The sequence below is a fragment of the Cavia porcellus genome, unplaced genomic scaffold (genome assembly GCF_034190915.1).
Source record: "Cavia porcellus strain 051 isolate PalLab524CR breed Dunkin Hartley unplaced genomic scaffold, mCavPor4.1 scaffold_31, whole genome shotgun sequence".
Lineage (NCBI taxonomy): Eukaryota > Metazoa > Chordata > Mammalia > Rodentia > Caviidae > Cavia > Cavia porcellus.
The window spans coordinates 45,958,486-46,095,382 of NW_026947514.1; the positions used below are offsets into that span (position 1 = coordinate 45,958,486).

Genomic DNA, 136,897 nt, shown 5'->3' on the forward strand with positions numbered 1-136,897 from the left:
ATCTATTTTTATCATAGATATAAAATTTCCCAAACAATATATAAAAATGTTAAAACATAGGTTTTAAAAATTGGTGACCCAGGGGCTGGGGATTTAGCTCAGCGGCATAAGCACCTGCCTTGCAAGCAGGCAGTCGTGAGTTCCATCCCTGGTACCGATAAAAACGAAAAAAAAGACAAAAAAAAAAATTGGTGACCCAGATCAAAAGAAATTGACAAATTTGAGACATGATCAGAAGCAAATGAACCAAAGCCTGGAGGGTTAATTATAGTGCTGTGGCACTGGAGAAAGGAAAATCATTGAGTAAGGACTGGCTGGGCTCTAAGAATTACCACCAAGAAGCTGGAGATGAGTCAGGCAAGAGAAGGCTGGTTTAAAAAGGTAGCACTATTATGAAGAGCAAAACGTTTTCAATGTACATTTTATACTTAAACACCTAATATGGTAATACTGCAAACACTTTCTGACTTGATTTGATTTGGTGCTGCTGCTGATTGGCCATCACCAGGTCGTGGTCTTCAGTTACCTGGGCCACAGTGTGTTGTGCTTAAATACACACATTGACTTGCCTGGTCCCTTAGGCTATGTTCGTCCTTATAAAGGCACTGATCAGGGTGAGGGCTGTGTAGGCAGTGAAGGAGTCAGCAAGGTGTATTTTTCCCCTTGAGTGACACTAAAAAGCTTTTGTGTATATCAAATGTCCTATCTAGGAATTAATGAAGAGGTAATACTAATCAACTGAAACTGATTTATTCTACCAAATAAAATTTATGAAGTGAAGGCCAAGCAGAAACAAAGTAACCTTTTATTACTGAGGGTTATTTAGCAATTTTACTAGTGAAAGTGTACCATGAAGTATTAACAGATTTATGAAAAAAATATTTGTAAGAGGATTCCACAGAAAAATATCTGTAATAGGACTGGATATGGAAGAGCACGAGTGGAACTGCTTGGCAGAGTTGCTCTACCCTGCTCTATGCTGAGTCATAAAAGTCCTCAGATTCAAAATGAAGGGACATAGACCCCAACTCTGTGGCCCAACTGTCAAGTAACTTGTGGCTGCCATGAATCTGTCACGGAAGTGCTTGAATCCCACATGCGTGAAGACTAAATGAGTGTGCCACTGTACTACATTCACTCCATCATTTGGGCCAAGATGGATCTGGAATCTTCCCATCTTGGTCCCAATATATGCTCATTTCTGGCATAGCTGACATGGAGTCAGGAGATATAATTTGTTACTCACAAGTTACTCAACTGTCTACATGACTTCTTGCTTCTGGGACATCTACCCTAGACAAGACAGGAGTGGGAATAGACAGCTTTCTCTCCATCTGCTGCAAAGCTGTCTACTGAGTAATAGTCTAGTAAACTGCTTTCATGTGAACAATTAGAAATCTTATAAAGAATGAAGCATCTAAATCATTTCGCTTTCAAAAGTTAAAGGTCAATCATTCAGAAAAGCTGAAATAGCTGGTACATCTCTGTTTTGTCTTTTGTTGATGTTCCAAATTATGTAACACAGATGTAAAAAGATTCCTGACTACATTTAGGGGAAGCGTTTCTAAATTCCATAATATTACTGTTCCAAAACAAAGATACTTCAGTTTTACCAGTCAGGGAAAGGGCAGAGACTTGTAACTTAAAACCTTCTTTGGTGCTAGTAACCTGAAGAAATCGCACGGCTAGGTTCACCAGGGCTCTAGGCCCCGCTGCAGAGCGCCTTCGCCTCCGCATAAGACGCCAAGCGGTTCACCCGGCAAGGGGCGCTCCCAGGTGGCCCCGCTCCCACTCGCGCTGTAGGCTCGGAGAGCAGCCGCAGCCCAACCCAGGGTACGGGTCCCCACGAGGCCTGTGAGGCAGCAGCGCAGGCTCCGGCTCGGACGGCCCACGATCCCAAACTGGGATCGCCGTTCCAGAAGGAGAACGGCAGGGAAGCTCGAAGTCCGAGCGAGGAGCACACGTTTTCTTCGCGTTCCACGAGCTCCAGAAGGAATACTGTCAACAAGTCGCGCGCAGGCTGTCCGGGCGGACGCCGGCCCCTTTAAGGGGCGTGGCGGGGCGCTGCGCGGCGACCGACGCCGGACGTGCGCGCCTCGCTCCGAGCGCCGTTTCCGGCGGGCGGCGCCGGCACTTGGGCGCTGCGGCGGCGGCACGGCGTGCTGGAGTTTCTTTGGCGTCAGGTGAGGGCGCGGGTTGCGGGCTGCGAACTGCGGGCTGCGGGCTGCGGGCTATAACCGGCGCGCCCCCGGGTAGGCTGCGGGTCGGGCGCTGGCGGCTCCTGTGGGCCTGGCCGGGCCACGGCAGTCTCGCCGTGAGCCCGGCCGGAGCTGGAGACCACGGGGCTGCGCCAAGGCGAGGGCGGCCGGGAGGCCTCGGGGTGACCCTAGCGTCTATTTTTAGCGGTGCAGAGGGGCGGGCGTGGTAGGAGGATTAGCACGGCGCGTAGTGGAGGGAGGCATCCGGGCCGCCTGGCCGGAGCTGCTCCCTCTTCCCGCGTGCCGGGAAGCCGCACCAGGCAGACCGGGCCTGGCAGGTAGCACGAGCCGCCTTCGTCCGCGGGGCGTGGACTGTGGTCGCAGCTCAGCCAGAAGTCGACTTGGCCGAGCCGAGCCGCCGGACGGCCGCACCTGGCGTGGGCTTGCAGCCCGCTCTGCGGGGGCTCCTCGAGCGCCCTTGGGTGCGGAGGGTCGGCGCCTTCCGGGACAGCAGGACCTGCCGGGCCTCTGTCAGAGGCGGTCCGAGGCCGCGCTTAGGACAAGTATTGCTTCGAAAGCTGCAGTTGAAGTTAGCTGTTCAAAGTTGTGGGAGATTTTGGAGATGCTCTTGGAAACTCAGACTCCCGTGGATAGCTTAAGTGGTGAACTTAACACTGACTTGTGTGACAGTTAACTTCAGGTTTGAGTTTTGGCGACTGTGGGTTGTACTTGTTCTCCCTGCCTCGCGTCATAGGCAGATGACAGCAGCGTTGCCAAATTGGCTAAAAGCAGTTCCTGATGAGACTTGAGATAAACTTCCCAAGAGCAAAACCAGCTACTCTTGGGCCAATCTTTTTAACTTTTTTCTTCCTTCTTTTCTTTATTTCAAGGATCTAACACGAAGTAGTTGTGCCTACTTGTAGGTTTTAAGAAAATGTCCACTTCTCTCACAGCCCGGTATTGAGTTAGAAATATCTCTTGTAGAACTCGGCAGTAAGGGTCGCAATTATCCGGTGCGTTTAGAGGATAAGGTGTTCTCTTTGATTTACTGAGACACAGGCTGGAAATACTACAGGACCTATTTCAACAGATATTTGTGTGGTTTCCTCTTATTAACAGTAAGTCTCTTCTATTTCATGTGTTTCTTCCCTAAAAAAATCTCACTCCAAGCCATTTGCTAGCTATAGGGTGTAATTTGCTTTTGGTAAGGACAGCATTTTAAGAATTATGTATTGAGTATTAATTAGGCTTTTCTCAAGTGCCTAAGAAGTTCAGGGTTTTTCTGAATCATCATTTCTGAAGTGTTAAAATTGTGACTGTTGATATATGCACCCATCCATAGAGGATTGGTTTTTGTTCTATGTTTACTATGTTTTTTTAGTAGCAGAAGATATTTTAATCCAAAGTAGTTTCATTATTTTTTGAAAATTTTAAGTCATTAACGAATTTAATGGTTCTACAGACGTTTTGATTTTTTAAGAAATCTGACTTAATCTGTTACAGGAAGTGGCAGAAAAGCTGTGCTTTACAATACTTGAGAGTAGCATCTAAACTTTTTGTTCTACTGATTATTATCCCAAGTTACTCAGGCTATAAGTAACTTTGTCTGGAAGTGGTACTGATCACTTAGGAACAAGTAGAGTTGCATTTCATTGTTTCCCTTTTCAGTGTTTGTGAACACGACTTGGGATGGTCTGATCTTAAAAGTGCAATTAATGTGTAAATCACTGCAAACACAGACATTGATTTTAAATGAGTATAAATTATTTCTTCTATAAATAGAAAAATCAAACAGTAAAAGGAAAACCATTAAGTGCTATGATCAATTCCAACACCTGGGAAGCTGAGGCAAGAGGATTGCCATAAATTTGAGGCCAGCTTAGGCTACATAGTTTAATACCAGCCTGGATTACACAGTGAGACCCTCTCAAAGCAAACAAAACAAAACAAAAAAGGAGTTTTATTTATATAACCTCTGTATCAATTTTTAGCTGTGTTTCAAGCGGTCAAATTAGTGTTTAAATGTATTTTTGGTTTTTGAAATAGTGTTGTCAAGTGGTTAGGTTTCAGTTGCTTTTATGTAGAAAGAATTTGGGCAAGAAATAATTTTCATACTAATTAGCCAAACGTGGAGCACTGCTATAATCCCAGCGTTTAAGAGGGCAAGGTAGGAAGATTGCTGTGAGTTCAAGGGTAGCTTGAATTATATAGCAAGACCCTGTGTCAAAAACCCCAAAAAGATACTAAGTTTTAGTAGGGATTTTAGTGGAAAACATATTTGTATGAAATACATAAGAAATACTTTTTTTATTTTAATAAAACTGTTTCAGTAATGTGTGTGACATCTTAACTGCTATAGGCTGATTAAGAACATTGAACTATAACTTAAATCTGGTTTGAGCAAAAAAGTTTGTACTCCATATATAACAAGTGGATTATTTACCTTCCTTTTATAGGATACAGTAATTTTTGAGATCTGTCACTGATTGCTGTTTTGTTTTGTTACTTTGTTCTTTGAGAACAAAGTAAGTGGCCCAGGCTGATTTGTTAGGTAATCTAGGCTAGCCTTAAACTTGGAGTCTTCTTGTCCCAGCCTCATAAGTGCTAAGGTTATTAATAGGCGTACCTCACTATGCGTGGTTTTGTTCATTCTATGTGTATAGGTCCTCTTCTACTCTTAAAATTTGTATTTTCAATACTCAGTTTATTTTTCTTTTTGTATTCCTCTGTTGATCTTACCCCATTCAGTCTCATGGTCTTGAATTATAGTATGCTGATGGATCCCATATTTCTGTCTCTAGCCCAGGTCCCTCCTTTATTCCACACAGCCTGTTAGGCCTTTCCATTTGGATGGAGAGGTCAACTCAGAATAAACTTCCGTAAACTTTTTAACTTACTGCATGCTTAGCTTGACCTCTTAATCACTCCATGCAGCATTCTGGTACAGAGGCGTTTGTATTATTTCTGACTTTCTACCTGGTGTTCTTTGCTTTTTTTTAAATCTTGGAAATGTATCAGAATCCAGTCACTTCCACAGCCGTTCCAGCTTGGTCCAAGCCAGTCTTATCTCTAGCCTAGATAATTCTGCAGTTAGCCCCCTTACTGGTCTCCTTGCTTCTTTGCCAGCCTCCTGGACTCTTTTGAACACAGCAGCCAAATAATATCACTTCTCAAAACCCTGCAGTGACGTTCCACGTGCAGACTAAAATGGTGGTGCTTATGGCCTTGGATGGCCTTGCAGAGTGTGGGCGCTTCACTGGCCCTCTTCCCTCTCTGAAGGGAGCTGCTGCTCTTTCTTGGCTTAAGCTTCTTGACTGGCTTAGGGTCTTCACACTGGCTCTTGCTTGCCCTTGGAGTACTTTTCTCTGAGGTATTTGCATGGCTTACTTTCCTAACTCCTTTCAGTCTTTACTCTTTAAATGTCTCTTTTTCAAAAAAGTCTGTTTTATTTAATTCTGTACTTTCGTATTCTGATCTCTCCACCCTATTGTTTTCTCCATAGGGCTTATTGATTCTGTCATTCCATATAATTTCCTCGTTGTGTTTATTGTTTCTTATCCCACCCCCAAACTCATACTGTGGGATAATCTCTGTGAGGCAGGGTGTTTTATTTATTGATGGGCCCTAACAGTTTTTCGTATCATCTGGGATGTAGCAGATGCTCAGTAAGGATTTGTGGGGTGAATGAGTTAAATCCTTATCCTGCAGTTCCTTCCTTTGATACAGCATCATTGGAGGCACGGGGTTTTTGCTCTCTTCCTCTTCTGACAGTGTCCAGGAAAGTGGCAGGGAATGTTTGTAAATCCTTTGATAGAGGGAATGATTAAACTAGACTGTGTCAGACTTTACTTTCTCACTTTATTAAGAGCATTGATTGGTTGGTTAAATCAAAAAGATGGTTGCAAGTGTGGTGTGGTAGTATGTGGCTGTCATCTTAGAATTTTTCCATAAAACTTAATTTAGCTTTTATTTTAAAACACCTTTAAAAAAACACCTTTTGACTTTATCTCATATGTAATGGATTTATTTAAATAAGCAGATCAAAAGCTGCACACTGTTAGCCATCAGCAGTTAGCTTTTGTGAGGAGATACCACCCTATGTATTTTTACAGAAGGGGAGAATGTCAGTAAAGTGAGAGGTCAAGACAACTACTTTAAGTAAACCTTAGCAACCTACCAACTAAGGAGAATGTCAGCCACATTCTTTATTTTGATTTGAAGTAAATGTACAGTACAGTTATCATAACTTGTATAAAATTCAGTAAATACATTGTCTTATAAAGAAATGTGATGGTATTCTATACTCGAAAATATGGAATAGTTATGATTTACTCTTCTATGTGAATCATTTGACTTTCCAAAGAAACAGCTTGGTCTGCTTGTAGTAAGCTGAAAGTCAATAGTTATGAGACCAGCAAGTCTCCTTAAGGCCAAAACTTTATATAAGTTTGTTTGTGTCAGTTCTTTAATTACATAAATGGAGACAGAGAATACTTGGAATCTGCAAGGTGTGGGTTTTGGTAGTGTCACTTACTGCAGGCTCATTAAGAAATTTTATTAGTACAGTAGTTGCTTTATAAGTGATAGCTAAAGTTAAAGATTTATTTGTTGTCACACTTGCAAATTTGTATGTGCAGTATCATTACTCTTCTTGACAATCTTAAGAGGTAAATTCTGTTTGGTGGAAGTTAGGGAGATTGGTTAAATAATTTATCTGGAGCCAGCAGATGCAAGGATGAGCCTGAAATTTAACTGAGGCATTTGACAGAAGAGTCTGTTCTTACCATTGAGCTGTTTTCTAAAAATGCTTTGATGGGAACTCAGGAGTGAGATGTGCTATTCACATTTAGTTGGCTGATGCTAGGTGTTAGCTAAATTAGGATTATCAAGATTTTCCGGGGGTTGGGGGCTGGGGATTTGGGTTGGGGGCTGGGGATTTAGCTCAGCGGCGTAAGCACCTGCCTTGCAAGCAGGCGGTCATGAGTTCAATCCCCGGTACCGATAAAAATGAAAAAGACAAAAAAAAAAAAAAAAAGATTTTCCTACCTAGAGTTAGAAGATTAACCTTTAAAATCAGTGACTAAATTTGAAGATTTGAAGTTTTCTAAGTAAAGAATACTAAAAGTTACTTAAAAACTACATAGTGTGTAATGCCTTGTTATGTGGACACCAGTGGGTGGTATGTGGACCTTTTAGTTTTCAAGCATTTTGTTCAGTATCAGTTCGTGTGTGTATGCATTGTGAGTTACTTGAGATTTTATAGACATTTAACAGTTGTCTTAGAAAGGCCAGCCAGTCCTGATTATACTACCTAAAATGCATGTCCTTTTTATTGTGTTCCAGTCTTATTTTTATTCATTGCATTATTAGCCCCTACATGACATACTGCATGTCTGCTTTATGTCCTTGATGTCCATCTCACCCACAAGAATATATGTAAAAGGAAGCTTTATTTTTTCTTGGTTACTACGTCCATCTGGTTTCCTAAGGCAGCTTTATACTATCAAAAACATGCCAGGCCATTTTCTGTGAAATTTTAAAAATAAATTTATTTTAAAGTATTTGCAATGTTTGTTGGGGAAAATGTTTCACAATACAACTTTTAAAAGTTACTGTGTAGCTGTACATATTAAAGAACATTTGTGCCATATTTGCTTTAATTTACATTCAGCCATTCCTACTTGTCTATTGGTTTTGAAAATTAAGCAATTTAGAAGTATGAGAGTACAGAATGTGTATGTACATTTTTTTTTTTTTTTGTCTTTTTTCCTTTTTATTGGTACCAGGGATCACAGCTGCCTGCTTGCAAGGCAGGGGCTTATGCCGCTGAGCTAAATCCCCAGCCCCAATGTATGTACAATTTAAAGATTAAACGTAAAATAGGCACCTGTATAATCAACACGTGTGTAACATTCTCAGCTTTATTTAAAATTTTATTCTTTTAAAATTACAAAGTATTAGTTTATAAAAAGAATATATAAGATATAAAGACAGTGAACATCTGCCTAATTTGCAGTTCAAGAGCATTATCTTTTCATTCTTTCATTTATTCTTTTCTCCCTCCAGGAATAACCAGTACCTACCTTTCTTATCTTTGCGTTTCTTTCTTTAATCTTTCCTTTTCGAACAGTGCTGCTTGGTCTCTTTGTACAAACAAGTGTCTTTAGGAGAATGGTTTCAAACTGTTAAACACCCACAAAAGAAGTATATTTTTTCATGACTCAAAACCATTTGGTTTTATGAGAAAACAAAAATGCTAGTTGAGACCTACTATGTTGGTTTTTGTTATCAGTTGAGGCTGTGAGATTTATTTAGACAAAGGAATATGGCTAGTTAAGAGTGAAATTGCTGGATTTTAGGCAATAGTACTGTTTTAGCTCTACCAGTAGATAATGTCAGAATGTTTTCCCCTTTCAATGGACTAGTTTATTTTCCTTTCCAGTGAACTTATGGTGGTTCCACATTCTTGCCTAAACTTGATATTGGAAAAAACTAAAATGAGAGACCCTAGTTTTGTCTTATCACCTTTTTGCTACTTAATTTAATTTAATTTAATTTAATTTAATTTAATTTAATTTATTCTGAGACAAGATACCACTATTTAGTTCAGGCTAACCCTGAACTGACTGTGTAGTTCTGACTAGTGTCAAATTTGTGGCAGTTCTCCTGTCTCAGCCTCTCTGAGTGATGGGATTATAGACACGCACCACCATGCACGGCCTTTTTTGCTGTTTTAAAAAATTCCTCTTTGCTGTTTCCTCAGCATGTTCAAATTAAAGTCTTTTAAACTCATGAAAGTAGTACCATCTGGAATGAATTCTTATTTTTGTTAGTGATATTTTTCATTAAAATTCTTAGGTTTTGGATTTTAAAATGTAAGAACCAATTCATTATTTTGGTGACTAGTAAATAAGTTTCTCTACTAATTCTGTTTAATTACTTCCTTTGTGTCTTCTGTAATTCATTGATTATTGGACTCTATTGTTTAATCTGTGTGTGTTTGCATACTTTATGTGGTTTCTTTTGCCATTGATTTCTAATTTCATTGCCCTGTGATCTGATAATATGCATGGAATAATTTCAGATTTGCTATGTAAAGCTTTATGGGCTAGTATGTGGTCTATTATGGAAAAAGTTCCATGTGGTGCTGAGAAGAATGTGTAATCTGCTGTTGAGTGGAACACTGTGTAGATAGCTATTAGGTCCCCTTGTTCGAAGATGTGGTGCAACTCTGAAACTTCTTTGTTGATTTTTTTTTTTTTTTCTAGTTGAGCTGTGTATTTGTGACATTGGGATACTGAGGCTCCCTGGTGTAATTGTGTTGATGTTTATCTGATCTTTTTATATCCTGTAGTGTTTGTTTTGTGAAGTTGGCTGCACAGGTATTTGGTGCATATATATTCACAACTGTTATCTCTTTCTGTTGAATTGTTCACTTAGCCAATATATAGTGACCTTCTTTTCCTCTTCTGATTAGTTTTGTCTTGATATTCACTTGTTCTGCAAATAGGAAATCTACTTTTGCTTTGGGGTGGAGGGCTACTGCTTCATGAATATTGTTTTCCATCTTTCAATTTTCAGTCTGAATTTCTTTTTGGAGTAAATTTTTTTTTTTTTTTTTTGTACTAAGGATTGAACTCATGACCTTGCACTTGCCAGGCAGGCACTTACACCATTGAGCTAAATCCCTGACCCCTAAATATGTCTCTTGTATGTGTCATAATTTTGGATTTTGCTTTTTTGACCCAGTCTGCCAGTTGGTGCCTTTTCATTGAAGACTCAAGACCATTCACATTGAGAGTTCTTTCAGAGAGTTACTGACTTATTCCAGTCACTGCATTATTTTCCTTTTACTGATTTGTTTCCTCATTTCTGCTTAACTGCTTATCATACCTGTTGTATTCATTTCATTAGACTTTTTGATGTTGTTGGCTTCATTGTCTTTTTTAGGTTACTTTTTTTTAAATTTTATTTTGAAAGTAGTTAAAATACAACAGAACAAGACAAAACAAAGCCAATCAAGACAATGCAGTGAAACTGGAATAGAACTTCATAGCAGGATACTGGAATGGTAGTAATAGGTACTATGGTATATCTTGTTTTTTTTTTTTTTTTTAACATATAAAAGTTTAATTTGGTGGAAAAATTTATGCAAATGTGCATACACACATAGGATTGGGAACACACCACTAAACATATACAAGATCACAGAAAAGGGATATGGACTGCAATTTGAATTTCTTTTTTTTTTTTTTTTTTTTTTTTATTTAAGAGGAAAAAGAGAAAAACACAAAACAAACCAAAGCGGCGTAAGGGTACATGCAATACAGAACTACAAAACAAAACAAAACAAAGCAAAACAAAAAACCATAACAGTAAGAAATTACCTGCTAGTAGATTACACACTATTTTCTTGAAAATAGTTCCTCAAATCACAGTATCAAAGAACACAAGTTGGACATTCAAACAGGGAGACTGCAAACAGCTGTGTTCAATGTTCCAAAAACATTGATAAAGTCAGCTATTTAACACCCCCAAACACACTTGCTGTTATATCCGTTAGAGCTCTTTTTCTTTTTTTTTTTTCCCTCTCTTTTTTACAACAAAATTTACACATCTTCGATTTTATTACTCCTTAGTGCTTATTACTTTCTTTGGGGGGGGGGGGGAGAATACAGTCAAATATGGCAAAACAAAGCTGGGAGTCAATACCAAGGATAGACATAGCACATGGTGTAGAACAGAGTACAAGTTTATCAACAATGGTTATCAACGTTGTCCCTTGTTTCCTTAAAAAGAATTGTCTATCTTATTAGATATTATAAAGTTGGACAAAACAGTAGAGAACAAGACCAATAAAACTTAGGCATTGTAAACATTACAGGACTTCCAAAGAAGACAATAGTCAAACCAGAATGGGTATCTTAGTGAATCTTATTGTCTTCAAAGTAGTTGCCTATGTCTTCAAACTTGATACTATCATATAGAATGGAACAGAGTCTAATCAGTCAAAACAAGATCGTGGGAGTACTACAGGACTTCAAAACAAGTTAATAGGAAATCGAAAAGAGTTACTATTTATATATCCTAATTTTTTTGAATTTTTTCTTTAATTAAGACAAACATAAGAAATGACTAAATAATTTTTTTTTGAAACAATAAGGGGGAGATTGAGATAAAACAGGACATAACAATATAACAATAGAGGTCACAGCATGACTGTTTCAATAACCTAGTACTTCACCACCTTATAACCTGACTTAATAGTAGTTACCATAGTGTTTTTTTCCTTGAAATATTTGGGTAAAACTTCATATACTCTAGCTTCAAATATTTTCATATCAAGAAGCCCAGAATAAAGCCTTTCTAATTAATGAGTGAAAACTTTATAAGGCTTCAAGGCCACCTAATGGGGAATCATGATTATATGGTATATCTTGTTATCTTCATAATAGTTGTCCAGTCATTTAGGTATAGTGAAATCAAACTAAAAACAGAACATTATGAAACCAATTGAGAGTATTGAATAGAGCAGAAGAAACATAACCAAACAGTGAAAACAACCTTTTCACTGAAATCAAACTAAAAACAGAACATTATAAAACCAATTGAGAGTATTGAATAGAGCAGAAGAAACATAACCAACAGTAAAACAAACAGAAGATAAAGGAAATTCCCCGTATTTGCTATATTGCATATGGTCATCCTCCCAAGAGATGCTGAGACATCTATCCCCAGTATCTCTGTGGCAAGGGGAGGGCTGAGAAGCCCACATGCCGATAGGCTCACGGGAGCTGCCGGTTCTTCTGGTCCATGCTGGGAACGCTTACTAAGAGGGCTGGTGAATAAGCTGCCTAAGTCCCACCATGGCTGGATCTTGAGAGTGCTGGTTCTCCTCCTGGCCCATGCCAGGGGCGCTTACCAAGAGGGTGCGCTTAGTAAGAGGGTGGGTGAATTCTAGGTTACTTTTTAGAAAGTTTTTGAAGTTCTGATTTGGCAGTTAGAAATGTCTTAGGTACTCTCAAAATAATTTTGCAGGATAAATTAGTTAGGTTGGAAGTTGTTTTCTTTTAAGACATGAAACTTTCAATCAGAGTTCTCTTGTCCATTAAGTTTTGTACTGACAAGTCTGCTATAATTCTAATTGGTTTACTTTCATAAGTCATTGTTTGCTTCTCTCTAACAGCTTTTAAAATTATGTCCTTGTGTTGGACTTGTAGATTTTGACTATGATGCTCTTGGAGAAGTTCTTTTCTGTTATTAGAGTTTGGTGTGCCTTATTTATCTGTATGTTAAATTCTTTTCCGATACTTGCAAGATTTTCTGCTATTAAATATTTTTGTAAGCTGTTTTTATCCCATTTGTGCTGTCTTCTGATTTTTCAGTAGTTCTCATCAATGTTAGTGTTTGTGTTTCCTAGTAATTGTTGGATCCACTTTTTGATGTTCTCATGTTATTTTTAAGTATCTGAATATATGATTTTGCTACCCTGTCCTACATTGGTAAATTCTGCTACTTTCAATAGAATTATTTTGTCTCCTGGATTTCTATTTGGTACCTTTTCCTGACTCTCATTCTTTGCTAAACTGATTATTTCATGTTTTGTTTCATCTTTTTTTAAGCTCAGGTAGCACTTTCTTAGTGTCTTTTGTGGGATCACTGATCATTTTATTAAATCCATTATCTACTTAGTTAATTTATATCATTTTTTGGCTTGCTATGTATCTTACTGATCTTTTTTTTCCCGGTTTTGGTGTCCTCTTACCACTTTGTAAATTCAATTGTTTGGCTTTTGATTTGATTGATTTCCTTTATATCTGTGCCCTGTCTGTCAGCTTTGGGGGAGTTGGGAGTTTTTTGGAGGCATTTTGTTGCCTTTTTTTTTTTTTTTTTTTTAATGCTGTTTGGCTGTTGACTATAGTAGAAAGATACTTTTACTAGTGTGAAAAACATTAGTATTTGGTTTCCAGTAACATGCTGTGGGCATGGCTAGCTATAGGATTTTGTCCCAAGATCTGACCCTCTATTAAGATGAGGGGGTACATTATAATTGGCCAGCACTCATTTCTGTTGAAAAGAATATATTGTGTTGTATTATTGATGACACAAAGATAAATTGGATATTGGTATACAGTAAAAACTAATAGCAACAACTGTGTCACCAAGGCAGTAGCAATGAAATCAGTAAACATAGTGGAGTCACAGACAAACTGAATATTGTTGTACCAGAAGAGCTAATAAAAGGTACTACTGTATCCTCTTTAACAATGGAAAACGTCTGTAATTATAATACATACACAGTATGTACTACATGCAACAACTCTGTCACTATTAACAACAGAAAAGAATTCAATAGTAATAGCGTAGAATCTACTAAATAGCTAAAGATTAATAAAGCTCAGTAATAACAATGATGAAGAGAGTAGGAAAGGAAATTAAAGAGGTAAAGTTTAAAAAATAAAAAGGTGACAAGATGAGAAAATGGTAGAAGTGGTAGAAGATACTAGTAAGGCATAAAAGAAAATTAATAGAATTAGATAAGTATAGCAGAAAATCTCAAAGAAGAACAAGGAAAAGAAAATAAAAGAAAAAAAAGCCCCCTCAATTCCAAATAACCAATGAATAAGGAAAAATAAAGTGCTTCGGAGCATTTCTTAGTTTGGTTTGATTAGGTTTTGAGAGGAGGTCTCACAATGTTGTGCAGATGAACCTTGAACTCGTTATATAGCCCATGCTGGCCTCAGATTTACTTGTGGTGATCCTCTTGCCTCAGCCTCTTGAGTGCTGGGATTACATGTGTGCATTACCATGCCTGATCTTCCTTCATGTTTTTGAATTGGTGGTTTCTTTCCAAGATCTGCAGTGTTGAAAACCAGCAGATATAGGGTGGGAATAGTGAGGCACTCCTAAAACCTATTTTGTTTCCACTCAGGGTTTTGTGTATGAGTGCTGAATCCGGAAATGTTGAGTGTAGTGTGCCTGCCTGAAATTATAACATTAAAATTTTACTTTTTTCTGGTCTTTGTATAGTCAGTGACTAGTACCAAAAGTGGTCAGTGCTTGACAAGTGGTAATTTTTTTTAAACTATCAAAAAGTGGTAATTTTTAAAAGCCATTTTGATGAAAACCATTTAACCTAACCATTATGTGGAGTAGGCCCATAGATTTAATAAAGTGATATCCCTGCTTATCTAAATAAGTTGTTGGAATTTCTGCTTTTAGCTAGTAAACTTAAAGAGTAACCAAGAATAGCAAAGGAGAAAATTATCTTGTTTTGTGAAACACTAGCTGGTTTGTGTTTTCTCATCCTTGTGTTCAACATACCATTTATCAACTGGCAAGCTTGTCTTATCTTTATTTGTGTAATTGATTAAAATACTAGTAAAGTGGGTCTGAGAACAGAGAATCCTTTGATTAAAGATACTTTCTCAAGTGTTAACAACTGGCAACTTTGGGATATGATTATTAAACCTTTTAAATATTTCTTAGTTTATGCTACTTCCCAGCTGTGTTATCTTGAGGGATATTTTACTTTAGCAAATGTCTTCCAAAATCAGATATTCTATAATACTGGATATAATACTGGATTTTTCTCATTTAGTAACTTTTATTTTAAAGAGAAGTGTACTCTTTTATAGTGCTTTTGACATAAATACATTTTTTTAGTTAGTGGCATTGTGATTACCTGAAGTGAATTCACCAATTTATGACTTTTGGTGTTTTTAAAACATGAGACCTCCTAAGTTACTTTTTCCTTAACTATTCTAACAGTGATCAAAGCAGGCACTTTCATGGGACCTGACATGTAGTGTGTGGTACTTTCTGTTTTTGTGTGGTTGTTGGCAGTTGCCTACACATGGTGTCCAAGGAGAATCCCAAGTAGGTAGGGCAGGCCATGCGATAGGGACATGTACTTGTCGCTATATTTTAGGTTTCTGATACTGATCCCCTTTCAGGCTCTTACCCCAAATTTCTGTTGAAGAGTATCTTTCCAGACATAATATTTGAAGGTATTTGATGTTCCTTTTTTTTTTTTGGTGGGGTGTCAGACTCAGGGTCCTGCATGCACTAGTCAATTGCTATACTAACTGTATTTCCAGCATTCTGTGTTTCAACTATGTTAACAAAAGCCAGCTTTAAGTTTCGAGAAATTCAGTTGGTAAAATGTCAAAGATTGCTTTTTCTTGCAGCTCCCTAACAGTGTTTTTGGTTTTTTTGTTTTTTTTTTTTTGTACCAGGGATCGAACGTAACGACTGTCTGCTTGCAAGGCAGATGCTTGTGCTGCTGAGCTAAATTCCCCCAACAGTGTTCTTAATGAAATAATTTCTTTCATTGTTTTTGGCTTGAGTTTCTTACACTTTGGGCTGTTGTTAAAGGAGCAGCCATGCATTTTTGGTAAACTCATTCTTATCATTAAACACATGTTAAAATATAATTACTTGCAGTTCACTGTTACTGTATCTTCTGAATTTTTTCTTTGATACATTTGTGGCTTCAAGAACATTTTGTAGTAAAGTATATATTGTGATAAAATGTTGATTTTTGTCTTAGTGTGCTAGTGAATGCAAATAGGGTATACTAAATTATAAAGTTTGGTTTTGAAATGAAATTCAGAGAGAAGGCCTTGCAAAGACTACTTAGACAAAGTTATGTATGTTTAGATAAACTTTGTTTTCCTCCCAGAATTCATAGGGGCTGTACTGTGCTTGAGTCACTGGGACTGGGCCCCTCAGTAAGAGGTGACAAAGGGCACGCGGACAAGGCAGGGCAGCCCCACTCGCTGGGCAACTTCAACTTGCATGGTGTGAGCTAACTCTTGTGTGTGAGTCAGTCGGGATACTTCAGTGAATGTATCCTTAGTCCATAGTGCTTTGTTGGTAGCTCTGAGAGCTTTCCAAGTTCTCCAGGGAAGAACAACCAGAGGATGAAGAAAATAGAGAGACCAAAAGCTAGGGTCAGGTGGACCCTTCTCAGGATGGAAGAAGAGACTGTGTTTATTTATATACTTGTCATACGATGTCCCGTTTTCTTAACTAGCTCATTTCTTATGACCCCTGGTTTTCCATGTTTTGGGGGCTGAAACACCTATTTACCTCTGGCACTCTGTTGCCCTCAGGACATTTCTCAGGCGCTTGGAACATTCCTGTTTAGGCACTTGTGCTTTTGGTTCCACAGTAAACTATCACTGGGTAAGCAACTCCCAGCAGTTGTTAAAGTAGTTTTGTGGAATGATGAGGTTATGGTTGATAAGTTGTGTCAACTTGAAAAGTTTAAGAGACCCAGCAGGGAGCCAGGGTTGTAGTTTGTCAGTATTCTCCTGCTGTGCAAGAGAGAGCCAGGAGATTTTGTGAGTGCTACACCTGCCCTGGAGGGAAGATGGTCTGCATACAATACAAGGGAGGAAAAGAGGCTTGCTTCTCCGTCCTGGCTTTTGCTGCTTTTGCTGGCTGCCACCTTTAAGTGTTGCCTCAGTGCCATGCCACCCTGCCTTGGCGTCAGCTGATGTGGACTGAAACCTCCAAAAACTGTAAGCTAAATAAACCTTTCTTTGCTTTATTTTGGCTGTCTGGTATTTTGTCCCAGCGATGAGAGAAAGGTAGCCAAGTAACCAAGACAGATGACCATGTAAGAAAGAGAATGTAAAGGAATATTGTTCTTAACTTTGGTGAATTGAATGAGGAGAAATCACTTCATTTTTTAAAATATTTTTTTTCTTTAAACTTCTTAACAGTCGTAATTTTGCTGGGTGTGGTGGTGCATGTCTGTAACCCCAGCTGTGGCATGAGGATTGTTGTGAATTTGAGACCAGACTGGGCTACAGTGAGTTCATGCCCAGCCTGAACTGCACAGTGAGATTCTGTCTCAAAATACAGATAAAACAAAAAACTGTGATAACTCGGACCCCGGAATAAAATCCAAGGAAGCAAGACATTGAAATTTGGGGAGCAAAGGCTTTATTTTAGGCCAGGCCTGGTGACACAGCCTCCAGGAGTCAATTTGGAGACTGTGCGCCCCCGAGACTGGAGAAGGGGATTTTAAAAGCTGGAGGGGGGGGGGTGACACAAACCCACAGAGCTGTTAAGCTGTTGACCCAAATCTGGAAACTGTAAAGCTGTCCACTTAGTTCTGACAACATCAAGAGCCTTTGGTGCCTTTCATGTTACTCCTATCCTGCAGATAAGCATTATCTTGGAATAGCACATCTGCAATAACATTTGGAGAAGAAAGTAGAAAGTTAATTATCTCAGGACAGCTCCTTAGTGCTAACATGTGAGAAGGGGTCGAAAGTTACAAGAAGCTGAAACTTACGTTTTTTACAAGGATTTGAAACTTAACCCTTTTGATGCATACAGAACAGGAGGCACATTACAGAACAGAAATACAGCGAGATTACTTTTTTGGTGGGGGGAAGAACAAGGTCAGGTAAGGGTTGTGCTAACAAGCAAGTCTCCCTGCATACAAGCAAGTTACCCTTCAAACAAGTTTAAATTAGGAAAACATCCTGGTTTCCTCAGCAGAGAATAGAGAAGTCAAACAGTAATTAACAACCCCTGTTAGCTTATTTTAGCACCACATCTGGTATTTGTAGAGGGCAACAATGGTTAACATATCAATTAGGTAAGATTTTACAATTCTTTACAGATGAGAGCATTGATTAACATATCAATTAGGTCACCCAGAAGGAGAAGGAAAACATATATACGGTATGGCCATGTTACAGGTAATTTGCTATAATACAAATATAATGAAGCTGTTTTTCTTAGAGTACAACAAAACAATAGTCACGTTTCAGAAAAGTCCACAAATGAGAATAGGGAAGTAGTGTTTTGCCTTGTTTTAGTTTCTTCTTTTGAAATTATTTTAGAGTATGTTTAAGATTTTGCTCTTCCTCACATTTTTGCGTTTTGTACAGGCTTTGTAACCTTTGCTTCCTCTTAAATACCAGTGACAGGCATTTGCTTATGGAATAGATATTAAAATAAAAACTGTTATGTAAACTGTAGAAATGTAGATATTGAAATAAACTACAAAATCTTCTAATTAGGCTTTAGTATTATTTATTAAACTTCATTATAAAATGCAGTCAAGTTCCATATCACTTTGTACTGTAATGAGAAGATTGTAATTGAGGGCCCAGAGAGGAAAAAAAATTTGTTGGCATTTTTTTTTTTTCCTGGTTTACTGAAATGTTTATTAGGGAAAAACAAAACAAAACAGGTGTGCTATAATTTCTAGTGAGAGGGTATTGGACTATTCTTAGTCATATTCTGGTTAAAAGAAGTGTTAACTAAAAATAAATGTTCTGGATTAGTAAATTTCTTAAAAGGGTTATTTGCTAATATTAAGTTTTGTTGGTTACACATAGCTGAAAGGCTTATGCTGTTTCTGAAAACTGGTATTCCAGCATTTAGCTCAATGTAGGATTCTGTGTTAATGGTTACTGTTTCTATAGAGAGTTTATTCCATTATTCTTTGGCTTCTGTTGCTGAGTAATGAGTCTATATTAATTTCTTTGTAGCTAATCTTTCCTATGTTACTTTTAAGACTTGCCATCTTTTGAATTTTACAGTGTGGACACAGAATTGTTTTAAGTGTGTCTTTTATTTTGTCCAGATTTTGTTGGCCTTCTTGATTTGGAAGATTAATGTTTTTCAACAGATTTTGAAAATTCTAAGTGTTTACCCCACCAAACACAATCTTTGTTTTGTTCTTTTCTCTCCTTGAATTCTCACCGGATTTTACTAGACCCACTTGTATCCTGTGTGTATTATTACTGTGTGTATTAAAAATAATATGTGTATTATTTTTTCTTACATATTTTCCTTATGTCCTTTTGTGATACATTGTTCTTATCAGATGTGTCTTCTTATTTGATGATTCTTAAACCTTGCACATTACTAGTTTCTTTAATTTTAAATTTTCAAGCACTTGTGTTTGTGCCTATGTGTGTATGCATGTATAGTTTACAGAGTTTCTTTCAGACTTTCTCGTCTCTATCTTTTTTAATGAATACAGTATTCTGTATTTCTTTTGCGGTTCTAAGAATTGATCTTTCTGTCAAGAATTGAATCCATAGCCTTTAGCCTTATTTGGTTTGGTTTGGTTTGGTTTGGTTTAGTTTTGGAGAGAGGATCTTGCTAAGTTGCCTCAGTTGGACTTGAACTTTTGATTTTTTTTGCCTCAGCCTCAAAGTGCTGGGATTATAAGTGCCACCATACCTGGCATAATTTTATGTTACAGTTTCTCATATTCTGTTGTCTAGAGTTCTTTGGGATATACTCCCTTGTCCTGTTTTTATCTACCAGCTCATATTCATTTTTGTAAGTTTACCTTCTGTAAGGGCTAGATTGGATAGAAGGACTTTTTTTCTGGTGGAGTTTCTTTCCTTCTTAAGAATCCCAAGACTTTCATAGTTCTGAGTCATTTTTAAATTAATATTGTTGGTAGGGACAAATGTGTGTGTGTGTGGGATATGTACTGCCAATCTGGACTGGCAGGCTGTAGATGCAAATCTCAGAATCCATGGTTATAAAACTTAGTGGAGATGTTTTTATTTGGGTTTTAGAAAGCCAAACACGTTTTTCTTTCTTTTAACTTTTATTTTTGTTGGTATGTGATTGTAATACATAATAATTACACTGACCATGGAGAGTTGGTACAGGTATGTAACACATCTTAGTTCTTTTTATATTCCCCTTCACCCCTGCTGTTCTGTTCTCCAGCTACAAGGAGTCGAGATTATGGACCCACTGGAAAGTCTGAGTTTTAGGTATCTTGTGTTATTTCTACTTCTTCAAGGAGTTGCAGACTAGTGTCCTTTTGTCTAAACCTTAAGTGGGAGCCAGGGTTGGTGGCCTATGCCTGTTATACCAACCAGTGCTTGGGTGGCTGACGCAGAAGGATTGCCACAAGTTCAATGCTAGCCATGACTAAGTAGTGAGTTCAAGGATAGAAGGATAGTCTAGCCTACAGAGACTCTGTCTCAAGAAACAACAAAACAAAACCTTTAAATGAGAATTAACAGTGTCAGCTATTATTTTATATGCCCACACTAAAAATTCACTTATTTTAAAGCAAATAATTTTTATTTTTAATTGGGAGAGAAAAGCTCATATTGGTACATGTGGACAATCCAAGTTAGTTTTTAAAAGTCAGTCTGTGCAGTTAATTAGTTAATTAATTAATTTGGTTTTCTGAGACAGGATCTTCTTTATGTGTAGCCTAGATTGGCCTTGTAGTTGGTGATGGTCTTGCCTCATCCTTCTGAGTACTGGGGTTGCAGGAATGCACCACAATACCTGATTTCATTCAGTGTTTTAATTTATACTTTAAAAAAATACTAGTTGGGGGTGTGGCTCAGGGTAGACCATTAACCTAGCATGTATGAGACCCGAGTTCAATCCCCAGGATGGAGGAGGGAAAACATACTAAGTTTTGCTTAACATTATATAAGTAAAATGAGCTCACAGTAAGAAAATACAAACATTCAGAAGGATACAGGGTGAAAAATGACCATGAAGAGTACTCAGATGTCACCACAGAGTTAGTAAGTTTGCTATGTCCCTCTCAAGGGTTTTCTGTGTGTGTGTGTGTATGTATTCTCTTGCAAAAGAGAATTTTCTTTGTGTGTGCTTTATTTAAAATATATTTTGAATGTCTTCGCATATTGCATGTGAAACTATTTCAACCTTTTTTAGTCATTTCCCTAATACTGGGCACAAGATTCTAATTTTATGAAGTTGAATTGCTTACAGTGAACATGCTCAAGTAGGTTTTTGTATTTGTGATTGTGTCTATGGCATAAACTATTAGGAAAATAATTTTCTCTTGAAGAGGATGCACTATTTTTATACTTTGAGGCTTTGCAGATTTCTCTTAAAATTTGTAATAGTTATAGTCAGACTGACTTTATGAGAGTACTGATATTCATACTCTGGCTATGCCTTTAAATACTTGCTAACTAAAGTGAAAAGATTTAACATCCACAAACATAAAATCTTTAGTGGCCTTTCAGAGGTATAATCAGTACAGTGTAATGAACTACATGTGTTCAGAATTTGCGGTACTGATCTTTTCCTGTATACACTGGGAAACACCTACCAGCTTGGGGCCTAGGTATGTGTATTGATTATTTCCCGAGTTTACTAGCTCCCTGGTGATCTTCACTGCACCTTCTTGCCTTGTACCCTAATTCCAGATAGGGTGTATACTGTTTTAATATGCCTGTTTTAATGCTACTGAGGCTGCATTTTAAAAAATGTAGTCTTGGTACAATTTTGGCCAGATAATGGTGGTGCTTGCTTATAATCTCAGCCTTTGGGAGGCTGAAGTAGGAAGATTGCTGAGTTTGAAGTCAGCCTGGGATACAAAGTGAGTTTAAGGCCTACCTGAACTGCATAGTTAAACCCAGTGTCAAAAAAAAAACTCGCCCCAAAAAGAAAAAAAGTACTATTTTTCTCATTAAATTTTCTCAAATTTTAGTGATACTTGTAAGGCAACCAGAGTTTTGTAATTTTTTTAAAAATTAGTTTTGCTTTGTTATAGGTCTTCTGACTTTAGTCAGTTATTTTTGCTGTAAAATCTATTTTCTCAACTAAGTTTACCAGTCTTTTTCTGTTAAGGTTCTGAGTTTTATATGAGACACAAGAAAAGCTTTACAAAACATTATTTTTAAGTGAAAAAAGTATTATTGTGCCTTTTCCTTTATCTCTGTTATAATGTAACTTTTAAAATCTTGATCTGTATGTACTTGGCATGGGGGCTTAATTTCTTTCCCAAATAGCTCTCATTTGTGTATATCCTATTGATTTGAAGTGACACTCTGATAATATACTAAACTTTGGCTATTTCTGTTGCCTTTGTATGGCTATTGTTGGGCAAAGTTGTAAATATTCTTGTTTTTATAAGGCAAACTTTTTCAGTTGTTTAGCTTTAGAGTCATTTTGGATAGTATGCATTTTCTTTTTTTCTTTTCCTTTTTTGTTTATTTGCTTTTTGATACAGAATCCTGCTGTGTAGTTCAGGCTGGTCTTGAACTCACTATGTGGCTCAGGCTGACTTCAAACTCTTTGACAGTCCTCTTGCCTCAGCTTCACTAATGCTGAGATTACAAGCATCCACCACGTGAATGTTTTACATTTCTTGTGTGTGAAATGATGTTTTAATTATTAGTTTCTTCCTGAATGCATGCACAAGTAATCATTAGTTTTTTTTTTTACTGAGTAACCTAAGGCAATGCACCCAAGATTATTTTACAGTGTTGTGTTCAGCTTTAATATCTTAGCCAAACTTCCTAAGGTATACATTTTTGTGAGTGGCAGATTTTGAAGTGATTTTTCTGTTTGCTGGTAAATTTCATTGGGGACAAGCATCAGTTATTGGAACAATACTATGTTCTACTATTGGACATTAGGACATTAATAAGGTTAGGGTAGAGAGAAGACCACAAAGAGAAATTATATGGACGTAAGATTTTGACTCAAAACTAGAAATTTATGTTTAATATCTTTCTGAAAAAAATACAAAGAGTTTATTGGAGTCACCCCGGTTCCATCCAATGTCTTATATGACTAGTTGGGTTAGATGGCCTTTTGTAACTCAGAAATCTTACCAAATGTCAAAGCAGATCAGAATTAGAGATTTTAGAGGGTAAGAAAGCTTATGTACACAGTAGAGCTGTTTTACATTATTGGTATAAATTTCATGTTCTAATGTAGTTTTTGAACAGTTTTGATGACCTATATTCTTTTGTCTTTGGAAACTGATTTTATGTAGATTTGAAAGACTGAGTTTTTAAACACAATTATTAGGAGCTGGGCATGTAGCTCATTGGTAATGTGTTTGTGGTTAGTATGCTCGATGCTGTGGCTCTGAGTTCTGTCCCCACCCCTACCTGCCAGAAAAGTTACTAATATTCTTGGAATTAAGTGTTCAGTTTGTCTTAGCCATCAAAAATTAGGTTCCTTTATAGAATTAACTTTTAGCTATCGTATCTCTTATGTAAGTATCTGTGAATGAGTAGTAGTGCCTTTTCCTGAGAAAATGGGCTGGTGTGCGTATGGTGAGTAAGCAGGAGGCTAACTGGTAAGAATGTGACATGCAGGAGCTGCCAACTATGCAGTTCCTTTTCACTTTCTTAGAGAAAGTGAAATTTTTTTTTTTTGGTACCAAGAATTGAACTCAGGACTTTGCACTTGCCAGGCAGGTGCTGTGCCTCTGAGCTATATATCCCTGGCCCTGATTTATCTATTCTTAAAAAGGAAGAAACTAAACTTGATTAAAAAATAGAGAAGTTTGAAGTGGTGCAACAGGGAGAAAAATTAAATTGCGTTCTTCACTGCAGATTGTGGTAGCAGTTCTTCAGAATGGGATATTGCTGAAATGATGAGTATAGTAGGACATGAATGATAGAAGTAACTTTTATAGTTTAAAAGGAGGACTTACACAACAGCTTTGAGATTTCAGTGTAGTCTGTAAAGCTAATTTGAGAAAAGATGTAAATGAGAGTTCCCATCTTAGGGACTTTAGAGTGTGATTTAATACATTATTTTGTTTTTTGGTTACTTCGAATCTTTTTTCTCTTTATTTTAAAGATAATGTTTGGAGACACTGTACTTTTGGGATAGTAACTGACAGAATAGGAATTTAGGTGACTTTTGTATTTCGATGGTATTTCAGAAAATGGTTAACACTTTGCCTGGTTTTCTTGTTGGATTATGTTTTTCATATTTGTAGTGTTGTTTAGTTTTAAAAAATTTTACTGCAGATGTAACATACTTGTAAACATTTTAACACAAAGGGGTCTATAAAAAGAATCAATCCATTCACTTTTCTTCAAGTACTTTATACATATATACAAAACATTATCTGGATAAGACAGGCTGCCATCTATCTCATAGAATTATGTGTAGGTGTACATGGTGAATAACTGCTCTAAAATTTTAGGGGAACTAGCTGTAGGCATAGGACCACATTGATACCCAGGCTAGATTTTTTGTTATCCTGGCTAGATTTTTTTGTTCTAGTTGATAGATGCTATATACTTGCTCTACTCCTAGATCACAAATTCATTTAAAGTCATTGAGTCTACTTTTGAGCATTGCTCAGCATTCTACTGTCAGCTTTTTAAATTTATGTGGAGAATAAAAAATAAACATGATTATTATAAGAAATTCATTGATATAATAATTATATTATTGTATTTTGTAGGACCATTGACACCACCTTTTTACCCTTGCAGCTAATAACTTTGTTTTTCAGTGGCACGGGCCTGAGCAGGGAGGAGCCCTGAAGCCTCAGGAGTTTGAGCTAAGTTTGGGCAAAAGAGTGAGGCCCCAGCTCAGAACAAAAAAACCTTAAATACCACCCTTCTTTATTTTTCTGTAGGTGAGTTGAATAAGCCAATGTCGTTCACTACGTTTTGTTTCTTGAAATTGCCTCTTGACTGTCACGTACCATCAGTGTTATCTTTCTATTGGATTATTTTTGTCAGCATGTGATCATGCCATAATTTCTCTTTAAAAATCAGTAAACAAAAACTTCTAACTTCAAGTTCTCTGTTTTTCATCTCATCACTGCATCTTTTCACAGGAAAACTACTGCAAGTATTTGTCCACACACACTGGAGTTCTAATTCTTGAATGCATTTCAGCTTCTCACTAGCACTACTCTACTGCTCTGGTCAAAGTTATCAATGATGTCTATGTTGCCAACTCCAAAACCCTATTCGCAGTTTTCATTATACTTTACTTACCACTACCATTTGGCACTTTTTTCATGTAGCATCCAGGATAGTATGTTACTGATTTTCTTCCTGCCTCTCCTTTGCACATTGTTTGTCTTCCTTTTATTGACTTGTTCTGTGGCACACTCCAGGGATTTGATCTTTATGCCCATTCCTCTGATAACTTTATCCAAGCTAGGATTTGAAGTATAATCTGTATGATGAATACTTCCAAATTTGTATTATCTCCTGTTGCACAACTCCACCTACTTAAAATTTAACTCCGATACTCACCCCCCAATCATACCCTTTCCATGTTTCTCCATCTCCATAAAGGACAACTTCATTGTTTTTCGCTTGGTCTAAAAGCTTTGGAATTATCTTTGGCTTTGCTTATTTTCTTATAACTCACATCCAATATGTCAGCAAACCATCTTGCCTCTGCCTTCATAATGTATATAGATTCTAAATGCTATTTATTACCTAACCTGCTAACAAATTGATCAGCTCTAGATTATTTCAGTTGTCTCCTAACAGTTTTCCCTGCTTTGACTTTCTCCTTAACCCTTCCTACTCAAAATTCTCCACTGGTTTCTCTTATTACTGAGTTTACTAGACATAGTCCTCCCAATAACGTGTGTCAAATGCTGTGTTTTTTAAATAATCCCCTTAAACTCCTCGCTTTTTCCTCATGTTCATTCAATAGGAACCTTATAGTCCTTATTGCCTGTTTTTCAGTGATGTTCCTCTCTTAGGATCTTTGTGCTTTTCTCTTGTCTCATAGGGTTAGGTACGGATAGTGACTTGACCCTGCTGTCTTTTTTCAAATGACATTTTTAATTGAAAATTCTCCCTAACCATTTTGTTTAATATCAAACTACTGTTATTCCTATGCTCTGTTCTCTTCACTCTTGGCTCCATATTTCATTTTCATTTACTGTATGTATATTAATTACTAGTTCATCTTCCCCTTAGTACAGTATTAACTCTTTAAGTTCAGGATCTGTGACTTTTTTACTGTTATCTATTCAAAACCTCCCAGAATGGTGGTGACATAAAGACTATTGTGGAAGACATATACATAGACATGATTTGTGCTGAATTATGAAGGACAGGGGAAAGTAGAAAAGGACAAGAACATTTTTAGATTTGCTACCAGGGAGAAGTTAAAGTACTTTATCTTGAACTTTAGAAAGTAGCTCCTTGAGTTTCTTAATTAGAACCCATAGTTGTTTCCTACCAACTAATACTTTGATTGTGCTTTATATTCTTCAAAATCATATCTGAATTTTTCAGACATGAATTATCTTTCTTACTACTTCTTGTGGTTTCTGGCATCAAACCAGGACCTTGAATATGTTACATAAGCACTGTATCTTTGAGCTAACCCCAGTCTCTATTTTGGGGGGGAAAAGGGATCTCATTATATTACCCAGGCTGGCCTTGAACATCTGAGCTCAAGTGATCTTTCTGCTTTTTACCCTCTGAACTACAAGTGTCACCACCATATCTGGCATTATTCCTATATTCTTGATTTTAGAGAGAGATTGATTTCATTATTTATGGAATCTGCCAAATTCAAAGCATGGGGTTGGTCTGTTTACTCACTTTTAAACTGGCAGGATCTCACTACTAAAAGTGTGGATACCACGTTTTAGGGAGTGCTTTTGTCTTGTTAGTTGTTCTATCCAAGTATTTCTGTCTGCTTTAATTTCATCAGATTTATGTGAACTGTTGAAGTAATTGCACTTGGTGTCACTGAGCCTTTGTTAGGTTTTAAATTTTGATCATTTTTATTTGGTCATTTTTTCAATCACTAATTCAAGTCTGCCTACTTTTGACAGTTTCTGTTCTTTGCTAATTTTTCCAGTTCCCTTTTACCTCTATCTGATAACATGTTACAATTATTCCAAAATCTTGCTGTGTGTGGTGGTGCACTGTGCTAATTCCAGCTGTTAGTGACTTAGGGAGACCCTGTGTCAAAATAAAAAATAAGGAAAGGGCTGGAAATGTAGCTCTTTGTGAAGGCCCTGGGTTCAACTCCTACTACGGGGCTGCGGCAGGGGGGGGGGGACCCAAGATCTTCAGTCTTTCAGGGTCTAATTCTGTAACTTATTTTTGCTTCTTATTGTTCATCGTGGTTTATCACATGTTCTCAGTTTGGGTTGTGGATTGGTACCTTGGAAATGAGCTTTGACAGTCTTGAGGAGCTTGGCTTGAGGGAGCATTCCACCAAAGAGGGTACACTTTTGCTTCTGCCACCTGCACTCTGGGCACCACCAACTTGGGACCAATTGCATCTTTTGGCTTGACATGTTTAAAATCAGGCAAATAGTTTGGACCCTAAATAGTTGGGAGGGAGAAACCTGTCAATACCAATTTTTAGGACACAACCTAAGTGAAGGCAGTATTGGAACCAAAAACCAAGACTCTTCTATCAGGTTCTGACCTAGATCCCTGATCTTCCAAATGAGTGTACAGCGAGGTTTAAATAAATTGAGACAAGTTATATGATTTTAGGGCTCCAGGAGGGTCAAAACCCTTTAGTTGAGCTCAAGACTCCAATGGCTAAAACAAAGACTTCTCTGAGCCGCGCAGTTTATTTATTAGGTCCAACAACAAGGGGTGGGGAAACTCAGGAAAGTGCAGTCAATGAGCAGGACCTTGGGAGTCACTTCAAGGTCTTTTCCAAGTAATGAATCAAGTCAATTCAGTGAAACTGTCTTATCATGAATACATGGTGGGGATGAGACTGTAGGAATAATTCCAGCTGCAGTCTCTATCTTGTTAATTGGGGTTGGAGCTAAGTGCCCACAGCTGTGGCCTTATCTTGCCCTTTGAGGTATCTCTGGCCTCACAGGCCCCTACAGGCCTCAGCCAGGACCAGTGACTCATAGAGGTTCACTTATTATAAATCAGCTCCCATCGCCAGGCAAGGGGCCTAGGCCTAGAACAGATTCACAGATAAACATAGAAAGCCAATTAGTAAAATTTAAATCCTGCTCAGAGCTGCCTCGTAGTGGTCTACAACATCGTGACTTTATTTTAATGCATCATTATAGTGTTATGTACCAGTCTTATTAAGATAATTTACCTTATGCTCAGGATATATCTGAAGCTTACTTTGATTGTTAGCAGCTGTATAACGATTAATCTTTAATTTTGGTAGTTCATAAAATATTGAATATAATTCTGTTGTGAAATGGAAATCTAATTGATAATAAGACGCTATCTTAACAGCATGGAATACTGCTAGATGAATTGCTTTTCTTGAAAACTGTTGACATCAGTTTAAAAAGAAGTCAGTGTAAGATTTATTGAGAGTTTAAAGGACAGGAAGCATGGTACCAATGGTGACATGTTTGGAATGTGAAATACGTCAATTCAAGGTGATAAGATTGCAGATTTTGTTTTTAGTTATGACCACTATTTTCATAAAGAACCTGTGATAGTGATTTTCAGCTCAGGTTTCACAGCTATTCTTAGCAATATTTTAACTACGTTGTGCATTGAATAAAATGGTAGCGCGTGTATGTGTTATTTATTAAAACAATATTTGTTTAGTGGTCCAGACAACATTGTTTCATAGGAACTTTTAAGAGACCTTGCATTCTTGGATTAAAAACTACCTTTTCCTTAATTAATTGATATGTAAATGTGTATTTTGGTAAATATGCCTTCTTGTATGTTTTTGGTATCAGTGAATGTAGAGTGACTTTCCTATGTTCAGATTTCAGTCTTGAATTTTGATTTGTTAAGTTTTCTAATAGTTCTCTCAAGTCGTCCCAACTGTATTGATACAGGAAAAAAAAATTGTCAAATTACTAGGTTGTGTGTGTATGTGTGTGATTTGTTTAAACACTCAAGGAAATCAGCACACAAGGAAGGGTAACTGACATACCCCAGTAGTAAGAAAATAGAATTAAAAATTTTTAATCAAACTGTTTCATTTTTTCTTTATAATGTGTAGGCAACAATTTTTAAAGAAATTTAATATAATACATACAGAGTACTTAAATTGCTGTTACTATGTGAAAGACCGATTAAAAAGTTCAACAGCATTAAAATATTTGTACTCATTCCCTTCAAAAAGGCTTCTCATTTTCTTCTGTATAGTCTCAGACTATGAATATATAATTGTGTTCAACATAAGATGCTTTTTGTTATGTATTTTGCTGTATTACAGTCTTAACTATTTTAAATAGATATATGTAGATCACCCAGACCGAAGTAATATTATTGTTTTACCATTAGCATCAGTGTGTTCTTTCTTATATATATATAGCTTTATCCTTTGGTTTTAAAGCAGCTTGATTGAAATTCTGGTAATTGTCTCTAGATAAAATTGTCATTAAAATTTTGTGTTTCAAATATTTATGTTAATATAAACAGGTTTTGGCCTTCTGAGGCATGTATAGAATTCAACTCAGTAATGTAACCTAAGTTTTGTAAGTACCAGTGTATATTATAGGAGAACAAGTGAATAGAATTTTAACATTGGTTGATTAGACTCCTTTTTTTTTTCTTCTTTTTTTTTTTTTTGTTCTGTTTTGTGTTTGTTTGAACCCTGAGCCTCACATATGCTAAGCAACTATTGAGTCACAATACTATTCCATCTGTGTTCTGTTATGTTACTGTTTTTGGAGTTCTGTAGAGTAGTGCAAGATGAAAATGATAGAGCTTGAGAGGGACACCATCAGTTCAAATGAGACTACCCCCTATTTTAGAGAAACACAAGTTCACCAACAGTCACCTTAGGACTGAGGATACGTCACCAGGCCACATCAAGCCCCCTTTCTCTGACCCACTCCTTCAAACAGCCCCCCCAAGAAACTAAAACAAATCCTCAGCCTGTAAAGAGACACCTTCTCTGTTCTGCCTGTGCAGAGATACCTTTTAGCTTTAGCAATAAACCTGCTTGGATTGTTGAATTCATGTTCCTTCTTTCCCACTCAAAAACTCATTTCTATTCCAGAGCCTGTTTAAAGCTGGGATTCATATACATGCTTCAGGAGTCCAGAAACTTGAAATTTGTAAATATTAGAGAATATGTATACTTTCCTTAAGAAAAAGGATTGGTAACTGTCATCAGTTTCTTGAAGGATTTATGAGCAAAAGATAAGTGAGACTAGAGATTAGTATGAAACATGGCTTGAAGTAGTTTTAGTTTGACTTCTTGGGATCCTGTGGCTATTTTCCCTCCTGTTTTACCTGACTGCGAAATCCTTTTCCTGTTGAAATCTACTATGATTGAGTTGTGATATGGTGAAAAAGTAATTAATATCATAGAGAGCTCCTGTTTATATGGGAGAAATCATTAATATTTAGTGATTTTTGCCTTTGTCAACTGTTAAAAGTAGAGCCTCTGTTCCATGTTGTCAACTCATCATACATACATTAAATTGCCTATTGTGGATGTAGAAAAATGTAATGACATAGTTCCTGTCATCTAAAGTTAAACTGTCTTTGTTTCAGCCCTCTTTTATTTTTTCATTGCCCCTTCCTCTTTTAAGTATCTTCCTGTTTTGTTTTGTTCTGAGTTCCCCTGTATTTCACTGCTGGTATCCCTCTTTATCCTTTTTGCTTTTTGTATAACTCTGTTGCCTGTGGGTATCATGTAAATTTGAGGTGTATTAATTGATATGGTTATTACTAAGATTTATATTGTCACTCAAAAATAAAGTATTTCAATTAGTTGGGAGACTAAAACAGGTAGATGAGATACTTCCTCAAAAATTAAAGTTGAGAGGGGAGAGACAAGGATGTAGTTTAGTATGAACACACTGAATTCATTCTCCAGTTCCACAAGAAAGCAAAAACAAAAAGCTGTGATACCCAAGGAATTGAACTTATGCTAATTTTCTGTTCAACAAAGTTTATAATGTTAAGATAAATCAGACTGTACCCTTAATTCTGACATACATTTTTATATATTGATCTTTAGTTATAGGTAATATGTTTTGATCATACTAGTAAAATTATGCATTTGACTTGGAACAGAATTGAACAGAAAGTCTATGGTTTTAATAGATGTATTTTGAGTAGATTCTGATGTCACACATATGTCTTCAGTTTTTATTTAATGTTATAACGTACATCTTTATATGTGCTTTTTTAACAAGTAAATTTCTTAGCATGAAGAATTAGGATTGTTAGGTTAAAGGAATGAAGCATTTTCTTGATTCTTAATGTTAGGCCCCTCTAAATGCAGATTGAGACCCAGATGAGCTCAAGTGGAGGGAAATTGACTTATATGAAGGGAATCCCATGCAAGTCCAAAGACAAGAAATGTGATACCTCGAGGTCTGTACGGAGCCTGGAAAAGGAAACTAGAAACTAATCAGAACCTTTGGGGAATCAGTGTTTCATTGCTCTGTGGTTTCGTGACGTTTCTTTCCCCTAAATATTTGCTGCTTTTCTATACTTGTGGTCTTTACTCTGCTTGATCATAGATTATGCTTTCCTCTGTTCTAGGTTTGCATAGGGCTTCTGCTTGTTTCATCAGGCCTTTCTGATTCTGACTTGATGTCTTTTTTCAGTGTGTATCTGCTGCTAAATCCCATAGCCTCATCTTCAGATCCATGGGTAAGGATGGGATAGGGGTGAGGGCCTTTAAGAAGGAGGTTGCACAGCAGGAGGTGAGTGGTGGACAAGCTAACTAAACATCTGGTTCCCACTGCTCCCCATCACTTGGTTGACAGCCAAGAGCTCTGCTCCTTGGCAAGATCAACAGCACCAGTAGATTCTCATAGGAGCCGGAACCTTTCTGTGCACTGGACAGGAAAGGGATTTAGGTTGGTGCACCTTATGATAGTCTGATGTAGTAATAAAGTACACAGTAATAATAGAAATAAAGTGCACAGTAAATGTAACTTGCTGGAATCTCCTGGAACTGTCTCACCAGCATTTCTTCACCCATACCCAGCCTTGATGGAAAATTGTCTTCCACGAAACTGGTCCTTGGTGCCAGAAAGGTTGGGAACAAGCTGTCTGATTCATTGTTTTGTCTTCATTCTCCCCCAGCCAGGTGGAACAGCCCTGTGTATCCTCTGGATGTTACATTTTTTAAAAAGCAAAGAACCCTAGTTTTTAAAGTATTCTAATTGACCTACTGGTCAATTTAAGCACAGTAAAATCTGTCTAACCAATTAGACTAGATAGTTCATGTTAATGTGAATTGTCAGGGAAGAACAACTTTCCTTAAGTTAACTTTCCTTAAGTATTTTGTTAGTGCACAGTTCCTTTTGTCCTTCAGTTGTGTTATTCTTGTAAGTCAGGAGTTGTGTTAATGCTGTTTAAAAATTGCTTGTGGGTATGCAACGTGTTAAATATTTCAATCGCAAAGTTTAATAGTATGTTGAACAAATAACTTTGTTCAGGTTATTTGTCTCATTTCTGTTTTCAAACTTGGGTCATTGTTGATACAGCTTGAATCAAGCATGTTCTGCATTTTAAAATGGGTTATAAATTAATTGAAAAAGACAAAGTTAAATATACTAAACTCAAGTTCATTATGTTAATAATACACCTATTTCTTCCTTGGTTAACAGACAAGTGAGAATAGCTTTGTCTTACAAAATTGTAAGTTCTGTTAAAATGGTTCTGGTGAAGCCTTGTGTTCAGTAATCTCAGATTTATTCAACCTGAAAAGCATATTTTCTAAGGTTTAAAATAACAATTCCCATACATACCTATTCATATACATACAGCTTTTCCCCGCCAAAAGCAAAACTGGGGATCAGATTTAGAGCCTCACTCATTCTAAGCAAGTGCTCTAGAGTAGAGCAACTTCCTAGCTTGTTTTTATTTTGAGAGAGGGTCTTGATATATTGCCTACCTTACCTCAAATTTCCAATCCTCCTATCTCAGCTTCAGAGTAGCTAGGATTAAAGGTGTGTGCCACCTTGCCCAGTGGAATTTGTTGTTTTTTACTTTTACCTGTTTTAAAGACTTCCTTGTCTTAGTTACTTTTTTTGTTGCTGAGACAAAATACCCAGCACCCAAAGGTAAAGGAAGAAAAGTTCATTGTAGCTTATAGGATCCTGGCTCCAAGGCAGGGTGGCATGCAGAGGGGCATTACAGAGGAGAAACAGTTCATTGTGGGCAAAAGGCAGTGAAGTAGTGAATAATCAGCAAGCAGCAAATGGGAACAGCAGCACTTTTTCTGTCCATTACATTTTATCCAGGCTGCGTACCTTTAGGATGGGTAGCAGTTAGCCCACTGTGGGCCTTCCCATTATCCACAACCAAAACTATGCCACATCAGTCAGTGGATTCATTTAGTAATCACACATTGGACCCAGCCACCTCTGACTGCATAAAGGTTTGGAGGGACATCTACTCAAGCTGTAACACTTATACATTAAAACTGCAAAAGTTAAGTGTCTTAAATTTTCTTTACCCTCAGTATGTTCTTGGATTTAATTATATCTGTGTTAAACATCTTTTTTCTACAACATATTTTGGATGCCTACAGAATATAAGCCAACTGGAAGTGGGGGGATAATACTGGGAATTTAATGCAGGGCATTTTTACTGAGCTATATTCCCAGTCTATTTACTCTTCTGATACACGTTCTTGCTGATTAGGCTTGAATTTGTGATCCTCCTGCCTTAGTTTTTCATAGTGCTAGAATTACAGGCCTACAACTCCATGCCTGGTTTATAAGGCACTTTTATATGGTTTATGCATTCTTACCGGAATACCAGTATCTAAAATCTGAAGATCAGAATTGAAAAAATAATCTAATTTTAATTGATCTTAATGCTGCATTCTAATACTTTGATTTTGTGTTTATTGTATTTCTAAATCCTTGATGTATCTTATAACAACATGAGACTGAGTCTTACAGGAAAGGATATGCTGGCAGTTACTGAATGGTCTTAAATCTGTAAATGAAAGAATGAATCACCACTATTTTTTTCCATTAAAAATTCAGTACCGTAGTGAATACGCAGTGTGTTGGTACTTTTTTACTTTCACATATAGTAACTGTCAGCATTATGTAATAAAGAAAAAAGATAAATATTAATAAATTATCCAAAGTGTACCTGAAGTTGTAGCTCAGTAATAGAGCACATATGTAGCATGCATGAGGGCCTGGGTTTGATCACCACTGCAACACATTCACATACCAAAGTTATTTGGGAAAAACATTTTAATTCTCTTCCATTAGGATGTTTTCCCATGATTTCAAAGTGAAAGACTGCTTTACAGACACTGTTGCCACTCTTCTTCAGAGTATGTTTGAATTGTCGGCAGGATAATCAAGTGTGTGATTTGAGTAACAAGCCTGTTATTTGCCGATCAAGTTAATCTGAAATGCCATTTAAGGGAGTTGTAGATTTATAAAGTTAATTTTTATAAAACTGAAGTTGTTTCTTTTTCTTTTTGTCACTCATTTAGGTTTTTATAGGTTCACATTAACAAAAGCACCATGGAATTTTATGAGTCAACATATTTTGTTGTCCTTATTCCTTCAGTAGTTATTACAGTAATTTTCCTCTTCTTCTGGCTTTTCATGAAAGAAACACTATATGATGAAGTTCTTGCAAAGCACAAAAGAGAACAAAAGCTTGTTCCTACAAAAACAGATAAAAAGAAGGCAGAGAAGAAAAAGAATAAAAAGAAAGAAATCCAGAATGGGAACCTCCATGAATCTGATTCTGAGAATGTACATCGAGACTTTAAAGTATCTGATTCTTCCGCTGTAGAAGACGAGCAAGTAGTACCTGTTCCATTGAATGTGGTTGAAACTTCCTGTAGTATGAGAGAAAGAAAGAAGAAAGAAAAGAAACAAAAACCTTTACCTGAAGAGCAGGTCATCAAAGAAAGTGATGTATCAAACGTTCCTAGCAAAACAGTAGAATCTGTCCTAGTTACAAAGCAGCCTACTCCACCCTCTGAAACAGCTGTCTCAAAGAAGAAACCAGGGCAAAAGAAGCCTAAAAATGGAAGCGGTATTGTGATCTGCTTAACTTTATTATATGATATTTGTGTTGAGTCTGAAACCAAGATGATTATTTTAACTGTATGATTACTTTTGTTAATAATGATTGCTAATAGAAATTAGTAATGGCTCCATGAATCAGCACTGTAAACTTTATATTATAAATATGAAAAATAACTTTAATGGAAATTTATAAATCATGGCTGGTTATTTTCCTAAAAGTACTAAGGATTTGGAGTTACTAGGAATTAGAAACTTCTACATTTATTTCAATTCATACTTTCTAATCAATGTGATAAGAATTAAAGATGAATAGATAAGATTATTTCTCACCCTTAATTTCACCCTTAATTAATTTTGTAAACATTTGTCATGTCTTTTATGCTAGGCATTGTGCCTGATGTTAGGGTTGCAAAAATGAATAGTGCCTTTTCAGGGGAGTCTGTACTTAGCTGTAGACACACTAAAATGTCATTATAATTTTAAAAATTTATGTATAATCTAGGTATGTCTAAACCATTAGAGAAGTTCTGAGGCAGGCTATTTAGACATGTAATGCTAGAAATTAAAGTTTAGATAGGTGCCAGCTAGATTTTTGGGGTGGATAGGTAGAAGTAGGATAGGATATCAAAGATAGAGATGTTCATTGGTCTATTCAATCATCCATATTCATTGAGTCCATTTCCATAGGTTCAACCAATTGTGGATTACATATACTCAGTAAAATTGGATCTGTATTGAAAATATATAGACTTTTTTCTTGCCATTATTTCATAAATGATACAGTATTATAATACTTTATATAGCATTTACATTATAGTAGGTATTATGAGTATTGTAGAGATTATTTAAAGTAAAAGGAAGAATATATGCAGTTATATATAAATACCACATCAATCTGGGTGGGACAGGAGCATCTGTAGATTTTGCTTCAGGGGAAGGGGTTCTGAAACTAATGTCCACGGATGTTGAGAGATGACTACATTAGAAAAGAATTGAGAAATGGCAAGGAATGTGATGTGTGACTGCAGACAGTGTGCTTTGGATGAAAGGACTTACCATTTGTCTGTCTTAGTGTTGACTTGTTTATATTGAATTCACAATATTTATATGCCAGTTGTGACCAAGCATGATATTAGAGAAATAGATTAAGTACCATATGTTTTAGGCAGGGAGTATATGTAAATTAGTAACAAAATGTTAGTTTTGTAGAAAAAATCTGCGTAAAGTCTGGAAGAAATGTAGAGACCAAAGCCAACTCTTGATGTGTGGGGAGTAAGAGACTTTAATGGAGGAAGCAGTCCCTAAACTGAGTCTTCAAGACTGAGTCTCTTTATGCATGTAGTGGGTCCCATTCCACACTGACAGAATGTTATATGTAAAGGCCCAGAAGTACAGGATTACAGTATCATTGAGCCATAAAATACAATGTAGAGAACAAAACTGAAAAGTTTTTGTGTGCCATCCCAGGATCTGGGACTATGGATTAGTCATTGTTGAAGATTTTCAAGCACATTTGTTATATAGTTAGATTTATATTGTATTTTAAACAGATTTCTTTGGCAGAACTTGTGAGGACAGACTTCATGGAATGGACTGTTGAACTATTTGGACTATTTAAAAGGTTACTGTAGTTTTCTACGGTTGAGTTGCAGACCTAAACTATGGCAGTAATAGAAGAACTAGAAAGTAAAGAGGTTTACAAAGTAAGAGTAACATAACTACCCTTAGGTAGGGAGATGGGAGATGAGAAGAGAGGATCAACACTGATCTTCCAAGATCTAAGTTAGGTCAGAATGTACAAGATGCAACCTAAGGTTACATCTGCCCTTCCTCCTGTTTTTTAACAACCTGTGAGCAGAGAGTAGTTTTTACATTTTAAATGGTTGGGGGAGGGGGCACAAAAGAATACTTTGAGAAATACGAAAATTATGAATCAAACTTCATTGTCTATAAAGAAAGTATTGAAATAGCTAGTAGGGGCTGGGGGTTTAGCTCAGCGGCATAAGCACCTGCCTTGGTGAGTTTGATCCTTGGTACTGATAAAAATTGAAAAAGACAAAAAAAAAAAAAAATAGCTAGTGATTCATTTACCTACATCTGGCTTTTACCTGCAGTGACAGACTTGAATAGTTGTGATAGCCTAAAGTGTTTACTGTTTGACCTTGACAGAAAAAGTCTTCCAACCCTTGATTAGTGCATGGTTGTTAGCATTAAGATGCAGAATATTGGAGGGAGTGAATACCAATGGAGAGGATTTCAGGTGCTTATGTGGGCCATGTACTTGAGAGAACAATTCTTGGTACAGTAGGATATGTAAATGCAGAGAGGAAATGTTGTATGAGATAATCAGAAGCCCAGAAGGCATAAGCACGAGGGTGGTACTTGAAGATCAGTGAGATAGATATTCAGTGGAAGTGGTTAATAAAGGAGGCTACAAAAAAATATGGTGAAGGAGAGAATTATAGGAACTAGCAGTTTTTTGTGTGTGTAAAATACGTATAGCATAAAATCTATTTTTAAGAGCATAGTTCTCCGGTGTTAAGTATTTTACATTTCATACAATAACCACCAGGCATCCCCAGAATTCTCTTGTTGTATACACATTAAACACCAAGCAGGAAATTTCACTTCCCTGTTCCCAGCTTGTTGAGGCTACCACCATTCTGTCTTTATGAATCCAATTATTCTGGGAGCCTCCTATAAGTGGAATCATACAATATTTGTGCATTTGTGACAGTTTTATTTCACGTAGCATAAAGGGGAGGAATTTGGAAGGTGAAAACCAACAGGATAAGATTCTAAAGAATAGTCAAATAAGGATTAACATATTTGTAGTGTATGGCATTTGGGACACCAGGCATCTGAGTTAATTCTTTCATGGAATAGGATAAATAAAAATCAGATTGCAGTTAGTTGAAAAACAATGGGTAGAAAAGAAAGTAAAGGTTATTTTTTTGTCAGTGTAGAAGGAAGTAGGTGTGAGGTTGGGAATTACAGTGGTGAGGAAAGGGCCCGTTTTAAATAGAAATTTGACTGTGCTAAGTAGTATTGTGAATTGGTCTAGAACGAGGTTAGAGGGGTAAATACACTGAGGAACATATGTCATGGAGTAAGAAAGAAGAAAAATTTACTGATGAGAAAACTAATAAGATTTAATGCTAATGCATTCTGAAAATAATTTATTACTAATTATACCTTTTCTGATGTGTTCATTGTTTGGTATGATTTTGTAAAAATTTGTATTCATTAAAGATGACCAAGATAAAAAGGTGGAGACTCTGATTGGGCCTTTGAAGAAGCAAGAAGCATTACCCTCTCACCAAGAGACTAAACATGAAAGTGGGTCAGGAAAGAAGAAAGTTTCATCAAAGAAGCAGAAGACAGAAAATGGTGACGTCTAGATATGTGTTTTATAAATGCTAATTATAGAGATATAATAGGATAGGGACCCTGGAGACATTATGTGCTTTTTAATTGCCGGTTTAGTGTGCTATAACAACTATAATTCTAAATGTAAGTGTAAAATTCTTTTTAGCCTTGTGGCTTTGTATTGCTTTGACAGTGTAAGTATGTGATGAAAACATTTGTCTGAAATTTTAAAATGGCAATACTTTTGTCTTTATTCTCATTGTTAACTTTGAAAAAATAGCATACAAACTCTATGAAGAGAAAAATGTTCCCAAAGTACTTGTACTTTTTATATTTCTTAAGATTATGCCTGAAGATATTTGCTGGATGCAGCATTGTCCTTCATTTCCTATTATTCTATAAACATTTCATATGTTAAGCATGCACATAAAAGTGACAGAGCAATATTTATTTCCAGAATTTTCCAGGGTATAAACTTAGGTTAAACATTAGTAATCACCAAATAATACTGGGCTGTCATATCAACTAGTACTATAAGATAGTAAAAATGGAAAAGGAAAAGGAGAACTTCTATTTGCATTTTATGACATCAACCATCATGTATGAGTGGAGTATTATTTGACTAGATAAAGTTAAGTATGTTAAGTTTTAAATAAAAGGATTACATGTGCACAAAAGGTTATTTTTTAAAAAGTATGAATAAGCAGAGATTTCCATCTATGTGTAAGTTTGTATGTTTTGCTAGCAGATAATCGGATATAACTTTTTGAGTTCTTTACATTAATAGTATTACAGGAAAGCTTTCTTTTTCCACTTTTGAATATTCTGAAAGTTTCGGCAAGCGTAGTAAGATGTAGTATGAAAATAAGAGCCATAACTATTAGAACTGAGAAAATATCTGCAAGGAACTGACTGCTTTTTGTACTTAGCATGTTATAGGAATTTAATTAAAAATTATCAATTACAATAAGAATTCAGCACAGTATCAACACAAATAAAAATTGTTTCCTTAAATACTAATGAAATACGACTAGACTTTTATATTAAAGCACAAAAATTGGGGCTGGGGATTTAGCTCAGTGGCATAAGTGCCCGCCTTGCAAGCGTGTGGTCTTGAGTTCGATCCTCGGTACTGATTAAAAAAAAAAAAAGACAAAACACAAAAGTTAAATGAGCTATCAAAAGAATTTCTAAGAAACTTGCAAATACTATTAGAGCAGCTATAGTGCCCATTTTTAGATGACTTAAATGGTTTGCTATAAAATAGTAATATTTAATTGATACTATTTGAATAAAAGTTTCTGCCTTGTTAAATGATGGGGTAGACATTTTAAATTGAACTAATATTGGAGATTGAGAAATAACTGAATTTATTGTTAAAGTGTGCTTGCATGTTTACTTTTTTTCAAAACCCCAAGTGATTTGTGATTTTGTTGAATTTAAATTGCAGTGTTGGTAGATAATCCCCTTATTCATTCAAGTACTTCTATTTCTCTGATGGATAATGCTAACTCAAATCTTGTGGTGGATAAGAGAGAAATTATTGATCTTGTTAAACCTGACCAAGTAGAAGGGATCCAGAAATCTGGGTCTAAAAAACTGAAGATTGAGACTGACAAAGGTAATATACAGAGTGTCTTAATTAGTTATAGTATAAAAATACATTTTGATGAAGTCAAGTACACTTTGTACTTGTGGTAAAAAGATTTGATAGTTTTCTACTCCATCCTTCTTAATTTTGTTGACTTGAACATTGGAATTTGACTTGCTTGAGATCCTATCGCTACTTTGGCAATCTTTCCCTGCTACTGTTACTTCCTGTGAGGATTTTTTGCTAGTTCGCAGCTGCTATTCTTTTTGGTGGTGGTGATAGTGGATTTTTAATGTTTTTTAGATAGACGACTGTGCATTTTTAGGTAAGGTTCACAGCAAAATTGAGTAGAAAGTAAAGAGTTCTTATATGCCTCTTACTCCACACATGGACACGCCTAAAAAACTTACAACATAATTGAAGTGTTTTAAACTCAGTGCTCATTTGGTCTAACGAATGGCAGTTTTTTTAGCAAAGGGAATTTTGTGCCTAATAGAAGCTCTGGGAGAATTTAGGGGCATGAATCTAAGAAATATTTAATTTGTGGGTTATTTTAATGTTAAGATTACATTTCATATTAGCTTTCCTATATCTGGGACACATTAATCAAACCCTGCAATTTAAAGAAGAGGTTTAATTTGGCTCATTGTTTTAGAAGATTCAGTCCAGGGCAGCTAGCAGTAAGGAGGAAACATAGAAAGGTGTGGCAGAGCAAAGATGTTCGGTTTGTAGTAGCCAGAAAGCAAGGCAAGGGAAATGGTGCCAAAAATCAGGGACAAGGCACAGATACAGACCCCATAATCATGCTTTTATGCCCTATGCAAACACACTTAGAAGTGTGCTTTGCTGATCCCCTAGATACTTACAGGCAATCAAATTGATAATCTACCTTTACAATCACATATATATATGTTTGTTCTTTGAAGAATAAGATTTCATTTTTATTTAATTATCTTAGAGCTTATTTTCTGGAATTTGGTTTATGTATGTCTCAGGATTATTAAAGTAAAAAGGATATTATAAATATACTCTGTATACTAGCATACTGTAGATGCTTAAATAATGTTTTAAGAGGTGAGGGCATACTGTTATTTTAGTACTCTACAAACTTCTAGGTAATGTAATTTTTCCATAATACATGGTAAATATTATTTCCCTCTTGACTGAATCATTTATTTGAGCAGAAGTGTAAATATTTTCTTTCAGTATTTTACTTTCTAGCCCATAAATGCTTGATATTTATCTTTTCTGAAGTTATTAGTTGTTATTTTCTAATTGCCGTCTCCTTTTCTTTTTTAATTAAGAAAATGCTGAAATGAAATTTAAAGATTTTCTTCTGTCTTTGAAGACCATGATGTTTTCTGAAGATGAGGCTGTTCGTGTTGTAGACCTACTGAAGGAAAAGTCTGGTGTGATACAAGATATTTTAAAGAAGGTAACTGTGTTAGTTACTTTTTTCTCAATGCTGAGATAAAATACCCGATACCCAAAGATAAGGAAGAAAAGGTTTATTTAGCTCACAGTCTGTGGAGGTTTCATTCCATATTGGCTCCACAACAGAGTGACACATAGCAGAAGGCAACAGTTCATGTGGCAGAATGCAGCAAAAGTATCAAGAGCGAAAAAGGAAGAGGGTTAGAGAAAACTCTGTCATATTGTATGTAGGCCACACCTACTTGGGTGGAGCACTCACCCTTAATCCCAGCATTGGACCATGAGTCAGTCACAAATGCTAGAAGTCTGCTTCCATGACTGAATGAGGATTTGGGGTAACATCTAGATACAAACCATAACGATAAGCGTATGTGTTTTTTGTTGTTGTTGTTATAGGCATGTTCATAAGCAGTAATTAGAAGTTCATCAAATAAGACTTCTACTAGAGCAGTTAGTTATTGTCTACTTCTGTCCTTAATATTTAGGCCACATAACCATATCTCAAAGTTGCAGAATGCCTTCAGAATTATTTCATATATTCATACTAATTAATGTGTGCTGATTTAGTCAGGAATCTTTTGGATCATCTGATGCTGTGACAAAAACCAGTTGCTTGAATAACATGATTTTTTAAAAAAAAATTTATTTAAAGAAAGAGTAAACAAAATAGAAAATGGGTAGAAATAATCCATACTTTCAAAGAAAAAATAAACCGTAAGAAATCACTAGTTGATGATTACAGATTGTCTTCTTACAAATAGTTGTTCAAGATACAAAAGTAAAACATATATAGTGGGGATTCAAACAGTGAGATTGCAACCAGTTCTGTTCAACTATCCAACAAAAACTTAGAAATATGGTTATCCTATACACTTAAACATACATGCAGTTATCCATATCTTCAAATATGTTGAGATTGAATAAACCCAAGCAGGCTAATATCACTCTGAACAAAGAATAATACTATTGCTGGGTTTCACATTATGACACTCCAGGATCAGCACTGGGTATTTTAGTGTCTCTTTTTCTTCAAAGTATCTGTTCATTTCATCATGTGTTATAAGGCCAGTTCTTGTAAACTGTTTATACGTTCTACACATTCATGAGTCTCTACATGTATTTCTATCCTTTCTATATTAGAGGGAGAAACAAAGCAAAGCAAGACAAAACAAAACATTCTGATAAACACATGAAACGAAAAAGACAAGTAAAACCACTGTACAAGAAGTTCTACCATGGTTTACTATATTGTCTCTTGTTATCTTCAATAGAATTGTCTATATCATCAGACATAGTAAAATTGAATATAGCAGTACATAATAATATTAACAAAAACACAACTTTGTAGATAGTATAAAACTTCAAAAACAGGTAGTAATCAAACCAGAATGGGTATTGTGAATCTTGTCATCTTCAGTGTAGTTGCCTATACTCAGACTTGATACTATCAATCATAACAATGTCAATAAAATCTGTTGATACCAAACAGCAGTCTAACAAACCAGATTTAGATCAGTCATGATAAAACAGTACAAGTTATACAAGGCTCCAGATTAAGTTAATAGGAAATTAAAGATGATTACTCTACTATATCCTGATAGTTGAGGGTAGCTGTCTATGCCCTCATATCTAGCGTAAGTAGACAAACCAGGGCAGAATAAAATCTGTCTAAGTAGAACACTGTGAATAATATGGATTTAAATTGTGATACACTATTAACAATACCTTCTGCTGTCTTTTTTAAGACTATTTCTTCCCTTTCACTCCCACAGGGTACACTGTGCATTTTTGGGTCTCACCAACACCCTGAGTTTTTAGACTGGGGGGCAACTTACCTAAGTTGTTCCGAACCTTCCCCCTCCTGGACTTGATCTTTAGTTGTATTCCTTTACCTATTAAAGCCTGTCTTTCCAACCTATCCACAATTACTGGTCTAGTTGCCCCTATTAGTCTCTGGTTCCCTGTCACATAGAGCATGGTTTTCTCATATTTGATTTTCGGTCCATATATCCTTTTTCAGGTTAATTATATTTCCTATAAAGAGCATCTTGGTGGACCCTACCTCCTGATCTACTCTGAGTGTGTTTCTCCTTTTTTCCTTTTTTTTTTAGTGTATTAAGGCCATCTATATTAGAGATTATAGCCAAGCTTCTTTGCCTCATTTCTGTTGTGCTCTTTTTCTGCCAATAGTTGTCTGCTTGTCTTCTTCATTCCACTTTCTGCTCCATTCATTGAGGCCTCTCTGCCACTGTTCCTGGAATTCTGATACTATTCTCTCTCTAGAATGTCCTTTAGTATTCTCTGTAGAGTTGGATCGGTGGTTGCGAACTCTCCCAGTTCCTCTTTGTCTTGAAGCATCTTGTTTCTCCATTAATTTCTAGAGACACTTTGCAGGATACATCAATCTGGGCTGCAGGTTATTTTCTTTCAGGGCTTAGAATACTTTGCTCGAAGCTCTTCTTGATTTGATGGTCTGTGTCGAGCAGTCTGCCATGATTTTGAGGGGCTTTCCTTTATAGGTGATCTGTTTCTTTTCTCTGATGGCTTTTAATATTCTGTTCTTATATTGAATTTCTGGGATCTTGATTATTATATGTCTGGGTGTAGCTCTGTTTTGGTTGTAGGGGGCTGGAGTTCTGTATGACTCATACATCTGAATATCATTTCCTTTTCCCATGGTTGGGAAATTTTCCTTAATTATTTCTGTAAATAGCCTTTGTAGTTCCTTTGTTTGTACCCCTGCTTCTTCATTCACATTCTTTATTCTTAAGTTATAGATCCTTTTGTCATCTTCTAGCCTTTATATTGTTACTACCTGTTTCCTTGTTATTTTTAAGAGATCTTTCCTTTCATGATCCCACATTGCAAACCTGTCTTCCAGTTTGGATAATCTATCGTTAGTTTCTTTCAAGCAGTTTTGCCGGCTTTCAATGGAGATTTTTATTTCTAGGTAATCTCTTTGAACCTGCTTCATGTATTCTGTGTTTTCTTTATATTCTTCATCAAATGGTTCTCTCCTTTTTTATGTGTTCCTCCCTTCTTTTGTCTGTATCTTCTTGAGAGGTGCTGAGCATTTCTTTTATTAATCTACTTGTATCTTGCTTTACTTGGTTAAATATTTCACTCTTAATCTCGTCTGTGAGGTCCTGAAGGTATTTCTTCAATGTGCACTGATGCTGTGTCTGATATTGCATGTTTGCTGTCCTCAATCTCTTGTATGTACCTCTCCTGGATCAGTGTTCTCAGGGTTGGGGCTGGGAACTTTTTCTTCTTGCTTCCTTTTCTCATATTTTTGGTTTCTTCCATACAGGCGTATATAGGAGGTCCCAGTCTCTTTCCTTGCTGGTTAAGGTTCTTCTGAAACATGCTGGCTAACTGATCCTGCCAACTCCAGTATGTTATTGAGGTGCAAACAGAGGCTCCTCCCCTTCGGTCAGTCAACCTGCTGAGGCTTTCACTGCATTAGTGTGTGCCTTTCATAGGGAATTGATTGGGGACAGCTTATTGGATGTCAGCCAGGAACATGACCAAGGCCAAAGCATACCCCACCAGTCTCATCTGGGAAGGGAACAACTGACTGAAGTCACTGCTGTTCCTTGTTCTTGCCAGTCCTGCCCAATTCCAAAATGTCCTGTTGGTGCCCCTTTCCTGTGGAAGGGTTTTATTCCTGGCACTCTCCGTAAGTCAATGCAAGTCCCTTGCCGGTTCGGATCTCTGTTGGGCTTGCTGACTTCGGACCTCAGTAGGGCTGCACTTTAGTGCCACTGCGTTTCCAGCAAGTCGAAATGACCAGAATTTGGACACGCAAGAGCACAGAATCTTAGCTGCCTCAGTAGTAACCCTGGGACTGCATGTTTGACTGGTTCTTGAAGTAGTTTTAGTTTGACTTCTTGGGATCCTGTGGCTATTTTCCCTCCTGTTTTACCTGACAGCGAAATCCTTTTCCTGTTGAAATCTACTATGATTGAGTTGTGATATGGTGAAAAAGTAATTAATATCATAGAGAGCTCCTGTTTATATGGGAGAAATCATTAATATTTAGTGATTTTTGCCTTTGTCAACTGTTAAAAGTAGAGCCTCTGTTCCATGTTGTCAACTCATCATACATACATTAAATTGCCTATTGTGGATGTAGAAAAATGTAATGACATAGTTCCTGTCATCTAAAGTTAAACTGTCTTTGTTTCAGCCCTCTTTTATTTTTTCATTGCCCCTTCCTCTTTTAAGTATCTTCCTGTTTTGTTTTGTTCTGAGTTCCCCTGTATTTCACTGCTGGTATCCCTCTTTATCCTTTTTGCTTTTTGTATAACTCTGTTGCCTGTGGGTATCATGTAAATTTGAGGTGTATTAATTGATATGGTTATTACTAAGATTTATATTGTCACTCAAAAATAAAGTATTTCAATTAGTTGGGAGACTAAAACAGGTAGATGAGATACTTCCTCAAAAATTAAAGTTGAGAGGGGAGAGACAAGGATGTAGTTTAGTATGAACACACTGAATTCATTCTCCAGTTCCACAAGAAAGCAAAAACAAAAAGCTGTGATACCCAAGGAATTGAACTTATGCTAATTTTCTGTTCAACAAAGTTTATAATGTTAAGATAAATCAGACTGTACCCTTAATTCTGACATACATTTTTATATATTGATCTTTAGTTATAGGTAATATGTTTTGATCATACTAGTAAAATTATGCATTTGACTTGGAACAGAATTGAACAGAAAGTCTATGGTTTTAATAGATGTATTTTGAGTAGATTCTGATGTCACACATATGTCTTCAGTTTTTATTTAATGTTATAACGTACATCTTTATATGTGCTTTTTTAACAAGTAAATTTCTTAGCATGAAGAATTAGGATTGTTAGGTTAAAGGAATGAAGCATTTTCTTGATTCTTAATGTTAGGCCCCTCTAAATGCAGATTGAGACCCAGATGAGCTCAAGTGGAGGGAAATTGACTTATATGAAGGGAATCCCATGCAAGTCCAAAGACAAGAAATGTGATACCTCGAGGTCTGTACGGAGCCTGGAAAAGGAAACTAGAAACTAATCAGAACCTTTGGGGAATCAGTGTTTCATTGCTCTGTGGTTTCGTGACGTTTCTTTCCCCTAAATATTTGCTGCTTTTCTATACTTGTGGTCTTTACTCTGCTTGATCATAGATTATGCTTTCCTCTGTTCTAGGTTTGCATAGGGCTTCTGCTTGTTTCATCAGGCCTTTCTGATTCTGACTTGATGTCTTTTTTCAGTGTGTATCTGCTGCTAAATCCCATAGCCTCATCTTCAGATCCATGGGTAAGGATGGGATAGGGGTGAGGGCCTTTAAGAAGGAGGTTGCACAGCAGGAGGTGAGTGGTGGACAAGCTAACTAAACATCTGGTTCCCACTGCTCCCCATCACTTGGTTGACAGCCAAGAGCTCTGCTCCTTGGCAAGATCAACAGCACCAGTAGATTCTCATAGGAGCCGGAACCTTTCTGTGCACTGGACAGGAAAGGGATTTAGGTTGGTGCACCTTATGATAGTCTGATGTAGTAATAAAGTACACAGTAATAATAGAAATAAAGTGCACAGTAAATGTAACTTGCTGGAATCTCCTGGAACTGTCTCACCAGCATTTCTTCACCCATACCCAGCCTTGATGGAAAATTGTCTTCCACGAAACTGGTCCTTGGTGCCAGAAAGGTTGGGAACAAGCTGTCTGATTCATTGTTTTGTCTTCATTCTCCCCCAGCCAGGTGGAACAGCCCTGTGTATCCTCTGGATGTTACATTTTTTAAAAAGCAAAGAACCCTAGTTTTTAAAGTATTCTAATTGACCTACTGGTCAATTTAAGCACAGTAAAATCTGTCTAACCAATTAGACTAGATAGTTCATGTTAATGTGAATTGTCAGGGAAGAACAACTTTCCTTAAGTTAACTTTCCTTAAGTATTTTGTTAGTGCACAGTTCCTTTTGTCCTTCAGTTGTGTTATTCTTGTAAGTCAGGAGTTGTGTTAATGCTGTTTAAAAATTGCTTGTGGGTATGCAACGTGTTAAATATTTCAATCGCAAAGTTTAATAGTATGTTGAACAAATAACTTTGTTCAGGTTATTTGTCTCATTTCTGTTTTCAAACTTGGGTCATTGTTGATACAGCTTGAATCAAGCATGTTCTGCATTTTAAAATGGGTTATAAATTAATTGAAAAAGACAAAGTTAAATATACTAAACTCAAGTTCATTATGTTAATAATACACCTATTTCTTCCTTGGTTAACAGACAAGTGAGAATAGCTTTGTCTTACAAAATTGTAAGTTCTGTTAAAATGGTTCTGGTGAAGCCTTGTGTTCAGTAATCTCAGATTTATTCAACCTGAAAAGCATATTTTCTAAGGTTTAAAATAACAATTCCCATACATACCTATTCATATACATACAGCTTTTCCCCGCCAAAAGCAAAACTGGGGATCAGATTTAGAGCCTCACTCATTCTAAGCAAGTGCTCTAGAGTAGAGCAACTTCCTAGCTTGTTTTTATTTTGAGAGAGGGTCTTGATATATTGCCTACCTTACCTCAAATTTCCAATCCTCCTATCTCAGCTTCAGAGTAGCTAGGATTAAAGGTGTGTGCCACCTTGCCCAGTGGAATTTGTTGTTTTTTACTTTTACCTGTTTTAAAGACTTCCTTGTCTTAGTTACTTTTTTTGTTGCTGAGACAAAATACCCAGCACCCAAAGGTAAAGGAAGAAAAGTTCATTGTAGCTTATAGGATCCTGGCTCCAAGGCAGGGTGGCATGCAGAGGGGCATTACAGAGGAGAAACAGTTCATTGTGGGCAAAAGGCAGTGAAGTAGTGAATAATCAGCAAGCAGCAAATGGGAACAGCAGCACTTTTTCTGTCCATTACATTTTATCCAGGCTGTGTACCTTTAGGATGGGTAGCAGTTAGTTTCTTCCTAAGTCAAGAGGATCCATCTCCCTCTGTCTGGCACTCCCCACACTGTGTTTTTTCAGCATCTCAGTTGTCTGTCCCAGGGAACCTCTGTATTGTGCTCTTATCTATCTGCCATCTTTACTGGAAGAAAATAACATTTTTATCACTTTAAAGTCATTTGGAACTTGATTAAATTGTGTATTGTGGTCTGACTGGAAATTTTGAAGTTTACATTAATTTCTGGGTAGTGTATGAGGAATGTTTTAGACAGTGTATGCTTGAGTATATACGTAGTTCCCTTTAATCGCTTACCAGACCAAATCTTCGTGGTTTTTTGCTAATGTTGTAGCATAATATTATAGAAATTATAAAAACAACCCATTTTATCAAATTTATTTTGTAATTTTTCTGTGTATGGTGTACTTAAAACTTTCAGTACCTGCCCTAGCAGTGCTGAGAGATAGATAGTATGTGAAACAAATGTGCTGTCTGATTGATAACACATTGGGGTTAACTGTTGTGTGGTTAAAAACAAAGATGTGGAAGGCAGAATCCATAGGGATGATAAAAAGTTAATAAAAGAAAAAACCTAAAATAAAACAGAAAACTTTCACTGAGTTAATGTTATTCTTACAAGTCATAATGTCATGTGTACTATGTCATATTGGGAAAAATGAGAAGTTATAAAATTTTACTAAGATAAGATGACATTGATTCTGATATTAAGTATTATGATTGATGACTTTTCTCATTCTGAAAATAGACTATGCACACCTGGGTACCACACCATTCACTCAACTGTTCTAAGTTGAGTGAGTTTTATTTTTCTAAGTAAAGACTGCTCATCTGAATCAGTGCCTCTTACTTGGTCACCTGCAGAAGTCTCCAAATTGAAGTTTTTCTGTTTTTTCTTAGCCCTCTTAACTGTTTTCCCCACATAACTGCAAGGTGATCTTTAAAAGGTAAATCAGATTATTCTGTTTTAGTGCATAATCTCAGTTCCTTAAGAGGTCTGTGACTTTTCTACAGCCTCATCTAATGAAATTTTTCCTTTAATACATTGCAGCCATACTAGTTCTTCTCTGCTGCTTTTAGATAACAAACTTTTTTTTCCTTATGTCTCCCTACTTACACAATTTCTTACTATGCCTAGTTCATATTTGCTAGACTATCATTTTTTCATATAAGCCTAATCTAAATTTATAAGGTAAATTTTTTTCTGTGATTTTTCTCCCATAAAAGTCTGTGGACTTTTGTTTCATAACATTGACTATAGCATTGTGTCTGTCCATACTTCCATGTATCTTATCAACAGTGCATTTTACAGTGTTTGTGGCATTTTACAATACAGTGTGCTGACAAGACTGTTTCTGTTGCCAACTTTGGCTCAGAGTAAACAAGGAGTTCAAGGACAATCAATAGATATAACTCTGATTTTGAATACAAAGTCAGATGGTTCTATTTTGTAAAGAACTTTTGTGACATTCTTGAAGATTCTGTCTTTTGTTTTACTTTCTAAAGGGTCCTTAAGTTATTTAGGAGGATTGAAAAAAGCTCCTCATAGGGCAAAGCCTCCAAGTGAAATTAGCACATTTATTACCACTTAGCTGTTGTACTTAAGGATATTGCTGGTAGCTTATGGGAGTAAGAGTATCTTTGTTGTCTGAGACCATTTTGAACTGCAAATACTGGATAGTAAGTCAGACTGCCCTTGATTTTTATTTTATTTTATTCCTTTGTAGACACAAAGGAATCAGGAACTTGTTAAAAGATAGCATTTGATACAGGGCGGGTGTTTTGAAAATGTTCATATTGTGCTCACTGTCCCCTGCTCCTTAAATTTGGATTTTTGGTTAAAATCTTGTTCATGATTTCCCCTTGGTGCTTCTAGTCTCTGCTGCAGGGACTTTGCTCTTATAAGTCTCTTGTATCTGAGAAGTACTAGTTTCTACTGTTTGCTGCCAGAGACTGAGTTTTTAAAAGATTTCAAAGTCTACATAGAAATGGATCCTCATACCTAATTCACACTGCTTCAGAGTAAGGAATATATCGTATGACAGAGAAGTTATGGGAATTGTTAAACAGCTAATCATAGTGGTTCATAAAGAATCTAGGATGGCTGTTTTCTTTTAGGATTCAGATAGATTATAGTGACTGGTATTTATGAACACATTGTAGAGGAAGGAAGTATAAAATGTGGAAATTTTAGGAAATTATTTGGCATGCCATTTAAGTGGATATAATCATTTCACAGTTGAGTATGGATTTTTCTGGAGTTGAAGAGAATTTATAATGGGAGCAATTTAGAAATGTAAACCACTGTCAGTGGTACATACAGATGTGGGAAATGAGAAAAACTTGAGAGAATAACAAAAACTTGAGCCCTGAGAATTACTGTGGTTAAAGATCAAGGAAAGTTTCTGCAGAGGTTACTGAGGAGGAGCAGGAAAGAAACAGCAGGAGATAAGGAATCCCAGAACTTAGGAGGATTCAGAATTCAGGGATCTGGGAAAGCCAGCAGTGGCACACAGTCCAGACAAGTTACAGAAGGCAAAACTTGAAGACCTGGCTTTAATGTTCTTAGTGAAAGCAGTTTCCTTTCAGAATTAGACTGTAAGTGAATGAATTAACAGGTGACTGTGAGTATACAGTAAGAGTAAACTGGCTGGGAAGAGAACAGTAGAGGAAATTTTTGGGAAATGTTACAGAATTAGAGATGAGCTATTATGCTGTTTGTATGCATAAGCCCTTGTGTATAAACTACAAGACAGTTGTTTTATATGTGGAGTGTACATTTAGGTCTGAGCTCTAGTGTCGGGGATTTTGAATTAAATATGGGCTCTGCCACTTTGAGTTTTATAACTCTGGATAAGTTCCTTAATTTTAGTACCTCTTTCTTTCTTTCCTTCTTTCTGTCTGTATCTATTTTTTTTATCTTTTTGAGGCAGTTTCACTATGCAGTTTAAGCTGGCCTTGAACTCACTTTGTAGCCCCACACAAACCTCAAGCTCTCAGTGATCCTCCTTTTTCAGCTTCTGGAGTACTGGAATTACAGGCATGCACCACCATGCCTGGCTGTTTATGTATTTCTAAAATAAGAGTGAGGCCAGACATGGTGGCATACTCTAGTAATTCCAACTCTTGGGAAGCTGAGGCAGGAGGATCACTGTGAGTATGAGGCTAGTGTGGGCTACATAGTGAGTTCAAGGCTAGCCTGAACTGCATAGTGAAACCCCTGTTTCAAAAAGACAAAAAAGTTAAAAAAAAATGATAGCCAGACTTTGAGAATTAAATGAGATAAAACATCTTAGGTGCTTAGAGTTTATAGCACACAGTAAATGTTGGTTGTTAGTGTGGTTACCAGGAAGGAATATTTATTATTGAGTTTTTAACATTGATAATGTAAGTATATTTACCTCAATTCCTTGATTTTAAGTTTTGATTTCATGGAGTACTGGACATGGTAATTTTTTCTCTACTTTCTGTCTTCCTTAACTGTGGTTTTATTTATAATAGCATTTCTCTTTGTCAGATACTCATAATGTGTAACATCTATAATAATAATTCCCATCCTTGTTTTAGCCTTAATTCTATAATTTAATGATGGATTAAAAGCTTGATATCAGTTCTTTGCCATACTGCTTTTTCTTTTCTTGGTTGGCTAAAGTTTTTTTTCTTGAAACTCTTCAGTAAAATCTAATGGTTTTTGTATTTCCAAAATTTTGTCAAGTTATGATACTTCTTGTTTTTGTACTTGAATGATAGTTATACTGTTTTCCTTTTAAAATTGTTACATAGAGCTTCAATTTTCATTGAAAAATTTTAAAGCATTCATTATTGTACTAGTCTTTGTATTCATGTTGCTGGGCAGAGGTCTGTATCCAGTGTAAAATTTTTACTTTTTATGTGTTTCTGTAAAATTGCACTCTTATAATAAAAGCATTGTTGTTCTTTTGAGAGTGCTAGGAATTGAACCTAGAGCTTCATGCATGCTAGCTAGGCAAGCTCCTGAAACAGTCATGGCAAACATCATAGATACCAGGTGCTCAGACTGCAACCCAAAACCCACTTATTTATTGCAAAGTGCTAGCACTGCAATTAAACCTGAATACAGAGGTTTTAATTTACAAAGAAGTGTCCATTTTGCTAAAATTTCCATGAGAAAGGTGCTTATGTTTTGCTCTGCACACTACAGTTTGAATGCTGGCAGCTAACAGATGATTTGTTTTAGAGAGATGGCTGCAAAAACTAAGATGCTGGTAATGATATTTCTTCAAATTCCTTTCCAGAAACTCTTTCCTTTCACTTTCACCAAGTCGGGCCACACTTTTGTTAAATACCATTTGACACTTGATGGGTGACACGTGACACTTGCACTGCATAGAATATGTAACACTTTCCCATTGCATCAAATCACTCCAGATGACTGTCCAGGTGACTGTTGGAATAATCTTCCACTGTCTGCATTCAGTTTTGGGTTTTCTGCTATAGTCATTTTTGGTATTCAAGACTTGGAACGTAAGCACAAATGAAGGAAGGAAGGAAAGAAGGAGCAAGCACCCAATACAAATCTATCCCCATATCAAAGATAGTAACACTAATTTATAGTACTAAAGAATTGGATATTCCCTGAATCAACAGTCTAGGGAAATGAGTCTCAACTGGGCGTCTTGTTGAATTTGGTGAGCAACGGCACAAAGAGGGGCAGTATTTCGCTGACCACCAGTTTATGGCCTGCTCTGAAAGAGGCATCCATGCACATTTTCTACCTTGTGGGGGCTTTTGCTAAAATCACTAGTCCAGCAAATATATAAACCAATCTTTCTCTCTCTCTGCCTCCTATCTCTGTGTCTCTCTGTCTCTCTCTGTGTCTCTCTGTCTGTCTCTATCTCCCTGTCTTCCTTCCCCTTTATCAGCACACTCACTTGCCATGCAAAAGCCCTACAAGTCACACCTAATGAGTTATGAGTCATGATGTCATTACCTTTTGCTACTACTCCTTACCGAGCATGCATGTGACCTCTGTTGGTGCTGTTATCCAATGGTTGGCCCCTGGAACAGCTTGGCTCATGTGCCATAAATTTGGGCATTCAGCAAGTGTTTAATTTTTTCATTGGAAGTTGTGTGTTCTTGGAATAAGTGAAGTTGTTTGTATCAGGTTAAGTGTATGTTGAGTTTCCTTTTCCCATCTTTCTTATCATTTTCATTTTGTTGCTTAGAAAATAATACTTAATCAAAGAAAACTTTATTTCTGCTTTGTATTTTGTTGCCCTTTTTCCACCTTGTTCTACCTTTACTGTTCTTAGCACTATGTCCCATTTCCGATATTTGCTTCTGATTAGGTTGTTTCTGGGATGATGTTACTTTTTACTTCTACTGTGAAGTTTTACTATTTTATGTTTCACTCTTTTGTGGTCTTTTCTGTGAGTTCTTTCTTAAGAGCTTTGCTTTTGACTTTTGTTTCCCAGAAATGACTGCTAGTTTAAAGGTTTTAAATTGTAAAGATAGGGCTGGGGATTTAGCTCAGTGGCATAAGCGCCTGCTTTGCAAGCATATGGTCGTGAGTTTGATCCCCGGTACCAATAAAAAAAAAAGTATTGATAATTTTATTAGAATTTTTATTTGCTCTGACCGCCTTTTTCTTGTGTTTCTTCACTTGCCTTTTTTACTGTTTTCCTTTTAAAAATACATTGAGTAAAAACTTTTATTGTTTACTAGCATTCCTCTCCTGAGAGGGATGTGCCTTTTGGATCACAGAGATGTCTGTGCTAGAGGTTGGTGCTCACTTTTGTTCTTTTGGGGCTGTGAGTGTGAAATGTGTCCTTTTGGCTCTTGTTTCTTCTCCTGGAACAGACCTGGATCTTAGCATAGGGAAATCTCTTTCCACTCTGCCTCAGTGGCTAGTTGCTCACTTGGAATAAAATTTGTGTAATTTTTTCTCCCTTTTTCCCCGCCTTCGGAGGTTTCCTGTCAAAAAACTTCCTGCCTTGAACTTTACACTTGTTTCTTGCGTCAGATGAGGGCTGATTGGTTTTCCTTTCTAGCTGTGCTTGTTGAATTTTGAAAACTCCTGTATGAATCCATTGCTCCTCTATTGACATGAGCATATTTGGGCAACTTGACTGAATATGGTATTTACTCCACATTGCCTTTATGGAGCCTTTTCTGGTATTATACTTTGAAGTTAGAGGAATATTTGGTGTGAGTTGTCTTTTGGTTTCATATTCTTTCTTTTAAATCTTTCTTTCTTTCTTTTCTTTTTTTTTTTTTTTTTGTGGTACCAGACATCAAACTCATGACCTTGGCGCTTGCCAGGCAGGCTCTAGTACTGCTGAGCTGAATCTCTGGCCTCCATATTCTTTCTTTTGATTGAGAACGAAAAGGAAAGAAATTGTTTCTGGTTTAAAACTAGAAGTTCTACAATTCTTTGCAAAGATCTGCCTCTTGATTGATTTATGTTGGAAATTTGAGATGGTATAATGTTACAGTGACTTTTCCAATTTACTTTGCTGACCATGTTTTAGCAGTCATTTTACTTTATTTTAGAGCCTTGCGTTGACTCAAGAACACTAGATGATAGATACTTCATTCTCATAAACCTGTATTAACCGTTTCTAAGTCTGTATTAATTTTGCCTTTGTAGTTAAATAAAGGAGAATTGACTGCGCTTCTGCATCAGCTTCAGGAGAAGGACAAGTTGCTTGCTGTTGTGAAGGAAGATGCTGCTGCTATGAAAGAGCGGTGTAAGCAGTTGACCCAGGTGAATTACTCTTACACTCAAGGGATGTACTCCAACTTAGAATCAATGAAAGCTTTAAAAGTTGTCCGTGTGCCTCGAATGAATAATATATTGTATAATAAATTTTCCCAATACAATCGGTTCTATTTTAGAGTTTTTAGAGTTCTATTTTAGAGTTTTTGGGGAGAGGTATCTTGCTGTCTCATGACTTATTACACCCATAGGGAAGTTAGGAATTTAAAATAACAATACATGTTAGGTATTCTATTTTTATGATAATAAGAGAGCTCTTTTAAAAGCATAAACTTGCTTTAGCTGAGTGTTACACACACACTTGTAATCCCAGCACTTTTGAGGCAAAGCAAGAGGATGCAGAGTTCTAAACCAGCCTGGGCTACATAGTAAATTCGAGGCTATCTTGAACTCAGCGAGACCCTGTCTCAGAAAAACAACAACAACCACCATGAAACAAAAGCATTCAGAACTTCTAAAATTCCAGAAATTTTAGAGGAAAAACCAGCCTGTGAAATACACTGAGCAAGAAAAGAGACTTGAAACTAGAAAATACAATCCCCTTTTTATTTTTTCTTTTAAAGGAATGTTGCCGTAGAGTATATGAGTTTTTAACTCCTCAACCTAGCTACTAGAAGATACCAGAAGAACCAAAGCTCTTGTCTGATAGAAATTCTTTATGTAATCTGAAGTAAATTTAAAAGTCAGTGGGAACATCTGGTTAGATTAATCAGAGTTCTCATAAACATGTTTTCTTACAATTATAAATTCAGTGTTTTGACTATATTTAAAAACTAAAACTAGGTCAACTTTATTTTTTGGTAATTCATTGTGCCACATATTTAAGATGTATATTCAAATATAAATAAAATACCTAAAATAACTCCTATAAGCAACCATAAATTGTATAAAAATCTTAAATTTTGTCAAATAGTTTTTTAGAGTAGAAGCATGGATTTGCCACACTTGCAGATAACTTTAATGTTTGCTTACATGTACTTTTCCTTGATGATGAAACTTTTACTTTCCCTTATTCCAAACTTCTGTAATCTATATATCTTTATTTCTTCCACTAGGAGAGATACCTGTTCAATAGGCTCTCCCAGACATTTTTCTGTATACCAGAGGAAAACCTAATGCTTGAGAATGCTAACTAACTGGTTTGCGTTAAAGTATTATTACAATCAATTTAGAATTTATTCTAGGCTGAGTCTTTAACTCCTAACCAGAACGTACATTTGGAGTAAAACAAATTGATGTTGTGTTTATCAAGAGAATTGATTCGAAGAGCAGGTGAGAGACAAAGACTTTATTTTTTTTAAAGCAAAACCCTTTAATCATGATCATTTTACTGATGCTAGGGTCTTCTTATGCTTATAAACTTATAGTATATTTTTAAAAACAAGTTTTTCATGATGTCATTTCTGGTTTACTCTTATAGGAAATGATGACAGAGAAAGAAAGGAGCAATGTAATTATAGCAAGGATGAAAGATCGGATTGGAACATTAGAAAAGGAACATAATGTATTTCAAAACAAAATACATGTCAGTTATCAAGAGACTCAACAAATGCAGATGAAGGTATAGTTTCATTCTTTGAAAATAAAATAATGAAATTTGAAAACGAGATGCGTACATTCATTTAATTAGCTAACTTTTTAATGCGCTTAGTGTGTTGATGTGCTAGACTATAGGCATACAAGTGACTAAACTCCCTCCTTGGCATAGGTAAATACATTTTCTGGGCAGGAATAAATTAGGGACGCTAGAAGTAGATGAAAAATACACCTGTGTGATGGATGATATTGTATAGTTGGGGCCCTGGATATGGGAAGTGGGCAAGAGAAAGATTGATTGGGAAGACTCCTTCCCTGAAACACAGATTGTGTTAGCCTTCTAGATTAGCCATCAGTTAAGATGAAGAAATGCACCCTGGATAGAAGAGTAATTTGTTATGATTCTTCAGTGCTCTGTGCATCTCTTTTGGTATTGTACTTTTGAAACAGTACTCGCCAGGTTTTCCCCTACAGTGTTTACAGTTATGAGAAGTTGGGAAGAGTTGTGCTAAATGAAAACCAGCATTGCAATAAAGAAGGAAGGTCTACAGAAGAGCACTGTTTTAAATGCAGACTGGTAAGCCAGTGAAGGAGTTTAGGCAAATGTGAAGTGAGACTCATCTGGTGTTTTAATTATTACGCCTTCACCCATGTGGAGAATGGAACAAAGGTTAAGTGGAAGACTTGTGAAGGAATGTCAGTGATGGAGAGAACAAGGTCTGAAATAAATGTTGACTGAAGATTTGGTGTATACACAGGAATGAGTTAGATGGGACATGTATTGGAAGGGAAAAAGAATCGTAACTTGCACAGTTTCAGCTTAAATGACCCTTTCAGATTTTTCGTTGTTCATAGTCTTTCACCTGTCGTCTTTGAGTGTTTCAGGTGGTTCATTTTTGCGGGTTTTTTTTTTTTTTTTTTTTTTTTCATGTAGCATTCATTTTCTTTATAATTCTAGATACCTAAAAACTGGTATATCATCTTTCCTCCTACCCTCATATCACTACTGAGAGATTTTTTTAGGTGTGGGGTTCTGGGGATTAAACCGTGGACCTTTGCCCTGAGCTACATCTCCAGTTTTTTTTCTAAAAAAAATTTGAGATAGGCTCTTGGTAGGTCACTGGTCCAAGGCTAGGCCCAAACTTGGGATCCTTCTGCGTCAACCTCCAAGACTGCTGAGATTATAGTTGTATGCTACCACACCTAGTTGATAAGAGATTCAATGAACTCTGGGCCAGTAACTCTTCAAAATTGTTATTTTCATTTGCTAGTTGTTGCTTCAGTTTGGAAGGTCTCTTATCATCTCAGATACAATCTGTGTCTAACATTCCTGTCGTCAGGTTTTGTTTTTATTTTTCAGTTTAAGGCCTTATGTCTCTTATACTTGAATCCCTTGTCTCTTTCTCCCTCCTAGTCCACAAATCCCTCTGAATCTTACAGGTACTTGATTTGTAGTTACTATTGCATTCATTTCTTAAATATCATAGGATATTTCATAGTAGGATAATTATAGCTCCTTATTCATAGGTTTCTCTTTTATATTCTAACTTGTAATTGATATCTAATTATTTTTGTAAAATATTGCTCTGGTCATTATTTGCCAATGTACTAATTTTTGCTACTATGAAAATTCCATTTTCCATTGAGATGTCACTGATAATAAAGATGCAGGTGACATTGTTGTCACATTGTTAACTTTTTCTGATGCCTCTACTTTTTATTCATCACACTCTTCCATCTTCCCATTCTGCAGCCATTGTATGCTTTTCTTTCCTATCAATCAGGTTATTGAATTAATTTTTCTGTCAGTAATTACTGCTTACTGTTCATTTGAAAATTACTTATATCAACATTTTTTGTTGAAGATGAAAAATATTTAAATGACTTAATTTGTCTACTTAATTACTGTTAGAAGTCAGAATGTAGAGTCCATGTAAATCCTCTGAAAAATGAGTTTCTTAACTAAATTAAGATTACTGGTATCTGTTAATTTCCCATAAAAGAATAATTGTATTAAAGTAAGACATGTTCTTACATGAATATATGATTCAATAGTCTTTCTTTTCTGATTCTGTAACTTTGAAATTAAAAAAAACAGATATCTGAAAAAACATTGTGGTAGGTTCCAAGGACTAGGAAGACAGGCAAAGAAAATTACTGGTTAATGGATATAAACTTAATTCTTTTTTTTTTCTTTTTTTCCTTCCCCTCCTCCCCTTTATTCCTCTGCTTCTCTTTCTCCTCCTCCTGTTTGTTTGTTAGTTGAGACCCTTTATGAGAGTCTCTCTATGCAGGTCGTGCCTGCCATGAACTCACTACCATGTGTAGCCCAGGCTGCACTTGAATTCACCGCGATCCTACTGCCTTACCCTCTCAAGTGCTGGGATTACAGGTGTGCACCACCACACCTGATTAGTTTCATTTTAAGAGTTACAAAGGTGAATGATACTGATGATTGTACAGTAGTATGGATATATTTAGTATGACTGAACTTTACATTTGAAAGTGATTAACAGTTTGCATTTTATGGTGTCTGTTACCACAAAAATAACTAGATGTCCAACTATTTTGGATGAGATGGAGCATGTTCAGGTTAGTATGAGCATAGACAAAGTCATACTAATTTAACAAGTAGGTTTTTTAAAAATTAGATTGTACTGCTACATTTGTGATGTACATAATGATCAATTCATCAAAAAGAATTTTTCTGTATATGCTATAACTTGATTTTTTTACACATTCCCTTCCTTTTTAACTCCTTCTGTCCTCCTCATTTACAAAGCTTTGTTTTCATGTTTTCCTTCTTTTCTCATTTTACTTTTCCTGTCTTTCATTTCCCCTTTAGCACATAGTTTTTTGTGTTGATATATATATTTTTTTATTTTAAAGAGAATACAAGAGCTAGGAGTGATGGCACATGCCTATAATGTCAGCACTTGGGAGGCTGAGGCAGGAGGATTGTTGTAAATTCAATACCAGCCTGTGCTACAAAGTGTGGTCAAGACCAGCCTGAACTGCATGGCATGACCCTGTCTCAAAAAGACAAAACAAGAGATAGAAAGAGAGAGACAGGCAGACAGAGAGACAGACAGACAGAGAATAAAAGAAAAATACAGAATTTTACACAAGATGATAAGAAATTAACAGTGGTTATTATATTACATATTATGTCTTCAAAATAGATGCTCAGAAATTGAAAGAGTAGGACCATTGATTTTATTATGGTTCAATTGTAACATAAGATAAGTTGAATATGTTTCCAGGTTTTAAACTTTAGATTACTAAAACCTGTTATTTTAAAATATTGAAAAAAAATAAAAATATTATTGATACATAGCTGGTATATTCCAGGATCATAACAGGCTTAATTCTGTAAGTCTGAATACGAATTCATAAACGAACTTTTAGTATTGAAATTTTGCATATTTATTTTGTATTTTCAGTATGATAGAAGCAAGTATTTACTTGTATTTTTTTTTTTTTAACTTGTATTCTTGACTGCTGTTGTAGTTTCTGTTTACTTCGAATTAGCAACAAAAATGCAGTTCTTGGCCACTTGTGACGCAGGCCTATAATCATAGGTATTCAGAAACTGAGGCAGAAGGAATCTCTCTGTAAATTCAGAGCCAGCCTTATCTCCTGGAGCAACTTAGTAACACATATCTCAAAATAAAAAAGGCCTGCTAGTAGCAAGTGTGAGGCCTTAGGTTCAATCCTCAAAATTTACAAAACAACTTACTTTAAATGTGTTCATACATATTTGAAACCATCAATTCAAATTTTATTTTATTGATGCTTTTTGATACGCTCATTATAAAACTTTTTAAAGGTAGCTTCGTTATCCTTTGTTTTCTAAGTCTTGTATGTGTGAACTAGTTTCAGCAAGTTCGTGAGCAGATGGAAGCAGAGATAGCTCACTTGAAACAGGAAAATGGTATACTGAGAGACGCTGTCAGCAACACTACAAATCAACTGGAAAGCAAGTATGTTTCCAAATAAGTTTTTTTTTTTTTTTTTTAATTAAATGGCAGAATAGTTTGTTAGGTCATTAAAATGGTACTTAGAATAATTAGTTGCATTTTTCTTACGTGAACTTCTAAAATTGAGTTACTTTTCAAAAACATTTGTTGTGTGAAAATTATTAGCTATATAGAAAATATGTATAATTACATACAAATCACTGAACACTACAGTTAGTGGAAAAATATACAGATTTCTGAGACTGAATTTGCGAGTTCTAAATCATTTATTCCTACTAGAGTAGTTCTCAAACTTTATTATTCAGCATAGCTAACTTAGAAAGCATTCTTACTGTCTTATTCCTGAAGGTTTTCTGACCCACTGACCTGAGGTGGAGCTCAGAAATCTGCATGTGAAGACATGTTCCTCTTAACAATGCATGGTTGTTTGTGAGGTCATTCTTTAAGAGCCAGTACCCTGGAGAAAGTAGTACTGTCCTTGCACAGAGTAAGAATTCTGACTGGTTAATTTTTAATAGGTTTTCAGAAGATCAGTTTGAGAGTGACACTTTTTATCCTCATAAGTTTTTGGTTATCCATTTTTCTAGATATTTCTTGGCAGTTTTAGAATTTGTATAATTGTCATTAGAATTGTTTGGGAATTGCAAGTATTTATTTGTGTTCTTTTTGTTGATTTGTAAATGGAATTGTTACCTCAGCAAAATTAACAAAATGTGTTGTATTTATCTGTCCTTTTGTATGTATAGTGATGGATGGTTCCTAATCCAGTTGTTGTTTTCAGGCAGTCTGCAGAACTAAATAAACTACGCCAGGATTATGCTAGATTGGTAAATGAGTTGACTGAAAAAGCAGGGAAGCTACAACAGGAGGAAGTCCAAAAGAAGAATGCTGAGCAAGCAGTTGCTCAGTTAAAGGTAATACATCCCCCTTTATTTATCATTCTATGAATAGTAGAGTTACTTGATTCGTGATGTTATATATATGTTTGAGAAATATAGTTTGAAGCTTATTAAGAACCATAGCTCTGCCTGTGTAGCAATGTGTGACCTAATGAAATAATTGAACTTGAAGCTAAAGACTGAAAGTATGAAAAATGAAATTAGCTGACTGACCAGTATAAATACATGGTAGAATTTTCTTTTACGTATAAGGGTTAGGACCTCCATGTATCAGCCAAAATCGTGTAATTAAAATTACTTTTTGCATCATTTTTTCATCCTTGATCCTTAATCCTTTCAACCTTAATTTCTCATTAAGTCCAATACAACCTGTTTTCTTCAAGCCCTGGAATAGATGAGTTTTCCATTGCTTTTGCATAAAATACAAATACTACCCCAGTAGCTTACACTCAAGTCATGGTATACAAAAATCACATACTTTGTCTTCAGTTACCAGAGTGGCGCTTGGTACAATGAGATGCTCATAATGTGAAGAGATGCAACGATAGGATGGCTCAGGATGAGAGAGGGAGAACAGATTTAGTTCTCTCATCTTGTTTCTGCCTGGATGCACTCATTCAGCTTATACGCTTATAAGCAGAATTGTCTTTTCCTCCCTCAAGAGCCTCATACCCTCATAGGCAAAACTTTTGAAAGGTGATTAAATTATGGAGGCTGTATAGCTGACTTTCTGTAAGGAAATTAAGTCTGGTTGGAAGAGGCAGGTACCTGGGGGCATGGCCTGGAAGGGTATATTTCCTTTCCCATCTCCTCCCTTCACTTTGTGCTTCCTGTCTAGCATGACCCTCTCCCACGCTGTTCCCCCATTGGAGCTAACCAACCATAGCCTGTAACAAGAGCTAAAATAAACGTTTTCTCTTTTAAGTTGTGTGTGTTGGGTATTATGTCAGCAATGAGAAAGTGACAAGACACTCCTTTTATTGAGAAGGGGATTTGTTGAAGATACAGTCCAATAAAATGGAAATGTAACCTCATTATACCAAATACATTCTTGTCTAGATCATAGACACAGTGAGACCTTGAGACCATGAATGTGAAACGATTTGGAACTGGAAAATGATAAGGGGTTTAAAAGACTTTGAGACTTACCTTGAAGTTTTCTTAGATCTAGCATGATACAACATTAATGTCTTATTTAAATTTGATTTTGGTGGTGGGTTTACTGCTGGCTTTGTAGGTAAGGAAATTTGTATTCCACAGATATGAATAGATTACTTTAAAGATTACAGTCATAATTGAAGTATTGTACAATAAGTATGTATAGTTCAATATATGAATTTTAGCAAAAAAGATACCATCCTGTCTTTTGGATATTTACCAGCTGAAAAAAGATTGATGGGAAATATGTCATAGCTAAGTGGGTCAGATACATACATAATAGTAGTAGCTATCTTGATCTAAAATCACTAATAATTGCATTTCTGAATATATTTCACATTGAAAGACAAGATGGCAGTAACTGATAAATAATGGCAGCCAGACGATGTTTATCTGCCTTTTTAAAATGTTGGAGACAAATTGAGTAAGCATTTTAAGATACAACACTATAAGTAAAGGGAGCTTCTTTCTTTTTTTCAAAGTTAAAATTTTTTGATAGTGCTAATTTTTACTTGTTCCCTTTTTAAATATTGAGGTTCAACTCCAAGAAGCTGAGAGAAGGTGGGAAGAAGTTCAAACCTACATCCGGAAAAGAACAGCAGAACATGATGCAGCACAGCAAGGTAAAGGGAAAAAGTACTCACATAAATTTTGGGTAAAATTTCTTCTCTTCTCCATTTGTGACTTCAGCTCAATAAAAATAACGATTACTCTTTCAGATTAACTTTATCTCCTTGGCATTTTTTAGGATTTTAAAATAATGAGGTTTTTTTTTTCAGTTTTGATTTTTTATTAGTTCATATTTAAAGTACTTGACTATATTCCTATAGAGAGTTGGTATATGTACATAAACACATCTCAGTTCTCTTTTCATCTCTTCCCCCTCCCCAGCCATTCTCTCCCTCCATCTTTTGATTCTGTTGTCATTTGAAGTACTATTTTCCTATTATGTATTGTTTATTTTGTTCTTCATATTTTTGTCCGAAGCAATAAATTGTAGGCTGAAGAATGTACCATTGGAGTTTTTTCCTTCTCTGTAGTTTTTCCCTTTTGTTTCCTTAGCTCTTAATTTTATTTTTTGTTATTGAGACTAATTTCCTGTGTTTTAAAGGAAAAAAAATGAAAATATTACTGTTTCAAGTAGTTTACATGAAACAGTAATATTTTCTCATCTTGTTCCATATAACTTTTAGGATATTTTTCCCCCAGTTCTGTGTAGAATGTTGGTGTTTTAATAGAAATTGCATTAAATTGATAGATTGCTTTAGGTAATATGGCCATTTTACTGATAATTCTGCCTGTCCTGTTTTCTATTATCCTCTTTAGTCGGTTCTTCCACAGAATTGTAAAGATATTAATTTGGCATTTTAACCTTTATTGTTTATTGTTGATAAGAAACATGCTCCTCTGAGTGTTAAAATATGACCATTATCCCATTCAACCCAGGTATTCTCCTTCTGTGTATCTTCCCAGAAGGATTGAAAAACATCACACTACAGTGACATGTGAAACCATAAGGTTCAAAATATACAATAGTCGCTGTGAAATGGGAGGAAACTGTTCAATAAAAAGAAGAAACTAAGATAGGGGAAAAGAAAAAGGATAGAAGAGAAAAGAAAAAAATGCAAGTTAGTTATACTATTAGTGTCACTTAGTTCACTGAATAGGAAAGGTTGTGCTAATATTGATTGAAGAAATTTTTATGGCCATATTTTGTACTTGAGTGACTAAAGATAATGATGTGTAATTTATCAACAATGGTTACTTTTTCATTATTTTGTTGTGAAAATTTGCTTTACCTTTTCTTCTTAATATTAACAAATAAAGTAATTTAATTTAAAAAAAATGACCATTATATGTTTAATTATTAAGAATTCTCTTTTGAGTTATATTGTTACTAGTGTCCTATATTTTACCTTTCTTAAAGAATGCTTGCATATATACCTTTTCTTTTTGTCCCCACATTGTCTTTCTACCCTTGGCTTCTCCTCCTCCTATTTGAATGCCATTTTGGACTTGTTTATAGTGTGGGACAGGAAGGCAGCTCTCATAATAACGTGTTATATCTTGTTAGCCTTTCTTCTGGATTACTTTCCCTTTTCCTCTGCTGAGATAGTGGTTATTTTTATATTTACTTTCTTTTAATTTATTGTGATAGAATTAGATAGTTACATTTGCTTCTCAGTTCTTTTTGGAGTTATATCTGAGAAGAGAAGCAGAATAAGAAGTTACCCATTATTTTAAATATATTTCTCAGCCTTTAGATAATAGATTTTTTTTTTCTAGCATCTTTCTGTGTGGCATTTTATAGAGTATTTCCAGGTAGCAGACTTCAGGAAATTAGACAAGAAATATTACTGAAATATCTTTTTAACAATATGTTGGGGAACTAAAGAATACTTTCTTTTTTTAAAAATGGGCTTTTAATTTCACAATGATTTTATAATTGCATAAAGGTTACTAAGTACAGACAGAACTCATAAGCTCAGTTTCTCAGATTGTTAATATATTACTTTTTTTTAACATTTTTTTATTAGTGTATGCTTTAAAGCTGTGATGGTGAACCTTTTCGAGTCAAGTGCCCAAATTGCAACCCAGAACTTTATTTATTTTAAATTTTATTTTAAAGAGGGTAAAATTGATCTCAGCAAAACATAATAAAGTAATGTGAGAGACATAAATTTCAAAGCAAGACAATCAGAGATCTGCACTATCTGTCATGCTGTCTGTTTTCTTTCAAATAGTTGACCATATCGTCACCTACAGAGAATTCACATGAAACAACATAGTATAGAACTAATCTGAACAAGATGAGAAGGCATTTTAGGTCTTCAAGATCAGAAAGCAGGGAAGTCAACAATGACTGTCATTATGTCTCTCATTCTATTCAAAATAGCTGTCCATACTTCATGTACGTTAAGATTAAACAAAACAAAACAGGCTAAAATCACTCTGAACAAAGAATAATAGTATTACTGGATTTCACATCATGACGCTATGGGATACACTGAGTACTAAAGTGTCTTTTTTTCTTCAAAGTAGTAGTTCATTTCATCATGCATTGTATAATCAGTTCTTATAAACTGTTTATAGGTTCTGTGCATGCGTAAGTCTCTACATGTATTTTTATCATTTCTGTATTAGAGGGAGAAACAAAGCAAGACAAAACAAAATATATTCCTATAAAAACATGAAATGAAAAAGTCATATAAAATCACAGTACAAGGTGTTCCACAATGGTTACTATGTTGTGTCTTGTTATCTTCAATAGAATTGTCTATATCATCAGGCATAGTGTAATTGAATATAGCAGTACATAACAATATTAATAAAAACAAAACATTGTAGATAGTATAAAACTTCAAAAGCAGATAATAATCAAGCCAAAATGGGTATCCTAGTGAATCTCGTCATCTTCATTGTAGTTGCCTATACTCTGAGACTTGATACTATCAATCATAACAGATGTGAAATAAAATCTGTTGATACCAAACAGCAGTCTAACAAACCAGATTCAACTAAGATCAGTCATGGTAAAACAGTATAAGATATACAGGGCTTCAGATTAAGTTAATAGGAAATCAAGTATGAGTACTGTACTATATCCTGCTATTTTGGTGATAACGGTCTGTGCCCTCAAATCTAGTGCAAGTAGACAAACTGGAATATAATGTAATCTATCTAGACGGAGCAGTGTGAGTAATGTGGGTTTCAAATCCTGGTACACTTTTAACAATAACCTCTGCTTTCTTTTTTTAGACTGTTCCTCCCCTTTCACTCCCACAGAGTGCACTGTGAATTTTGGGTTCCACCAATTCCCTCAGTTTTTAGATTGGGGGAGGCAACCTGCTATTTACCTAAGTGGTTCCAGACCTTCTCACTCCTGCACTTAATTTCAAGTTGTATTCCTTTACTTAAAAAAGCCTTTCTTTCCAACCTATCTGTAGTTGCTGGTCAAGTTGCCCCAATTAATCTCTGGTTCCCTGAAAACATAGAGCGTAGTTTTCTCATATTTGATTTTCAGTCCACAAATCCTTTTTCAGATTAATTATATTTCGTATACAGAGCATCTCAGTGGACCCTACCTCCTGATCTACTCTGCCTGTGTTTCTTTTTTGTGTGTGTGTATCAAGGCCATCTATATGAGACTATAGCCAACCTTCTCTGCCTCATTTCTGCTATGCTGTTTTTTTCTGCCCTTGTTTGTCTGCTTTTCTCCTTCATTCCACTTTCTGCCTCACTCATTGAGGCCTCTCTGCCACTTTTCCTGAAATCGTAGTACTTCTTTTTCTCTCTCTAGAATGTCCTTCAGTATTCTCTGTAAGGTTGGATTGGTTGTTGTCAATTCCTCCAGTTCCTCTTTGTCTTGGAAGCATCTTGTTTTTCCATTAATTTCTAGAGACACTTTGCAGGATACATCAATCTGGGCTGGAGGTTATTTTCTTTCAGGGCTTGAAATACTTTGCTCCAAACTCTTCTTGATTTGATGGACTGTGTCAAGAATTCTGCCACGATTTTGGTGGGTTTTCCTTTATATGTGTTCTTTTTCTTTTCTCTGAAGGCTTTTAATATTCTGTTCTTATATTGAATTTCTGGGATCTTGATTATTATATGTCTGGGTGTAGCTCTGTTCTGGTTGTAGGTGGCTGGAGTTCTGTATGCCTCATACATCTGAATATCATTTCTTTTTCCTATGCTTGGGAAGTTTTCCTTAATTATTTATGTGAATTTCCTTTGTTTTTATTCCTGCTTCTTCATTCACATTTTTTATTCTTAAGTTATAGATCTTCTTGTTGTCTTCTAACCTTTGTATTGTTACTGCCCGTTTCCTTGTTATTTTTAAGAGATCTTTCCTTTCATGATCACACATTAAAAACCTGCCTTCAAGTTGTTGTTGTGTTTTTTTTGTCTTTTTCCTTTTCATTGGTACCGGGGATCGAACTCACAACTGCCTGCTTTCAAGGCAGGCGCTTATGCCGCTGAGCTAAACCCCCAGCCCCTCATAGTTTCTTTAGAACAGTTTTGCCAGCTTTCAGTGGAGTCTTTTATTTCCTGGTAATCTCTTTGAACCTGCTTCATGTATTCTGTTTTCTTTATATTCTTCATCAAACGTTTCTCTCCTTTTTTGTGTGTTCCTCCATTCTTCCATCTGTGTCTTGAGAAGTGCTTAGCATTTCTTTTATTAATCTAGTTATGTCTTGCTTTACTTGATTAAATATTTCACTTTTGAGCTTGTGTATGAGGTCCCAAAGATACCTCTTTATGTCCACTGATGCTGTGTCTGATATTGCATGTTTGCTGCCCTCAATCTCTTGTGTTTACCTGTCCTAGATCAATGTTCCCAGGGCTGGGGGCTGGAGACTTTTTCTTGTTTCTTTCTTTTGTCCTGTTTCTGGTTTCTTCCATACAGGAGTATAGAGGAGGTCCCAGCCTCTTTCCTTGTTGATTATGATTCTTCTGAACCACACTGGCTAGGGATTTCTGCCCTCTCCAGTTTGCTGTTGGTCATTGAGGTGCAAACAGGGACAGAGTATGCTGGTCCCTCCCCTCCGGGTCAGTCAACCTGCCGGGTGCCTTCACTGTGTTATTGTGTGCTGCACATACAGAATTGGTTTGGGAGGACTTACTGGGTCCCAGCCAAAGGCATGACCCAGGCCAAGCAGATCCCACCAATCTTGTCTGGCAAGGGAACAACCAACTAAAGTCACTGCTGTTCCTTGTTCTTGCCTGTCCTGACCAATTCCAATATGTCCAGTTGGTTGCCCCTTTCCCATGGGAGGGTCTTGTTCTCAGCACTCACCATGGGTCAGTGCAGGTCCCTTGCTGGCTCTGTTCTCCATTGGGCTCGCCAGGCTCTGACTTCAGCATGACCGTGGCTCCAGCAAGTCACAGCGGCAGGAGTTCGGGCATCTGGAGATTGCACTGTAGCATCTAATCATAGCTCCTCCAATAGTAGTCTGGGAACTGCATGTTTGACGAGCTCTTTTCCCTTTAATTTCTTCCTGGGTCGAGAGGATTCATCTCCTGTCCAGACCTCTCCAACATGTTTTATTCTGCCTTCTGAGTTGGCAGTCTCCCATTTATTTATTGCACAGTGCCAACACTGCAATTAAATCTGGATACTTAGGTTTTAGCTTAGGAAAAAATAACAACATATTAACATCCTTTGTCATAAGAGAAAAATAATAGGCGTGCCATAGGTTCGCACCACTGCTTTAAAGAAATGATGTAACAGTTTTTTAAAATGTCTGTACTGTTCAGTTAGCATTTATTCAGTATACACTGGTGCCAAGCTTTGAATACAGAGCTAGATGTAGGCAATCTCTGGTTTCAAAATGCTCAGTTTAGGACACAGGTATCAATATGATGTGGCAAGTGCTAGATTATACTCAGCACAGGCTACTGTAGAAATTTGAAGTGAGAGAAGTGGGAGAGATTCAAGGGAACTTTTTTGATTTTTATTTATTTTGGTGTTTTTGAGACAAGGTCTCACTGCAGTTCAGGCTGGCCTCATGCTCACTTTTAGCCCAGGCTGGTCTAGAGTTTGCTATGTTTCTTCTGTGTCAGACTCCGCAGTGCTGGGATTAGAGGCATATGCCATCATGCCTAGCCTCAAGGGAATTTTGTAGAGCTAATGCTCAATGCTAAAGATGCTCATGGCATCCTTTGCGTTAGACCTTTGTAAAATATAGTATTCTGTTGCAGATTTACAGAATAAATTTGTGGCCAAAGAAAATGAAGTACAGAGTCTACATAGTAAACTGACAGATACTTTGGTATCAAAACAACAGTTGGAGCAAAGATTAATGCAGTTAATGGAATCAGAGCAAAAATGGGTGAACAAAGAAGAGTCTCTTCAAATGCAAGTTCAGGTATCTGTTTTTCCTTATTTTGAAACAATAGAGAGTCAGATATGTGTGTCTAAAAGAGAGGAAAGTATACCTTATCCTAAATCTGGAGTTGCAGTGAGTAGTTATAACTTAATGTTTGAGCATATATCATAGTATGTTGTGTTAGAAGATCTGCTTAACCATGGTATTAGGCTCCTTATAGTGTAGAAACAGTAAAATATTTCCTTAAATTTCAACTTTTAAATTAACTTAGAATAGAATGTCTAATCATTGTTTCAAATAATGCCTTTTGGAATCTAAGAGTGCCTTTTTAAAGATAAACAGAACCTAAAAGTCCTGGTATTTATGTATGTTGGGATATTTCATACCATACTTTCTTCCCTTTTCTTTGCTCATCATGAAAGGATATTTTGGAGCAGAATGAGGCCTTGAAAGCACAAATTCAGCAATTTCATTCCCAGATAGCAGCCCAGGTAATAGTGCTTTCTTCTTGCTTGTCATTAATGAAAGCTTGTGAAGTGGGGCATGGTGGTGTATACCTGTAATCCCAGCATTCAAAAGACTGAGGCAGAACGATGGCTGCAAGTTTGAAGCCAGCCTCAGCTACTTATCAGTTCAAGGCCAGCCTAATCTGCATAGTGAGACCCTGTCTTAAAAAATAATAATAATAATAATAATAACAATAGCTTGTGAGCCATGTAGATAGTCATCTGAGTGCCTGTTGAGTGCAGTGCACTGTTTAGTAGTTGGGAGACTAGTTATTGAATTAATAAGTGATGATCCTGAGGGCTGAACACTGATGATTATATGTACTGCTGTGGGAAAACACTAATGAAATTCAAATCCAACTAAGTGAACAGGAGGGATTAGAAAGCTCTTCTCAGGAAAATACACCACCATTCCTGTCACAAAATGGGAGAAATTGGACAGTGTCTATGATAGTGGTTTATTTATTAAAAGTATTTAGACCACTAATGACTAGTCATGGAAAACATCATGGATCCACAAGTATGTTAACTATAGCTTTCAGAATATGTTCACAAAAGAATCAGTTTGAAATTTACACTTCGATGTAGTTAATGGTGTTTGAAAGTTTTTAAACTGGTATTGTAAAATCTGTATTTTTGACAATATTGTTCTACCATAATTGGTAAGTAGACCTTAAAATATAAATGATAACAACATGAAGGACATTGTTGATTTCCTCTTATCTTGTTTTGAAGCCTTATATTGCTCTTATTGTTTGTTTCGATTTTAATTGTTTTGTTTTGTTTGTTTTTATTATGTACTTTAAAGATAACAAGAGACATTATGGTAGCCGTTGTTTATCTCCTGTTACCTTGTTTTGAAGTCCTATATCATGTTCACTGTTATGTTTTGATTGACTCTCTTCTATTTTGTTTGGTTTTATTCTCTTAAAAGTAAAAAAAATAAACAAAGTGCATTTCCAAAATATATGTACTGTAAGTTTCAGCTCAACAATTCTGTAAGTTGTTTGTAGCAAAAGGTATTCATTTAAAGCTTTTCTTTTCTTTTTTTTTTTTTTTTTATTTTGTTTTGATTCTGGGAATCAAACTCAGGTCCTTGTGCTTATCAGGCAGGCACTTACCCCAGTGAGCTACAACCCCAGTCCAAAAGTGTTGATTTAAAAGTCTGAGTTTTCTGTGTGAAAAATAGTTTTAACATTAAAAACTTGCTTTTAGGGTTCACACAAGTTTAAATTCCCAAAGCATGTAAACATACTTATTTCAGATTGCTTTCTTTCTAGAAACCATGTTCTCCAATTAGTGAAGAACTGTTTAGTGGAAGGAAAGAGGCTGTATGTGTGTATGTGTGTGTGAAATATCAGCTCAAATTGGATTGAAACCTTTAATTATCAGCTGACAGGTAGCTGTAGAAAATGTATCAGAAATTAACTATCTAAGAATGCTTTGAATACTTAAAAAGTAAAGATGAACATGAATATTACCACATTAGTTACTGTAATCCGAAGGCAGGTTATATTGAAAGTTGCTGCTCAATAAGTGAAGCACAGCGATAAGGCTTGCCATTGGGACTATTTTTCTTATTTGTTCCTTGTCAGTTATACAATTTTCAGTTCTGTCAGATTGTTTTACCCTGTATATCTCATGATACATGATCAAACATGCTTTCAGCATGATAGCTGCTCTGTGTTGAACACTTAGCACATGTTAAAAACTCTGAATGTACTACCTTCTCTTAAAACTCTTATAATGACTATTGTACAGCTTTTAAGCTATCTCTTAAATGGTGTCATGTTTTTCTTTCTCAGACCTCCGCCTCAGTTCTAGCAGAAGAATTACATAAAGTGTAAGCCTACCTTTCCAAACTTGTCTTGATTGTATAGTCACCACTAACTAATAACCTCGTAGAAGCATATAAAGGATTGACTCTATATTCTTACCTGTTTGGAAAGTATTCCAAACTAGATTTGGAGCAATATTTACTCTTTTTACCCCCTCTTGTGTGTTGGGTCCCTAACCATTAAATTTTTTGTCTTAACTTTTTCATCATAAAATGAGTGGTGGTTTTTACTCTGAATTTTGGCAGTTACCTAGAAGAGATGACTGTGTTTTAAGAATACTGGAAATAAATTAATTTTTATGACTAATATGTAGTTTTAGCTATTCTATATCTAGCTGTGTGGTAATGTACTCAAAACAATACTCTGTGTTTTGGTTTGTATAATTTTACATAGATTTGGGTTACTTGAGTTCAGAGAACCTGAAATGAAATCTGTTTTTAACACTGGCAGACTTGTGAACCTCAACAATTAATTCACTTACTTGAGTGTGAATTTTAAAATTAGGGATATATATGTATATGTTAAGGAGTTACAGTAATTATAAGATAGTTATTAGTAAACTGAAAAGAGATTATAGAAATGGAGCATATTATTATATGAGAAACTGCTTAACAATGACCCTATTTAAGGTTTTTAATCCTTTGGTATGTGATGTGACTTATAAATTTTGATTATGCAATTTTCTTCTGAAGGATTGCAGAAAAGGATAAGCAGATAAAACAGACTGAAGATTCTCTAGCAAGTGAACATGATCATTTAACAAGTAAAGAGGAGGAACTTAAGGTCAGTAATTCTTATATAGCTGCAGTATTTTGAAGGGCCCAACACTGAATTACAATGTCTAATCAGTGTGAGTTTGTATGAAAAATGGAAAATACTCTAGAATTGTTTGAAAAATGCCTTTCTCTTTTCTAAACTATAAAATTTTCTTTAGCTGTATATGAGGAAAAAGTCAAAGGGCTTTTCTCACATGCTATTTACAATAATTTGAGTAATATGCTAAATATCAAGAATTGATGATTTTGCTAAGATGTTAGTTACATTATCTCAAGTTACTTTAAATGTTCTGATATAGGACTCTGTTTTATTGATCCAGGATATACAGAATATGAATTTCTTATTAAAAGCTGAGGTGCAGAAATTACAGGCTCTGGCAAATGAGCAGGTAGATCTTTATTCCTTTTTTGTATTTGAGAATTTCAATTTATTTTCATTTTTATTAATATTTTGAGCCCCAGTTCTATTCACGTAAACAGTAAATACAATTGTATTTGGCTCTGTGATCTGTTGTAAACCTCTTTACAACCTACCTAGATTATTACTGTTTCATGTTGAAGTTATGTTTGATTTGATGGAGTATTTCTGAGATGTCTTTTGCCATTTAATCTAAATAGTGCAGAATTTTATTAGAATACAAAAGTTGACCTGTGAACATTATAGACATGTATGACATTGCTGTAACCTTACTCCATGTATATGGAAATATAAAAGTAAGTAAAAGTTTAGAGTGCTTCATGAAAAATGATAAATTTTCATTTTATTTCTAACAGGCTGCTGCAGCACATGAATTGGAAAAGATACAGAAAAGGTGATTGAAACACTTGTACACAAGCATTTATAAATTTATGTTCAAGTATAATTGCTGCAGAAAACGTTGCTAGTTAAAATTGATGGTTGAACACATAGTTTAAATTATCGGAATACAAGAAGTATTTTAATTGATGCTTTTTTCTCATAGTATTCATGTTAAGGATGATAAAATAAGATTGCTTGAAGATAAGTTACAGTGTGAAATTTCAAACAGAATGGAGGAATTTAAGGTATGTGGTTAAGCTTGAACACCTCAGCTTTCTTAGAATTAGTTTATGTGATTTTCAGTTATAATGTATGAGGAATACTATTTTTTATATGAAATCACATTGAAGTAGTGATTCTGTAGTTTATTTGAACACTTACGCAAATAATGATTTTTGTCATAGACTTTCTGTGTAGATTTTGACTTACCTGGTCTTCTAATAAACTTTTGGGATTTACTTTGCCTCAACTTGATCTCGACAGTTTTCACCTGGTGTTTATATTTATGACTATTGCTGTTTATCTCTGCTATTGCCATAGTGTTAGTGTCTGGTCATGACCAACCCAGTTTGTGTATCTGTTGCCAGGGCACATCTGTACTGAAACAAATGTGAATTCTTAAGTCAGTATGTGTAATTCATCTGTTACTTTTGAGCACTTAAAATAATGAGTTTGATTAGAAAAAAATCAGGATTGCTTTTGTTGTTTTTTCCTTTTAAAAAAAGTCATAGTAAATTAAATTTTTTTTCTTTCAGATTGTAAATGACCAAAACAAAGCATTAAAATTAGAAATTCAAAGGCTACAGACTCTTATTTCTGAACAGGTAAGACTTTTAATGAATCTTTTTTTTGGTCTTTTGGAGACAGGGTTTCACTGTGCACTTCAGGCAGGTCTAAAAGCTCACTTTGTAACCTAGGCTGCTTTTGAACTTGCAATGATCCTCCTGCCTCAGTCTTCCGAGTGCTGAGATTATAGTCATGTGCCACTACGCCTGACTTTTTCATGAATTTTAAAGTAGAAATAGTGGACATATAATAAGATCTGGCTCCTATTTTACAGCCAGTCTAACTGTGCAGCCTCACTCACAGGTAAGTGCATCTCCTCATGACATTTCTCTTCAAAACCTCGTGCTTAATGAAAGGGGTTCTAAATAAAAAGTACTTCCTTGTGATGATGTGAACGCTACTGTGCTTCGAAGATCTTTGCAAAAAATAAGTAAATAAATAAAGAATAATACTGACAGGCCTTCTTACACTTTTGACACCTCAGGTGTTTCTTCTTAAAAAAAAAAAAAAAAAAAAGAATGGATTTGAAACATGTTACCAGCACTTAGAAGCAAAGTGGTACAGATAATACTTAACATTGCTGATACCTTTCATTCCAAATCCTTTACATGAAGATTATACTTACACACTCATGCTCTACTGCTTTAAAACACCATACTTGGTACTTGCATTTTTGACTAAAGAATTCTGTACCAGTAATTGTTTGCTTGGTACTCCCATATACAACCCAGAACTTGTTAGTGCTGATTACCTCATGACTCGCTACCGTTTCTGGCCAGTACTATTTGTTTGGTACTCATCACACGTTCCTTAACAATTAATGACAAGTGCCAGGGTACCATTGTATTATAAGTTCATTAGATTTAAATGGGAAGCACAGTGTTTTGCATGTGGTAGACATCTAAGTGTTCATTACTTTCTTGTAGAGTATATTGATCCATCTCATCAGAGTTCCCTGACACTACTCTTATTTCTGTATTTGTAGTAAACTGTTAAACTATAGCAATTTTGAATAAGCAATGCTCCATGAATTAGTGCCTAATAGTGTTTCCTCTATGGCTTTTCTTAAATGTTGTCTTCATACTTTTCTTCCTATATACCTCTTCCAATTACAGTTTTAAAAACTACTCTAGAAACTCAATCCTAGAGGATACATTAGCCCAGAAAGCTTTCCAAGTTTTTCTACCAATATGTTTTTGCAATATGTTTTTCTTGAAATCTAAAATGTAAGCCGTAGCGAATGGTAGCACTTCCTTAGCAGATGTGGGTGCTTCTTTTAAAATTCACATTTATGCAAGTCTTGAATTACGTAGTTGTGTTGCTGGAAATATTTGTTAATGTCTGTTTACTTGTCAAGAAATAAATCATTCATTCCCCTTCCCTTATGACATTGTTTTGCATAATGCTAAATACTTTATGTATGCTTTACCCTTGAAAACTAAAGGGAATGAATAAAAATGTTGAAAGAACATTTAGTTTAAATGGTATTTAAATCTTTTAAATCTTTACTCTTCTTTCCCTTTGTTGTGGTATATCTGATGAAAGATAATGACATTCCTTCCTTCAGTTAAAAAGCTCCTTCCCCCTACTTACCATCTCTGAAATCAGATATTTCTTGTAGTATCTGATTATAGTTCATTTGGCAGTGTTTCAGATTTTTAGTATTGAAATATCACTTGGCAAATACATTAGTGACTTGGATTAGGTAGCACAGGTAGTTTTCTTCTTACCTAGGAAAGCCAATGTGCTTTCTGGTAGTAGTTACTAGGGATTTTGAAATGTTTGTTTCAGTGTAAGTTTTTAAACTTTGTAAAATCAACCAGTAAAATACATGCCTAGAAATTACTGAATCTGTCCTAGAATTCTAGTAGTCCAGTATGAAAAATACTACCTGTATTTAAGTAGAAAATTTAAATCTTTGAAAATATTTTAACTTCTGTTGTTTGCTGAAACCAGTATTGTCTGTTGTTACATGAGTAAAACTATTATTTTCTTTTTCCTTTAAAATTATGTGTTGAAGAAATTGACATTCTTACATTTTAAGTCTTACATATAAAAGTCCTTAAATCTGTGCAATGAATTTTTAAGAGAATTCTCTTATTTTGATCTTATTGAGTCAATCTTTTATATATTCTCATGTTCCTGTACACAAATGTTCCGTTAAAATGACAACTTTAAGTATAAAATGGAAGTTTTTTATATATTCTTAGAACAAAATTACATGGGTTTTGGATTTATTTACAAGAGGGGAAGCTCATTCTTAGAGTTAAATTCTTTTTTTTTTTTTTTTTTTTTTTTAAATCGGCACCAGGGATTGAACTCACAACTGCCTGCTTGCAAGGCAGGTGCTTATGCCGCTGAGCTAAATCCCCAGCACCTAGAGTTTAATTCTTAATGTTCTTCTGGTTCTGAAGATTTAAAAAAATAATTCAGATATCATGACGTTATAGTTTTGGAAGACTGAAATTTTTTTTTTTCCTTTTCTGATTGTTTTGTATTGGGATTAATAGAAAAGAAGAAATAAAGATTAGTATAATTTTAGTATTTTTATTCCCAGTTTTTTAACCCTTTCCTATCCTAGCAATCAGAATTCCAAATGACAGTTGAGAGGTGAACAGTTGAGTTATGTAAACTCACAGTCTTCTTACTATGTGGATTTTTGCCCTGAGGAAGGGGTTGAGCATATTTAAGTAGAAGCCAGTGATGGTGCCAAGTTGTTGTGGTTTCTTAAGGTGTAGGAAGCAGAGTGATACTGAGAACCAGGTAAAGTAGTCTGTTTAGACACTAAAGGGAAGGCTCCATTTTTTTTTATAGGTTTGCAAGCAATCAGATAATACAGATAATCATTTACTAAGATCTGTGTATCCAGAATAAATTAAAACATTTCAAGGCAGGAGATACATCCTTGCTTTTTAGTGGAGAAGGATCATGACTTCTTTTTTCTTGTCTCATTGGATTTTTAAGATTCTCATTGGATTTTAGTTAAGTTTATAAAGTAAAAACTATGATTTTTTTTTTCTTTGCCCTACTTCCTAGTTGGTTTTTTGTTTTTTTGAAGAAAATTTCCTTATTCTGTAATACACATTTGAAAATCATCTAAGGAAGAAATAACAGAGTTGGATTAGACCAATAAAACATAAAGAAAAATATAAAATGTTGGATAGATGCTAAGCTGTATCCATTTATGCAGTTGAATATTTAATGAACTGAAGACAAAGAATATGTATTAAACTGTATCTTCACTAAAGGAAATTCAGTTCATCAAATACTGGTTGGATATATACTAGGTACTCACATATATGTTAAGGCTGTGGAGATAAATGAAACTTGATTCCACCCCTCACAATATGGCATAATGTGGAGAAAAATACATAACACAGAAACTCTCCAGGATTAGGGGCTGGGGTAATGTATTTTATCTGAAGAAGCAGAGACTACAAAGTAGCAGTGGAACCTGATTTTGAAAAATGACTACAAATGGGTGAGACATCTAAGGACAGTCCAGGCTGTGGCAACACTTATTCAAAGTTACGGCAGTATATGGCAAGACTGAGTCTAATTACGAAGGACTTTGTTTGCTGTGTAAGGATCATGAAGGTAACAGTGAAGTGTGTTATAAGAATGGATTTTGTCTAATATTTTAGATCACCCTACCAATAATGAAGTATTGTGAGTTTATGAAAAAGAGACGCAGGTAGGACTAAAAGTATGATACAATTAAATATTTAATACCTAGGTAAGTTGGAATTAATGAGATGGCACTCAGCAAAAATAAAAATGAACCAGCACCATCTTCATGTAAGCTTTCTAAACTTTCAATGTGGTTTGTTTTTTACAGTACTACTAATTTGATTCAGTGGACTTTTGGCATGAACCATCTCCTTTCTGATGGTGGAGTGCTTTTTCCCATTCCTGTGTCCCTTGGAACTCATAAGAACTAGAGGTGGAAAAATAGGTTATTGTGACATTTGAGGCAAACAAGTAAATCTGAGGACCTAAACTTAGGCATTGAAGATCGGGAATACAGAAATACAGAAGTGAAATCCTAAAACTTTAATTTGACAATGGGAAAATTAATTTTATTTGCATGAAAAGGTTGTATGTAGAGGGGATCGGCAAAGAGAATGTTCAAATAGAAAGACTCCAAAATTATTTTGTCAAGCCACTGAGCTGAGGAGAGAGCCCCGTTTTCAGACAGCAATAAATGATGAGCATTGGGTGTGTGTATATTCGAGTATGCTACAGGAAGGGCCAGAGAGGCTTAGCTTACAGGTCAGGTTTTAAAGCTCTTTAAAAAGAAAGTGTTTATATTGATTCTGCAGTTTATAAGCACTTTTTAGACATGCTGTTGAAAGCAAAGAAGTATATAAGGAGTAGTATAATCTTAGCGAAGCAAGCTGTCTTATCCTTAAATCAAGGTTGATAATGAGTAATTGTCAACCCCGAATACTTCTTTTTCTGTGTCCATTATGTAGTTCCTTTCTTCGGTTGACTATTGTCTTGCTAATTATAGTGGGAAAAGGGTAAAACAATTTCATAACAGAATAATAGGAGAATACCAAGAAGAAATGTATTACATATTGTCATCTTCAAAGTAGTTACTCAAGAGTACAAGATATTGGCATAAAATTCTCCAATTGATACTAGCATGAACTTTCCTTTTTAGTGAACTAAGAAACACTAATAGTATAGGTAACTGGCATTTTTCCCTTCTCCCTTCCTTTCCCCTCTCTCCCATCCTTTTTACATTTAAACAATGTCTTTCCATTTCACAGTATCTGTTACACATTTTAGAGCTTATTTACTCTTTCGATTTCTTGTACCAGGGAGACACTATGAAGTTTACACCTATAAGTCTGATTTCACTTAGGAGTTTGGTTTCAAGTTGCTTCTTTATGGCTGAGTAATACTCCATTCTATTAAAAAGACCGTATCTTTTTTTCATCCATTCCTTAGTTGATGGGCAAGATTTAACTAGTATGTATTGTTTTACTGTAAACATGAATGCACATACATCACTGTGGTATGATTTAATTCTTCTGGGCAAATACCCAGAAGGAAAATAGCCTGTCAAAAGGGATCTTTAATCCTAGGTTTTTAAGCAATCTCCACACTGATTTCCACAGTAGTTATGCCAGTCTGCATTCAACTGTGGAAAAAAACTGCCTTTTTCATCACAGCCTTGCCAGTATTTATTATTGGTTGATTTGTTGATAACTATAAAATAGCAGTCTTAATAAGGATCATTTTCCTCAATTTTGTATGTATTTAGAACCCTAAACAGCTCGCTTTAGTTTTAAACTAGTTTATATATAAACTTAATAGAGTTAAACTATTTTGGTTTTTTTCTTTTTTTTTTTTTTTTAGCCCAATAAAGATGTTATAGAACAGATGGAAAAATGGTAAGAATTTAAATTTTTCCTTTTTTATTTTGATGGCTTATTTCTACCAAATTTAAGATAAAGGAATTATTAACCACATTAATCTAGATTCTTAAAATTCTTGCTTTTTTTTTTTTTTTTTTTTTCCTTCTAACTTTGCATAGAAGACGGTGTGGTATGCCATTGGCTAGATTACATTATAGTTTGTGGGTGTCGTGTGTTGCAGTGATTTTACTTGTTAGGACAGCATATAAGCATTGACCACTATTTAATTATTGATAAGGAGGAAGTGTTCCAAAAACATGAGATCCTTAGAGATTTATTTATTTATTTGTACTGGGGATCAAACCCATGACCTCTTGCTTGCCAGGTAAGCATTTATGCTGCTGAGCTGAATCCCCGGTCCCTTAGAGATCTTTTTAGAAATAAAGGTTTATAGGAATATTGAACAAAGGGATTGATCCATGTATTTAGGAATATTATTTACCTTTAAAAACAGTTTGTAGATATGCTTTAACTTTGTATTTTCAGCATTCAAGAAAAAAATGACAAGTTAAAGACTGTAGAAGAATTACTTGAAACTGGACTTATTCAGGTGGCCACGAAAGAGGAGGAACTGAAGGTAAAGAATTTTATAGATTTGTTTTTCTTTTCCTTATTCTATGAATATGAAAGAATTTCACTGGGTTAATACCAGATTATTTCATAGCTATTAAACTTATTATTACTTACATTTTGTAAATATTTGAAATACCTTTTAAAATTGAATTTAAGATTTTTCAGGACTAGAAAAGTACATGGTTGATTACAGCATTCATTGGCTTAATGCTGTAGCAGTTGTAGTAAGCTTGCCCACTGGCACTCATGTGATTATAATCCGTTTACTGGCAGACATAAGCTCTACCTGGTAGTTAGGGGAAGAAAAGTGCAGTTCTGTTTTATCAGTCCTATCTAACTTGAATAGGGCATTATCATTGGTCCTAACTAACTTGAATAGGGCAGGGTTACTTTGGGAAGAGCAAATTTGTTGTATTTGAATTTAGGGAGGGTCAAGGGCTATTTGATGAAATAGACTATTTTTGAGGTTGTGGAAATGTAAGTAGAAATACTTATGGGGATAACTGAATTAACAATCATTTGATGACCTATAGAATTGGCTAGCCAAATAACATAAGAAGCAAGTAAGATTCTGGACTTTCCAGAGGAGAAAAGACAGAACTAAAGAAAAATGAGAAGCTATTATTTTGAAACTAGCTAGGTTTTTAGTAGGTAAAAATATGTTATTCTTACATGTTTTTGAAAAAAAGGCAATAAGAACAGAAAATTCATCTCTGATAAAAGAAGTTCAAGACTTAAAGGCTAAGCAAAGTGATCAGGTATGTATATATCCACAACTCTTCTCTTTTAAACAGTGGACAGAAATGTTGCATGCAGATATATACCAAGTCTTTTATTGGCCTATTTCTTTTCCAAGATAGACAGTTTTAATTAGTGAGTGATTAGTTACTTGATTATTTGTAATAGAGAATGTAACTTATTGAAAGCTGTTTGCATACTTAGCACTATATAGAGTAGGGTGGAATTGGATGTCATTGCTGTTTACTACAGTAATAAAAAGTTAAGGCTAAATAATAATGTGCTGCCTGAAATGAGGCAGTTTCTTTGTTGTACTTTGTCTTTATCTGGTTAGAATTAGTAATTCAGATATTTACCTAATAGTTTTTCTTTTGTCCTCCATTTATAAGAAGGCTTAAAACTGCTTTTTTAAAAATACTATTGATTTTTATCATTACACCATTTTAAATATCTAAAAAGAACTGTGGATTTATGTTTTTGTCATTTAGATTTTGGTAGAGTATACTTTTCTACTTCTGACCCATCTATAGTTTGAACAAATTATTAAGATGCTTTTCTATTTCTAGGTTTCTTTTGCATCTCTAGTTGAAGAACTTAAGAAGGTGTAAGTGATAATATTATTATAAACTGATCTTTTTCTTTTGACCAGTTTTCTTAGTATTCATAAATTAGTTTCTTTGTTTAGTTGGACAGCTGGTATACATTTACTTTAGAATTTTTCATTAATAGGCTAAGGGAAGGTAGCTGTCTTTCTCAAATTTACCCCAATTTGTTTTTAATTTCCAAAATTGATTCCATTTATTTTGGTATGACATCAAACTGTTAATTTTTTGTCTTGTGGTAGGGACTACTGGAGAACATACTATACTGAATAGAGACCAATTTTTTGCATTCTTTAGATATAGTAAAGTTTGATGCTGTAATTGTGTGTGTTCTGCCACAACTTTCAGAGTCTTGGAAGCTAGTACTATTGTATGGTATTTGATTCTCCCAGTTGTTCTTCATAGTACAAATCTCACATTCCCCATGAAATCTATTTTTAAAAATTTATTTATTTATGGCTATTTATTTATTTATGGCCAATTATTTATTTATATGGTGGTTCTGGGTATTGAATCCAGCAACATCCCATCCTCTTTGTAGTTTTTTGAGACAGGGTTTTGCTGAGTTACTCAGACAGAACTTGAACTTGCAGTTTTCCTGCCTCAGCATCCAAAAGTGTTCAGGTAATAGGCCTGAGCCAGCACACCTGGTTCCCCACGTCTTTTTGAAGGTTATCACCAATGTCTTGAGTATGAGTCACAACCATCTGGTAGTTGCAGTTGAAGTCTCATTTAGGAAGTGCTTTACTTTTTTGGTTTATTTTGCTTTTTATTTGCCATTTTACTTAAAATAGGAAAGCACTGATTTGGAAAAATATTTCATGTTTTGGTGGTTTTATATCGATGGATTTTGAAGTTAATACCACATTATTTATTTAAGGATTCATGAGAAAGATGGAAAGATCAAATGTGTAGAAGAACTTCTAGAAGCTGAACTTCTCAAAGTTGCTAATAAAGAGAAAACTGTTCAGGTATTGGAAAAGAGTATAGCGTGTTTGCCTTTCTGTTTATCAACTGTAGTTAATATCATTTAATTTCATATGTTTGTCTATGCATTGCATTTTATGTCAATTTCTGTGTTCCATCGTCCAATCTTGTCTGTTTTGTCATTGTCAAGGATTTGAAACAGGAAATAGAGGCTCTAAAAGAAGAAATAGGAAATGTCCAGCTTGAAAAGGCTCAACAGGTAAAAATCCCAGAGCCATAGCATGACCAATTTATTAGTCTATGTATTATTTATGACTTATTTTTTTTCCTTTGATGCTCAGAAGAAATCTTTTAGTAGTGTGCAGTAGGTAATAATAAGTTATATAACTGTTTTCTTGCCTAATAAGAGAAAATACCCATAATATAGTGACACTTGAGTTTAGGTGTCCTTAATATTGTAATATCTTTTAAAGCTTAACTGTCAAAATTTTTTTATAAAAAGCTTTCTGTATTAATATTTTAATTTGCCAATTTAAAACAAAATACTAAACATTCATTAAATTTTTTTTAATCTCATCCTTACAAAAACAAAGTACAAAAAAAAATTTTAAAAATAAAAAACAAAATACATGAAACAGAACAATTTGTTACAGAATATGTATTGGTCAGCCTCTTCCCATACAACAAAATAAAAGTTTTTGTTCCAAAGGCGAGTATGTTTACTGGAATTATGTAAGTTCAATGGAATTTAACCTAATGAGGCTTTGTTGAAAAAAATGGAAATAATGCGGTGGAAGAAAAGATCCTTTCATCTAATAAGGTTCATTCATCAGTATTTATTGAGTTCTTCCTGTCAAAACTCTGTGCTAATGATCAAAGATAATATGTTGAAAAAAATAAGGTATGGTGAAAAAGATCACCCGTCTGCAATAGATCGTGAAGTTAGGAGAGAAATTTCTGAGGAACTTATACCTGTGCTAAGATCTGAAGGGGCTCTGAGAATAGAATGAAGAAGAAAAGTACTAGTAGCCAGTATGCTATGTTTAAAATGGATACTAGAGAAGGACAGTAATAAAGTACTGTTGAGTAGTTTCCTTTGATAACTGACCTGGAGGGAGGTATGTGGACAATTCGTTAATACTCTCACTTTCACTGTTGTAGAAATACCAATATTATTTAGACTTATTATTTGTAACCGTATTGTTTGTCTTCCTTGTAACCCTCCCTGTTATATGGTTGTAAAGAATGAAAACATCTCATTTTGGCTTAAAAGTAGAGCTGGGGTTTTTGTAATTCAAAGTGTTCTCTAAGTATATCATAAAGCAAAAGGATTATGAATTACCCTTTTTGTCCTTTGTATTTCAGTTGTCTATCACTTCTCAAGTTCAGGAGCTTCAGAATTTGTAAGTACCATTTTTCTTATTTACATATAAGTATGTCTTTTCCAGAAATTAAATATAATGGCAATTATATTTTATTATTTGAAATAAATAATTTAGAAAGCATCAAATTGTTCAAAAGATCTTACAGTATTACATTTGTTCATTATGCTTTAAGCTATAGGTTTTTCTTTTTCTTGTTTGTTGGGAAGGAGGTAGGGTGGAAATTTTTTTTAATTTATAATCTGTATATGACTTTAAGTGAGTATTGTTCTTGGCCTATATGAGTAGTCAAACTCAACTCATTTGTAATGAGCTATCCAAATTTGCTGATATTACTTAAAACAGAATAATGTATTGTAGAGCTACCTAATGTGTTTAATGTCTGTATGTTCAGTGATAAAAGAGTTTAATTGTCCTATACTTCCTAATTGGATAATTTCCAAAATTTTGTGGTTGTGTTGTTTTGGTTCTTGTTTGTTTTGTTTTGTGAAAGGGTCTTGCTATGTAGTTCAGCCTGGCTTGAGCTCACTGCCCAGGCTAGACTTGAACTCTTGACGATCCTCTTGCCTTCGCTTGCCAAGTGCTTAAATTGCAGATGTGTGCTACCATGCTCAGCTTGTATATCCTTTTACATAAACTAGTATTTAGCTTGGATTTTGAGTATACTTTTCCAGCCTCTATTATTTATGCTTAAGTAACTTTTTTTTAATATTTCTTGTTAATTTATTATCAGATTAGAAGGAAAGGAAGAACAGTTGAATACCATGAAAACTGTTTTAGAAGAGAAGGAGAAAGACCTAGTGAATAGAGGGAAATGGTTACAGGTGAGACTTTAAATACAAAATTTAAAAAATAACTTTGTAATATTTGAATATAAATTTATACCTATTATTTTTAAGGATCTTCAAGAAGAAAATGAATCTTTAAAAGCTCATGTTCAAGAAGTAGCACGACATGATTTGCAAGAGGTACAGTATAAGCAGATCATCAGCATCTACATTAAGGAATGAGGAATCTTTAATGTACTGGAAAGCAAAAGAATTTAATCCAGTCCCAGTTTCTTTGCCCAGAGAATTCTTTCAGTTTGGTTACTATTAAAATAAGTTAATTTTATTCCTGTTAAGTCATGTTTAACATCCTGATTTAACCTAACCCTCTTTTCTGTTTTTTTTTAATTTGTTTTGTTTTGTTTGTATCAGGGACCAAACTCATGACCCCATGCTTGCTAGGCAGGCCACTTATGCGACTGAGCTAAATCCCCGGCCCTCTGTCTTTGTTTTATAAGTGTCTTAACCACAAGTCTGCCACATAGTTATGTCTTTGTGTTATTGGTGGTTGATTCTTATTGTGGTACTTGGTTTTATTTTGTTGCTAGCATCAAAAATGTGAATCTGTTTCATAGGTACATTCTGCATCACAATTTGAAGAACTTGAAGTTGTGTAAGTATACTTTTAACCAGCATTATGAATAAGAACTGTTTTCCAGATTGTGCTTCACTATTCAGTACTTGGTGTTCCATTTTTGGAATGCTCATTACAGTAAAACATAATAGATGTTTTTCTCTTCAAATTCTGTTCCTTGACTTTTTCTAGATCATTTCATGCAAAAGTTCAAAAAGTTGCTATCTTGGGCATAAAAAGGGTAAAAGTCATTATGTAGGTACATTGGTTACTTTTATGTCATTGCTAGGACAAAATACCCAACACTCAGAGTTAAAGAGGGAAAGGTTTATTTAGCTTACAGTTTGCGGAGGTTTCAGTCCATGCTTGACTGGCTCCAATGCAGAGTGGCACATGGCCGAGGACAACAGTTCATGACGGTTGGAAACAGGAAAAGCAACAAGAGCAGAAAGGGTGACGCATGGCGATAAGACTTTCTCTATCCCTTATATTGTATGTAAGCTTCCCACACTAGAATGGGTGTCGCACTCACACCTTTAATCCCAGCATTGGAGCATGAATCAATCATAAATCTAGAAGCCTGCCCCCATGTCTACATGAGCCTTTGGGGAGATAGCCAGACACAAACTGCAACAGTATTCTCCTTGTTGTCTGTTGTAGTCCAGAGGCAAATAGGCTAAGTCTCTGGTAAATTGAAACAGACACCCTTTAGATACTTTCAGATAGCTGGTGACTTTTATCCTTCCCAACCCATCCCACTCATTTTTCCAATATTCATTCCACAAAAATGTACTGGTTTTAAGTTCTGTTTTTTAAAACAAATCATTAGAGATAATTTATTTCAAATTAAAACCAATTTAGTATTTGATAGAATAACATCTCTGAGTTAAACAGAAGATGATATTAGCCATAATGTTGATACTGAATACTGAATCTTTCTATAATTATAACTTGCTCATAAGGAAAATAGAACTTGTCATATGAAATATTCATGCTGATTGTCATAGGAAGTGTTGCTTTTTGTAAATGTTCATCCTAAAACACTTTTTTAAAAAGTCTTGTCTTAAGCCTAATCAGTCTACAGTAGTGAGGAAGCGCCTCTAAACCTCAACTTCTGTGCCTAGTTCTAAGGATTTTTCTTTAATGCCATGCCCATCAGTCCTTGCTGCTGGTGTCTATTTTAAGAAGTACTCCTTTAAACTGTGTCTTTGAAAAAAAAGGTTTTTTTTGGGGGGGGGGGTGTTTTAGGTCGTTGTGCCTTGTTAGTTTTCATAAAGCCTGTTGACATTTTTTCTCAGTTAACATGGGATACACATAACGTTCCACTTAGCAAGCACATGAAATTCTATTATGTGCCTTTAGGACACTGGGGATATCGAAATGGTTAAGGTCTTCCCTGGCGAAATAAACAGATCATTTAACAGTGTTAGAGACAGGGACTAGTGGGATTCACTTGGGCCAGATTAAGATTCATATCAATACTGCAGGGAAGTCTCTTGTCAAATTGTGTGTAACAACTCTTTGGCACAACCGTCAGGCACATTGTAATTTCCAGGGTCAAATTATGGTTGAGATTCTTGAAAGTAAAACTCCCTTCTTTTTAATGGGTAATTTTTATAGCAAATCAATGAAATATAAGGTAAGCCATAGTAGTTATTTTTAGTACAGTCACCCAGGAAATAATCTTTTTTAAAACAAATATAAAGTTGGTATAATACTAAGAGGAATAACTGGTAGATGTTGTTTCTGTTATTTTCCTAAGAGATGATTTGGAGTCTGGTTTTCCTTTTTTGTGTTACATTAGTAAAATAAAATCTGTAAAAATTCTAGATTGAAAGAAAAGGAAAATGAAATGAAGATAATAGAAGCTGTGCTGAAAGAACGAGAGAGTGATCTTTCCAATAAAACAAAGCTGTTACAGGTGAATATGATTATTTAAAATTATTACTGGATGAGTTATCATCTTACATGTTTCTTAAAAAGTTTTGACTGCTATTAAAAAAAATACTGAGTGAGCCATCCTCTCTGATATGATTTCATTCCTCAGAGAGAACTACTGTCAATATTAGTTATATCTTTTTAAAATATCTATGGATAAATATATGAATAAATATATTTACTTTTTAAAACATGCTATACATAGTTACCCACTTTTCTTTTCATTTTTCCTTTTAGTTTTTTGAGACAGGGTATATGTAAATCATGTCAGTCCTCAACTCACTATGTAGCCCAGACTGGCCTTGAACTTACAGAGTTCCTCTTTCCAGAGTGCTGCGATTACTGGCCTGTGCCACCTCACCTAGCTTCTACAGACATTTGATTTTTGCTTTGTCGCTAGTTACCAATGTTTTTGGCTTTCCACATACATACATTGCTGCTTTTTATTTTTTTTCTATTTTTGTGCTTCTACTTATATAACTAATTCTAGTCTTTGGTATCTAGCCTGTGTAAAGAGTTGTTTGTCCTATTATACCCGATATGACAGTGGATATGCTTGACCACATACTGTATTTTGAATGCTTTAGCTAGTGTATCTGTGTATAAATTGCTAGAAGGAAAATTCTGCTAATTAAGGTTTTGTTTGTTTTTTTCTACATGATATTGAAATGGCAGCACATCTGTAGGTCCCTGCAGTATTGTGGAGTAATCTCACTCATATTTCATGCCCCAAGGATTAGTTCTGTCCCATGCTCACTTATTCCCAAGTGCCCTTGTTTAATTTTGTTAGATTCCATTAAATTGTCCACCAAATGTGTTCTTACTAATTATAAACTGGTCAGTGGAGGCTACTTCTTCCTTTTCAACAGAACCAGGCAGTGAGAACAGTTGGTAATACACTTGAAAGATAGTAGAATTATTTTAAGTTTGTATTTGTGAGAGAAGTGAAGTATTCTTCATATGTGTAAGCCATTTATATATGAAATATCCTTTAATTTTTTCCCACATTTTTCCTTCTGGGATGACTTCTTTACTAATTTTAAAGGGAAATTAGTCCTTTGTTACTTGTGAGATGATCCCTGCCACCTCTCCAGTTTTTCTTTAGACTGCTTTTATGTTTCTTTCGTTTTAGGGGATTTTAAATGTTTATGTACTGAAATACAAGTATTTTGCTGATTTGCAGTCTTAAGAAAATGGTAGCTTTCCCTCTGATGCAAAGATATTTTCACATTTTGCTTAGACTCTTAAAATTCATACATAACTTGAGTATGTTGTGAAAATAATATTCTAGCCTTTAAAATGAACTAGCAGTGTCACACAATCTTAAATCATTTCTACAGTGGCCATACTCTGCAGGTACACATAGCAGTGTGTGCAGCTGCATAGCAGTTCTATACTACCATGTGTAGTACATAAGATAGTCCCCTGCAACAAAAACGCCCAGCCCAAGATACTGTCTGCATCAAGACTAAGGCATCTTGTCCTGTTGACAAGAACTATCACCCTGTAGATACTTAGGTCTATTTCTTTATCTTGTTTGTTCTTTTTGAGGCGTACCCATTCCCAAGCTACTGCTAAATATAACTATAATAACTGCATATGTTTTAATATAGCTCTTATTACATACTTTTAAAATTGTTACTACCTTGGAATTTTTCTAGATTGTGTAATATGTTTCAAAAGCTTGTATGGAAAATGAAAATCTGGTTATTCATATTTAATTTTTGTTTAAAAAGGAGGTGCAAGATGAAAACAAATTATTTAAATCCCAGATTGAGCAATTTAAGCAACAGAATTACCAACCGGTAGGTATTGGTATTATTAGATGTTTTGTGTTTTTTTATGTGGTTAAAATTATATAACCTGTAAATGTATTGGCATTTTAAAATTTCTTCAAGAAGAACATATTTGTCCTTTTATTTGTGTTTAGCCATTTTCCTATAAAACAAAAGAAATTTTCAAGCAATATTCAAGATAAAAGTCTGTAATTTATAAAAATATATATATCATATTGCTATTAGTACTTGAATTCTGTTATGTATGTGTTTTTTGATTCTTAAAAACGGTGTTCTTAGCAAATTAGTTAAAATTATGTAGAAGTCAGTTTAAACATACGTATGTATATCCTTTCTTTTACCTCCTGAAACAATACATCAATAATTGGAGAGAAACTAGCAAATACGTAATATTATAAATGATGGCCTCCTGTTAAAAGTGCTTTTTCAATGTGTAATTTGGCTTGATAAAGTTAAAATACTGTTATATAAAAAAGAATACATTTTGTACAATTTTCTTTAATTCATGTATATTCCAGAATGTATTTTGAAGGACAAAAAAAAAAAAATCAAGTACTTGTGGACAAGAGGCTCCTAATAATTTAGCTTGGGAGACTAATCATCAAGAATAAATATCATTTTTCTTCTTGCATCCATTTTATTTTAGAGAAAAAAAAGTATCATATGTGAAGGCCATGTATCTTTGTGTATATATAAAATAAACTATTGTTTGTGAGGAAATTGACTTGTACTAGTTTTTCTTTTGATTGCGTTTAATGTTCTCTGAGTTTTGGAAGCTTAAAAATTTTACAGAGTGAATTATGAGTTAAGAAAATTTAAGAGGTGAGTGCTTTGCACATAGATGGATAAATACTTGTTAAATAAAAAATTTATGTAGTAATAATGAAGACTAGAGTTAGCACTCAATAGTTTCTGTAAATCTGTACATATTTTTTATTAAAATCCCTGGATTAAAGTTAAGATGCTGGCATGGGAAATACACTGTTTTTAGCTTTGACTTGCTATAAGAAAAATTTATTTTTTGTCTTAGCTTGTTTTGAAATTGGATTATCTCTTTTAATAGGCATCTTTTCCTTCTCATGAAGAATTACTAAAAGTGTAAGTAGTAAGTTTTGTTCACTGTATTAGAGGTGGTAACTTTTTTATTTGCATATAGTTCAGAGAACTCACAAATGGCAATCTAATTTTTATAGTTACTTAGATATTTTGACTACACGTCAGTGGATCTTACCTGTGCTTTTTTGCCAACTTACATTGCTTTTATGATATTTAGATTTCCTGGAAAAATTTTTTGAAGGAGATATTTGAGTGTTTTTAAGGTTTCTTTTTCTTTCTTCCTTCCTTTTTGTCTTTCCAGGCATTCAAAAAATACCCATTTGGATCATATAGAATTATATCTTAAGGCATTATTAAATCACCTTTAATTGTCTCAGTCATCCTACCGAGTCTTCTTTTTCCAGATCCCATTGAATGGTGCAAATTTTAGTTTAACTCTTGCATTTAAGGAAAATTTAAAATCATCATTTACTGGAACTCTTTTCTTACTGGCCTATAATTTTATCTAAGAGGCTACTTTTAAGATCACTTCAGATATGTCACATGTTAAATTTCAATCACATTAAGCATATCCATTGGTAATATAAGTGCTCTAAATGTTCTTCCATCTTGGTTTGCTGACAAAGTTGATACTTTATTAGGTGAGAATTAAGTTACTGAGTTAAACTATATGAAATAAGCCCAACACGCTCTATAAAGGGCTTGATAGTAAATATTTTAAGCCTTGTGGGGTTCATAGTTCTGTTTCTTCTTCTCTTTTGTTTCCATTGCCTTTTCTTAAACTTTTAAAAACATAAAACGAGGCTGGACGTAGCAGCATACACCTGCAGTTATACCTACTTATGTGGCCTTCACAGGAGGACCACTTGAGCCTACATGAATTTGAGTCCAGCCTGGGTAATAAAGCAAGACCTTGGCGCAAAAAAACAAGCAAAACAACAACTCTTAATTTAAGGACTGTACACAATAGACTGTGGGCTGGGCAGCCTCTTATTCTTATTTTAAGAAAGAGCTATTTGTGATTGAACTGTAGCTGGAGCATTATTTATAGTCTTATTCTTAAGAAAAAATCATTCGTGATTTAATTTTCTACCAAGGCACACTCAGTCAAATCTTTGCCATTGCTTTCTGCACTTCTGGGAAATAACAAACTCACTAGATAGAACAGGGAGCATTAAGTGGTGTGGAAACAGCAGGGGAACACCTGTCGTTTTAATATCACATTTTGTGGGCCAGCCACTTAAAAGTCGTAAGTAGTTTCATTGCCTTTAAAAAACACAAGTAAGGTGTTTTCAGTTGTCCTCAGAGAAACACTCAGGACTCTGGGAGGCTGAGGCAGGAGGATTGCAAGTTTAAGCCCAGGCTAGGTACCTTAGTGAGATCTTGTCTCAAAAAATTAAAAGGGATGAGATTAAAGGTAGCTTAGTGAGAAGGCCCTGGTTCCACTGCCCAGTATTACCAGTGAACAAGTGAATGAATAAATGATTACTAGTAGATAAAAAAGGACATAACAAGTACAATAGTTCATATATTCATGAATTGTTTATTCGGGGCTGAGATTTCCCTTTACACAAACCTCAGCATGTCACGCATGCAAACTTTTATTTTTTAATTTTATTTTATTTTATTTATTTTTTTTTTTTTGTCTTTTTTCCTTTTTATGGGTACCAGGGATTGAACTCAGGACTGCCTGCTTGCAAGGCAGGCGCTTATGCCACTGAGCTAAATCTCCAGCCCTTTTTAATTTTATTTAAGGAGAAAAAAAAACAGAAAAAGGGTACAAGTTATACAGAATTTCATAAAGAATAAACAGTAGGAAATCACTGTCATTTTAGAAATAGTTGTTCAAGTTACAATATTAAAGCATATAAAGTGGACATTCAAACAGTAAGACTGCAAACAGTTCTGTTCAGTGATCCAATAAAACTCGGTAATATAGTTACCTATCTTATACACTTAAATATACATGCAGTTATATCCTTTAGAGCACTTTCTTTTCCTCTGTTTTGTACAATGACAATTACACATTTTGGGTTTTATTACTCCCACAGTTCTTACTACTTTTTTTGAAGAGAATAAAACCAAATGTGACATAACAAAACAGAGTCAATCAAATCAAAAGGATGGACATAATGCATACTGTAAAAACAAAATACAAGGTGTTCAACATTGGTTACCATAATGCCTCTTGCTATCTTAAAAAGAACTGTCTATATCATCAGTTATAATAAAATTGAACAAAATAGTAAAGAATAACATTGGAGACATTAGAGGACTTCAAAATACTAAAAAAAAAAACATTGGAGACATTAGAGGACTTCAAAAGAAGATAATAGTCAAACCAGAATGGGCGTCATAATGAATCTTATTGTCTTCACAGTTGTTGCCTATGCTCTCAAACTTGGTACTATCAAGCAAAACAGAATAGAGGAAAATCGGTCAAAACGAGTTGGTGAGAGTAATACAGGGTTCCAAATCAAGTTAATAGGAAATCAATATACTATAATGTATCCTGCTTTTTTATATTTTTCCCTTAATTATAAAGATAAAAATTTAAAAAGTGAATAATAAAAAAGAGGAGATTGAGATAAACGAGGACATAACAGCAAAACAGCACAGGTCAAAACATAACCATTTAAGCAAAATAGTGTTTCACTATCAGATATCCCGATATAAAAGTGGTTACCATAGTGTCTCTTTCCTTGAAATCTTTGAGTATAACTTCATATACTGTAGCATCAAACATATCAAGACAATGTAAAACCATTCAAGAGAATGACAGTATTACAGGGTATTTAGAACCAATTAACAGAAAATGAACAATGGTTTCTGTATAATCTCCTTGTCAATAAAAGTTTTTGTTTATATTATCACATATAATAACATGCAATAAGATACAGCATGTTAAGACCAATGGAGGCAGAAGAACAAAAGCTTGATGGGACTTTAAAACAAGAAGATATTAAATCAGCACTAGCTATTATGATGTCTTCTTTTCTCCAAAATAGCTGTTCCTACCATCCAATCTTCTCTGCCTCATTTCTGTTGAGCTCTTTTTCTGTCATTAGTTGTCAGTTTGTCTTCTTCATTTTGCTTTCTGCTCCACTCATCGTGGCCTCTCTGCCACTGTTCCTGGAATCTTGGTATTTTTCTTTATTTAGAATATCCTGTAGTATTCTCTGTAAAGTTGAACTGGTGGTTGCAAATTCCCCTAGTTCCTCTTTATCCTGGAAGCACCTTGTTTTTCCATTAATTTCTAGGGACAGTTGTGCAGGATATATCAATCTTGGCTGGACGTTATCTTTCAAAGCTTGAATTATTTCCCCCCATGCTCTTCGTGATTTGATGGTTTATGCCGAGAAGTCTGCTGTAATTCTGATGAGTGTTCCTTGTAAGTGATCTGTTTCTTGTCTCTGATGGCTTTTAATATTCTGTTCTTATATTGGATTTCTGGAATTTTGATTATTATTTTCCTGGGTGTTGTTCTGTTTGGGTTGTAGGTGGCTAGGGTCCTGTATGCCTCATACATCTGAGTATCTTTACCTTTTGCTAAATTAGGGAAATTCTCCTGGATTATTTCTGTGAATAGCCTTTGTAATTTATTTGTTTATGTCCCTACTTATTCTTTTATGTTCTTAATTCTTAAGTTATAGATCCTTACCATCTTCTAGCCTTTGTATTATTACTGTTTGTTTTCTTGTTATTTTTAGGATGTTTTTCATTTCATGCTCCCACATTACAAATCTGCCCTCCAGTTCAGATAATCTATCCTTAGTTTCTTTCAAGCTGTTATGCCAACTTTCAATAGAGTTTTTAGTTTCCTGGTAATCTCTTTGAACCTGCTTCACGTACTCTATGTTTTCTCTATTTTCTCCATCAAACAATTCTCCCCTTTTTTTCTGTTCTTCCATTTCACCATTTGTTTTTTCTTGGGCGGTGCTTAGCATTTCTCTGACCTACTTATATCTTGCTTTAGATCGTTAAATACTTCACTTTTGAACTCATCTGTGAGGCTCTGGAGATAGCGCTTTATGTCTATTGGTGCCGTGTCTGATATTACATGTTTTCCTTCCTCATTCTCCTTTGCATTTACCTTTCCTGAATCAGTGTTCTCAGGATTGGGGACTGAGGACCCTTTCGTGTTGCTCCCTTTTCCCATACTTTTTGTTCCTTCCATACAAGCATATATAGGAGGCCCAGTTTCTTTCTTTGTCGGTTACAGTTTGTTTGAATCATGCTGGCTAGGTGTTCCCGCCCACTGCAGTGTACTAGGGAGACACAGACCTGGGCAGCCTGTGCTGGGCCCACCCCTCTAGGTCAGCCAATCTACTGAAGGCTTCAATGCTAGGGTGCACCGCCAGGCGCTGGGACATGGTTTGGGCTAGCCTAATGGGTCTTAGTCTGCGATGTCACTCAGGCCAACCACTCCCCACCAATCCCGCTTCAGAGGGGAATATGCGAGTAAAGTCACTTCCCGGTCCCAGAATGTCCTCTATTGGAGCCTCCTAGTCTATGGAAGGGTCCCTGTTTCTCTCACTCACCTCAGGTCAGTGCAGGGCTCCCTGCCAGTCCTGCTCTCAACTCAGCTGATTCCTGCTCTTAAGGTTTCGCCTCTCTGTCCCTGCTGTGCCGATTCAGATGCAATGGTGGCAGCAGGAGATTCAAATTGCGGTTTCCAGAGTCACGGGTTCCAGCTTCAGTGCTGAGATTTTAATCTGTTCCAGTTACAGCACTGGGATTGCATTTCCAGTTGGTTTCTCTCAGCTTGGTTCATTCCTGGGTCAGCAGGGGATATCTCATCTTGCTTAAGACTCCTTACACCACACTATTCCTGAATTCTAAGCTGGCTAACTCAGAGAGCCTCCATAGCTGCTGTTATCTATCTGCCATGTTCTCCCAGAAGTCCCAAACATACTTTTAAAATCATTTCTTAAGTGAAGAATTCATAGAACAGGCTTTCTGTGGTAAACATTGCTAAGCTGTTTCTGTATATGTAGTGATTACTGGTAAATGTCTATTTGTGTTTCTGCTTATCTAAAATTCCCTTACCAAAAATATGTATTCATATTCTGGTTTAGAATTTCAGAAAAAGAAAAAGAAATAACTGGGCTCCAGAATGAGTTAGACACTTTGAAGGATGCTGTTGAACATCAAAGGAAGAAAAACAACGTAAGCAAATCTTCATGAGAATGAAACTTTTGTTTCTCTAATATAAGAAGATGTTTCAGGAATTTCTTTGAATCTGATTTTACTGTAGATTTCTAAATTTTGTAAGAAAATACTATTGCTTGCTATATGTAGCTTTGGGAGGGTACTATTAGAATAGTTTTATTGGAGAATAGATTTTTTATATGTGAGGCCAATTTTTATACTTAGAAATAATCATTTTAAGTACTGAAGCTATGTTTATACCAGTTTTTTGTGTTTTTAAACTAGCAGTTAACTTTTTGTTACCTAGAAAAATAATTCTTTCAAATCTATCTTCATAAAATCAAAGTTTTTTCCTTTAGCCTTTTTGTAAAATAAAAGTGATACCAGTATTCAAACCTAATATTCTCAATATTTAAGTCTTTGAGGCCTCCTGGGTTTTTTCTTTTTTAACTGAGAGGCATGCTTGTGAATTTTGAGAGCCTGAAAAAGTTGTACTATAACATAGGAGGATGTTGTTCTTTAAGAACTACAAATCTAGTATAGTATTTTCCTGAGCAAAAATAGTGAATGTAGGTGAATTTCACAAATTTTCTTACCAAAAGGCAACACGTACAGTCTGTATTTTATGTAGAGAAAGAATATTTGCACACGCATATGTTTACTGACACTTGGGCATTGCCAAAATGTTAACTGAATCTAAAAGAATATTAACAACAAATGCGTATGTTTTCTGATATGTTAAATTTTTCAAAGTTTATGTTAAATTTTTAACATACCAAGTTGGCATTCTCCTGCACCCCTTGCGTTTGTCAAAATTAGGGATGTGAATTGTCTCTGTGTGTTGTATAATATTGCTAACAGCACTGCTCAGCCACAGAAGTGTCCAGTGGTCTGCTAACATCTTACTGTGTTTTTGATTGGGATTCTGAGATAAGGAGGGCATAATGATGCCAGTGTAATGCAGCCACGGCCGCCATACCACACACCTGGAGGCCTTGAGATGTGTGGCCAGGTCCAGGACGCTCGAGGCCAGCAGAGCATAGCACCCATCCACTCTAACACTGCCTCTTCAGTTGCTGTGTGTGCTTTGCCAGATTTCCTAACTTTTTACTCTATGGTTTTCCTGTCTACAAAATGAGGATATTGTAAATAGTTTATAAATTTTTAAAAGGATTAGTGAGAGTTTGTGAAGTGCAATATTTGGTACTTAAATATTCAATAAATGGTAATCATTGGCTTTTTATTTTTTGTTGATGCTTAGATTTCTAACTCTGAAGGAAGATTGAAATTATCTTTATAATTTATCTTTATATTATAAATTATCTTTCTATTGTATATTATCTTTATAATTTCTAATGAAGTGCTGTTAAAATCTAGATCTTTCAGAGCTAGTTTTCATGGCCTCTATTTTTCCTGTAAGAGAATTTCTTTTGTAGTTTTCCAGCCACTTCATTTGCCTTGGTCAGTTACTTGGTATAACTAGTGTCAGATTGTTTTGTGACATACACATTGGACCATGCCAAGAAAGATAGAGAATATAGTGAATTAGTTCTGTGTCATTCCTTGTTAGACTAGAAAGTTGTTAACTGTAATATAACAGAGTTACAGAGAAAATGTTATGCTTCTATAGAAAGTCCCATGAGTGATTTGGGCTTTGCTTAAAAATCCTGTGAAAGGCTGTTGCAATACCTGTATATTTGTTCTGTCCTCAGTCATCTAATATTTGATAACTGAAATCATATTTGTAATCTTGGTTTGTGTGTTTAGTTTTTAAAGCTTTCTTTGTTTCAGATGCACAGTAATTTTAAAACTGGCACATTTGGTGTGTATACTAAAATTGGAAAGTGGGATCTTTATTTTCTCATTCAAGCTCTGAACATTGCTTTTTATTTTTTTGCTAATGTACATATTTTCCCATTGAAATAATTTTGCAGTAACCAGCATTTAAATGCAGTGCAAAACCAATGAAAGTAAAAAGCAAAAATTTTTAATAGTAGATAAACTGAAATCATTCTTTCTAAAAATGATTAGGACCTTCGGGAGAAAAACTGGGAAGCAATGGAAGCGTTGGCATCAACTGAAAAAATGCTGCAGGACAAAGTGAACAAGACTTCCAAGGTTGTAACATTAACTTCTAGAAACAGTCCACTGAACAGAGAAAATCTGCAGCTTGTCTTAGAATCAGACTGAAGCATTTAGTTTTACTGCAATTTAAATATAAAATCTTCTTGTCATCCACATTTGTCATCACTTTCATCTTTGCTTTTCTCATCTGTGCTTTGAGGTTTTAATTTCGGCCATGCTGATTTGTTGAAGTAACACACTTCATTATTGGAACTTTGGTGAGCACTGCTTGAATTAAGTAAGGCATGCAGGCCTTCCCAGACAAGGTGTGCCTGTGGGGGTGGTTAAGAGAACTTTGAAACCCCTGAACCAAAGAAATCAAAACTGTATTGACAGACACATGTTAATGCCTGTTGTGCATCTACAGTGCATAGTGGACTCAGATTTTTGGAGGTGCACAAAGACTCAGACAAGGTGTGAAAATGACAAAGGCTGGAGAGATCAGTTTTGAATATGTTAATGAAAATGGTTCTTAGAAGGGAAACCCTTAGGAAGGTTTAACCACAGTACTTATTCCTGAGTCACATACATCTCTCTGTTTCCAAAACAGTGAAGGACATTCTTCTTGAGCTGAAGTTATCCATTGAATGTAAAGATTTCTGTTGTCATGGAGAGATAGTTTTTATAGATTAAACAGTTGGACCAAGTGAAATGGGACTATTGAATTTTGCACATCGATTAGTGAGAACCTGTGTGTTTATGCTCAACATTCTAAAAGTTTTGTGTGCTTATATAATCTGTTGAATTTTAAATACAAGCCTTGATATTTGAAGGACTTTGTAGCAGAATATTTTTATATACAAATTTGTATTACCTTTGTTGTTACATTTATTTATTGTAGTGGATTTATACCTATTCATCTAGCTATAATTTTCACTAATTATTAAGTTTGAGATACATGACAGTATTAGGAACAGAAAAACAGTAGGCCAGAAAATAGGAAAATAGGAAGCCAGGTGAAACATTAAGTGTTTCATTGTGAGTGGTTGCAGTTATACAGAAATTTCTGTCAGCAGAGAGAATCTGATAAGGTTTCTTTGCTCCCCACCCCCAATGTTAAGAGCTACACTTTTGCTTTTGTTTTATTAGTGGGACTGAATATCTAAGAAGTGCCGGGAGTGGTGGCTCATGCATGTAATCCCAGCACTCGGAGTCTGAGGCAGGAGGATCGATGCGAGTTGGAGACCAGCCTGGGCTACAAAGTGAGCCCAAGGCCAGCCTGAACCGTATAGAGAGACCCTGTCTCAAAAAGACAAAAAAAAAAAAAAAAAAAAGAAGTTCTGATCATACTATCACTGCAGAAGTTACTGTGTGTGCCATTGGCCAGATGTGTGTTGTGATTCAAAAGAATGCTGAAACTTACATGCATGATGGCTTCTTGCATAGCTAATCATCTGCAGAGATCATTTACTGCCATCTCTGTTTCAACAGAATTTAGACATCTTTAGAAAATATAGATGTGAAATATTGATTGATTCAGTGCTACAAACTGTATTTCAAAGCAGCAGTGTAAAATGTCTTCAGGATTTTGAGTACCAAAAATAAGTAGTAGTAGTATACCACTACTTTTCCAGTGTTGCTTTTAAAGTAATATTCTTGGGGAGCTACTATAAATGACAGGTTTATTTGAAAGATAATTTTTGTACATTTCATTAAAAATCATAAGTGCAATTTTCAACATTAGGTCTTTTCCTGGTGTTAAAGTAGAGTGGAAATTGCTATCTTTAAGCAACCTATTATGCCATATAAAAACTTTGTAATTAAACTTGTTAATACATAATAAAAGTAACTTCTCATCTTTGTAGCTCTGATTACAAGTCACACACTTACTTGCTTTAGTTAGATTTATTTTCCTTGGGAAATTTTTCAAAAAGCTTCTGTTCGTTCCTGAAGGATGTGGTAGTATGTGCATTCTTTAGAGGCTGAGGTTAGCAAGTTGGAACTCACAGGCAGCTTAGCAAGAGTCTGTCTCTAGGCAGGTGTCAGTGTCAGGCCCTGGGTTCAGTCCCCAGTGCCACCACCACCACTGCCAAAAAGAAAGCTTCCATTCTGATGTTTTCTCTTCACTGGTTTTCTTTAAAGGTTGTTCTTGTGTTTCTCTGTTCAAACGATAAAAATTCCCTCTTAAGTTTTCTCTGAAGTAATAGTTAATTATTTTCCTTGAGTGACCATACCTTATTTTCTGCAATTTAGTGTTTTTGAATTGTTGAAACTATCCCAGTAAAATACCTATTTTTAGATATTGCCACTAATCCTTAATAAAGGAAGAGCTTTTTCAGTGTACAGAATATGACAAAATCTGTAGACTTTTGTTATGCAAATTTAGGGTTTTCCTTGTGGTTAGATTTAGTTAACTTGAAGTGTGTGCCCTTTAAACTCATGGTAGATTTCAAAGATCACATCTGACTGGTGGAAAAAATGTACTGCTAAGATACTGCTAGTTTGTCTACCTGGTCACCATGTTGCACTTCACAGTTGTTGTTTTCAGTGATTTACTAGCCTTGGTTTAGATGTGCATTTTTATAAATGCCCTTTTTTTCCCACCTTGATCTTGCAAAGATTTTTGAGTATTAGATTTTTGGTGGTGGTGGTGTTTGTGGTCAAATCATTGCCCTAATTTTGACAAACCATGGTTTTATATTTATAATTGAAATCCATTGGCATTACATTTAAAATCAGTAAATTTAGACTTACACATTTGTGGGGGTTTTGGTACCTGGAATCGAACTCAGAACCTCACGCTTGCCAGGCAGGTGCTATGCTGCTGAGCTATATCCCCGGCAACATTTAAAAGTTATAGCTGACAGAGCCTACATAGGAGTGTCAGAGTTAAATTCTCTTGGTACTCTGCATAAGTGAAGTAATTTGTTAGCAATGTCTCCTTGTTTTCTTTCCTCTTTTACCCATTTCTACCCCCCATCAAATTTCGACAGCCTTTTTTGTTTAGCATAAATATCTTCTGACTTTGAAGATGGAAATGTGAAAGTTGCCATTTTATTTCCTTGCCATTTCTTTTTCTCTTTCCCCATTTCCCTCTCACCCCTTATAGAGATTTACTTGCCAGTAAGTCTCACTTATGTGTCTGTGTTTTTGGCAAGGTAGTTTATAAAAAAGTTCTAGCTGTAAGAAGCACTCAGTTTCGTTTCATTTTTAGTTATTGGGGTTTTAATTTTTCTTGAATACATCAATTGCTTTCTAATGCCAAGGAAAATGTCCATTTTGTTGAAATGCTTTGGCTTATTTATAAAAGACATTATTTGCTATTTAGGATGTTTTAGAGATTGTGCAGATTTTTATGGAAGCATTTTGGAAGCATTATGGAAGCATTTTAATTTCTTAACATGGGACAATTTGACGTTTGTCAGTGTTAAAGTAATTTTAAAATTGACTTAGCCTCCTTTAGACCAGTGTTTTCTTAAATTCTATAATCATCTAAGTTTGATTTGGTACATCTTCTGTTTTAGGAAAGACAACAGTATGTGGAAGCTGTTGAGTTGGAGACTAAAGAAGTTCTTAAAAAATTATTTCCAAAGGTGTCTATCCCTTCTAATTTGGTAAGACTAATTTATCATTTCTTTAAAATATGACATTATTTAAGAAAGTTGCGTTTGGGGCTGTGGGTTTAGCTCAGTGGCATAAGCGCCTGCCCTGGCAAGTGCAAAGTCATGAATTTAATCCCTGGTACCAAAAAAAAACCCAAAAAGTTGTGTTTACATAGCATTTGTTTTCAGCACTTGGATTTTTTAGTATACGGATTCCTTAATCTTTCCATTATTACCCAGGGAGCTTTTAAGTAGTTAAGATTAATAACTTAGTTTAAAAATTTTTATTCAGTTGATATTTTTGTTCTGATCTATAAAATTCAGAGCATCATAATCATATCTGGAAAAGAAGTGTTTTTGAATTGTTACAATCAGTAATACTCAATGGTTTTGCTCAAAGTAGAATTGAGTTCTGAACCTCTTCACTTTAGCAGTGTTTCTGAATGTATTTGATACCATGAACCAGGCTCTTTACATATCAAAAATTCAAGATTTTGGTCATCTATTAACTTCTTCAAGAAAAAGTCTTAAAGATAATAGAAAACTTGCTTTACTTAAGATTGACATGTTTTAAGTGGAAGAGAAAAATTACTTTGGTTCAGAAAATTAGTACAGTAAGTATTTGAAGTGGAGAAGGCCAGTGAGGATGCAGGCCTGTTTCCTAAAGAAGGTGGGTGTTGTAATGGAAAGTTGTTCACATGTTCTAAAGTAGGAAGAATAGAATAATGAACCTAACATCCCAGCTCAGCAGTTATCTATATATACCGTAAACAATCTTTACATTCCACCTTGCACTGCCCAGATTATTTTGAAGGAGCACAAACCTCAATACTTCATCTGAAAACATTTAAGTACATATTTCTAAAAGATAAGAATTTCTTTTAAAATTTCATTGAGTATACGCTTAATTTTGTAAAATCATTGCTTGATTCTTCCAGGTGGCTCATACAATTACCTGTTTTAATTAAATAATAACAAAAAACTCATGATTGTTTTAATCAGGACCCAAATATAAGATCAACATGTGACTGGTTTAAGATGTCATTTTATTCCATCAGTTCCTCCTGTCCAGCAGAAACCCCTCTACCCATTTTTCTCTTTTAAACCTGGTAGTTTCCTATGCAGTTTCCCTGAGTTTAGATTCAACTGGTGCCTTTGTGGAGCCTATGAGTTGGTATTCAGGAGAGGCATAATCAGATTCAGTCTTGATATTTTGGAGGTAGAAAAATGTGAGCAGTTGTATTCTTCCATCAGTAGATCATTTATAATATCTGCTTTGTCTTTCTTTGAGCTTATTTAGGCTGATTGTCAAATACTTTTGACACGACACTACTAAAATTTGGTAACGTCTGTGCTGTGTAGTGTAACAAGATGTTGCTGATTTATTACATTTCTCATCCAAACTGAAATCTCTTTCTCCTGTAGGTATGTTCTGCTCCTCTAGGTGTGGTTGTTAAGGGTAGTATAAGTACATTTAATGTCATGTTCTATGTGTAATCTGGGTTTAGCTGCCTTCTTTCTTAATATTGCATGTATATATGATCTGTATTTAATTCAAGTTAAGGAGAGAAAATTTATTTGTTTTTAATGTAAATATTGATGATACATTTGTGCTTGGACAGTTAAACAGGTCTCTACCACCTGAGTTGAACTGATGAAATACGTTTTATTGGGTAAATAGGTAAATAAACTCAGTTCCTTTGCTGTTCTTATGTTGGTTCCAGGAGATGCAGTTGCTGCTAATATATTTCACATTTTTTTTCTTTTGTGGCCATGATCTGTTTTGTTTCTATTTTATATTTTGTTAATAGAAATAAAACTTAAACTTAGTGAATTATTTGACAATATTTTATGAGCCAAGAGAGTTAATGCTTAGTAATTTCTATTTTTCAAAGATTTTTGTAAAATAACCAGTAGTAAAAATTTTCTTTTTAATGTAGCAATTTCATTCATACTAACAGTTCTACCTAGCTTCAATAAATAAATCTTCATGAATCGGTAAAAATTTATAGATTATTATAAGACCTGGGTAACATTGTTTGGCTTTTGTTTTTCCATTTGCTATAAATCAAATATTTCTGCATGCATTGTGTATTTAAGAAATATATTTAATGTTCTGTGGACTGCTTAAGAATTTAGCATTTTGGGGGCTGGGGATTTAGCTCAGCGGCATAAACGCCTGCCTTGCAAGCAGGCAATCGTGAGTTTGATCCCCGGTACCGATAAAAACGAAAAAGACCAAAAAAAAAAGAATTTAGCATTTTAAGTTTTTAAAAGATGGAAAGACTATAATCTGTTTACCTTACATACTCATAAAACAATAAGCTTCATACTAGTATGATAACATAATCACTGGAGATAATCTTTTCTGCATGAGAGAAATTGTTTTACTATTTGCTATTTGTGTTTCACTAAGCAAATTAGCACAGGAGAGATTAAGCAATATAAGCCGGGAAGAGGTTTATGAACTGTAAGCAATTGAATCAGTTTTTCATTTGATTTTAATTTATGTTGGATCTTAACATTTGAAGCTGTTAAGAAGGATTTTACAAGTATACATTTAATCTTGATTCAGATTTATAATGTCAGAGTCGTTCTTTTAAAATGGAGGGGCTTATTAAGCTAATGTGGCATTGAAGATTGAGAATACTGTGGGATGTTCTCAGCATCCTCTTTTGTTTTAATTGGTGATTTATAGAGCATTCTGATACAGCTACATAAAAGAAGTTTTATTTTGAAATTAGTGGAAATAGTACAATAATTCTTTTTTCCTGAATTAAACTAAAGCAAACACTTGAGGAATAAGAAAAAATAACTTCTCAACTTTTTTGAAATATTTTTAGGGATGCTGGAGCACCTTCAAAGAATTTTAAATGTCTATAATTGCAAATGTTCTTGCAATATTCTTGCAAATATTCTTGGTCAGGATAAATAAGATTTTATTTTCATGGTAGTATATTGGTATATTGTTAGTGTTTATTTTCAAGACTGAGTTATGTTCTCCTTAATAAAAGTTATATTCCCTTTTGAAATATCTAGGATGATTCTGATGATGTCTATTTATATTTCTTTTAGAATTACCTGATTGGTTATCTTAAATGTTTGATCATATCTTAGGGGTAATTTTTGGAAATTGATGGCGTTGACTTTTCTCCACAGAGTTACAGTGAATGGTTGTATGGATTTGAAAAGAAAGCACAAGAATGCATAGCTGGAACTTCAGTATTAGAAGAAGTTAAGGTGAGTTCAAGAAGTGAACTGTCTGTATGTTAATGAAACCAGGGAAAAAGGAGCAAGTCAGAAAATGTTTTCTTATGTTCTGGGAAGATAAAGGATCTATTTTTAGGAGAATAATCTTTATAGAAAAGTATAAGAAAGTAATCATGGGGGCTGGGGATTTATCTCAGCGGCATAAGCGCCTGCCTGGCAAGCAGGCAGTCGTGAGTTCGATCCCCGGTACCGATAAAAACGAAAAAGACAAAAAAAAGTAATCATTTTGTGTACATTTAGTGTCTTCTTTGCATTTGAGTTATGTAGAAACCTAATGTTTCTCCTTTCTTTAATTCTGTATGTTAATGATTTCTGAAATTCTCAAGAGAGTTTGGCCTCTCTGTTTAGCTTGTGTTTATTTTTCCTTTTTTTAAAAAAATTTCTTTATTATTATATGTTTTCAGTGCATGGAGTTGCAGTCATCTAGGGGAGTGATTACGTGTGCCTTCCATAGCTTGTTTCTTTTTGCTTTATCCCCCTTCCAGTTATACTGCTCCATTTTTCATTTGAGAAGTATAGAACACTTCACAAACTTGCATCTCATCTTTACAGAGAGGCCATGTTAATCTTTGCTATATCATTCCAATTTTAGTATATGTGTTACCAAAGCAAGCACTAGCCCAAGTTTAAAAAGTAAAGTCATTGAGGTAGATAGGTAGAGTTTCACTGGTCTGCTCAAGTTGCCCCAAAGTACAATTAACACCTCAAGTAGAATTAACAGAACTTGGCTTGGTTTTTGTCTGTGACTTCTGAAATTGAAAGGATGTATTATTGTTACTGTCTTGTATATCCTAAGTGGCAGTAGGCAAAGGCATTGTGTGGAATAGGCATTGTAACTGTCACATGTGTCTGCTTTGATTATACCACCTGGCTAGAGAGAAACAACTTGTTCATTATAAAATCATGTCTTTTTTGGTTGTTGTTTGTTTGTTTTTGTTTTTAAGAGTTGGAAAATTTACTGGGGAATAAGAATGAGGAATAGAAATAGCTCCTGAGAGGCAAGAGGGTTCCTGAGTGGGTTGCCCTTCAGTGTGTTTTGTAGTGAGTAATTTTATTAGTGACCATCAAATGTGATAAACAAAGTCATTGTACTTAATTGCCCTTTAGTGTATTGTTATAACATGTTTGAAACCAGTTTTGAAATGTAAAAGTAGGGCCTGAAGTGAAGGTGAAGCACAGAATTTACTGATAAAACTTAGTAAAGTTTTTTTTTTAATTATTTGCAGGTTTTAGAGTATAAGTTGAGAGAGGCTGATGAAACACACACACTATTACAGGTGGAATGTGATACATATAAATCAGTCCTTGCAGAAACGGTAGGAAATGATTTTTAATTTACATTGTATTATTAAACTATTAACTTCTCCTTCATGGCCTAAGTATTCTATCTTGGCATTATACCATGAATTCTTTAAAACTGTATCTTTGTCTGTAGGAAGGCATTTTACGGAAGCTACAGAAAAGTGTGGAAGAAGAGGAAAATAAATGGAAAGTTCAGGTCGATGAATCACAAAAGACAATTAAGCAGGTACTTAGCAAAAAGCATTCAGATCAGTGGTTCTCAGAGCTGGGCCTGGGCCTGGGCCTGCAGCATTGGGTCACAGACTTCTGTGGGAAGTACATATTCTCAGCCCCTCCAAGACTTCCCCGTGTTCTGAGACCATTAGGGGAGGCCTGCAGTCCCTGTGTTTATAGCCTGCTTGCTAATTGTGATGCCCATCACACTGAAAGTCAGGAGTTTAGAGAGTGACTTAAGGGGGGACAATAGAGAGTAAAAAGTGATTTGAAAGAGAATTTCTAAGTCCTAACATATAGTAAAGAATTCTGAGTTCAGAGTTAGTTTAAATATTGATAATTAACACAAGACAATTTGTATTCAGAGAAAAAAATCATAGTTTTGTGAGACCTGGTCTCACAAATGGAATGTATTTCAGAACCTCTGAATTACAAAGTCTAAACATAGAAATCTGTAGCCTACATTTTTTTCTGTCTTTTTAAAAAATGTTGTAACAAAAATATTAAAAGGAAATTTGTTACTTGTATGCATTACATATATTTTATATACAGTCCAAGACAGTTCCTCTTCATTCAGAAAAAAGCACCAAACAAACAAAAATGGAGGGCTGCAAGTTGGACACCTGCTTATCTCCTCCGAGGTTTACTTGGTCTTAAAATTATTTTTAGATGCTGTTATCAATTACATCTTCAGAACAAAAGTTAGAGCAATTAAGAAGAGAAAATAAAGATATTGAAAATGTATGTTACTTCTCTTGTAACCTACGAACTTACTTTTGGCATTACAGGTTGCCCAAAGACTTGTTTTTTAAGATTACTAATGACATGGTTATGCTCCTAATATGTTGTATAGTTTTTTAGTTGATCCAGCTTTATATTCCTAAGTGCTCTGACTTTCCATTGTGAGAAAACATAATGAAAGGAAATCTCAAATGTGTTGACAGTTTGTTCTTTGTTCAATTATTAGCTGAGAAGAGAACGACAGCACTTGGAAATGGAGCTAGAGAAGGCAGAAATTGAACGATCTACCTATGTCACAGAAGTCAGAGAGGTATTTAGAATTTTTTCAACGTACCTTCTCAAGTTAAATTAAGTTTATAATGGACTGGTAGAATAATTCAGTGTAAGTTTTTGTGGAAGAGCTTCCAGTAGCAGTCAAAGCATAGCCTCTCATAAGGAGATCTATCTTAAAACTCTAAACTTCATTGCAGCTGAAAGATCTGTTGACTGAATTGCAGAAAAAACTTGATGATTCATATTCTGAAGCAGTAAGACAGAATGAAGAGCTAAATTTGGTAAGAAGCTTGTTCTCCACTGGGTACCAAGTAGGCTGTGGAAGCAGTTGTGTTGACATGTGGAGAAGCCATCCAAACTTCTTTTCCTTGCTAACCATCTATAGCTTGGCATTTTAAAAGTTTTAAGATAATCTTATTCTGGATGTCTCCTAAGGTGATCTTTCTCTTCTTGACTCATAAAATTATTCTTTTAGCTCCTAACAATAGCATGTTTGGCTTCCAACTCTTTTTCAAAGTTTTCTGCATTTTTCTAAAGCCTAATTTCTTGAACAAAATGAATAAAGAAACAAAACAAATGGCTGAGTTGTGAAGATTCTTTTCTCAAGCTATCATAGTTAACTGTCCTCTCGTTTTCTAGCCTGGGAGACAGTTATTGAAGGTTGAAGTTGCCTACTCCTCATTCTAAAGGCAGTAGACCAATCCAGCTTCTTATTTTTCTTATCTCCTTATAAATTATAAAAAATAAAGAGCTCATAAATTTCTTTATTAGCATGTTATTTCATGCATAGTAATCCAGAAAGTACAGATTTAAGAGATTAGTTCAGGGGCTGGGGATTTAGCTCAGCGGCATAAGTGCCTGTCTTGCAAGCAGGCAGTCGTGAGTTCGATCCCTGGTACCAATAAAAAGGAAAAAGACAAAAAAAAAAAAAAAAGAGATTAGTTCAGTGTCTTAAGACAATTCCCTGCATTCTAATTCTTCTTAAATTTTGTAGAATTTTATGCTTATTGTTGACACATTTAGTTCTGAGATGAGTATGACTATCTTCTTCCTTGTTTCAAACATGTATTATATCTTGTAACTTGAAACTTATAGCACAGGATTAGATTTTTTAAAAAATTCCTGGAGCATACTGTGTGTTTGGGAAATTATAGTAAATTTTTTTCTTTATCCAAAATTACCCTGCCTGGGGTGGAATTTTCTTATTAGCTCTTTACATGTACCAAGGAAAACTTTTAACTCATTTGTGGCTGTCTTTCTGTGTTACGACAGTAATTCATGAGAATCGCCATACTATTGGAAATGCATGTAGGACACTGTACACAGCTTTATTTTTTAAATGAAATATCTTACTTATAAGTGCTTTAGTTGAGCTCATGCCCACTGCAGTATAAGATTAGCTTTATTTACACATTTGCTATATGCTGCATAGATCAGGACTATGATATGCCACTTTCATAAATCCTTACAAATTTATAAATGGGTTTTTAAAAAATCTTTTCTAACTAAGTGTTGGAGGCATTGGTTTTAACTTTGGGGTTCAACTTTGTATCAGATACACAGAATTATGGTTGCATCTCCATTTAACCTGATGCTCTCTTTGTTCATTTGCTTCTCTACTTCTTGCCTGGAGACAAATTTAAGTAGTACTCCCCCATCCCATCTTCCCTTTTCTCTTAAGTTTGGAATCTTACTTGTTCAGGTTAACTATTGCCAAAGTTTAAGATAAGATAATTTTGCCTGCACATACTTTATTTTGGGGTCCGAAGACTAACCTCTGTGACACAGAGGATTAAACTAAGGATTAAGTGAAGAAGCAAAGACAGTTTTGATAGTTAAGTAGAGCTCCCTCAAATAAGATTTCCAAATTGGAATTGGAATGCCTCCCATGACCTGTGCCTCCCATTTCTACACATCAGTGTCTTTCATTTTCTCCTCTTAGGTCCCCAGAATGGTAAAATTGTGCCTAAATATTAGAGTTTGGGAGGTTGACTGGATGTACTTGGTATTTTGAGAGCAACATAGTGCATTTCCCTTGTTTCTGATTAAAGTTGTTGTCAGAGAAGTAGCACTGGCATTTCTACAGGATTGTTAAACTGTTAAAGAGGCTACCAAGAGTGTTTGCTTAAGACATTTCTTGCTGATGTAGTTTAGATCAGTATGATCTTGCACTCCTCTTTTTAATGAAATCTTTATATGACATCAACATTTAGGGTTTTCATTTTACTGGGTTTTCAGTCTTCTATTTAGTGTCTTTAAAACATACAAATGGATCTTTTTAAGTGAGCTATACAGATTAAGAAGGCCTTACTAGTGAAGTTTCTTTTAGTTTGAAATGACTTCAATAAGTATTTTATGGATAGTGATTTTTTTAAAAGGCTACTACAATTTTGATGGTTTTGTTTTTGGAGTTGCAGTTTTCTACTCTAAACTCTAGTTCATTCTTTCTCTCTCTTTTTTTTTTTTTTTTTTTTTGTACTGAGAATCAAACTCAGGACCTCATGCTTGCCAGCCTACACTGCACCACTGAGCTAAATGCCTAGCCCTTCTAGTTCATTTCTGTAGCTTTTCTTCCATTTATCTTGGCAGATGGGAACATCTAGTGCAACATATTGTCCAATCCACTGTGCATAACTATTAGCAGTCCCACTCTTTTGTATTCATTCTTTGATCCTTAGGGTATCAGCATAATCAAGAAAGAATGCAAAGTGAGTGGTGTTTTTTATTTTTACAGTTGAAGACACAGTTAAATGAAACTCACACAAAACTTAAAACTGAACAAAGTGAAAGACAGAAGGTAGCTGGTGATTTGTATAAGGTAAGGCACTGCTACACGTAGGTATCACAAGTCTGTTGTTCCTCACGTCTTAGTCACATGCACTGTCATTTCTGGACTTGTTCTTTTGCATTTTTTAAAATTTACCTCATCACATTTATAAAATTTTAAATTTAATTATAGTTATTTAAATTTGGTTGCATGGTAGGGATTTAGCTGAGTGGCACAAGCACCTTCCTGATAAGCGTGAGGTCATAAGTTTGATCCCTGGTACCCCCCCTCCCCCAAATTTGGTTGCATCATTTTTTTTTTATTAGTCATTAGTACATTTCTGTTGATTGTTACAAGTGTTAAGTTTCTGATGTTTATAAGTTCCTTTGATTTATTTCTTTGCATAAATATATTTTTCTTAATCTCATGTACAGGTAGATTTTTTTTTTGTCTTTTTCCTTTTTATCGGTACCTGGGATCGAACTCACAACTGCTTGCTTGCAAGGCAGGAGCTTATGCCGCTGAGCTAAATCCCCAGCCCCCGGTAGATGATTTTTTAAAGACTATATTCGTGTTAACATTCCTTTGTAGTTCTATTGTAATATACTTTTAATGAGATGGTTCATACACACTTTTATTGGAGCTACTTGTGATCTTTAGTACTATTTAGTGGGAGATACTGTAGTAGTATTTAGTAGGAGATACTGTCATTAGGAAAACAAATATATCACTTTCTTGGAACTGCAGAATCAAGGAGGGTACATATCCAAACTTTTGATAGTTATTGTAAACTGAACTCCCAAATGCCATAGTGATTTATACTCTTCCTACCATGGTCTGAGAGTTTCTGTTACCTGTACCCCCAATACCACCAGTATTGAAGTCTCCCAAACATTGAAATATTTGATATTCTAATAGGTTTTTTTAAGTATCGTAATTAAAAGCTTTTATGAAATTTTTTTGTTGGTTATGTTTGCTTAAAGTGAGAATTGTTGTTATGTAAAAGTCCAGGAATTGTAAAGTGCTTTATTTTATTTTAATATAGATAAAATATGAATTCAGGAAGTTTGCTTTAAAGGAGAAACTGATGCATGATATACTGCCAAGAGTGAACTCAGAATTTATTTTTTTTTTCTAATTTTATTTATTTTTGTCAGTACCAGGGATCGAACTCACAACCCCGTGCTTGCAAGGCAGGCACTTAGGCCGCTTAGCTAAATCCCCAGCCCCTCTGAATTTATTTTGATAGGTTATTTTAATTCCTGACTTCTGGGGAAAACGGGCAGTAGCCTGTTAATGTAATTTCTGAAAGTCCTTTCAGAATGTTAAATGCTCAGTGGTGTAAATAGACAATGTTACTTAGGAAACCAAAAATGTGATGACAGGTAGCTATTACTTACCTGTATCTACGTAATAGAAATACTGTGAAACACCTCTTTGGAAATACACAAAGTATTTATTGACTGAAAATCATCAAGATACTTTGTGAAACAAATATAAACAGCATGTTTATGTTTGTGTAAATAAGACCATATATAAAGCCCACTGATATACAATCTGGCGATTTTCTCTAAGCTCATATTACATATACAGACAGATGTAGATTAGGAGTCAGCAAATCCATGGACTATAGTTTTGTGGGCCACATGCAGTCTCTTGAATATTCCTATCTGTTTCATTTTTTAAAATGTTCAAAAACACCCAGTACCAATAAAAAAGGAAAAGACAAAAAAGAAAAAGAAGTTTAAAAACATTAAAGTCATTCTTAGATTTGAGCAGTACCAAAATAGTCTATATTTGGGTAACTGATATTCTAGACTGATGCTTCCTAAAAATCAGCCATGGTCAGTTCTATTTAAAGTTTCTGTATATAGTTTTCTGTATTTGAACTTTCTGAAACAGTGTGCAAGCATTCTCTAATGTGGTGAGAGAAACAACTGTTGTCAATTCGTGTTGTACTTTGAAAGGACTTTAATTTTGTACAACATACACAACTAGGCACTCATTTTGTATGTATTTATCAATCAATTACCATATTGCTTTCCTTACAGGCCCAGCAGTCACTGGATCTTATCCAGTCAAAACTAGTACAAGCTGCTGGAGATACTACTGTTATTGAGAATAGTGATGTTTCCCCAGAAATGGTACGAATTTTCTTCAATCTCAGATCCTTGGACCATGTATCTTACAAGCTATGTGAATAATACTATGTGCAAGAACCGTCTCTGACTTAAAAAATATGCTTTTGCCAGTTAATATTACACCTTTTCTCTTTGGTTGGTTTTTTGCAGTGTTGGTAGTCAAACCTAGGGCCTTATACTAGGCAAGCCTTCTAGCATTGAGGTGAAGCCAGCCAGTATGTTCCACATTTAATTGAAAGTCAATTTTCAAAATAGTCTGTCTCCACAGTGCAGTTTTCATTGCCCTTTGTTCTCATTTGAGTTTAGTGAGATACTGTGTCCGTGTTTAAGGTTTATATGGAGAGGTACTGTGGTGTAGTTCTTAATTAAGGGTGTAGGCTCTGGAGGTGAATCCTAGCCCTGCTGCTTAGTACCTTCATGTGTGAGTAGGCAAATTCTTAGTTGCTGTGTGGTTTGTTTGTCCCATCCGTACAAGGTAATTATACTAGTTCCTGTCTGTGGCATTGTTGCCAGGAATAAGGGAGCTAATGTGTAAACTACTGGGCGGGGGTGTAGCTCTTCCCTCGCATGCATAGGAGTGGAAGCCAGCAGTAGTGGGCAGCACTCAGAACTGCCGGGCACCCAGGAAGGGTTCAGAGTCTGTTAGCTCTGATTTACTGGAAGGATTTTTCTTTTTTTCTTTCTTTCTTTCTTGCTTTCTTTCTTTCAAGGAAAAGAAAGTAAAGTATTACTGGTAATACTCATGGATTCTAGATTTTTTCTTTTGTGGCCAAGGACAGAATATCCTGCATCATAGTTTTCTTGGATTCCAGCTGGTTTGCACAGTAGTTAATAAAAGTTTTTCTGTATGGCTTTTGCTGATGCTAATTTTTATGTCATTTTTTGCAATTTTCATGTCTGTATTTGATACCATAAGATATTTTCTGGTTTTGGTTGCTCGTTCTTTTTCTTGTGGTTAGGAGTTTCCCATCACTGCCCTCCTCTTTCCAGGAGTCATCTGAGAAGGAGACGATGTCTGTGAGTCTAAACCAGACTGTAGTGCAGTTACAGCAGCTGCTGCAGGCTGTAAACAAACAGCTCACAAAGGAGAAATGACACTACCAGGTTTGGGTAAGAACAAATGAAGTATTGCTATTTATTGTTGTGGTGGGGGAGGGGTGTGTGTCATGTGTATCAAGAAAATTCGTTTTACCACAGGAAATATTCCCTTATTTTTTCTGTCAGAACTTGACCTTCTTTATTGTCTTATTTCCATCTTGTGCATGGTTTGAAGACCTTTCAGTGTGGGAGACAAAGCCTTTATCTGTGCTAAATTTGATCTCTTCATTTAACAAACTCTCTTGTGACTTGGTATCCCCAGGTGTCTGATGCCATAATGCCTGCAATATCATTAGCTTCTTCTGATCTTAGGTCAGGAGAAATATTTGTGTCTCCTCCTTCTCCCTCTGTTCATGACTCGGTAAAATAAAATGATCACAAATTTTTACTGACAATTGCTGAAATCCAATTATTACTTTTTTTTAATGGGAAAAGAACACATAATTAAGACTTCCTTATTTAAGGTTGCTTTTGTAGGTAACCTAAGAAATTTGATCTTGTAATGCCTAGTGGAGTTTTGAGGATAATACCATCTTTAACAAAATAGTGTTATAAGGTTTTATTGCCTGTATTACCTTGAAAAGCTCAGGTTGATTAGCACTTAAATATGACTTGTATTTTAACTGGTCAATGCAGAGGGTTTTTTTGGTTGTTGTTACTTGGGTTTTACTGATTTTTTTTTAATGACTTAAATTATGCTTCCTAGAATATTTAAATATTTCCTGAATATATCAGATATTGTTCTTTTGAGACTGTTTACAAATACCTCAGCTATTATTCTTTGAGGCTGTTTATTTGAAAATAATCACACTGTCCTGTAGACCCAAAAGGATAACTCATCATTGAATTGTGCCTTTTAGAACCCATACCTAAGACTGGTGGCTGTGCACAGACCTTAGAGATAGGTTAGGTATCCTGAAAAAAATGATGGGCATTGTCTGACTTACTTTTTCTCATTGCTGAGACAAAATACCTGACACCCAAAGTTAAAGAAGAAAAGATGGTTTTGACTCATTGGGTGGCTCCAAGGTAGGGCAGCATGGCAGAGGAGCATTGCAGAGGAGAAACAGTTCATCCCAGAACAGGGCAGATAGAAGACAGCGAGCAGCAAGCAGTAATAGCAGCTTCTTTCTGTCCCTTTGTATTTTATTTAGGCTGTCTGCCATTAGGGTGGATAGCACACCCAAAACTATGACAAACTAGTAGACTAATTTAGTAATCACATACCCTAGAATCAGCCACCTATGAGCAAGCCCCACCTGTGACTGCATGAGGCTTTGGGGAACATCTGTACACAAGCTATGACAGGCTTCCATTTGGATGTTGTGAGACACACCTTCTCACCTTTAATAGGATGCTTGTCCTCTGCCTATTTCAGTACTTGCTTTTCTTTAAAATGCTAGTTTAAGTCAGTTACCTTTCAGAGGATTCTGCATAAGAAATCCTTTTCTGTCTCTATTAAGTATTAGCAAAAGTAATGATATCTCATCTCAGTCTTTTATCCTTGTAAGCTGACTTCTCTAATTTCCTGGAGCCCACTTCTGCGACATTCCCCATCTCCCAAATTCAGAATCAACCTGTTTCCTGCTTATTGGAACAACAATTTCTTCTCTCCTACCCATTGCTTCAGCTTTATTCTCTCCACATTCTCCTATCCATTCTTAAAAGCATGTTCCATATAACTTGTTTTTCCTTCAGTTCACCACCTTACTTTTTCATTTGCCTATTTAACAAGGATTCTCTCCACCACCACCACCACCATCCCCACCCCCCCACCTTGATTTTTTTGAGACGGCGTTCAGGCTGACCTGGAACTCACTTTGTAGCTCAAACTGACCTCCAACTTGTGAATCCTCCTGCCTCAGTCTTGGACTGCTAGGATTATAGGTACATTCTGCCACATCCTACACCAGTATTCTTATAAGAAACTGATCACAATATTTTTCCCTTGCCGTTAATTCCTTTATCCATTTTAGAATGGCTTCTTCTGCCCAAAGAAACCATTTTTGGTGACATTAATGGCTTCTTAAACTTGGATCTAATCTAGGCCCTCATAACATTTGATGAGATACTAGAAGTATGTATGAAATACACTAAATGTGGTAAAATTAGTCAATAGGCTCTGGTGTTGTTAGAGAAGGGCTTCAGTTGTAGAGCATAAAAAATTACAAGATTGCCTATTACCTCTTGCCTTTTAATCATGTGAATTTGTATTCATGGGTAGAGAGTTGTAAATTTTGGGGTCTGTTTTTAATGCTTAGATTTACATTCTCTTGTATGTGACTAATAAACAATGGGTTTGTAGTATTATCCTCTTAAATGTTGGTTCACGTTGTAAAATAGTTACGTAAAAGTTTCTAAATTCTGAAAAAGTTGTGTTTGATTACTATGAACTTGAATTGCTTTGAAAGGGCCATGCTAGGTCAAGTGGAATATGTACAAGAAAAATGTGTTCTGATTTGACTTTTGTTGCTTTGTTTTAAAATGAATTTCTTTCTAATCTTTTACAGAGTGAAGTAATTGGGAATCTGTTCAAGTGAGGATAACAGAAGGCATTGTATTATATTTTGCCAAATTAAAGCCTTATTTATGTTTTCACCCTTTCTACTGTCAGAAACACTGAACAGAGTTTTGTCTTTTCTAATCCTTGTTAGACTACTGATTTAAAGAGAAAAATTTAAAAAGCCAACTCTGTAGACATCTTCAGAGTTTAGTTTTATAATAAAAACTGTTTGAATAATTAGATCTTTACATTCCTGAAGATTAAATAAATGTGTAATCTTTTACCTTATTTTGCTCAATTCAGTTGTTCAGAAGATCAAAGTGGTAAAGACAATGTAAAATTTAACATTTTAATACTGATGTTGTACACTGTTTTACTTAACACTTTAGGGGAATAACTGCCTCTGACATCAATTCAAGAAGACACTTTTGTTGCTAATATAGTTGGTTTTTGTAATGGAAGTCAGCAAATAAAGGGATGCTTATTATTCAAACATAAGTTAGTCTAATTCTCATGCTTTACCAAAGTTCTTTAGCTGCACAGGTGAACATAACTTGGGACACAATTAATTGCAGCCGTCAAGCATGTTGAGTAGGGCTTTCTTGTTGTCCAGGTAACCTTTCCTGTGGGAGCTGGTGTCTCACCTGCTGCTGCGCTGTGTACACTATGGCCAGGTGCTGGAGTTCACAGGAAGGGTGGAGCAAGAGTAAGGCTTTCAGACTTAACATCGCACTCCAGGGAGATGTTCTTTATTTTTACTTATTGATTTTAAGTAATAATAGTTAACTTTAGTTTTCCTTCATAGGGATTGTACATGTGTTACATTTGTTATCTTTGTTGTTGAAAGTTTTTAAAAAATAATACAGTAAAATACTGTTCTCTTCAGCGGACATATATTTTGTGCCAGTGAGTGCTAAATTACCTTCTAGGCTATAAAACATCACCACTCTTGTTTCTTGAACATAGCAGTCATGCTTCTATCACAGAGACTGTGAAGTTTCTTTTCATTGCTAAGAACTCTTTTTGGATATCAGTTTGTTTTATCACCTTGAAATATAAATGTTACTTTGCTTATGAGATCTTTTCTTACTCTCCAGTGTCCCCCTACCAGACCCCTTCTGCTTCATTTTCATCTGTAATACTTAACATCTTTGAATAGATAAACTATTTCCTTTTCATCCTGCTGCCAGCACACAAGCTCTCTGAGGGCCGAATTCATCTTTTTGGTTCTTTGATTCTGTTCCTCAGAAGGTTAATACTTTACTTCTGCTCAAATATTAAATAAATGTATGGATGAAATTCAGTTTTAGATTCACTTTTGAGGATTAAACTCAAGTGACACCTCTTAACCTTTATTCCTCATAACACGCACCAAATTGTAATTTCTAAAGTATCCAGAGAAGAAACTGAAGAGACTGCTCCTTGCCAGTGGTGAATGCCTTAGAGATTCAGATCACCTTGACCCTTTGATGCAGTCAGCTCCTTGGAACTGATCTACAGGCCTTGTATGTAGCATCAGCCTCCCCCCTCTTTCTTTGCCTCTGCCTCTAAAAGTGCTATTGTCTAACACCTAAAACACACTGATCCTCTGTACAACCTCTTGCTACTCTGCTGTCTTTTTAGGAAATGAGATTCTCTGTATTGTATGATAGTATTATTTTCAATCTCTCTGTATTTTTTATTTTTTTGGTACCGGGGTTCGAACTCACGATCTCATGCCCACCACAGGCACATACGCCAGTGAGCTAAATCCCCAGCCCTGAATTTTTTTAATAAAATAATTTCCAGGGACACCTAGGTTTCAGTCCAACCTCCTGTCAGTTTGTGCCCCTGTCTCAGTGTCTCAGCTGCACTCATGCATCTTTTGGCTCTGAAATAGAGGAATTTATATCCATGTCTATCCAATTTGGGACAGCTATAATTTCTAGTGATCCTTGCATACATTTATGTTAAATCTTTGTCACTGATAATTTGCTTCAGGTTAGCCTGCTTATTCACTCCACAGTCACAGAGGAAAAACTCATCACACTCACACTGTGCTTGTTCAGGTATGCAAAGGGAGCACTGTGCTCCAGTCCACTTCCTGGTAGGATAGATAGATATTAAATACCCAGTGCTAGAGTTACATTGAATGAAGAAGGCCTGGTTAGCCTCCTTTTATGCCCATCCCCAGCTGCCTCTGCCAACCACCAGTGAGAAGTATCACTGGAGCATCCTTGTGACACTTCCAGAGAGATGGGAGAGATGTGGAGGGGAGGAAGAAGGATGCTGTTCCTTTTAGCTGGGTGTGGCCAAGCTAATCCATTTCCAGAATAGCAGCCTTGTGTGAAGCATCTGGGCTGGAGCTGTCTTGCCTGTGCCCTGCTTCAGCAGCAGGAGGTTATGGCATGTACAGCTTGGGCTCCAGCTGCACTGTCCTGAGAGGCAAATCAAATGCTTCTGTATGTCTTACATCCTGGGACAGAGAATACATATGGGCACTGCCATGCACGAGGTATGCTCTAAATAGCCTGTGTGGGAGAAGCAGTGATCACAAGGGCTCCTCTAGACCTGCAGGTAAGAGGATTGTTCTTGACACTGGTCCGTATCTGGGCCCCTGAGAAAGTCGGGCAGTGAAAAAGTTAACAGCTACGTCCTTGAAGCCACTGCTAAGATCAGTAGGCTCATCTGAACTGAAGTCAAGTAGGAAATGAATTGTTGAACTAGGCTTCACTGGATTTGTTCAAGCCAAAGGACAACTGGGAGTCCTTTCAGGACTGCAGAACTGAGGGAGGCTGCACAGAGCAAAGCAAAAGACCATGGTTGAGAGACCACATTCAGGCTGTTTCTACAAATTACTATGTAGATTTTTCTTATTTAACTCAATCATTTGTCATCTATACTCTCCTAGGAAATTGAACATTTAATATTCGTTAAAATTATTTTAATAAATAGCTGACATCACTTGTACAGATCGTCATATCGAGCTTTTTCCCCCTTCGCTTGGGACAGGTCCTCACTGTATTGTTCAGGCTGGCCTTCTAGTCAATATATAACCCAGACTGGGCTTGAACTCATGGCAATCTTCCTGTCTCAGCCTGTTGAGTGCTGGGATTACAGGTGTATGCCACTGTACCTGGCTTCATATCAGACATTTTAAAATGACATTAGTTCATTTAATTTTTATAAGACCATGTTGGGATAGGAGAAGAGTACTTATATCCTCATCTCCATTGTATGGATAGGGAAACTGAGGTACAGAGAGGAGAGTTTTCTATCCTGAGAGCTTCTAAGAGGAACCAATTCTAACACTCAACTTAAGCTACCTGGCTAGATTGCCATATTTAGATTCTTTTGTATAAATACATATTCCTATATATGTGTGATTATAAATGTATTTTAAGTTACTACAGTTTTTCAAACTTAAGCACAAAATTAGTAATTTTTATTTTAAGACTATTCCTGATTTTAATACATATTTATCATCTTTTCCTAATTATACTTTCTAGGGAATTGTCTCCCTCAGTGGTTCTCATAAGTGGGGTCTGCAGACCATAGAGCTTCCCCATGACCCTTTACAGGAACATTTAAGCTCATACTTTTTTAGGGTAAGTTAGCTAACTTTCAAGATAAGATATGTGTTCCTTTTTGACCATTTTGACATCTGTGCTGATAGTGTCTCAGCAAGTGTCAAACCAGACCTTAAATGATGCTAGTAGTTACTGCATTTTTATCACCACTCACTTTCAGTAAAATAGTACCAAGAATGTGTTTCCTGATGAAATCTAGAGGTAATAATGAATGTGATTTTTGATATGTATAATGAAACAGGTTAGCATTTGGAATCTGTGAGACTGAATCAATATTTGCCAGTTGACTAATGGTAAGTGTTACAAAATCTTGCATAGCCCAGTCAGTCTATAACAAAGTACACAAAGTTCCTGATAGTTTCCAATTCCAAATTATGTTTAAAACTTGCTAAGTTGGGTCATAGTATCAAAGAATATCCATAATTATCTGAAATGGTTACTCTTAAGGACATGTCTGTGAGGAGGCTAGATTTTCCTCATATTGCAAATAACCATACAGTGTCTCCATCAAATTGAATGTGAAAACTTAATTATTAAGCCATATATATTCAAGAGACTTGGGAACATGTATAGTAGTCAGTGTTACATATATATGATTTCAGTTACAGTTTCCTATTGGGTATTTCAGACTTAAAATGAGACTTGTGTTACTCAAGGTTAATCTTAATTTGTTAAGGTCAGTTCAAGCTCCTCAGAATTACTTTTGAAGTTATCGCCAGAACCTCTCTTAGCTCTTCTAGGTTTTTCCTCTACCAATTGTGTCATCGTCCAGAGTGGCTTTTGTGATAAAGTATTTGCTTTATCACATGGCTTCCCTTGGAACTATGGGGACATTTACCTTTTTAGTGACCCATCTTTTACCACAGTGTACACTGGTTGACTGGTGTCCTCTGGGGTCCAACAAAGTTCTGTTGGGAAGTTGGGTGACTCGGGAGTTGTTAGGACCCAAGGGGTTCTGTTGGGAAGTTGGGTGACTTGGGAGTTGTTAGGACCCAAGGGGTTCCATCACATCCTGGCTTCTGGCTGATCAGATATATGTGTATGTGTGTGTGTGTAGTGTTATAAATTTAGATTAATATTTATTTGTACAATCATAAGTGTTGAAAACATTTGATAAGTCAACATTTAAATTTTTTAAATTTTAAAGAGAAACTAAGAAAAATAAAACAATCCAATCAAAACAAACAGTGTGACTCAATCCTAATAGGAAATCAACAATGTTTACTATAATTTGCCTCTTGTTGTCTTCAGAACAGTTGCCTGTACCTTCAGACATAGTGAAATCAGACAAAACAGAATGGAATAGAACCAATAAAAATGAAGCAGTGGATATAATAAAAGACTTCAAAAGAAGAGTAAATCCAGAATGGCTACCATAATATATCTTATTATCTTTGAAACAGCTGCTCATGCCATTGGATATAATAAAGTCAAACAAGATAAAACGGTAAAACTCAACCAAGCGAAACAATGAGAATGATACAGGATTTTGGAGCAAGATAATAAACAATGGCTACCACTTTCAGAAGGAGATTCCCCCATATATGCTATATTTTTTACTATTCTCTTCATAGATGATCAGACTACCACCTTTAGACCTGCAAAGTCAGTGAAACACTAAACACTACAAGCATTAAGTTGTATTTTACCTCATTGGCTATCATCACAGAGTTTCTCTGAATCAGCCAGTCACGGGGTAGGGGAATGAAAATGTGTGTTCTTTTCTCCCTGCCCATGCTCTGGAAAGGGCTGGCTTCTGGCTCTTCCCCAGTCAGTTTGCACATGACACCAATTCATAGGAGGTCTTAGCATCTTCAGTATTTAATAGTTAACTTTTAAAACTCGGTTTTTTAAGTAACCAGAGGCCTAACGATGAAAAATATAATAAATTATCTTGGTAAAATATAAGACCTTTTAAATTTAGTTTTTGTAAATTTAACCAGGAGCGTTTTACCTTTTATTTTATGAAAAATAAAACATTTTCTTAACCAAGTAAGGAATAACAATAGTTACACTGTGTGTTACTATTTTCAAAGTGGTTACTCAAAATAAGGCATAAGCCCAAAAGATTCTTACAAAAAGGAGACAAACAGAAAATAACACAAACTTTGTTTTTGTTTTTGTTTTACATCTGTCAGTTCACTGGGGCAAACTTTTCGATGAGCTAAGATAAACTTTTAGTATAAGTGAAACATTATATATATGTGGAAATATTTTTAAAGTAATAGTTTGTAATTTGGGGAAGTATTAGTACTTTTCCCCACTACTGATGATTATTCTAGTTTGCCTTGTATTTAGAACACTTCAATTATAGCTAATTTAACTGTATAATTCTTTAATAACATTTGTTGAGAAGGAGGACAGTAAGACTGGAAACATTACAGAAGCTGCCCATCAGTGGGAAAAGCTGAAGTAAGTTGATTAGAGGAGCTGTGTTTTTAGCTATAAAGGGAGGGTTTTTTTTTTCAGTAATTCCCCAGGCCCAATGGACCTCATTTAGAGGAAACTGTTTAATGTTTAATACAAAATTACAGTAGACCTTTATGAACTCCATTCATGAAGGTTGGTTGTAAGTCAAGTTGGTTTTAAGTCAAGACTTTCCTCATAAGAAGTAATGGGAATATCCATAATACATTCCAAATCTTCCAAAGCACCTCTTAACCTTTTCATAATAAAAAGAATGTAGTATAATGTGTCAGAAACAGCAATAATTTTCCTGCCCTATTCACCAAAAGGTTGTAAAATGTTCCTAATTTATCAGAAACAATTTCGTGTACTTACCGATGAAGCTGACATCTTTGACTTGCAGGAAGGTAGGAAGGTACGGTGAAATTGTCATTGTTTTTAAGGAAAATCTCCTTCAATTAGGAATCTGGAATCTGGTTCTCTAGTGTCTCTTTTTGGGAAAGTCTGTAGCCCACTAGGACCTGTTTCTGGCTCATTAGATCTCAACCTATTCAGAACTAAAAGGTGCTCCAGGTTGTCTGTTCCTGTCTTTTCATTAACACTATTAGTAAATGCAAAGATTGCCCTTTTCTCTCTCTTCAATGGGGCTTCTCTGTCAATGTTTGTTGCTTTGTCCATTTTTTCAGGATTTCCTTTATGTCAGAACTTTACTGCACTGATCGTTGATACTTCCCTTTCCAAAAGCTCCTCAGCTGTCATTCTCTGTTATTCAGCCAGAAGTTGCTGAAGTTCCTCTGTGGACAATTCTGAGTGTTCATCCACCAGTCCCTCAGCGTACCACTGTCTACCTGCAAGCCTGTGGGCTCTGCTGTAGTGACAGGGTTAGCAACCACAGGGTCAGTTGAAGGCTCAGGCTCCCCTGCACAGCCTTCAGAGTCTTGTATAATTTTAGGCCACATTTCCAGGCAGATCTCAGTGTCCTTAGATGTTGGCCTACGATTTCTCAACCCCACACAGGAAAGTATGTTATGGACATTCCTGCCGGAACTCTTCAAAGATTAAATATCTGGGACCATCTGGACGTACTTCAGTTCCTTGGTGTGTAACTTCTTAAAAGTTAGCTTAACAGTGACTTAATAAGAGTAAAGATATTTTTAAAGTTGTGACATGTTAATCCATGTGAACTTGACTGAGAGCTATGGGAATTCTTCAGCCAGTTCTCCAGATCTCGTGGATAAGAAAGAGTGTTTTCTATGATGTGAAAAGCCTTGGGTGGTAAACTTTTGTCTTCCAGGTATTTCTTGTTTTTTACACTGTACATTTTATTTTGGGTTTCTTTGTGACTCAGATATTAGGATACAGAGATTTTATTGTCTTCAGTTTTAAATTTTTTATAGCTCATGAATACTTCAAACATGAAAAACAAAAAATCTATATACCCTTTATGAAACTTGACATTTTTTTATGTTTGAGTTTTTTAAACAAAAGAAACATTAGATACAGTTATTCAGTAACATGCTGGCGGGGCTATAGGGAAAAAGGAACCTTTCCCCATTGTTGGTGGCAGTATGGACTTGTGCAACCACTGTGGAAATCAAATGTGGAGATTCCTCAAAAAACTAGGATTGGTGGTCCCATTCAATCCAGCTATTCCCCTTTATGGTGTTTTCCCAGAACTGAAAACATCATACCACAGTAATAAATGTGCACCATGTTTATAGCAGAACAATTTGTAATAGCTAATTGGAAACAACCTAAATGCCTGTCAACCAAAGAATAGGTAAAGATACGGTCTTTTAATTGAATAGAGTATTACTCAGCCATAAAAAGGATAAACGAGACATTTAGGTAAATGGATGCAACTTGAGGCCATACTCATACGTGAAATAAATCAGACTCACTGGTGTAAACATCATATTGTCTCCCTGGTATGAGAAATTGAAAGAGTAAATAAGATCTAAAATGTACAGCAGATATTGTGAAAGCAAAAGGGGAAGAAACTGCTCAAAAGGAAAGAACTTGGATAGGGGAAAGGAGAAAAGGAGTATGTATACATGTGCATACATACACGTGTATACATACATACAAGATAATTATACTAATCTGTTCATCAACAAATGGTCTGTGGTGAATCATTTTTTCATGCCTATATCGTACTCTGAACAACTACTTTGAAGATAACAATGTGCAATATATTATTGTTTTGAAATTCTGTATCATTGTTTTTGTCATTTTAAAGTCAAACATATACTTCTCCTGCAACATGCAATTAGAGGTTTTACATTTAATTCCGTGTTATAAAATTAAATACTCATCTATATATCCATAAAAACATAATACTGTTTCATATGTTCCCTAATTTTTATAAATCTTCCCATTTGTTCTTATTCATTACTAGCTTTAAAATTTATGCACCGCAGATTGTACTCATTTTAAACTATGAATCTGGGTAATTTGTTTTTGTTTTCTGCTATATATATATTTAAGTTGTCAATTTTATATTGAAGTGGGACTTAAAGAGCAATCCCCCTCATAAACTTACCCCCCTCCCATCCCAGTAGCTTTCACATCTTGTCCTGGTGCAGATAAGGTTGGCAGCTGTGTCCCTTACACAGAGGTATCTCATCCTGTTCTTTCAGGGTCCACGAGGCTCTTGCTTATTTCAAGGCTGAATTATTATTAATTGCTTTGTCTTGCATTTGTACCCTCTCTTGCCCTTCACCCACCTCTTAGTTCCATCCTTTGACCAAATGTATGAATCTAGAGCCTTTGTTCTGGACATCAAAAAGTCAAGCTGGCCAGTGTGCACCTAAAACACAATAAATCCTTCTGTTTCCCCACTAGTCTTTCTGATCACATTTATTCTGCCACTTTCCCGGCCTCAACAAAAGAACAAGAGATGACATATTTAAGACAAAAAAAAAAAAAAAGGGTGATAAACGGGCTGGGGATTTAGTTAGCGGCATAAGCGCCTGCCTTGCAAGCCGGCAGTCATGAGTTCAATTCCCGGTACCGATAAAAAGGAAAAAGACAAAAAAAAAAAAAAAGATGACAGATTTGGTATCTCGCATACTGGAGCTGTGGGAATCCTGAGACCTCTGGTGCTCCTGGCTGAAACTTCGGCTGAGAAAGGAATTGATGCTCCTAAATCCCAGAGACCTTTTGTCTGTGCAAATGGAGTACAGGACAATTGTAGAACAACTATGCACTAGGACCACAGTAAGGTTTTGAGGGTCTAAAGAGAAAACCTGATTAGGATAGAGCAAAGCCTGATTACCTCCCAAGAAGCACCTAGTAATGTATCTCAGACTGCAACCAGCATCCCCAAGGAGAAGTGGCCTTGCTTGCAATGAGAATTGGCTTGTAGGGGTGCTAGGGCTGTTGGAGTGGCCCAACGTGAGAAAGTCCCAAGGTCAGTCCATCCAACTAAGTCAAATGAAGCCTACAGCCCTAAATGGGACACCAGGGAGGCCCACAGTAAAAATTGCTGTCAAATACCTTGAGAGAGGCCGGCACCACGCACAACTTGCAGGCAACTCTCAAACACCTCACAAGATAGGCCCAATGAGAGGACTGCCGCTAGAAAACCAGCGTCAGAATTGCAAGAATGATCCACAATAGGAAGGGTCAGAAAATCCCACACAGGGATGGAAACTGGGCAAGGGAAGATCTATGAGAGAAAGAAAGTGTGTGTGTGTGTGTGTGTGTGTGTGTGTGTGTGTGTGTGTGTGTTTGCATGCACGTGCATGTGCTTAAAGTGCTTAAAGTGATAGAACTGTGGGGGGAGGAGGACTGGCGGCGGCCAGATAAGTATGAAATATAAATGACCTTTATTTTGGGAATGTGGGGAGAGACACCCCCGACCGCCTGGGGCATGGCATCTCCACCCAGGGGCTGCGATCTCTCCGTGGAACACGTGGAGTGAGGCACATAAGTAGCCTCGGCTTGGGGTGGAACCTAAGGGGGGCATTAGGGATGCACAGGTAGCCCGTTGTCTTAGTTTGGCGCCAGGGCAGATTCCTAAGGGAGGGGGGGATAGGAGCTCCTTGGTTTTACAGGCTACAGTATCTGGCCTGGGCCAAAACCCTTTCATCAAGTGCTTGAACATTTGGTTATGTGGTCGTAAAATGAAAGTTACTGAAAAAAATGATTTGTGTTTTAATGGACGAAGACATCAAAAAGCTGTTTTAACTTTAGTGCATTGTGATGTATATACAGATGTATATACAGGCTGATACCAAGCAAAACAAAAAGCCTGAGCAACCAGCTGATCCAGGGGCTGGGCTAAAATGTGGGTGCCAGGCCAAGAGACTTAGGCCCAGCTCTGCCTGCCAGGATTGAAGGTTGGGTGAAACGGGTCATCTTGTGATTTCAAAGGGAATGTGGAGCAAGACAGGGTCTGGTGTCCTCTCCTGGCTTTGGGGGTCCCAAAGCCAGCTGTTGCTCAGCTTTACCAACCTGGTGCTACATGCAGATATCTGGAAGCTGGGGCAGCTCCATCCTGGGGCGAATGACCAAAACCCTGCTGGGCCTAAAAGGTTTCATTTTAATGAGTACTGTGCAAGAAACATTTCATGGACACTGCAGTTTCTTAGTAATTTTTTTTTTTTTCTTTTTCTTTTTCGTTTTTATCAGTACCAGGGATCAAATTCACAACTGCCTGCTTGCAAGGCAGGCACTTATGCCGCTGAGCTAAATCCCCAGCCCAGACAGTGCAGTTTCTTAAATTGCAATTACAGGGTTAACTTGCCCTTTACTGTGTTGTTTAATGAGAACAGGTTACTCAGAGGAAAAAGGGACGTTTTAAAATTCAAGCAGCTTGGGGCTGGGGATTTAGTTCAGCGGCATATGCGCCTGTTTTGTAAGCACATGGTCATGAGATGTCTAACCCTAACCCTAACCCACGGTACTGATTAAAAAAAAAAAAATTCAAGCAGCTACAGTCAAGTTTGTTGTAAAAGGTTGATAATAAGAAAAAAATAGTAAAGCTATAAATACTGAAATACACGTTTGATATGAGAATTTTGTGTGATGAAAGTTTTGTCCTATTGAGATAAAAAATGACGAGACTATCAAGGAAAGCTTATGGAAATAGTTTAATAGTTAATTTGATGTAGTTCAGGTTATTCCTTGTAAAAACTATGAGTAAATATGGGAGGAAAAATGTCAAAAATGATTCCATTAAAATATATATTGACTAGCTTTGAAAGATGCTATACACGAAACTATGAAATGGAACTGACTATCACCGTTCCCCCAGAGGTTACAAACACTATAAAATAGATTGGCTCTCCTTTGGTGGTAAATGCCTGGCCCAGGGGATGGAGAAGAACTGGCCAGGAAAAAAAAAATTAGTGGTGACTAGGAGCAAAGGATTATCAAGACATCAGGATCAGTTTCCCTACATTGACCAATGCCTAAATATACTTCAGACTAGATCCACACAACTTTGGCCCTGTGTAGCTGCTCACTGACAAAAGCCAAAGGGTTTTGCTGGCATGAATGTGACAGCTTTCAGAGGTGACTACCAAAGTGTATGTAAATTTTGACCAGGTGGACAATCAAAAAGCTAGAGGCTTATAACAAAATCTGATTTGCAGACAGCAGCACTCAGAAAATATCACTAGGGACAAAGACAAGGACACTGACAAAACAGGAGTCAAATGGAGCCTGGCTTTACTAGTTGACCAAAACTAGATTTGAATCAATATGTGTTGTAAAATATGGGCACTGGGAAAATAGATGCCCAAAAATGGTAACACAGGTGGTGATAAAAATTCCAAAACTAAGAGGCTGCCTGCAAAAAGCTATTGCCCCCAAGAAAAAAACCAGATCCTTGATTTCATTGGACTCACAGAACCTGAAGGGTAGTAGGCCAGATCAGGCTCCATCCCCTTAGATACCCAACAGCCAAAGTCATAATGAAGAGTAGTCCAATTATGGGCTTTGGTAGATAGTAAAACTACACACTCAGTGATGACACAGTCCATTGGGCCACTCTAAATATGCAACTGTTATGGAACCACCAGAGTCTGAGACAAGACCATTTTAGTGGCATGATGTGTCATAGGAAGACAAAAGGTCCAAGCATAAGTTCCTGTATCTTCTGAACTGTCCTGTTCCCCTGTTGTAAAGAGTCCTACTCCAAAACTACATGCCTAGATTACTTTGGGCCACAAGGATAAAGAAAACAGCACGTGGCTGACATTGACAAGCACCTTGCCCAGCTGTGTGAGACATCACAAAATGAACTCAAGCAACAAAAGGGAGTGATTGAAAAACACACTTGACATAATGGTGATGAATAAAAAGGATCCTCACCCTAAAAGTGAGCCTTGAGAAAGCTACTGCTAGCAGGACAGAGCTAAAACAGCAGCTGAGACACATCTGCAGTAATGCTGAGAACACATTGCACAAGAAAAAGGCAAAATTGGGGGCTGCTTGGCACTGACAGTAACAAAAGACAAATAGTGGTACTGAGAGGATGAAGAACGTGTACAGAAGACAACTAAGGAAGAAGCCATAAGGCTTAACTAGAGGAAGTCAAATGATAGAAGGCCAAGGTAAAAGAGACGCAGCACTGCAGGAGCAGTGAGCTGCACTACAGACTGGCCCAAGAGGCTGCCCAGGAGCAACTACAGATGACAGGGAAAGAACGCAAAAACAGTATCCAGGAAGAGTTTCATTGGCAGCAGAGTTCAGAGGCAAAGATTCAAGCCGAGACTCAACAGGTGAAGACAACCAAACACAATATGCTACATACCAAAAAGGACACCCATATGGTACACTTATCACCGGAGATAACTGGGCACCAGTGTGGTAAGGCTAAAGGTGGACTACAGGCTCTTTGTATACGGGTGGAGGAAACAAACGCGAAAGTAGGCTTAATGCTTGTGAGAACAAATGCCAGAGAAAAGTGTTGTACTCTAAGAAAATAGCTTCGTTATATGTGTATTAGAGCAAACCTGTAAAGTGGCTTACTAAACGTGTTTTTTTATCCTTTTTCCCTAACTAATATGTTAAGTGACCTAATTGATATGTTGAGCAATACTCTCCTCTGTAAAGAATTGCAAGAATCTCACCTAATTGATATGTTAACCATTGTTGCCCTCTACAAACTACAGAAGCTGTGCTAAAACAAGCTAACAAGGGTTGTTAATCACTGTTAGGCACCTCTATTCTCCGCTAAAGAGCTAAAGAAAACTAGAATGGCCCATTAATTTACACTTGTTTAAAGTAACCTGCTTGTGTGCAGAGAGATTTGCGTATGAGTTTAACCCTTTACCCTGACCTTGACACATAACCGCCATTTTCTGTTCTGTATGGCGCCTTATTGCCTCCCTCTCCCCTCACCTATCTATCTAGGCCATAAAGAATTTGGGTTTTTGCTGACCTCTTCCCGACCCGGTGATGATCTGTCATAAAATGAGCCTGCCCCAAATTTTAAGAACTGTTTAGCTTCAAAGAAATTACCAGGAAATACTATGGCCCAAACCCCAATCGGTGCTTTCCTTTTGTTCTGTATGCATCAAATGAGTTAGATATCAGATCTTTGTAAAACTTAAGTTTCAGCTTCTTGTAACTCTTGACCCCTTTGCACCCACTAGCGAAAACGAGCTGTCCTGGGATAATTAACTGTCCACTTTCTTCCCCAAATATTGCTGCAGATGTGCCACTCCGAGATAATGTCAGTCTGTAGGATGGGAGTAATTTGAGAAACACCAGGAACTCCCGAGATTGTCAGAGCTAAGTGGACAGCAATACAGTTTCCAGACTCAGGTCAACAAGTTTGATGGCTCTGCCAGTTTCTTTGTTTCTCCCCCCACCCTTTTCCTCCAGCCTCTTTTTAAAGTCCTCCCTTCAGTCTCTGGGACACAGTCTCCAAATTGGCTCCCAGAGACTCGTCGCCAGGCCTGGAAATAAAGCCTTTGCCACCTAAATTTTCGGTCTCTTGCCTCCTTGGATTTTATACCAGGGCCCAAGTTATAACAAAAAGTCCACACAAGAATCAAGTAGAGATAAAACTGGCTCTGTGCATGAAGACGAAAGCTGAGACAAATAAACAAACCAAAACTGGAGTTTTAATGGTGTTGTGCTCCTTCTCTCCTGGCAGTGTACGTGGTAGCAGCAATAGACAAATAGAAGGAGATGGGCGAGTTCTTCCAGATCTGGGTAGGAAGGCCCAACAGAACATGCAGTCACTGGAGGAACTGTAGCGCAAAAAAACAGAAGTGACTGGGGCAGACAGACAGGAAAAACACCAAACAGGGGTAACCCTAGAGACAATTTAGTGTAACATAGAGACAGGGCTACAAAGCAAGTTTACCTCCTTTGCAAACAACTACACAGCTAACTCACCTAACAGTAACAATGGCCCAGCCACAGAAATAAAAGCAATAGGCAATCACAGACAAAAAGTAAATGTGCTCATAAAAATGCAAAATGGGTACTAAAATGCTGACAACTAATGGCCATTGTGACACTAAGGCTGTGGCAACAAACAGAGGAGGTAACACAACAAAAAATAGAAACTGTGTTCAATAAATTACCAAAGGGGAGAAGAGCTCCCCTGAAAAGCTGACCAGGAGAGACCAAGAAGGAATAGCGTCCAGAATAGAAACTCGTTCTCAGGATGAACAGAGAGCAGAAATCCAATGTTTACAGTCAAGATATGCAGAATTTGATCCAGCACTTCTCTTAGATTGTCAGGGTGTTGACCAAAGATGAGACAGGGGACCCAGAAATAGGAGATGTCATTGCTCGGCTCAAGGAGGTCCTAGAGTATAATGCCATTGAAGGCAAGAACAACCAGGGTTAGATGGTGCTTAATAGCAGTCTAGGAGCTGGTGGAGCCAAGGAAACAGGACAGAGATGGTCTGCAGTGGGCCCTGACTGTGGGCTGGTGGGTGGAACTGGTCTGCTGGTATCAGAAGCCAGGCATAGGTTTGGAAGCTGTCAATGATGCTCTCCTGGAATCTTCTATTACCTGCTTAAGTTCTACTGCCAGGAGCAGTTCTACTACCTGAGCCTGCTTGAGCTCTTCCTGCAGACTACCTATCAGACAGAGGTCAGGCATACACCCCAGGACCTTGTACTCCTACCTGCCTGAGGGGCTGCTACCATGTACATTGCTGGGGGGAGAAGGAGCACAACAGCACCAGGAGGTTCTTGACGGAGATGGGCAAGTTCTTCCAGATCCAGGTAGGAAGGCCCAACAGAAACTGCAGAGAGAATGGACCTCGACTTCTTCTTTTCTTCATCCTTCTTTTGCTGCCCCTGTCCAGGATGATTTCCTTGACCTCTTTGGGGACCATAGTGTGATGGGAAAGATAGATACTGACATGACAACAAATGCAGCTGGCTAGTGGTTCAATGTCTGGAGCAGCACTAGATCTTGCAGAATTATAGGCAGAAGGATGCTGAGAAGGTGGTCAGGGTGAGAGCAATGTACAGAAGCTGGATCTGCCTGGCGTGTTCCTGAGGTGTGAGGAAGACAGTTACAACCACCTCATCAGCCTGCTGTACCACTCCCCTAAGCCATCTTACTAATGCTGGCAAACAAGCTCTACAAGTGGAAAAAGTGACCTGGAGACCACAAGGGCAGGGAGGGAGGGAGGCACTCATTAAATTATCATGTAACCCTAAAAAAAAGAAAAAAGAAAAAGCTGACCAGGAGAAAACATTTAAACTAATCAAAGAGACCCTAATCAGAGCCCAGCCTTAAGACTATCAGATATAACCCTTCCTATATGTCCATAAATTTTAAAAAATAAAACAAATGGCCTAAGTCATGAGATCTTAACATTGACTGACAATATACTTATCAAATTTAGATGTTATATCCCTAGGATGCCCTCTATGCTTTAGGACACCTGCTGCCACTGCCTTGCAGATGCAGAAAACTATTAAGTTGACTTTGGGAGAACTGATGGGCCAGAGAGGGCACCATTGGTTGTCAGATCCGAGGTTTGCTTGGTTTTGGGACTTTTATGTAAAAATCCCTGCATAAATCTAGAGACAGTAAACACTCCTGAACCAGCTACCTTCCTCCCAGTAAACCCAGGCACCCCCATCCCAATCATATGGTTATACTAATAAGGGTCCAACAAAGAGGATACACAATGGTAACTCTAGATTCTATAACAGCCCAGCCTCTGCCTACCAAGAATCTCAGTCCAGCAGGCAAAACTAATAGCCTTGACAAGAGTTATTTTGCTGGAAAAGGACAAAAATGTTACCATTTATACTGACTTCAAATATAAAAAAGAGGGCTCCTAACAGCCTTTTTAATGGCTTCTAAAGGCTATTTGAGCCCTGATGGAAGTGGTCATTCTACACAATAGAGGGCACCAGAGGACTAAAATAATTGAAGCCAGAAAAAAAACCAGAAGACAACAATGGAAACATTACTATGTGCCATAACTCATTCAATTGTTTGAACTGTTGGTAAACAATGCTTGACTTGTACACAAAACAATCAAAGACAAGGGCTCATCTAGGAAACAGGAGCTACACCACGCAAAAATTTGCTCATGGATTTTACTAAAATTGCCTCAAGCCAGCGCTATCAATGTGTGTTAGTGTTTGTCTGTATGTTCTTGGAATGATTAAAGCTTTCCCCACCCAAATAGAACATGAGAGGTAATTAAGGTAGTCCTGAGATTTGGACTACTCCTGACTATGCGGGTCAGAAGATGAACCCACATTCATAGCAGAGACAGGTTTGTTTCATAAAGTTTTTGCCTACATCAATGTCTTCAAGAGTTCTACCTATTCTATCTTCCAGCTTTAATCTCTGGCGTGTGGAAAGTCAGTTTTTCCAGCCTCATTTATTAAAGAGGTTATCATTCTTCCACTGAATGTGTTTGGCACCTTTGTCAAATATAAGGTGACCGAGTATGTCTGGAGTTGTTTCTGTATTTTCCAGTCTGTTCCATTGATCCACAGGTCTGTTTTTTTGTCAGTATCATGCTATTTTTATAAAAGTACCTTTGTAGTATAATTTCAAGTCAGGAATTGTGATGCCTTTGCCTTACTTTTGTTGCCCAGAATTGTCTTTGCTATTCTAGGGCTCTTCTGGTTCCAAAGAAATTTTAGGATTGTCTTAATTCTGTAAGATATGCTGTTGGAATTTAATTAGGATTACATTAAATTTTGGAAGTATGGTCATTTTTCCTATACTGGTTCTTCCTACCCAAGAGCAAAAGATATCTTTCCATTTTCTGATATCTTCTTCAATCTCCTTTTCTCAGGTTACTGTAATTTTCAAAGTAGAGATCTTTTACTTCCTTCATTAGATTGATTCCTAGGTTATTTCTTTTTTTATTCTATTGTGAAAGGTGTTGTTTCCTTAATTACTCTCACAGTGAATTTGTTATTCAAGTACAGGAAGGCTATTGATTTTTGAGTGTTGACTTTATATTCAGCTATGCTACTCAATTCAGTTATTAAATCCAGGAGTCTTTTGGTAGAGTTTTAGGGGTCTTCTATGTAGAGTATCATATCATCTATAAATAATGATAATTTAAATTTTTCTTTTCCTGTCCTTATTTCTTTTATTTCTGTCTCTCTCATATCTAATTGCTCTGGCTAATATTTTCAGAACAAAATTAAATAAGAGTGGAAACACTGGACATCCTTGTCTTGTTTCTGATTTTAGAAAGAAAGCTTTAGTTTTTGCCCATTTAGTATGATGTTGGCTGTTGGTTTGTCATACATGGCTTTTACTAGATTGAAAGAAAGATCATTATTTTAATTTTCTGTAGGGTTTTTATTATGAATGGGTGCTGGACTTTGTCAAATGCTTTGTCTGCATCTATTGAGATGATCATATGATTTTTGTCTTTGGCTCTGTTAATCTGATGTATTACATTTATTGATTTGCATATGTTGAAACATCCCTGCATCCCTGGAATGAATCCTTCTTGATCATAGTGTATAAACTTCTTGATGGCTTGCTACATTCTGTTTGCCAGTATCTTATTAAGGATTTTTGCATCTATGTTCATTAGAGAAATCGGCCCATAGTTCTCTTTCTTGGTTGGGTTCTTCTCTAGTTTTGGTATCAGGGTAATGTTTGCTTCCAGGATTGAATTTGGTAGTATTGCTTCCCTTTCAATTTCATTTAAGAGTTTTAGAAGTAGTGGTACTAGTTCTGTAAATTTCTTGTAGAATTCAGCAGTGAATCTATCAGAGCCTGGGCTTTTCTTTGTTGATAGATTTTTACTTACAACATCAATTTCATTGACTGATAACAGGTTACTCAGAATTTTTATATCTTCTTGAAACAGCTTTGGTAATTCATAAGTGTCTTGGAATCTGTCCATTTCTTCTGCATTTTCTATTCTATTTGAATTCAAGTTCATGAAGTAGGCATTGATAATCTTTTGCATTTCTTCAGGATATGTTGTTGTTTTATCCTTTTAATTCCTATCTGCATGAATAAGTCTTTTCCTTTTTTTTTTTATTGATAAGATTGGCTAAGGTTTTGTCTCTTTTATTTAATTCTTCAAAGACCTAACTTTTCTATTCATTGATTTTTTGTATTGTTTTTTTAGTCTCCATTGCATTGATTTCTGCCTTGATCTTAATAATTTCCTCCCTCTTATGAACTTTGGGCTTCACTTGCTCCTTTTTTCTGGAATTTTGAGGTTCAATGTCATGTTATTTGAGCTCACTCTGTTTTCCTGATATTGGTATTCACTGATGATGTAAGTAATTGATGATGTCCTATATTTCCTGAATGTTGCATTGGAATTATTAACTGTATAAACTCTCTAATTTCTTCTTTAATTTCACCTGTGGCCCATCATTTGTTCAGGACGGTGTGATTTAATTTCCATGTCTATGAAGTTCTCGTCGTTTCTCTTGTCATTGATTCCCAATTTAACTGCACTATGAACTGATACTATGCATAAGATCATTTCAGTTCCATCGCATTTTCTTAAGCATGTGCTATGAGCTAGTATGCAATCTATTTTGGATCACATCCTGTAAGTGACTAAGAGGAATCAGTATTCTGATGTTGTGGGATGGGATATGGGAGACAATTCCAGTGGCTCCCCTGGAATGCAGAACAATTGCTTTAGCATTAGTTAAATTGAGTCTTGCTTTCATGTACTGATATGTCTAGAGCTGGCTATGGTATTTTTTTCTTCCTTCACATGGCTATAAGCAATGCAAATAAGGCTAACCAAGGTACTGATATGTAATCTTTGAGGCCAACCAACATTTTCCTGTCAAACACAGCAGGATAACAGAGCCACTCAGCTCCAGGAATGTCAACTGGATATGTGCTTCACAATAAGTGGCTATGATTCCTCAGGGCACAAAAGTTTACATATCAGAAACTAAAGCAACAGCCTCCTGAAACCATTTAAATGCAACCCCAGTTGAGTTATGCAGACTGGTCCTTCCACCTATCTTTTTACCTGCATACTGTAAACATGTTTTTTTCTCCACCTGGCTAGCCAGCTCAAGTTACTCATGTGATTTCTGCTGTCCTCCCTGTCACTCATCTTTGAACCACTCCCTTCTTCACGAGATAATAAGTTCTGGAAGAGGCCTTGGATCAAAGCCTTTGACCATATATCCTCACTGGGATGGCTCGGCTGCCCATAACTTTAAATATGGCTTAGTGTCTTTACTCTTGTTATGGGTGGCACTGGAGGTGGCAGATTAAAATTAACTTGCTAAAATTCCAATAATATTTTTCCGGATTATGATATAGACTGAAAAAAAAGATTATAACACTTAGATTACAATAAGGAATTACTATTGGAATTATTATATTGGAACTTCAATAGTGGGATATTCTTAGACATCTACTATGTCCATTTATTCACAGGTTTGCTTCAGTTCTAATATTTCATTTTTTTCCTTTTGTTTCATTGACCTATTTGTGATAGTTGGATATTGAGGTACCCCTTTACAACTGTATTAATGTTTATTTTATTTTTTGTATCCATTAACATTTATTTTATACAGTTGGGTGCACTAGTATTTGTTGCATATATATTTATGATTTTTGTATCTTTCTCTTGGATTGTTCCCTTTATATGGATGTAGTGACCATTGCCTCTCTTAATCAGTCTTGGTCCTAAGCTCAATAAGCCCCTCCCAAGACTGCTCCTGTCAATCACCCTCGCTTGTGGAGAGGGATGTCTGTCTAAGAGTATTCTAGTCACAGCAGTCCACTGCATCCACCATATCCCTCCACGTGGAGGCCTCTAGGGTCACCAGCAGTTACCATGCATCTGCAGTTTTTTTTTTTTTAATTTTTATTTAAAGAAAGACTAAACAAAACAGAAAATAGGTAGAATACATACATACATTCAGAGAAAAAAATAAACAGTAAGAAATCACTAGTTGATGTTTACATATTGTCGTTTTACAAATAGTTGTTCAAGATACAAAAATAGAACATATAAAGTGGCAATTCAAACAGCAAGACTGCAAATAGTTCTGTTCAACTGTCCAATAAAAGCTTAGTAGCATGATTGTAAATCTTATAAACTTAAACATACAAGCAGTTATCCATATCTTCATTTATATTTAGATTAAACAAACTAAAGCAGGTTAAAATCATTCTGAACAAAGAATAATAGTATTGCTGGATTTTACATCATGACACTCCATGATCAGCACTGGGTACTGTAGTGTCTTTTTTTATTTAATTTAATTTAAAGAAACACTAAACAAAACAGAAAATGGGTAGAAATAATTTTAAAGAAAAAATAAACAGTAAGAAATCACTAGTTGATGATTACAGATTGTCTTCTTACAAATAGTTATTCAAGATACTAAAGTGGAGCATATAAAGTGGGGATTCAAACAGTGAGATTGCAACCAGTTCTGTTCAATTATCCAACAAAAACTTAGAAATATGGTTATCAATCCTATACACTTAAACATACATGCAGTTATCCATATCTTCAAATATGTTGAGATTGAATAAACCCAAGCAGGCTAATATCACTCTGAACAAAGAATAATACTATTGCTGGGTTTCACATTATGACACTCCAGGATCAGCACTGAGTATTTTAGTGTCTCTTTTTCTTCAAAGTATCTGTTCATTTCATCATGTGTCATAAGATCAGTTCTCATACACTGTTTATAGATTCTACACATGCATGAGTCTTAACCTGTATTTCTATCCTTGCTATATTTAGAGGAAGAAACAAAACAAAACAAGGCAAAACAAAACATATTCCTATAAATACATGAAACAAAATAAACATTTAAGACCATTGTACAGAGTTCTACCATGGTTCCTGTGTTATCTCTTATTGTCTCCAATAGAATTGTCTATATCATCAGACATAGTATAATTGATTATATCAGTGCATAACAGTATTAATAAAAACACAACTTTGTATATAGTATAGAACTTTAAACATGGCAGTTATCAAACCAGAATGTGTATTGAAGAGTCTTGTCATCTTCAGTGTAGTTGCCTATACTTTCAGACTTGATACTATCAATCATATCAGTTTTGAATAAAATATTCTCTGCCTCATTTCTGTTATGTTCTTCTTTTGCCATCAATTGTCTGCTTATCTTCTTCATTCTGTTTTCTGCTCCATGTATTGAGGCCTCTCTGCCACTGTTCCTGGAATGCTACTACAGTATTCTCTGTAGAGTTGGATTGGTGGTTGCGAATTTCCCAAGTTCCTCTTTGTCTTGGAAGCATCTTGTTTCTCCATTAATTTCTAGAGACAGTTTAGCAGGGTATAGCTAGGCTGGAGGTTATTTTCTTTCAGGGCTTGGAATATTTTGCTCCAGACTCTTCTTGACTTGATGGTTTGTGTCGAGAAGTCTGCTGTTATTCTGATGGGCTTTTCTCTATAGGTTATCTGTTTCTTGTCTCAAATAGCTTTTAATATTCT

At 35.9% G+C, this 136,897-nt stretch overlaps 1 protein-coding gene, 1 non-coding gene and 1 pseudogene across 6 annotated transcripts; 2 read left to right on the plus strand and 1 right to left on the minus strand.

Annotated features, from left to right (window-relative positions):
• Positions 1 to 2,033: 2,033 nt before the first annotated feature.
• On the plus strand, positions 2,034 to 115,530 carry Ktn1 (kinectin 1). 5 transcript variants are annotated; one of them, XM_013155243.3, is made up of 43 exons: positions 2,034 to 2,183; positions 34,329 to 34,882; positions 38,128 to 38,265; positions 39,695 to 39,865; positions 41,140 to 41,270; positions 54,829 to 54,945; positions 56,378 to 56,518; positions 60,370 to 60,476; positions 61,255 to 61,387; positions 63,066 to 63,153; positions 69,236 to 69,402; positions 69,786 to 69,854; positions 71,675 to 71,712; positions 72,400 to 72,490; positions 72,804 to 72,872; positions 73,258 to 73,295; positions 73,446 to 73,527; positions 74,038 to 74,106; positions 79,436 to 79,470; positions 79,981 to 80,071; positions 80,757 to 80,825; positions 81,372 to 81,409; positions 82,288 to 82,378; positions 82,525 to 82,593; positions 83,700 to 83,737; positions 84,450 to 84,540; positions 84,616 to 84,684; positions 85,119 to 85,156; positions 86,948 to 87,038; positions 88,792 to 88,860; positions 89,915 to 89,949; positions 94,986 to 95,076; positions 97,090 to 97,176; positions 100,647 to 100,736; positions 103,884 to 103,964; positions 105,221 to 105,310; positions 105,430 to 105,522; positions 106,477 to 106,560; positions 106,721 to 106,804; positions 109,258 to 109,341; positions 111,342 to 111,434; positions 112,422 to 112,541; positions 115,040 to 115,530. In XM_013155243.3, the coding sequence occupies exons 2-42, from the start codon at positions 34,360 to 34,362 to the stop codon at positions 112,524 to 112,526; spliced, it is 3,978 nt and encodes a 1,325-aa protein (XP_013010697.2). In that variant the 5' UTR covers positions 2,034 to 2,183; positions 34,329 to 34,359; the 3' UTR covers positions 112,527 to 112,541; positions 115,040 to 115,530. The 5 variants fall into 5 exon arrangements, with proteins under 5 accessions (XP_013010697.2, XP_063097096.1, XP_063097097.1 ...); XM_063241026.1 differs by lacking the exon at positions 106,721 to 106,804; XM_063241027.1 differs by lacking the exons at positions 82,525 to 82,593; positions 106,721 to 106,804.
• Positions 104,504 to 104,610, minus strand: LOC111757608 (U6 spliceosomal RNA). Its single transcript, XR_002791913.1, has one exon. It is a non-coding gene; the product is annotated as a U6 spliceosomal RNA (small nuclear RNA).
• A 13,981-nt stretch (positions 115,531 to 129,511) lies between the features above and the next one.
• On the plus strand, positions 129,512 to 130,591 carry LOC100726850 (farnesyl pyrophosphate synthase-like; annotated as a pseudogene).
• The last annotated feature ends 6,306 nt before the right edge of the window (positions 130,592 to 136,897 follow it).

Excerpts from the sequence above, each read along its gene's own strand:
- Ktn1 (XM_013155243.3), top strand. The coding sequence starts at position 34,360 with ATGGAATTTTATGAGTCAACATATTTTGTTGTCCTTATTCCTTCAGTA. Across the intron at positions 56,519-60,369 it reads CTCAACAAATGCAGATGAAG|TTTCAGCAAGTTCGTGAGCA; the intron begins GTATAGTTTCAT and ends TGTGTGAACTAG. Across the intron at positions 82,594-83,699 it reads AGCTTGAAAAGGCTCAACAG|TTGTCTATCACTTCTCAAGT; the intron begins GTAAAAATCCCA and ends TTTGTATTTCAG.